The sequence below is a fragment of the Nelusetta ayraudi genome, unplaced genomic scaffold (genome assembly GCF_046127955.1).
Source record: "Nelusetta ayraudi isolate G7.1 ecotype Tasmania unplaced genomic scaffold, CSIRO-AGI_Nayr_v1 ptg000063l, whole genome shotgun sequence".
Taxonomy (NCBI): domain Eukaryota; kingdom Metazoa; phylum Chordata; class Actinopteri; order Tetraodontiformes; family Monacanthidae; genus Nelusetta; species Nelusetta ayraudi.
This window is the reverse complement of record NW_027466113.1, coordinates 4,231,803-4,373,254: the sequence shown is the minus strand read 5'-3', so window position 1 is coordinate 4,373,254 and position 141,452 is coordinate 4,231,803. Positions and strand designations below refer to the sequence as shown.

The window sequence follows — 141,452 nt, the reverse complement described above, 5'->3', positions numbered from 1 at the left end:
CCCCCTTCCTCTCTCCAGCCCTCCACCTCTCCTCCCTGGCGTCCTCCTCCACCCTCAGCTCCAGCATGACGCTGCTGGCCTCCGAGAGGTCGCTTCTCATCCGGAGCAAGTTCCGCTCAGGTGAGCATCCCGCCGCTTGACGCCGTCACGGGGAGGGAGGGAGGGAGGGAGGGACAGACAGGAAGGCGGCCCCTCCCTCCTCTCATCCTCGCCCTCATAATTGGCGACATTAGCGTCGGTGAGAGGAGAGGAGCGCTCGTAGACGTTATCGGGCCGCCTCCGCCCGTCACGCGATCGATGGAGTGAAGCTATCGACCCGGTGGCACGGATTTAGTGATGGGGTTGTCAGCCGACAGAGACGTCTGGGACGGACGTGTGGACGGCCGAGGCCAAAGATCGCTGCGCGGTTCGGCCGCAGATGTACTCGTTTAATGGGGCAGCTGCCTTTTAAAAAGCGAGCGTTATTTTTATTTGCTTCCCCCCACAAAACGACTTTAAATAGAGTCGGCGGAATAAAATCTGACGGGGCAAATTCTCCGAATTCTGAAGTAAAAACACACGTGTGTGAAATGGTTTGAGGTGAAGATGTTTGTTTGTGTGTGTGTGTGTGTGTGTGTGTGTGTGTGTGTGTGTTGACGGAATCTTTGAAACAACTGCCAAACGAAGATGGCAAAAAAAAAGTAAAGAGCGCTGTTGTTTTCAAATATGTGGCACGACTGCACGCCACAAACACAGGGACATTTTGCAAACAAGCGGCCGCTGCTGCCTTGTGAAGGGCTGCGGAGACACAGGGACAGTCCTATAGGTGAACACCTGCTGGAAAATGTGATTCTGCAGAGGGAGTCACGTATGTGCTGTCAACAGTGTAGAAAAACACGAGCTATAATATTGTGGATTGAAAATCATTATTTGTTAGTTGTTTTCCTGGGGGTTTTTTTGGCTGACCTTTGACCCGAACTTTCTCCGCTGCCAGCATTCCCTCTGACCCCGCATTGACGTGAACGTTAGAGCAATGCGTAGAATGATTTACACTGAATAAAGCAGACATGGCGAAGGAACTTATTTGAAACAAAATTTGAATTCAAATCATCTTTTAAAAAAAAGTATCAGAAATATTTTGTCAGGAAAACCTTGACTGTGTTTCAGTCTAATGGCTCCACTCAGGATGGCGTCAGGATTGAGCCAATACGATAAAGAACCCATATGTGGGTCAAGTATTTACCCTTTTATTTATTTATATGTATACAATTCATTTCCATAGTCATAGTTCGATGCAGGACAATGATCCTGCCCCCCCCCCCCCCCCCCCTCCAGCACAGACAGAGAAACTATTGACGACCTTTGATTGTTTTTCGTCTTTTGTGACTCAGGCGGAGTGTCTCATACATTTAAGACCCTAAAATGTCAAACAACGTGAAATGAAAGAAAACAATCGCACGGTGACTTTGCTCACACACACATACACACACACACACACACACACACACATACACACACGCACAAACACACACAGAGTGATGTGAAATCAAACAGAAAATCTGGCGTGATAAGCACTGCCATGGCGACGGAGCACGGCCTGCTAATCTGCTCCGCTAAACCCAAGTCAAGTTGTTGTTTTCTTCTTTTTTTTTGTATTTTCCTACCAGAAAAAAAAAGGAAGGAAAACCTTCCCGCATTTTTTTGTTTTGAGTCGTCGGCGAGGCAGCAGAGCAGGAAGAGTATACTTAGCGGCGCAAATGGGGATGACGTGAGGAGGAGGGGATGTGTGAGAGCGAGGCTGCTGCTGCCGGAGAGAGCGGGACAGCTGAGGGGGGGATGGGCCCCAACAGAAATAGACATACTGAGAGATAAATAGTCACTGCCCTCAGAACCCCCCCAACCCCCTCCTCCCCCACCACCACCATCCCACCTTCCCCCCTCGCTTGGTCACCAAAAAAAACTCAATGGTGCTGGTAGGTGGGGAAGGGGGGGTAATGAACCTGGACCTGCACGACTTCATCTGCTTGTGTGTGTATGTGTGTGTGGACTGAATGTTAATATATGTGTGTGTGTGTGTGTGTGTGTGTGTGCGTGCGCGGACACACGATCCTCCGGCACTGTAAAGTCAAGGGCTGATATGAGTTACCGGGCCGACTCATTTCACAGCCGGCCGTGTTGCTCAACCCATCAGCGCAAACATATCCTCTCCTCTCCCCGATAATTGAATCCCGCGATGAGGAACCAAACCCAGCGTTCCGTCCGTGCAACTCCAATTGATAGTTGATGACATTTCACTATGATTATCATTGTTTGTTTTCTTTTTTTCCCCAAATAATAAACCATCTCCGTCCTGGTGTCTCCCAGTTTTACAGTTGAGGATCCAGAACCGACGGCGGAGTGAAGTCACTGCAGAACCTGGTCAGTCCTCCCACTGTCATTGATCCATCCGTGTGCTATGACTGCAGGTCCCAGTTTCATATTAATGATCTTGAGCTCGTCTCCCAGCGTTGACACATAATTGCTTATCGACCGGTAAAGATCTCCGCGTCAGCCGTCGCCGCGCGCAGATTTTTACAGTCCCCGTGATTTTTGAGTCTAATGATGTGATTCGAAAAGCCACAGATACACTTTCAAATGAACCGTGTGAAAGGCTGGCGATGAGAGAATTTTTTTTTTTCACGTTAGCAAGGACGATGGCCGTGAAGAAACAGATTGACCCAAGAGGAAAATGAACGAGACGTAAATAAAATGTGGGACGCAGGTCACGTTCTGACAATTAGTCATCCCGGGTTCTGCAGCAGCAGAAACACACGCAGCTTCTCTCCTCGTTGTCTGAGGCTGGAGCAGGTTCCGCTGCACTTTCTGATGCCTGCTGTCACAAAGGAGCAGCGGAGACGCTCGGCTGCGCCCCGACATGAAGGGACGAGCTCCCGGCTGGCAGAGAGAAAGTGCTTTGTTGATCCGCCGCTTCACCCCAGTTGCTCCTGCGCGCCGTTCGGCAGCCTGACGGGAAAGTATCTGCATTGTCATTTTAGCCTTATTACCGCCTCTGTGTTTTCTTTGTCTCCCAAACCCACAGTCTTGAAATCTGCGGACGCGCCCCAGAACACGGAGAAAGACCAGAGTGAAGCTCTGGTGAGTTTTTTTCCCCCCTCTAATTGGTTTGGATGTTTCCTTTAAATGCCAATTCTTTTAATTATCCTGGTAGAAAAAAAAAAAAATTATTTGCTCCATTTTTATGTTAGAATTGTTTTTAAAAATTCATGTTATTGAAATGATGGGAAGTTATTTCTACAGATTGCTTGTTGCTCCGCTGCCGCATGGCCGGTGGTCTTTATCGTTTCTAACCGTCTGCTGAATGAACTTCTCAGTTGGTTTGACCGGCTCTTTCTCAACGCAGCTTCTAACTGACAATGGTGCCGCTCAGAAGTTGCCCCCTAGTGGTGGGAACACTGAAACTACAACTAAACAAGGTGAGGCCCTTCCCGCAGTAACGTAGCCGCCTCCTTCTCGTTTTCCCTCCCTGAGTGCACACAGAAACCACAGAAACGTCACCACTTTTCTCGTGTCTTGTGTTCAATAAAGATGAATAACAACAAACAAACAAACAAACAAACAAAACAACCCACTGTGGTGGCTCCGTGATGCTCGGCAGCCGAGTGACAAAAATGAAGTGCGTGAAAATCTGGCCACGAGGTTTCGGCGTTCATCAGCTGTCAGTTAAAGAGAGATGTGACCTTGATGTTGTCGAGTGTCCTGCACAGCCGTCGGTGACGGACAGCTCATGATGAACCCGCCCGCCCGTCAGGAATCATCGCTCCTCGCCGCTGACGTCCCTCCTCTCGTCACGCCTCCAACATTGAAACTGCGGAAAACTACCATTATCGTAACTGGCATTTCAAACGCTCTCGCCCCCTACCACCACCACTCCCCCCCGCCCCCACACGCACCACCACCACCCTGCCCTTTTAAAAATGTTGTGTTTACACCTGGGGGGGACGGAGGAGGAGACAGGGATATCACCCCCTGGGGGGGCTGTGGCGTTTCTTTCCGTGTCGGCTGTTTTGATTGGCAGCTCTTGGCGGTGCATGTTTACGTCACACACCTGGGCTGTGTCCAAAATCACCCGCTGGTTCCCCCCCTCACAACACAGGGGGTTCTATGTAGCCGATGATGTCATCGCGGTCGCATTTTTGAAATGTCCCGTCGGCAGGTGGCAATAAATATATCAGTAATAAGATATATATTTACACACATTTATATGTATTTTCGTGACAAGTATATATTATACTAATACCTCCCACATCAAAAAATAAAATAAAATCACTCACCTTTTCTACCTATGGGTCAGCATGAGCGCAATGCATGATGGGATATGCCGCCATGCTAGTGACCATCGGTTGTAAACTACTTTTAGCGATGCATTGTGGAATATATTGAGTGGACTACACTGCAACATGGCATAGCCCCTATATGCTGACTGTATAGTGACACTAGGGGGCGATGAAGGACACAGCCCTGTCCTCCACTCGGTTTTCCTTCCTCTCTTTTCTCACCTTCGTCCGTCTCTTTTCCTGCAGAGAGGACCACCGGTGGGACACACAGGCCGAAGAAGGCTCGCCAGACGCAGGACCTGGTCTCAGAGAGGGTCCAACACCCGCCCGGGCCGCCGGAGCACAAACACCCTCTTCCCCCGGAGAGCCGTGAGTCAACTTGCAATCTAGGCCGAGGTCACAGTTCCTCCGCTCAATCTTCTCCACTGCGTTTCCTCCGTGACCTCGACCTCCTCGGACTCCCCATCCCCACTTCATCTCCCACCTCCTCAGGACCACCGCTTTTCCCTCCATCAGCTGATGTCCTCGAAGACGACATCGCCGCCTCGGAGCGTTGCGGCGGCCGGCAGTCGCCCGGCTTCACTCCGCTGCCGGGGCTCCCTGGTGACCAATTACTGAGTGACTTCCTGGCGGTGGCCCCGCCCCTGAACCACAGTCCCGGTCACGCTCAGGTAGGGGAACAATGAGAGCATTGATTAAGAGCGCCTTGTTAGCGGCAATGGATTCGTACATGAGGTTAAATACAAGCTGGCACGTTGTGTTTAAGTTGTCGTCTCGTCGCTAATAATAATTCTCCTCCTCCCTCAGCCGGGGTTGACGCTGCTCCCGGCTACTGAAGGCGCCAAGCAGCCGATGAGTGCAACACTCAGCGACTCCAACTCGGCCACAACACCTGGGAGAACAAACGGCCTGTACATGAGCTCTCAGACCACACCGCTGCTGCCAAAGGTACAGCATCGACACTGTAGCGCTAACAAAAAAAGATTGAACAGTATAATTATAGAGAGTCGTAGTAGACGCACAGAAGTCGACCTGTAATTACTCAAAAGGTTAATTGTGGAATATTTGGAATATTTGGAAATTTTGAGAAGAAACAGCAACATCAAGTGGTTACATTTTAGATCTCGGCTCTCTTTCGCTCACACTCCCTCTGCCGAGTTTGCCAGTGAACTACGGTGGCCTTTGCACACAAACCTGGATACCTCGTCTACTTTCTTCGTTGGTTTATTTGAGGACGCCAGCAAATGTGAAACACACTGTCAGGCGAGCTAGATTGTCCACACCGGGCTTCCGTAGAAATATGACAGTGCAAGATGGCAGCCAACTAGGAGCAAGACCCTTGATCTATGGATGTTCATATATATATGAGATCCATTTAGAGGAGTGAGAGTATATAAGTTTTACTTCTTCTCACTCATGTAGATTCTTTCTGTTTTTTTGCTTCTTTTTTGCAATTTGAAGCTGTTATTCATTGTATATGTCTGTCTTTGTGATTTTAAATTGCAGAATTGCTTGATTTCATTGACATAGTTGAAATAAATATGACTAAAGTGAACTTGAGTGAACTAAATAATCTAATCTAAAACCATGAAAAACTGCCCTCAAATGGACTTTTAATGTCTCATTTACATTTTTAAAGAAGTCTTTCGGGCGCTGAGCATTTTTGTGACCCAGAACGATGACGATAAATGCGGTAATGAGACATTTTCAATACGTAAAAGCCACATTTAGGACTGTGGGTGTGTGTGTGTGTGTGTGTGTGTGTGTGTGTGTGTGTGTGTGTGTGTGTGTGTGATGTGCAGCCCGCTGCTTGTTATGCCGGCCGACATGCTTGGAATTAACACAACACGGCGGATGAAAGGGCGCCGTCGAGGTCTTCCACCCAACAGGATGGTCAACTCTTTTGTTGTGCGGAAGCTCCGAGCTCCGCCGCATTCATTACTGTCAGTTTGCAGCGGTGGAGGAGCTCAGCGTTTGCCCCACAGGTTAACGCTTCCGCACGCGCAAAGGCGTAGCTGCATGTCACGCGCGCAACGTGCGCTGTCATCGGGGGATTTGGAATGCGTTTGTACGTCTCGTGTCAGAACTTAACCTTGACAGGGGCCGAGCGCTGTCGAGCAACATGAGGCGACCTGGCATTTCCATTGTGATATTTCACGCTTGCTATTCTTGTAATTAGTCGCCGGAGCTGCGAGCGTGGACGCCATCTGAGGGGAAACGCCGGCTGATGTTTTGTCCCTTCACAGACAGCTCGGCCCTCCAGCCCCAACTCTTCCAACACCTTCACTTTCAACCAGCTCTCCCGCCCGCGCAAACCAAAACCAAAAATGAAGAAGCTCAAGTATCACCAGTACATTCCTCCGGACCAGAGAGGTGGCTCTGGGAACTCAGGTACCAATACACAAATACGCGTTTTCGAGGCAGAATTTTAATTGGACCAATTTCTCTTTTTAAGATAATAATTTGAACTATTGTGCTATAAAACACTCTACTTCCAGCGGGGGGAGCCAAACAGAAGAGCCCTGCCCCGTCTCAGCCTCTGGATCCAGCCTATTCCCACCTCTTGAAGCAGCAGCAGATATTCCTGCAGCTGCAGATCCACCAGAGTCAGCAGCAGCAGCAGCAGCAGTTACAAATGCAGCAGCTACAAATGCAGCAGCAGCAGCAGCAGCAGCAGCAGCAGCAGCAGCGGACCGTTGTGTCCAGGTATGGCAGCATCACCTCTTCTTCGTCTGCAACACATTGATCGCTGGCCACTGGTGCAGGTGAACCGATCCCTTTGTTCCTCCTGTAGCGGAGATCACAGTGATCCGGTCAAGTCCTCGGGAGCCCTGCCGCTGAACCCCCAGCCGTTAGCGGCCACGGCCAACCACACCTCCGCCCAGACAAACTCCACTGCATCGAAGCCGGAGCTGCTGCCCGCAAATCTCGTGGATCTGACCGTGAGGAAGCGTCCCGGGCGGTAGCTCGTCCACAACCATTCAAAAGGTTGAGGATGGTTGATGAAAGAGCGCCTGACTTAATTCCTTCCTTCCTTCCTTCCTTCCTTCCTTCCTTCCTTCCTTCCTTCCTTCCTTCCTCCAGGTGTCTGAGTTGCGGCAGCAGCTAAGGAAACGTGGCCTCCCCGTCTCGGGCACCAAGCCGGCTCTGCTGCAGCGCCTGCGGCCCTTCCAGCTGCCCTCCTCCTGCGTGACCCCCGCCCCGCTCTGCCAGCTGGGTACCAGCCTGGAGCCCCTGTCTGCTTGCCCCTCGCTGGCGCTCAGCCACAGCCCTGGCTCCGGCTCCAGCTCCTGCTCCGGCTCCGGGCTGAACTCGCCCAGCAGAAGCCCCAACCAGCAGATCTACATCTCAGAGCGGCGCATTCCTGCCGGGGTCCTGAGAGACGCTGGCGACGGAGCCGCGCAGGAGAACAGAAAAGTGGCGCCCGCCGGCCTCGGCGACGCCCTCTTCCTGGCCGCCGCCAGCACGGCCTCGGGGACTCCCAGTCCCAGCCTGCCCATGTCGTCGTCCTCGCCCCTGCAGTGCGGAGCGCCGTGGCGGAGCGAGAGCGAGCAGCAGCAGCAGGAGCTGCGGGTGGAGATGGAGATGAAGGAGAGGTTGAGGAGCAGGCCAAGGGACCGCTCCTGCAGCAGCACCAAGGAGGTGAAGGTTGGTCCAGTGGTCGAGTGGCGGTAGCATTTTTTTAAATTAGATTTTATTCAAATTTTAATTGTATTCAATGAGTTAAAACTATTACAACACAAACACAAACATTTCCAACTCCGGAATGACAGAGAGCAGAAAGAAGAAGAATCTTTTATTATCTGCCCCTTATAATACACAATAAAAAAAGAAAATAACAATAAAATAAAATGGCTGGCGTGCAGCATTGTGCTAACGACTGCTTGTTTGTCTCGCCAGTCTGGTGCAGATCACCTGCATCCATTCCTGCAACAGGACCCGGGTTCCACCGTCAAACAGCCGCAGACGGAGGTGATGTTCACGCAGGTGAGAAGCTGCAAGCGAGCTAGCCAGCGAGCTAGCCAGCCAGCGAGCTAGCTAGCGTCCCTGAGCTCCAGCTTGCGTTTCCGCTCCATCCACCTGTTCACCTGTCCTGCTCTCCCTGCAGGTGTTCTGCTGCCAGCCGTGCGACATGATCGGTCAGGATTTCGAGCTGCCGGTGCAGATAACGGCCAGTCCCGTCCAGAGCCTGCCCTGCTTGGTCCGCAGCCTGGAGGAGGAGCTGCAGGAGGCCATCCAGAGAGCGCAGGTCAGTGCGTGTACGACGATCGAGTCTCCTGGAAGAGAAGTGGAATCGAGTTATCATTATTTTTTAAACGTTTTTTGGTCATAGATGGATCCTCGGCAGTCAATAGATGACATTCTGGATGAACCCATGACGTGTGTCAGTGAGTATTTACATTTCAGAAAAGCATTTATAATTTTGCCTTTTTAAAAAAAAAAAAATTACTGTGGTGGTTCGTCGAAGGAACCACTCGTCTTTGGTCCGTCACACTGGCGTCACTGTTTATTGAGTCGCTTGAACAAGAAAACGCCCCAGCGTGGCGCTAGCAGGGTGCTAACTTAAACAGAGTGAACACTGACTCACGGTTGTGTTACGAACAAACATGGCGTGTAACACAAAAAGAACACTTTAACAACACACTAACACACTTGCACCACATTACTTTATTACAATTTAAGAAAAAAAAAGGAAATTAAAATTAGAAAAAAATAAAATTCAGATAATTATAACAAAATAATATAAAGAATTAACAGCAAAGCAGCATGCAAACAATTATTACTATATAGCTACACAAATAAAATTGGTACTCTCGAACACATTAACATGTTTTTTATATTTTCTTATATTATCTTTTCTTACCATTTTTACTTCTTTCCCTTTCCCCTTTTTTCTTTTTTCCATTTCATTTTCCTTATCTTCTCCTCCTTGTTCTTCTCCTGTCTTTTTTCTGTTTGAAATGGAAGCAAATGCTTATCTAGTCCAAAAAATAAAACAAAAGTTAGTAGCTAGCTAGTAGATTTATAGATTTTTAAACTCCACTTCTGCCACTATATGATCCATTAATAAAACACTAAATAATTAGACATTATAGTTGCTATTTTAATGCTTATTCTTACCTGTCTTTCAGGCTCCACCCACGCGGCTGAGCTCAGTCCCCCTGCTGAATCCCTCCCCGGCCCTTCATCCCCGTCTCCTCCTCCTCCTCCCCCTCCTCCTCCGGCGTCTGACTCCTCCCAGAGCTCCCAGCAGCCCGCCAAGGACGACAGCTTCATGCCCTCGCCGCTCTGCTCCTCCCTCTTGCTGGAGCTGCCGCCGTCGCCGGCCGTCATAAACCCCAGCCAGGTGTTCCCGGCTCCTCCCCCACCGCCGCCGCCCCTCATCTGCACCTCCCCTCTGTCGCACGGTGGGAAGTCGCGCAAGCGCCGGGCGCCGTCGCTGTTCGAGGCGGCCGATTGGCTGGAGACGCTGACGTCGGGCCTGCGGCCGTTGACTCCGCCCGCCGCGCCCTTCGTGGAGTCCGACTTCAGCCTGGATGTGGACCTGAACGTCAGCCGTGTGTTGGATCTGATGATAGAGCAGTGGTGAGGACTTGCGAGTGCGACTGGATTCTTTTGTTTTGTGGGTCTTTTGTTGTTTTTTTTGTTTTTTCTGACTTGACCGGGGATAAGACAGCAGCACTGCAACTACAGCCGCTGCGACCAATCGTTCGTCACCCAGCCGCCGTCCGAGTCGACGGCTCCACGCAACGTGAAGAGCCGGGCTCGCCGGCAAAAACCAGGGTGTAAAACACAAAGGCGGCGCACGGTGCCGCTTTAAAAGCACTTGATCTCATCCAGGAGGAGCAAACAGGCGGATCGACACGCTGCACAGCGCTGCGTTTACACTCCAAAGCAAACAAACAAACCCCCAAAAAACTGAAATGAAATATTAATTTAGACACGCTGTCTCGCCTCTTTGTCTGACTTATCTGCACAAAGCCGTCGTCCCAATCTGTGTGTGTGTGTGTGTGTGTGTGTGTGTGTGTGTGTGTGTGTGTGTGTGTGGCCCCCTGGTGTTGACTCAGTCACTCATGAAGACCATTTACAGGGTGTCGACCCCAAACGGGGCGACGCAGCTCGTGTGCGGCTCCAGATCTTCAACCCACTGCTGGCACACAGTGGGCGCGCAGGGGTGGAAGCTGGCAGGACCTGCAAACCAGCGCTGTTCATGTGTCTGTGTATGTGTGTGTGCGTGCGTGCGCACCCCTTCAAGATGTATGAGTAAGACAACGAACCCTTTCATCAGCTTCAATCTCTGGATGCTCTCTCATGTCTCTCATTTACTTAAAAATTAAGCGTGGATTTCTGTGCTCGCCGTCCAGCCTGGGACTTCTCGTGACCACTCGGTTGCCAGCAGGACATCAATCCGCTGCAGTTTCTTTTTTCCACCGCGTCCTCATCAGACAAACTGCCTTTTTTTTCACGTCCCGGCCAAATGTTCTCTGCCGGAGCAAGACGGCGACTGAGCCCAAAATAGCCACACAAGCGCACCAATCAGACACGTGAGAGTTTCCTCATTGCTTTGCAAAAAAAAAACAGGTGGTCATTTTGTTCCCTGATCAACCCCCCCGACTGCGTCTGGCCCGCCGCCGCTGACGCCACTTTTAGCGCCAGCCGTAGCCGAAGCCACCCGCGCACCTGTTCGTGTTCTGCCAATTACTTCCACAAATGCTTCAGATGTTCAGAGTTGTTAAATCTTTGCTGTGTGTCACGTGACCTTTTACGTGATGAGGTAATGCACTGTTTCGGCAGCGCGGGCTAATGTGCCACCCGGTGAGGTGTCAGGTGACACAGTGGACGGAGCACATTTTCAAACTGCTGTTTTTTTTATTTAAATATCCTCCACTCACTATATTCGTTCATGAAGAAATGGGCACATTATCTGTTTGCATAATACACACTTGTGCTGGGTCATGTCAATTTTCAGACCCACTTAACGTGATGGCATTTATAAAAGGGAAGGAGGGCGTTTAACCGTCGCTAACCTCTGCCGTGATGGATGAAAGTGATCCAGACGCAAGATCTAAGTCACATGGACTTGTGCTTGACACTGACTTGACTGCAGGTCCCAATAGTCGTGTTCCGGCTCTCTGATTGGCTCTTTCTCATCGAACCCTTTCAACTTTATTTTTACAAACGCCTCCGCTGTGTTCAGATAGAGGTAACGCGCTAAGTGCAATATGTTTTGTGTAATGGGCACATCAGCTGGCAGGTCGAAGAACATAGTACCAGGATGTCAATGTGATGTTTCTTTTGGTTTCTATGCAAACTTTTCTGCTGTGGCCAGCTAAGCCAGTGTCTTACTAAGTAAGGCAGCCACTCCAACTTGTTGGAATAGAGGCATTTGTTTAGAAATATATTTATGTGAAGCAATTTTTATCTTTTACCATTAAAAAAAAGTGCAGTTAAATGTGGATATATAGCTATGACAATCATGGTTATAAAGAAGCGTTGTATGCTGCATGATAAAAAAAAAAACAAAACAAACAAAAAAGAAAGAAATGAAGCAAATCGACTGGCGGGAGAGTAAGATGCTACCTCCTGTGACTTCCTGTTGCTTTAGGGCCAACACCAATGTTTCTTCTCTTCTTCTTCATCTGTTTTCTTATCTAATTTCCAAACATTGGTGCAGTTTCCATGGACACCTGTTAGATTGTTTCCGTTTTGTATTAAATCCCTGTTTTAATAAGGTGTTGACATGCTTGATGCAGGTTGTAAACTGGGTGGACAGAGTCCGTGTGGAAACACTCCATCAGGTCTTTCAGGTAACTGAGACTCCATTGGCCGCTTCCGCTGCTACTACTGCCTTACTTTGAAAACTTGACCGAGAATTAAACATTTGCTTATATTTATTATGTAACTTATTCATCTAAAGGATACAAAAATGTCAAAAATGTATTGATCAAAAATTAAAGTCTTAATAGATTTTTCTTGGTGGTTTGTTTTTTTCATTGAATGCATGTCATCAAATGGAACACTGCACAGTGATGAAAAAAGACATTGTGTTCCAAGAAAGAAAAAAGAAAACTCAACTTAATCATAATTTACTCACATCATTTTCTATTGAGTGTATTTTTTTTTAAGGTTAATTGCCTTGTTAACTCATTACCAAACTCAGATCAATCAGCAAGACATCAATGAAATTAAAACTGTACTAGAATCCTTCAGCGTGCAAGCAAGCTGAATGTTCTCTTCTGAGCAATTTCCACTCCCAACGTCAGTCAATCAGCAATGATGAAGTGATGCTTAATTATTGGAGAAACCAGGCTCACTTAGAGAGCAATGCACACATAAGGTCCATATTGGTATGTTGCCCAATTAATAGCAAAAAAAAAAAAAAAGTCTGACTGGTCTCCGAAAACATGTTTCAATGAGTTTATTGCCAGATAAAAATGTGCAAATAAACATTAGATTCAGAAAAAAGCCATCTGGCGCATTAGTGTGTCAGCCTTGAATGCAATTAAGCTGTTGCTCAACTTTTGTCATTTTTTTTTTCACAATTTGGATTTTTCCATTTGTCACTATCTGGGAAAACCAATTATTTTGTGGATTCTGTCCCTCTAAAAACATTTATTTGAAAACACTTTGACGGTATCTCAGGCACGGATCTTCATGATTCTCTGCATGATGTCGCTGGAGAAACTGAGGGAGGTCATTTGTGTGTTTGTGTGCGTGCGTGTGTGCGTCACAATGGTCGCGACGTTTCAACGGCCCTCATCAACTCTGAACCGACCGAACACGGAGACCACGGTGACGTCCCCGAGAGAATCTGTCTCCATTCCGACGACAGCTCGTCGCCGCGGAGATTCGGCAGGCTCACTTGCAAGTCAAACACATGTAAACCAGCTTCGTTTGGTTGGCCGAACTCCAAGCGGAGCTCCGTGCGCGTTGACAAATTCACGCCCGGCGCATCTTGTCTTGAGCGCGAGAGCCGGGAGAAGAAACGAGACGAGACGAGACGAGTGCCGCCTCTTTGGCTGATCCACCCAGGGGTGAACATCCACCTTCGCCGGGGCAACACTGCGCAGCCGTAACCAGGGTGTAATGAGGGATTCTGTGTAATGGCCCCTCTAGCCGTTCCACATGACTTCCTCCGTGTCTCCCCTCTCTGCAATAACCTCTTCCTGCACGATTTCATGGGAATTGAAGGGGAGAAAAAAAGGTGTGTTTCATATGTAAAGCAGGTAGCTCTCGCCGAGACGTGAGGTGGTTTGTGTGCACCCCCCCCCCCCCCCCACACACACACACACACACACACTCCCTCTCCCCCACCCTCACTCCCCTCCCTCCCGCTTCCTCACTCTTTGGTCTGGTCTCCCCTGGGTCCGCCGGCCGGGGTGGGCTTTGATCACTGGCAGAAGGTCGCCGTGGTTCGATTTCTGCCGCCGCTGCTCCACTGAGAGGTTTGCTCTGCAATTACATAAAAAAAAAAAACCCTGTATGGTGGGAAGGCAGAGGGTATGTTAATTCCTCAGCAGCCACTGTGGCCCCTGTGTCAAGACGGCAAATGGCGAGCGCATTACATTTACAGCGCGGGGAGCCCCCCGAAAATAAGGCGTTTGTTGCCACGGCGAGCGGCGCATGATGTGTAATCCATTAAAGTGCCTCCGTCTTCACTGTGTGGGTCGAGGCAGTCAAAGCAGGCCTGTGGAGCCCCGAGGCGCCGGACTTGTGATGGCCACTCATCCTTTTTTCTTTTTTTTGGGCCACATGGAGGCACGAGAAGGAAGCGGTGAACACTTCACCTGTTATCGCCGTAAGGTGGCAGCGCTCAATGTTAACCCCCCCCCAAAAAAAAAAAATCCCCATTGAACATAAACAAGTTGGTTGATAATTAGATGCGTGTAAGATACCATTTGAACAAAAGCGTACCTGTGCTATTCAAACGTGTGTTGTGTTGTATAGACAATATAGTCCAAAATAATTACAAAATCCTGCAGGGTTTTTATGTTGTTGTTTTTCTTGCTGTTTCTCGCCCCTCCCTCCATCCTGTCCGTCACCTCGGGTGTCAACGGCCAAATGACATCAGGCTGTCGGACTTGATTGTGACCTGGTTGGCTCGGCTTGGCCAATCACCAATCAGAGTTGTCTGCAAAATGGAGCCATGGGGAAGTCAGTCAACATGTTCTCTCTTTGCCACTTTCTGTTTGCTTGTGTTGTGTTCATTGCAAAGGACACCATGTAAATGTCTGGGTTTATGAAAAGCGCTATATAAATCCAAGTTATTATTATTATTATTATTATTATTATTATTATTATTATTATTATTGATAATAATAATAATAAAAGCATGCAAAGAAATTATATGGGAGAAGAAGAAAATAAAAGGAAGGCCAAGTTTGTTATGTGCAAGTGTAAGTTGCGCACAGGAAGACAGGAAGTGTGAGATAGGAATAGAATGTTAGGAACTGTAATCATCTACCCCACATGTCTTGTGTGTCTCGTCAATATGAGCTATATTTACATTATGCTGTGTTACAATGCCGAAAAATCTGTCCCACTGTGTTAGAAAATCATCAATATAATGAATAATAGGACATTAAACTTGAGAGTGGCTTGCCGCTGGGTTTTTTATATCATAATTCTGTACAGTAATTCGTGTAATTTGTTTGTATAAAAGAGCAATAATTGAGAGCTGATCTGGGCCGATTCATCACGATAAGCTGCTTTTGTAGACGAGGTGGTTGTTGAGGAATGATTAATTATTCCTCCGATGCTCAGAATAACTCATTTCCTCGCGGTTCGACTGTATCTAACCGCTTCATTTACACCTCCTCGCGAAATCCGCTATCACGCCGCGCACGCGACCGATGTGGAACGCTCCTCCAGCATCGCTAATCAGCGCAATTTGACTGGAGGATTTTCTTCTTCTTTTTTTTGTTGCATTAGCTCGACGGCCTGCTGCCTCTCACCACAACCGCTCTCAAACATGCTTGTGGTTGCTAAAACAAAAGTTACAACTGTAACTACGGCTCTATGAATACTATGAATTACAAGCACTGGATATCTCCGTCTCAGGCATGCACGGGTCGGGTACATGTACAAACAAAGTCACGTGTGACTCCTGTATGACCCCACAAATCTATAAGTTCGGAGGTACTGTTACTCTAGAATCTTCTTGCGAAACCACAAGGATTCTGAATAACTGAACGCTCTGGCGGTCACCTGGGATTCGTAACTGTAGTTGCCGTTGTAACTTAGGTTGTATTTCATCCCTATTGACCACCAGAGGCGGTGCTTCAAGCACCGAATGACCCATCCCAACTGAGTCACGCAGAATACAAACCCCACTCAAGAACTGGGAGCAGAGTGACCTGGGACCAGGTACCTGCCCAGAGGTGGGGAGGCAGCAATATTTAACCTAGCCATATTTAGAGCTTGGTAAAGCTACAAGGTGAGGCCCATGACGCCACAGCACAGATAGCATCAAGGGGCATTCCTTGATGCATGAGTACTGCAGCCTAACAAACCTCCTAACTGTGAGCATCCAAACAGCAGACGGGCGGTCAGTCGGGATGCGTGGCACAGTGAAGTGCAGCGTTGCAGCAGGGAGGAGGGGTGAGGAAGTGGGAGGAGGAGGGAGATGCCCCGCAGCTGTTGAAAGTAGCATGTGTCTGCATCTGTAACTGTAACTTCAGGCTTGTGCGGTTTTCCAATACAAAGTTGCGGGGCAGAGCTGACCACAGCTGCTGCTGCTGCTGCCACCACTGCAGCTGATCTGTGCGATGGAGAGGGCTAATTGGACTCATTACGACCAAACTAGGCTTTTAAATGAACCGCAGTCACGGATGTATTCGAAAAATCTGCAATACGCAATCACAGCAGAGACGGCGGACGTGTTGTTTACAGCGGCGGTGGATCCACTGACCTTTAGCCACTGCTGTGGCGGAGGGAGTAGTCGGCAGTCACACGTTGAGGTGGACCAACCTTGAACCGAGAAAAAAACAAACAAAGAACTTTCCAGATTTCACTTGTCTGAGCTGAAAACGATGGTGATGTTTGGACGGCGATCCGGCAATAATCACGCAAATACAGTGTGAGAGAATGTTGTGGAAGCAGTTGCATGGTCAGAGATCATTAAGTGACACACGCCTTAAATGATGCATACATACTGGACGTACACACGCATGCACACGTATGCACACACACACACATAAATATATGTATATATATATATATATATATACATATATATATATATATATATATATATATATATATATATATATATATACATATATATATATATATATATATATATATATATATATATATACACACACATATATATATATATATATATATATATATATATATATATATATATATACTGTCTACACAAATACCTGCATGCACCTACTTGTCTTGTCCAGTGTCCACTGAAGTGTTTGTGTCATGTGTTGCTGTGGTTCAACTCCTGGCTCTAACCACTCTTGACATCCTTGTTTTCAATTAGCTGCAAATAAAGAAGCTGCTTTCTTCTTCCCTCCTCGCTAGAGAAAGAACAGCCTTACCTTCGGTCATGTCTCCTTGTCTGCTCTATCACTCACCCTGAGAAGGAGGACAAAAAGATGTTTGTTCCTGGACTCAGCTGCATTGGACATCTGGAGAACAAACCATCATTGCTTGGAATAAACAAAGGTTTCATCAACTGGATCTCCAGTTGGACAAAATCCTTCTCATCCTCATCCTCATCCTCGACCTACCAGGAATGTCTTCTGACAAGTTGTAGTGGGTGAATCATCTGACATGGCGGTAGTCTGGTGGTGGGGTGCAATGGACTGGAACCTCGGTATTAAAGGTCAAGTGTGTAATATTTGGCCTGATTTATGATTTTTCGTATTGGTAAAAACTTAATGTACCCTACTGCCCATAAATTCATTAATAAAAGTGATAACTCGCAGTACAATAAAAATTATCTGGGTTTCCTACCCATAGAATGGTTCTCATATAGGAATATACATAAAGCAAGGGTGCTGCCATATTGCACTGCCATTTTTCTAAGGGAGCCTGACAGTGTGTTTTGTATTTAGGGTGAACACTGGCATCCTCAAATAAACCAACGAAGAAAAAGATGGACGAGGTATCCAAGGTTTGTGTGCACACTGCCCCAATAGTTCACTGTTGGGGAGAGGGAGGGTGAGAAGCAAATTACGGCCCGCGGTCTACATCCGGCCCTTTGTGCGTCTCTCTTCGGCCCGCGTGTGGCCAATCATAGATTATAACATCAAGGCTATTTAAAAGTATTTAAGCCGTGCATGCGCTATGACTGTGTTGCTTTTACTTTGAAAAGCATTACGCTTGTACTACTTCCGTATTGACGCAGGTGCGTGCGTGAGCCGTGATTAAAGGTGTCAACAAGTGACGCTAGCCAGGTAGCCAGCGTCAAGAATTGAGAAGTTGATAACGAATGCCATGTTTTCAACAAGACATGGGCTAGCAAGTACTTCTTTCGATAATATCAAAGGTAAAACGGTGTGCTTAATTTGTGGTACACAGGTCGCTGTGTTCAAATATTACAATTTGAATCGCCAATATCTGTACATGACCGAACATGAGGAAGAGTTTCATGTGTTGCTAACTAAACTACAAATCCATCACGGACTTTTAACAAAACGTGGCAAACCCAGAGTATGTTTCCTCACTAAATCCCCCCCCCCAAAAAAAAAACAAACAAACAAACAAACAAACAAAAAAAACAAACAAAATAAATATATTTATATGTATATATAAAAAAGCAAGGCGTTTTCTAATGGAGAGTTCATTAAGGAGGGCTTATTGGACTGTGTTGCACTGATATGGCCGGAAAAAGAGGGAACTGGAGAACGTGCCACACTCCCCGACGTTCTGTAACGAGGCGGGTTGAGCGCATCGCTGGAGCTGAAACTCGGAGCTTCAGCTGAAGGACAGAGTGGCCAACTTTGACTATATATTTTCCCTTTGGCTTTGGACGAGAGCTGCGATGTACGTGACACCGCCCAGCGTCTCATCTTCGTACGTGGGATAACAGCGGACTCTGACACCACGGAGGAGCTGGCAGCCATGCAGTCAAAGTCGGTGACAACCACCGGAAGTGACTTGTTCACAAAGGTAAATGCATGTTTTGACAAGTTTAAATGCACGTTTAGACAAGTTAGGACTGAAATGGGACACGCTGGCAGGTTCATGTTGGACTTTAATTAAGCTAATTGAGTTTTTCAGTGTTTGTTGAGACAAACACTGAAACAATTGCACTGATGCAATGATTGTTTTATTTATTATTTCTATTGGAGTATTTTCTTGTTTGACCTATACACCACAATTTCAAATAGCCTATTTATGTACATATTTACAGTTTTTCATTCTACCGGTCACCTGTACCAGTTATTCAAAATACATGATTCAGTGCATTTTCCAATGGTAGAGAGTTGTGTAGAATTAAGATCAAGTTATTGTTGGTGTGACTCTCGGACACAATTCAGGTTTCTCATGTGGCCCCTTGCAAAAATGAATTGCCCACCTCTGATCTAAAATGTAACCACTTGATGTCACTGTTTCTTCTCCAAATCTCCAAATATTACACAGTGGACCTTTAATGCCAATAAGAAAAGATGTTGCAGGAACCTGTCATGTGTTATGCTTTTTCTTTTGCTGCAGTTTGTCATATTCAGTGTGTGTGTGTGTGTGTGTTGTGTGTGCGCACAAAATTAAGACGTTGAACCTCGAAAGGAATGGCACGTCATCGAAATGTCAACTCGCTCTGCCTCCGCAGCTCTGACCAATTCAAATGGTGACTCTGAAAAGGAGGCGGAACAAAACCTTTTGTTGCAAACAATGAGTGTGCCGTGAATGTTGCCTCCTCGTTAATACTTGAGATATTCTGTGCTGCTGATACACAATGTTGCAGCTTATGTGGGCTACTTGAATGGCAACTTTATCTTTAGTGCATTGACACATGCAAGGGCGACGCCCACTTCTGTGTTTCTTTGAACTCTGCGGCAGGAGGATTTTCAGCCCTGCTCCTCCTCATCGCTAAATGTTCCACTGTTTCATATTATAAGCCCCAAAAAACGACTCCGCCGTCGAGTCATCACGCTGCCAAACGCTAATAAAAAAATAAAAAAAAATTTAACCTGGAGGCTTTTTGCTGAGTGTTCCTTGAAAACTTTCCAAGCGAGCTGCAGGCCTTTGCTGGGGATAAATTCAGACGGTAGTTTTCATTATAGTGATTCATTACAATATAAAAGACAGAGAGGCTTTCGTGGCTTGTGTGAATATTTTAATATAAGATATTCAGATTATTATTAGAAGTTGTCTCTTCTGGACATGGCTGGCTGGGACAGCAAGTGAATATGTGAAATGAGGGAAATTAGAAGCAAATGGTACGTTTGAGTGTGACACACAAGTCTCCTTGTTTCTGGTTTGGTCACCGTGCTGCCGTTTTGGGAAATAATTCCAGGTCGGTATTTTCTGTCCCTACTTCAGTGGCCTTGTTTTTTGTTGGCGGAAAGGCTTCTGAAGATGACAGAAGCCTCCAAACTACTTTTAGAGCTGCTGTTTTTGGGCGTGGAGAGAAATCTAAAGCGTGACAGACGAGCCTGCAGCGACTTGTTATTCAATCGCTGCGCGGTGGCGGAGCTTTTATGAATTTTGTAAATCTGGTGATAGGTTAGTGCGGTTCAGAGCTGTTTATTACTGTGTAATGTATTCGTGTTTGTTTGCGTCCTAAGTCCCCCCCCCCCCTCTCCCCCCCGTGCGGCTCTGTGCACTCTGCAGAAGCATCAGTACAGTATGTGCTCCTGTCATACAAGGTGGATGTAATAAACCTCATGCATTGTTTTTACATCTTCTTGCACCTAAAGCTTTTCCGTGTCCCCAAATTGTGTGTGAAAAATGTCAGCAAGCACCACGGCTGACAAGTTTGACTTTGGTGCTTAACAACTTGTACAAGCCTTTCAATGTTTCGATGTAGTGAAGTCAACAATTTTCTTCTTGAAATATTATCAGCTCACTCTAGTAAAAGGGAGACAAGGGAATCATTACCGAGAAAAATTAGCACTTAAATGCCGTAAAACCTCAAAGTTGATTCTTTCGTGTCACAGCTGAGGTTCATTTTGTCAAGTTACTCTGCATAACAATGGTGTTAATTTTAGAAACTTTAACCATGTGCGTCATTTTGGTGTAAATTGAAAACCCGAAATTGAATCAAGTCATTTTTAACTGTGTAATACGGGGCAGAGATCCAAGGGGAGAGGGAAAAAAAATAATCTGAAATCTCTGTAGAGTTACATCAAAAATCACATTAGAGAGCGTTCAGAGACTCGGTGCGTCAGGGTTGTGTGTGTGCGCGAGTGTGTGTGTCTGTGAGCGAGCGAGAGAGAAAGAAAGAAGAGTGAGATGTTGATGACCCGCTTTAAATGACTGAATATGTACTTCATCAATGCTTAGGTCCAAATTTCCGAGTTTCAAAACGTGAAAAAACGCAACGTCACCGCTGACAAGCGACGGTTTCTGTCGAGTTGTGATGTGGCCTCGTTAAAAAAGGGCAGAACTCTGTGATGATCAAACACAGGAGCGTGGCCTTCATTTCCAGACCTTTTACTTTTCATCCCGGTCGTGGCTGTTGAGCAGCCTGGCATCTTGTCACATTTCAAACAAGTCTATAGATCACTCGGAGTGTAGCGCCATACTTAGCCCTCTGTTTACAGCCTTCGGTAATTCATGCAACAGGAACATGTTTGGAAGGTGGACAAAAACGAGGTGGTTTATCAGGGCTCTTGGTGACATCACAAAGTGTCCCGAGCCAAGCGAACGAGGGAAAGCGTTTAGTCCCCCCCTGGCGGGATAAAGACACTGGCCACCGTCACAGTACATTTTGTATAAAATGGGACCTCGAAAGGATTTTTGAAATCGACCCTCTGGTCCCCGCAGTGTCATTTTCTTTTTCGGACACGACGGAAGACGTAAGGAGAGCAGTTATTGATTTAGACGGTCAATTAAACACAGAGGTCTTTGTCTCGGACACGGAGTTACACAGGACACACACACACACACACACACACCCACACAGTCCAGTGGTGCAACCTATTAAAGTGCAGCTGAAGGGTAGATTCATCGTCCTGGGAGTTATTGTCATGTACAAGCGAGATTGCAGTCATATTGGGTGTGTGTGTGGGTGTGTGTGTGTGTGTGTGTGTGTGTGTGTGTGTGTGTGTGTGTGTGTGTGTGTGTGTGTGTGTGTGTGTGTGTATATATATATGCGTGTTTATATATCTATATATTGGTGTCTATATGTGTGTTTACATGTATGTGTGAAAAGCAAGCCTATGCTGAATGTTTTTTTTAGTGTGTGTATTTCCGTGTGTGTGTGTGTGCATGCGTTTGTGTGTTAAAGAACGCACCTGACGTTGCCAGCGTGTTCTGCGTCCCTCCTCCTCCTGCGCTGCTTGCCGCTGACTGGTGTTTGAGGCTGACTGGTGTCAGCGACAGCCCACCTCTAGGCACACGCACACACAGCTGCAGTGCAATAGCAGCCCAACCTTGCCTACAGCTGATTGTGTTGTAATAATGAAAAATGGATGCCTGTGGGTGGTGGGTGTGCTCCGCGCGTGCGTATGTGCGCGAGTCACGTTGCTCCTGGTGGTTCCAGGTGTTTCCGGCTCTGCAGCCTCGGCGAGGTGTGTTGGCCCGCCGGTCATGCGTCATCCATGTTAATGAGGGTGGGCTCCGGCTTCCGTTCCTCCAAGGTCATCCGCAGCGTGCAGGTACTTTGGGGGATTAACGACCCCCTGCATCTTCCTGCTGCATAAGCGTAAGACGCAGCAGGTTCGACTGACTCTCTCTGCTGCGCTGCATTGTAACCTGTGTGTCTCCTTCCTGTGTCACCAGCTGGGCTGTAGTGAATGGTGCCGGCAGGATGACACTGTAGTTTGCTGTAGTTCTTTTGCTTGTCTCGTGTGGCGACGCCGTAGTTCGCCGTCATTTTTTGCTTTGTCTCGTGTGGTGGCGCTATAGTTGGTGATAGTTTTTTTCCTGTCTGGTGTGGTGACGTCGTAGTTTGCTGTAGTTTTTTTTTGCGTGTCTCTCGTGTGGTGACACCGTATTTCATTGTAGTTTTTTTTTGCTTGTCTTGTGTGGTGAATGTGCAGTTCACTGTCGTTTTTTGCCTTGTCTTGTGTGGTGATGCCGTAGTTTGCTGTAGATTTTTTGCCTTATGTTGTTTGGTGATGCTGTAGTTCACTGTTTTTTTGGCTTCTTCTGTGTGTCGAAGCCATAGTTGGCTATAGTTTTTCTCCTTGTCTCATGTGGTGACGCTGTATTTTGCTGTAGTTTTTTGCTTGTCTCACATGGTGTTGCCGTATTTCACTGTAGTTTTTTGCCTGTCTTGTCCCTGCCCACTCCAGAGTCGCTGGCGATGCCACTTCGATGACTGACTCTTTAAGCTCTCCACTCTGCTTCCAAGCAGAGATTTCCAAGCTCCAGCTAATCTCGGCGCCCGAAAGCCAAAATCTGGCTGTGTGGCGAGCGGCTGGTTGTCAGTCAGGGGAGATTCTGCTCCCTCGACCTTAACAAGCGAACCCACCAAGCGTGACCCCTGCCTGCTCGCCGGCCCGCTGTCTATCTCTGTCAGTCAGTCCTGCAACTCTGTAATCCAAATTGATAGGAGGGATGAGGGATGGAACACGAGTGATGGAGGGGCCGGAGGGAGGAGGGTTCAGGAACTATGACCAGTCCTGGAATTGTTTTTACCCTCAGCTCCCTTCGTTTTCTAGAGGTTGACGAGTGGTACCGGGGTGGGTTCGGTCGGGGGAGGGGGGGGGGGGGGAGCGGGTGGAGAGGGGGCGGGATTACGTTCCCTCTGGTAGGTGTGACCACCTGATTGGGAATCACTGGATGCATTTGCTGCGGAGCTGTTCTGCCTCCGTCTATCCTGTTAGGCAGGTGAGTCGGATTGATGGGCAGGAACAAGAAGAAGAAGACAACCAGTGGGCAGCCAGTCGCTGCCCCACAGAGTGAGCCACTTCTTAGGCTTATGTCACACGTGGTTGGAGCAAAAAATGGAGCAAAATATACAGTATATATACTGTATATACTGTACAGCAGTACTGCCTCCTCACAGCAAGAAGGTTGTGGGTTCAATTGGAAACGCTGGTTTTCACAGCTCTAAACACCTCCCCTTGCAACCTGAGCAGCCGTGAGGGGCAGACGACCACTCACAACAACAGCAGCGTCAGGCAACGGACTGGTTACTGCTAATGATCAGCCTGTAGTCTTGCTATCAACCTTCACGACAACTACCCTTTGCAAACCTCCTGTTTTACCTTTTATTTATTTTCTTTTGGCTCGGCGGACTGAGATATAGAGCCAGAAAACCTAAATGACCAAAACTGTCAGCGAACTTTTACTGGCACGACTCCGAGTCAACCTCGTCATGTATTTTCGGTCGTTTCCAGCGTCTCCGTGTAAACGGGAACATTTTTGAAGACGGCCTCGTGTAAACGCGTTTTTTTTTCCGAGAGCGTTTCTGAAAATTGACGGTTTCGAAAAATGCCGTCTCGGTGTAAACGGGGCCTGAGTCTGTGTTCTCTGGCTGTCGGGGCCCTGCGGAGATCCGCATTATGGATGAGTAAAGGCTTCAACGCATCCCTGTTCACATGCTTGCAAGATGCATCTGTGGCCCTTTGATACTGCAGCATTATCATTTATTTATCTATTTATTTATTTTTCTCAATCCTGCAAGACGGCTCACTTTCCCTCCGCTCCGTTTGCTCGACCAGTCGGTGTGAAACACCTCGACCCCACAGACACAGACAGATGGAGCGAGCACCATCAGCACGAGCCCCCCACCCTGCCCCCCTGCCCCCAACCACCACCCCGCCCACGATGATTTATGCCACGGCCATGCAGAGCCGCTCACGCCCTGTGAATCCGTGCATGCACTATGCATGTAATCACACATCAGCGGATGAGAATTCATGCATAAATACGCAAAGGAGCCGCTGTTGTTGACACTGAGCCGAGTGCGGCGGCTGTGGCGGCGGCGGCGGCGGCACCTGTCCTGCGCCGCCGCTAAATGCCAGAGCTCCAGGGCTTTTTAAAGGGGCCACACACGGCGACGGCGTCTGACATCATTTGTCCCGTTGTGTGACACTTGAAGAAGAGCAGGCTGCGGGCGCATTCTCCCTCCTTATTCCACCTGACTGAGGTGTCAGACCTGGGAGGAGGTGGAGGAGGAGGAGGAGGAGGGGGAGGAGGAGGAGGAGGAAGAGGAAGAGGAGGAGAAAAAGAAAAAAAGGTTACACTCGGCTGAGTTGCTACACTGCAGGAATTGAATATCGGCTTGGCTGTACTTTCAGCCCCAGCATCAAGCGGGCGGAAGGGTGGGTGGTGCGGGAGTGTGTGTGTATGTGTGTGTGTGTGTGTGTGTGTGTGGCGGTGGGGGTGGGGGGGCAGGTACTAGTTTATGAGCGTGTAAGGCTGCTCCAGAGAAGAGAGACTGAGAAGAAACGAACGTCTGGCCTGTGTTTTCTCGGCGCCGAGGTCCGCGGGGCCCCACTAGCCCGGCGGTGGTGGTGCAACAAGGACACGCTTTGCTGTACGCGAGGCAACGATTTTGCGGGGAAGGTCGACCTGACCGCCCCCCACGCCTCCCCCCACCCCACCCCAGCCAGCCTCCCTCCCTCCTGGAAGCACAACACACGCACGGGCAAACAAACGGACGCCTTTTTCATGCGAATTTTCTCCGGATGGCGTCGGTGCAGCGGCGTGAAGGAGGGGGGTGAGACACGGAGACGCGGTCAGGATCTGGCGGGGGAAGATGGGGGATGGGTGGGGGGTGAAAAGAAGTAGAAAAGAAGAAGGGCAGGGCTGCGGCAGAGGGAAGCGGTCCATCCTGCAGCCCAGGTGAGGCTGAGCTGTTTGTCTCCGAGGGGCCTGCGTGGCTCCCTGATGTCTCCATAATGGGCCGGCGGGCCCGGCAGACACGGCTAACAGGCACTGGCCCGCCTTCATCCCGGCCCAGTTACCACCGGGGCCGCTGCAGAAATTTAACTTAATGAATTAAATGGCACTAAATGTGATTTCCAATGAGTTGTTGGTGTTTTTTTTATTTTTTTATTTTAAACAAACATGGCTGAAAGAAAAGCAATAAAGGTGGGAAAAAAAAAACAAAACACCCAAAGCCAAACTCCTCGGGGCAGCTGTTGAATTTTAAAAGCGCTGGCTGCTCTCAGAACAGCTGCCAGCTGCAAACTGGTCAACTGGCTAATTATGCCGCTGCTCAGAGACTGCTGCAAAAATACACACTTTCAGTCTTTTTTCAGCGAAATGTGAAATTTTTGTTTGCGCGCCCAAGGAAAAAAATGTGGTCTTCCGAACCGCGTGAGTTGAAATAGAAAACAAAACGGAAAATAAAACCACCTGAGGTTCTCAGCACGCGACACCAGAATGAACTTTTCACTCAGACGTCCACCTTGTTAACAGCGCAAGTGATGAGGGCAGGATGTCTCAGCAGGCCCGGCGGATGTGAAAGGGAAAAAAAAAAAAAGGATAAACAGAGAAACACAACTAAGGCTGACAGCCTCGACCTGTTCTGCGTCTGTTTGCGCTTCCTCGTCTCTTCGCTCGGTTTAAAAATGACCTCTGTGAGTTTTCCTGTCAGCGACGCTTTTGATTTGGAAATAAAACAGACTGTGGCGGGAAAAGCTGGAATCATGGCAGATGAGAGGGACAGTGAGACAGACAGAGAGAGAGAGAGAGAGAGAGAGAGAGTGAGATAGAGAGAGGGTGAGACAGAGGGTAAAAGAGGAGTGAGAGGAAGCTGTGGCCTGCAGCTGTGGGAAGTTGTAATGCATATTGTAGCAGTAGTGGGAGACTCAAAGGAATGTGGGTGTTTATATGGAAATAAGGGCTTTTTGCGAGAGTCATTAGCACACCGTCTACAAATTTTTTTAATACCAAATAATACAAAATTGACACGTTTAAATCAGAAGCCAGTGAAAATTCTCCCTTTCCTTCCAACTGGAGAACCGGGTTGTTTTTTTGCTTCTTCCTATTTCCCTCTTTTATACCGACCTAATGAAAACCATTGAGGGCGAGCGGCTCGCTTCAGGGAGAAGCGATATCGCACATCACAAGAGAAGCGAATCCAGCCAGTCTTAAAAAGTTGAATCTTAAACAAACAAATAAATAAATAAATAAATAAATAAATCAAAAAAGCCGCGGCAGCAAACTAACAAACAAAAAACTAAAAAACAATGACAGCTCCTCTCTATTTATATTCCCAGCAAAAGAGAAATGCTCTTACAAGTCTCAAGTCTGTGTGTGCTCAATGACCGGTGTGAAGGGAGGACGAGCAGCATGAAAAAGCGCTGTGGGGACAGAAGTGACAGGTGAGCCGGCAGAAGATGTTGCTCGGGCTCCTGGTGGCGTGGAAGCGCTGAGGAGGAAGCAGTCACCTGGTGACAGCGAGTCGGGCCGGCCAGTCACACACACGCACGCACGCACACACACACACACACACACACACACACACACACACACACACATGCATAGCTCCGCCACAGGCAGGGAGAGTTATGTGACATTTAGATGGGAAACAAATCTGCAAACATACAAGTTTTCAGTAAGAGAACAACCTCATTCTTCCGTGTCGTCTGATGTCTGATGTTTTATTTCGCTTTTTTTTCCTCTCTCTCTCTCTCTCTCTCTCTCTCCCTCTCTCTGCTGGAAACTCAAAAGCGATGTGAGGCGGTGGTTGTATTGTTGCGTGGCCCCCAAAGTGGCCGACCTCTGAGAAATGTTGAGACTTTAATCGTGGTGTAATTGTTCCAGTGGCGGCCTGCGGGGCTGTTGTTTACATGCAAAATTAGCAGAGAACAAGAACTAATTAGCCAAAGCTGCTAAAAATCAGCGTCGGACTGCTCAGACGACTCGTGCTTCGCCTTGTGTGTCAAAAAAAAACAACAAAACAAAAACAAAGCAGCTGCTCATCAGCTTCTTTTTTTTCCCTTCCTGCGGTTGCAGATAACGGTCTGGCTGTGCTGGTGTCTCCAGTTTGCTTCTGTTTAGAAAAGAACGAAACTTTTCGAGCGAAACGTCTCCTGTCGTGTGTTTCACGCCATTTTTTTTTTTAGCAGCTGACTAAAAAACAAAAAAAAAAAACCCGACCCTGCTGTGGTTCTTACATCCTGCAGGGGGAAGCTGTACCTTTTTGTAGATCAATAGCGAGCGTCGACATTCTAATGAATCCCCCTCATTATTCTAATCCAACCCCCCCGCCCCCCACTCCCCCATTAGCAAACATACTGGCGCGCTGGCTGCGAAGGCTGCTCGGTAATTAATAGTCATGGCGGGGCAATTAAAATTGGAAGTTTGTGTTATTGGCTCCGTGATGGAGATGTTTAAAAGTGTGGCCCACCCGCGGCTCTTGGCGGAGCTACTGAGGTAGCAGCGTCCCCGAGTCTGACTGCGTCTCCAGGTGGCCCACTGCTGTGGCAGGTGTGTGTGTGTGTGTGTGTGTGTGTGTGTGTGTGTGTGTGTGTGTGTTCGCGCGCGCAAAGGCAGAGAACAGTTTCCAACACTTACCCTTGACTTTTCTCTTTACCCCGCCCACAATTAATTACCCTGATGAAACTGCAGTGCTGGGATCAGCCGCTGAGGAAGTGAAAACAACATTAGTGTCGATGAGAGAGGGAGAGAGAGAAAGAGAGTTGTGGTTGTTGCCGGGTGGAGCGGCACCGTGACAGTCATTATCGCGTGGAAGCAGCGGCCTTCCAGCTCCAATCCGGAGGGGCTGGCACGTGCCCACGCACGCACACGCACAAGCGTGCAGAGTAATCCATATTCACTTTCTTAATTGGCTCAATTAGTTCTCCCAGATACTGTATGAATTTTCCACTCTGCCTGTCCCCTGATAAAGTCCGGTGAAGGTGTCACTGGGCCGAGGTTACACATGTTTCCCCGGCGGGGGTGTTCGGGGGGGGGCTTTTAATTCTCGGAAGGTTTAAAGTCATTTACGCGGTCGAACGGGGCTAAAAGAAAAAAAAAAAATCGGATGTCTGATGCCGCGCCGCCAAGCCGCGCGCACGAACTTCCTCTGGTGGGAGTTCATGGATTAGCAGGCACGCGCGCTCAAACACACGCCGCGTCAGTACACGGATAAAGTGAACAATGGGAGAGCAGCCGCTCAATAAATCAAATCAAGGGAGAGTTTCTGTTTTCACACGCTGGTGTGCGGAGGGGGAGGGAAAAAAAAATCCTGAAAATCAAGGCTGGTGCCACTGAGCAGTTAGTGGGGATGTAGCTGCACTTAATGACTGCCAGGGATGCCCATTAATCAAATGGGCATGACTGGATATGTATACATATGTGTGTGTATGTGTATATATATTTAAATTTATATACATGTGTATATATGTATATACTGTACATAAACATAACACAAAAAGTAAGGAAATTTGTGTTTGCTAGGTTATTTCTTTGTTGCAACAATGCTTCTTGGAAATAAGTCTTATATCATTGGAAAGCCTTTTAAATGGTGCCACGCTTGTGAGGAACGGGCATTTGTGGGGTGAGCAGCAGAGCCAAGTATCTGGGTTGCTTTTCTATGCCGAGTCAAACAGCTGATTCTGCCATTGACTCTTGTTTGGTGGATTGGATGATTGAAATCTGAAGAAACAAGACACATTGGCAACTAACGATGCATTCATTTAACTAACAGGAGCCTCAGTAGTGTGTGGAGTAACCCTAACACTAACGCTACACCTACTGACCACTGCAACACAACCCATTTCCACAGGTGGGGCTGCCAGAAGCACCCAACAACATAATTCTGTCCAAGAATATAAGATATATTTCCAAGAAGCAAACACAAATTTCTTTACTTTTTGTGTTATGTTTATATATGTACAGTATATGTATGTATATACATACAAGTACAAGTATTGTACTTAATTTATTTGCTTAAAATTAGGTTTCAGGTTTTCTATTTGTTGTAGATGTTGCACAGAAAGTAAAAATTGAATAAATATTTAACATTTTTCATGAAATGTTTTTCATGTTTGTTTTTGTTTTGTTTTTTTGAGTTTTTTGGTGACTTGCCTGCTGGTGTTGCCTGTTTCCACCCCGTCAGCCTCCAGACCAGGCAGCAGTGATCGAATCGCTTCCGATCGTTCAAGTACTTTCGAAATTACGACGCACTTCAGTTTCCAAGAGTTTAGCGAGTCCCCAAACTAAACCAGCGCTGGCGTTGCCGCCTAAGTGGTAAAGTTAATGACATGCTCAACTAAGTGGTTTAATGGTCACTGTTATTTAATGGCTCGGTTAAATATACTGAGCTGCCAAGAAATGGAGACCAATGCATTGAGAGGCCCAGGAGACACGCACGCACACACGCACGCACGCATGCACGCACGCACGCACGCACGCACGCACGCACGCACGCACGCACGCACGCACGCACGCACACACACACACACACATCGTCAAACAAATGAGGTGGTTGCATTACTGTCACATGTATTGATCTGGAGGAGAGGCTCGTACATCAGTGTGGTTCGGCAAAATGCCATTAAGGTGAAGGGGAAACTGTACACACACACACACGCACACACACACACACACACACACACACACACACACACACACACACACACACACACACAGTGACTCTCTCAACTCTCCCTGCTGTAACTTTCTCTAAATTCAGCTCCTATTTTCTGGTCATTCTGTTTTTCTCTGCGTCTCCCCGGTGCCTCCTCGTCCTCGTCCTCGTCCTCCTCCTCTCTTGCGTTGCCCATCTCCTCCACCTCCCCACCCTCCCCAACCTCCCCTGCTCAGCCTTCCACATGAAAGTAGGGCGTATGGCAGCGTGCGGCGGTACCGGCTGCGGCTCATCTGAGCCTCGGCGCAGTTCTGAGGGGCAAACTGGGAATAGCAGGATGATTCAGCGCCACCGGGTCAGGATCTATGATAATGTACCATGGGGAACATTTCCATATAATGAAGACGGTACATCTTCTTTAGAAGGCCCCTGGAGGAAGGGAGATGAGGACACACAGATAAAGAGGACAGAGGGAAAAATAACAGGGAGATCAAGGAAGATTGAAGAGTGAGAAGGCGGCGGCGGCGAAGAAGAACTAGTTGAGGCTGAAGTAATAATAATATTAATTGTAATCATAATAATGATACGGGAGAATTTAATGAAGAGTCAAAGAGGCACAGGTGGCTTTCATGCAAGGACTGGTGAACATTCCTGGCTGTGAGGAGCAGCTGATCTTTCATATCAGCCTCCTGCTGCTACTGTAAAGAGAGATGTGTGGGGGAGGGGGGCGGGCTCCCTCAGGCGTGTGTGTGTGCATGTGTGTGTGCGTGTGCATGCAGCCACTGTTTGCAGCGGCGCCTGTGCTGTGAGAGTGGGCGGGGCCACATGTGGGCCGCTGGCTGCAGGGTTTGAATGGAGCTGCCAGGCCGCCTCACTCACAGGGAACAATGGAGTCACAGGCTGGTGACGGACGCACACGCCCATCTGTGGAAATCTTTTAAACATCACTTTATAATATTTTTTTTGTTTCCCCTCCTTCTGTTCGCGGCAGCGAAGGGAACAGGAGGAGGAAGAGGAGGAACAAAATAACAAGGCTGGACTGAAAGACTGACGGACAGACGGGGACTCTTTGCATCCGTGGCTGCTGCCGCTGCCGCTGCCGCTGCCGCTGCCGCTGCCGCTGCCGCTACTGCCGGTTCCACGCAGCGGCACACAGTGTGAAATTGCAGAGCAGATTACACGGCAGCCAGTCCATCGTTATAGGTCAACGCTGATCAAACACGCTGGATAGTGTGTGCACAGTCTTCTTTTATTTGCAGACTCCTTCTGCTTCTTCTTCTTCTCCTTCTCTTTGCTCATCCTCCCAAGTATCGAGACTAGTGATGGGAATTCCGGCTCTTTTCAGAGAACCAGTTCTTCTGGCTCGGCTCACTAAAAAGAGTCGGCTCTTTTGGCTCCCAAGCGGCTCCTTAGATTTTCTGTTGCTTCTTTTATTTTATGACCAAATGATGTACTAAAAGTAATGATTAATGTTCATGATATCAAAGATTTATACACTCAACATGAAACACAGTACTGTAAAAAACAAATATGATATACCGAAACAAACACGCACCCTATTACGATTATGTGCAAGTGAAAGAACACATCATTTTTGGCATTCTAGAAAACAAAATCTTATTGTTATATGGTATTCATCTATTATTCCGTTCATCCTATGTCTGACATTTTTTTTTTTTTTTACATTTCTCTATCGCACAAAATGAAAAAACAAAAAACAAAAACCGTCTCCCAGCCAATCAGGAGCTGTCTCTCTTCGTCTACTTCAAAGAGCCGGCTCTTAGAAACCGGTTTGAACGACCCATCACTAATTAAGACTGTAGCAAAAAAAAAAAAATCACTGGGAGAAAAACCCAGATATTTATCGACGAGACAAAACAATAATTACACGAAAATGAGAGTGATCACTGAAGGCACCTGATTTTTATTTTTCTGCTTCATTCATTTTTCTTTTTACAAATCTCAATGTTTTAACGTCAATCCCTGAGCCGATCTCGACCGGGTTTTCTTCCGTCCGTTAAAGAATAGAGCTAATCGCCCAAATTATGATCACGTCTCCGGCTCCTTAATTGAAGTCGGCCCCCAACTTGACCTGGCTGTTGCCACTGCTGCTGCTGCTGCTGTTGCTGCTGCAGCCTGCAGCTCTGCGATCAGGAAGCCGATACGCTGCTCTGCCCCGTTGATGTCGTCCGATCTGACCTATCGGCTGCGGCGGATTGGCCGGCGGATCCATAACATCGACGGGCTCCCCGGCTTCTCCTCCGCACTCTCATTAGATCCACTCTATTAAACTCCTTATGCATCTGTCTGTAGGCCGCCGGCCGCCGGCTGGGAGACAATCAGGGAGCCCTGCTGGTGGTCAGCGAGCGCTGCAGCAGCGGCTGAGAGGAAAAAATCCGGTAATGGAATGCACCCGGATCACAGTCTGTTGGTGTCGGGGGCGGGGGGGTGGGTTTGTTTGTGCATTTCTGTGCGTTTGTGCGGTACTAGAGAAGTTGCAGTTCTTGTGCGTTATTCTGCATGTGCATGGAAGCAACCAATAAATATTGGCATTATTGCAGCTGGGAGATATTTAGACTCTCAGTGTTACATGTCTGTGCAGCAAAAGTAAAGCGAAGTCATTGATTTACACCTTTGAGCTTATTTATTTATAAAAATCCCATCTTAATATAAAAAAAGTTTATTGCTACTTGCTTATATTTGTATATATATACATATAAATATGTATTTATGTGTGTATATGTAATATATATAAATCTATATAAGTGCATATATATATATATAATATATATATACATATATATTATCTATATATATGTACATATTTGACATATTTGCACATGTTCTTTTTAATAAGGACCTCAGATGGCTTTAACCTTCTACAACTAATCATCTGCTGCCTCAGCTTCCACCCAGATTCTCCCTCTAATAAGGCTTCCCTCCTCCTAAAATGTCAAAATATTCAATTAGGTCAATGCTAATGTTGCTGCCTGACACCCGTTTGCTGCGCAGTGTGTGTGTGTGTGTGTGTGTGTGTGTGTGTGTGTGTGTGTGTGTGTGTGTGTGTGTGTGTGTGTGTGTGTGTGTGTGTGTGTGTGTGTGTGTGTGTGTGTCTAGGGGCATCATTCCGGGGTGGAGTTGAGGCGGGTGGGACTGAACGGCTTGGCGCAGTCGCGCTGGTCGGAACTCTCGGCCGTCCTCACTCCCATCTTCTTGAGGGAACGCTCGTCCGTGACCGAGATGGAGCGGGTGAAGGCGGGACGAGTGGCAGCCGCCGGGCCTGAGACGGACAGAAGGACAAATTGGAAATGTTTGATTTCTCAGACGACACCTGACGGCGTCGTGTTTGGCACCAGGAACAGACTCGACTGGTGTCAAAGCCTCGTTCAAGTGGGGTTTGGAAGTTTTTCTTGACTGCTGAGCTTCCTGCCTGGGGTCTTTGCACACAGGCAAACATAAAGGCAGCTAATAATCCTCCAGGTGCAGGGATTCACTGGTGTCCTGCCTGCGCCAATCTCTTGATGGTGTGGTGATAGTACACCAGCCTTAAGATACATGCCGCGCTCTGTCAATAGCACAGAAACTAGTTTACGTCAGCCATAATTTCTTTACAACAATGGAATTCAGCTCCTTTTTTGGAAAAGAAAGAGAAAAGACGGCAGTTGCAGAGAGAATCTGAGCGAGAAGGTGCAAAGTTCCCCGTCTGATATTCATGGCCACATTAGCTCCGCGTCTCCTTGTTATTCAACTCACACAGCTGCTGTGCATTGAGAGTAAATCACATGAATTTCGCTTCAATTGCGGCAAATGAATGAAATGAAAGCGGTGATTTGATGGGCGCGGCGGAGGTGAATGCAGTTAGCGGCGGCCGTCGGCTCGGGTGATGCAGGGGAGCTGCGGCGGCGGCAGCCAGGGTGAGCAGCGACTGCATCCTGATAATCCTCATCATCGCAGGCGGCGAGCGGCAGCGTCGGAAGTGAGAGAGCCGCCAGCTTCAGGGGAACGAAGCGGGGTTCACCTCAGCTGGAACCGAAGCTAGAGCTTTTTGTGATGTCACAAAAAGCTATGCCAGGGTAGTGATCTTCCCCAGGAAGATGTTGGCTCCGCCCCCTCTATGATTCACACCTGACTTGTTTTTTTTTTGTTACGTTTCACACATACGGAAGGTGCAACAAAGCATCACTCTCAGCGGGAAGCTGAAACCCGGGCTTGTCGTCGCAGGCTGCAAACAGAGGGCTAAATCAGCTGTTTCTGGTTGCTGTTTCTGGTCTGGTCTGATCTGATGAGTTTTGCTGGATAGTGAAAATAATGAAAGCGAGAGACCTTCAGCGGGAAAGCACCTTCCTCACATCTAGCTGAGGTTCATGGAACTTACCAGCAGGGGGCAGATTGCACACACATGCACACACACACACACACACACACACACACACACACACACACACACACACACACACACACCACACACACCACAGGCAACCCACCCAGCCAGACACGGACCCACACCGGCGATGACATTTGCAGGCGAGTGCTGCAGCGGCAGCAGCTGCTGCTGCTGCTTTTTTATGTTGAGAGAGCTGAGGAGTTCAGCAGGTGGCTGCAGCCCACTGATGAGGAGGCCGACGCAGCAGCAGCAGCAGCAGCAGCAGCAGCAGCAGCAGCAGCCCTTCACCAGCCTCCTCCTCCTCTTCCTCTCCTCCTCTTCTCCTCCTATTTTCCTTCTCTCCTCCCCCTTTCATCTCCTCTTCTCCAGGCCCTCTCCTGTCTCCTCCTCATCTTCTCGTCCCCCTCTATTCCTTTCCTCCTCCTCCTCACTTTCTTCCCTTCTCCTCCTCTCCTTCTTTCCTCTTCCCCAGCTTCTTTCCTTCTCTCCTCCTTCCCCTCCTTTCCTCCTCCTGACCTCCTTCTCTGTCTCCTCCTCTTTCCTCCTCTCCTTCTTTCCTCTCCTCCTCCTCCTCCTCTTCTCCCCTCCTCCTCCTGTCCTCCTCCTCTTTTCAGTTCTCCTAAATCTGCCTTCCCGTTTGTCCTTCCCCTCTGCAAAAAACACTGCGTCGTCTCACTCCACGCAGCACCTCCTGGCTGCTCCTGCCTCCCTCTCCATTTATTCACACACACACACACACACACACACACACACACACACACACACACACACTTACGGCAGCCATCTGGGCACTTGTAGGGCCGAGTGGAGACGCTGCTGGTGCAGCAGCCACAGTTCAACCATCAGTGGATCAGAGTCACTGCCTGCTTTTCCGAGTGTTGACGCCGCGGCAGCGTTAATAAAACACTAAATGCCTGTTCGGATCTCTTGCTCTTTCGCTAATGATCCAAAAAATGATGGCATCTGTGTGTGTGTGTGTGTGTGTGTGTGTGCGCGTGTGTGTGTGTGTGTGTGTGTGTGTGTGTGTTTTCTCTCCTTATTTCATTATGTACTTTTCTCTCTACCTCTTTCCTGCTTATTACGCTAAAAATAAATTGACGCGTAATTACTGCAGCGCGCAAATGTACATTTTAAACTGGAATATTCTTTTCAAGTGCGCCGCTCTTTATCTTCCCTCCTCCACATTCAGCACTTTCCAGCTGATTACCCTCGTTCCCCCTATACACACACACACACACACACACACACACACACACTCACACACACACACATGCTGCTCTGCTCTGCAGGTCAGAAGCTCCAACCTCACCTGTGCCGTTATGGCTGCATTTGACTTTGTCGTTGGTTTTCTCCTGCATTTCCTGCTCGTACTCCCTCACCTCCTCCAGACTCAGGCCTGCAGGGGGAGCCAGAGAGCACATGCATGCATTGGTGCAAACACACACGCGTACACTCGTATAGAGACACTGCATCCCTGCAGCACGTGGACTGTGATTTAATGGTGGTGCTGAAGATTTAGGAAGAAGAAGAAGAGGACGGAGAAGAAGATTGTTCAGAGTTTATTATGTGTCGGCGTGTGTCTGTGACTCACCGTGCCACTCATCCAGCCAAGCCACTGCCTGTCTGTGGCCGACCAGGAGAATGTCCCGGATGTTCTGAGGAGACGGGAAGCAGCAGAGGGAGAAATTGAAGCCGCGTGTCTTGTCTAAATTTCTAGAACTGTTCTGCAATGTGAGCGTCGGACTCGAACCGAATTGCATCATCACGCTGGTGGAAACATAGTTCAACTCTTGCCCAACGCCGCCACTGACGCACCGGCGTGGAAAAAGCCCCTTTATGGTGAGAATGCGCGGACAAAGGGTGTTGATACTCGCGCTTTGAATGCCTCCGTTTCTTCCTCTGTGCCTAATTGCGGCGCTGCATTGTTCAAAAAAGGAGTCGAAAGATATGTTTTTATGAGCTGGGTTGGTGGGAGATAACAGACGACAAGCTCGGCATTGTTGTGAAAGACCTTGACGGGGGTGCGGGAGCGGGGGGGAATGTCTGCGGCTTCGCCCAAGACTATTTTCACACGACCCCTTGTTGGTCTTTTTTTTCCCCAGAGAAAGCGCGGAGTGCAATTCTCCATAATTCAGAATAAAATTTTAATTTTTTTTCATTGGAGCCCGAAAATAACAGGGTGCATGGGACTCCTTCAACAGCGCCGTGTCCGTTTTCAAACCCATAACGAGCGAATAAAATCCTGTCTTGCTAATGAAAAAATGAAAAAGGAGCTGCAGCTGTGAAGGTGAGCGCCAATTAAAGAGACGCCCGGCGCCTTTTTTTTTTTCTCCCAGGGTCATGCAAAAGCAGCAAATAGTTCCATAGAAGTCTGACCTGGCGGTGCTTTGCATAAAGCCGGGTGCTGCGCTAATTTGAGGCTAACGGCCCCCTCGACACCGGCCTGGGTAATTATTGTACTAATGTTTGGAAAAGAGGGCGGTCACTTATTGCGCAACACGGCAGCACGATGGGCTCACAGCCAGAAGGTGGCGAGTTTGAGTCCCCCACCGGGGTCTGTGGGTGACCCCCCCCCCCTTTCACTCGTTAAGACGGCCGGGATCGACTCCGACGGTGTGAGTTCAGGAGAAGCAGCGATGGGCGGAGACGTCCGTCACGACGGCTCGCGTTTGAAATGCACCTTGCACGTTTTGACGTCCGGGCTCCGACCTCGTCGCTCCTCGTACGTGGTTAGCATTGAGAAAAACACTTGCAGGTGGATTGTAGGGGGAAGGGAGGGAGCGTAATGGCAGGTGCGGCACTGATGCGGGGCAACAGCACGTTGACAGTTCGTGGGGAGAGTTGAGGGGTTGGGCGGTTTGAATAGAGCTGCAGATTAGATTAGGTTTGTACTTCCGTAGGAAATTCAGTTCCTCAGCTGCATCACAGTCGCACACAAGTGCACAAAATCAGTATAAAAGAATAAATGCGGTAGATTGACAGGATTGGTGGCTGCGCAGAGAGGAACAAGGCTCACTTCATTTTTTTTTTTTTTGTCTCCGCAAACTCCCTGAGATGAATTGGCCATCAGGCTCGTTGGCCATCGGTCAAGCGTACGCATGCCTCTCACCTTGTGTATGAACTCCTCCGTCCTGGACTGGAAGCCGTACACCTCGAAGCTGCACTGCACCCTCTTGTAGGAGCACATGATTGGCGTGCAGCCGTGGTCGTCCCTCCAGCCCCCCTTCAGGGGCCCCCGCCCCGTTTTACTGGATTGCCAGCGACTCAGGTCCTGCTCAGAGCAAACGGAGGAGAGCGCTGCTGCTGAGTCTGCAGGAACCTCGGCCCTGCGGATGCCTCCCAGGGCCGAGCGAGCGAGCGAGCGAGCTGTGGATGTGCGTGTAACACACACTGCAAGCACAAGTGTGTGCGTGTGTGCGTGTGTGTGCGTGTGTGCGTGTGTGCGTGTGTGTGTGTGTGACAATATGCGTTTGGCGGTGAAAGCAGATTCACACATCCCACATGAGGTTCAAGTGCGATACCAACGGTCTGTGTGATCCAGCCGACCAGAAGCTGTTTGTGTTTTTCCGTTTAAACTGCATTAAACTGGAAGCCGGATTGTTTGTCTTATTATATTTCACTGTAGTTTTTGTTTACATATATGCACAGGCTGGTCTGCATGCCTGTGAAGTTCCTTTATTCTTTGAGGGCTCGTGAAGCCTGGGAACTTCGGCGAGCAGCAAAGTGCTCTTTTTTTCTTTTTCTTTTTTTTACTCCTTTTTCAGAAACAAACACACACACAGGCGAAATAAAGAAGCAAAGAGGTTGATGTTTGCCGCTGCGCCGCTGCTGTGCTCTGTAATCCACTATAGGCGACGGCGTGTATTGAGCAAAACAGGCTTATTGCTTTTAGTCCCGTTGATCAGAATCCGTGAAGCTTTTAGCAGGAGAGCAGAACCCAAAGAGACAAAAGCGCAGCGCAGTGGCTGCCTGCCATTTAACGAGTTGGTAAAATGGAAGTGTCTGCGTAGCATCAAACTTCCAGCCCCTGAATGAACACTGAGGTCGCTCATATGCAGAGAGTGAAAAATAACCCCACGCAGTGGTGGAAATGTAGCAAATTAATTAGTATTTGATATTTGCACGCTCAAATTCTGACTTTCGCAGGAGGGAACTTTGATTAATATGAACGAGGCTGTGTAAATTTTACCCAGCCAGATGTTTGGTCATGTGAGACATGAACTCAGATGAACATTAAAACTGGTTCATTCAGAGAATGAGAACTCAAAACAATACACCGAGCTTTAACTGCTGACTATTGGCAGTCACCACCTGATTAATTGTTGGAAAAAACTAGAGAGAAAATGTGAAATAGCTTCTTCATTGTGAGGTTGTTTATTAGTGAGGGCTAGTTTGAGCTACACCTGGGGTGAAGTGGGCCAAGTTACTTCACCTGCTGTTGCTATGTAAGAGGCAATATGATGGTTTTCTCGCCTCCTTGTCAAAGCTCGATCTAATTTTCTTGCAAAAGTCAAGCGCGAAGGTTGCAAAGTTTTGCAGGTTTTGCAGTCGCACAACTTTTTATTTTTATTTATTTTATTTTTTTCTGTCGTCGGTCTCGTCACTGTACCTCCTTCTCCTTGTAGTGCTTCTCCGGGATGGGGTCACTCAGGATGTCCAGGAAACTGATGTTTCCCGCTGGGCTGGGCGTGTCCCCAAACACCTGCAGCCAAAACCAGACAATTTGATGAGTGCCAACGGCTCACACACACTTGCACGTACATGTCAGTCACTCTCTCGCAGCAGAGTGAGTCACTGTGTAGAAAAAGCGAGGTCATGCACCACATCACTATCCCACCCCGAGGCCCTGCTAGCCAATCACGGAGGAGAAGAACAGAGGGAAACTGGGCGAGGCGCTTCATGAAGCGGGGGAGGGAGGGCGGGTTGCTCGCCGAATATGCTTTTTCCCCGGAGGGAGAGCGGAGTGACGCGTGGGAGAGTGCACTTTATGTCTCACCTTGTTTAAAACCTTGTCCTGATGCTTCTCTGCAAGCCCAACATTACGGCCGCGAGAACTTAACAAATGGGTAAAACAGCGGCTCTGGGATGAACTCCTCCAGCTCCCTCTGATCTCACCACCTGCCCGCCCGCTCGCTCGCTCGCTCGCTCGCCCGCCCACTCGCCCGCTCTGTGAGGTGGAATATTTACGCTAGCACACCGAGGATGGCGACCGCGACGGCCATTATGTTTTCGCAGCAAATATGGCTTTTTCCAAATATAACATTAAAGGTCACGTAAAGAACATGCACTGCCTGAATGTTTCCAAATTAGGCCTTTTTTTTTTTGTTTCCCTTTTTGGGATTTTGTGTTTTTATATCGAGTGGAACATGAAAACAAGGATTAACGAGAATTAACTCTGAACGAAAAATTGGGCCTTTAAACAGCTGTCACTTATTTCTAATCAATAAAAATACTAGCGATTCAAATGTTAGCATAAAAATTTAGCGCAGTACGCTCTCTTGCCTCTAGATGCCACCAAACCTTACGCACCGGGCCTTTAAAAAAAGCTCTCAATTATTTTAAACCACCTGATTGTTACAGATGCCCTTATTAATACTATTATTGTGAACCCGCTCTGCCTCGTACGTGTCGACGTTAGCGTGTCGTGCGTGTCGACCTGCGTGTTCGTTCGCGTTTCGGTTTCTCGCGACGAACCAACGTTTCCACCGGCAGCTGAAACAAGCCTCGCCGCGTTTCTCCCCGCAAAGCGTCCTCCCCCCTCAACACGCCGAGTCTTGTCACTTGACCTGATTTCTCTGCAACAACCGAGCGCACGTGGTGAAAACGGAAAGAGAGGAGGGCGAGAAAAAAAAAAGAGTGCGGCTGAGGTTTGGGAGCCTGTGACGAAACGTCCGACAGTCTGTTGCACGTTTCGCGATTTGGTGATTTGAATCTCGCTGAATGCTGTCTCTGTCACTGCAGTATCGGCCCCTTCCTGCACTCTGATGTAGGCCGTGCCCCCCCACCCCACCTCACCCCTCCTCACCCTCATACCCCCCTGACCCTTCTCCGCCGCACTCACGTTGTCGTTGCTGCCGTTGTTGTTCTCAAATCGCGTCTCGATGCGGATGCTGAACTTGGGCAGGAACGACACCTGCGGGGTGACACAGGGTGAAGGTGAGGGTGGAGGTGGGGAGGGTGAGGCAGGCAACAGATTAGTGTCAGTGATACTGGGGGGGGTGGTAAGGGGAGCGAGCAGAGGAGCTCGCCGGCATTCATGTACGACAAACGAGGTGTGAGGAGACTTACTGAGTACTCTGCAGCGGGCGGCCGGGACGCGGGGAGATGGATGAAGGGGAGGAACAGCATTAGTTACTCATACATGCATGATTACACAGGCGCTCGCACAGATACACGTGTCACCTCAGGGGGGACGCGTAGCTCACACGTAGCGGTAAATATTTGATTGCACTGCAGGGGAGGGAGAGAGAGAAAAAAAACCTGCCTGCTTGTAAGCAAACATGGACGTTTTACTGTAGGGAGCATTTTGTAGTTTAAAGGTCCCATATTATGCAAAAATCCCTCCGCTGATGTTTTCCAATGTTCAGGCTGTCAGTAGCTGCGTTTCCACTAGAGCTCTTCGCAAAATAAAATCGACATTTCTAAAATTTGGACAAAGTGCAATTGCGATTTGCTGGTGTTTCCATTGAACGGTGTGAGTAGCTTAAGCCGTAATTCTCTTCAAATCTCGTCCCGCGGGATTTGACGAGAATTACGTTTGCTTTTGTTTGTCCACGTTTGTTCAAGAATGGTTGTTCTATTTTTCTCTTTGATTACTTGTGAAAAACATTCCGTCTCCTCCTCCGTCCAAACATAATGCGCCATTTTCACTTGAAGTGAACTGGTCACGTGACCCCACACGTCATGTCCAGTGACGTGTAAATGCGGAAAAAAGTGTTTGCATGACACTTTTGCGATATACCTCTACATCGATACGTCTGAAAAAGCACCTCATGAGAGCATCGAAACCTTTTAGCCGTATTTCATAGGTTTTTCGATGGTTTCGGTGTTTCTATTACTTACTACTACTACTTACTATTAATTGCGATATTTAGTTTTTGCGCAATTCTAGCGGTAATGGAAACCCAGCTACTGACATCCACCAGAATGACAAAAACACCCTTTTCAATTATTTTTCTTTTATATTTTTCATGCACTTGTACAAATCACACCACCATGATATAAATAACCTTACCAGATTTAGCAGGCAGGCAAACAGAGGGTTAATTAGATGCTGTTTTCCAGAGTTAATCGAGAGCTTCTATTCAATGTTATTTCTCCCGTGGGAGTCCGTGAAAACTGACGACCTGCAAACGTGTGTTTAAAGGTGTCTGGCCGCACCTGTGATGGTGTAGGGGTAGAAGTTCCAGGCCTTTTCCGTCACGTAGAAGATGCGCGGGATGAAGGCCTTGGCCCAGGACGGCAGTTTACTGAAAAGCAAAGCAGAGCAGAGGCGTGCACTCTCAGACCTGGGAAGGAGCCAGGAGCGGCGGGAGGGAGAGATTCCAGCCGGAGACAAAGAGATCCTGAGTGGGCTTAGTGCCATTTATAGCCAGACTACCTGTAGGCTACGCTCAGCGTCGCATTCATCTGCATGACTCACCCCTTAATTACGTCTGTTCTAATGAGTCGCTCCTGTGACTCCGAGGTCGCATGTCAAAACATGATGGGGGTTGAATGCAGGTCGCCCTCCGCCCACCTGCGTTATATGATGATGTGTGTGGCTTCGACGTGTCAGTCCAGGTGTGCTGTTGTTTTGTTTGCAGGGGTTGTTGGTGTGGGGTATATTTACTAATGAAGGCCAAATGTCCCGCTAGCACGGAAAGATTACCAAAATCCTCTGCAGTCGGCGCTAGTCTGCATTTCTTTACTCCTCTAAGACTTTATGTTGGGATTAGTGGCCGGGTTTAAAGTGGTGATTAGAATAAGGGTTGAGGTTATACCAGGCTAATAAGCGAGGTTGCCTGTTGGGTTGGACACACTTTTTGAGGTAATAGGAGATTTTTGGTGTTTGTTTCCACATGATGACGACGCACCCGTCGCCAGACTTTCACCCAAACCGCAGAGCGAGCTGTCAAAGTTGCAACCAGCTAACGAGTTGTCCCGCCTTCACATTCTTGTGGCGACAAGACGTTCCAGCTCATCAATGGCAGCGGTGTTTTTTTTCTTGTCACGCTCCCATGTTTATCTTGACGATTCAAGGCCGTCCTCTGTCGTTGCAGACACCGTGATCTCTTCTGGGCTCCAGATTTTAAAACATTTGGCTCTTAACTCTTAATACCTCCGATTAAAGGGTTTACAAGCATTTCATAAGCCCTCATTGTAACCCTGAGACTTTAAGAAGTTTATATAAGGTTCCACATTTAGTTTTGACCTTTCGAAAGCTTAAGTAACATTGTTATTATTATCATCATTATTATTATTATTTTTATGAAAACTATGCAGTTTTCTTTCAGAGTTTAGCAACGCATTTCACCACTGCGGCTCATCTTTTGTCCTTTAGATAGATCCAGACTGACTGGTTCCAGTCAGTTAATTTCAGTTAGTTTCTTTTTTCTGTTCAGCGGAACTGAAGCAAGAATTGCATTGATCTGCCCATTAAAATGAAGACATTTAAAGGCCCTGCGTGTGATATTTAGTTGCATCTAGGGGCTGGGAAACATACCTCAGACATTGTTAAGCCTAGTTTCCTGATTGCTGGTCTTTCAACCCTGAGCAGAGCCCCCACCTGCTCTTTATATCAAATAAAACATTTGTTGCTGTCAAATGAAAGCACAGGCTTTTAATTTTTGTGAAACTACTAACATATGTTGTTATTTCCCAGTTCATTTGGCTCTTTTTAATGTCACATATTGGCCCTATAATTTGTGTTGTCCATTTTTGGTGGAAAAAGCCTCAGCATCACCTCAGATCTGCTTAGAATTCGAAAATATTTCACTTTTTTTTTTGACACAAAACTGAAAGTCTGTCTTCCCCCTCAATGCCAAGAACCACTTTTCAACGTCGCCCCGTCTTGTAGTTGCAGCCGCGCCGATGACGCGTGGCTTGTTGTTGCCAGCTGGAAGTCCGTAGTTTCACAATGACCACGCTCGACTTGACGTTTAGCTCCCGGGACAACAACAGTTTTTACCGTTACGCTACAAAGCAGGTCCGGGCACGTCAGTGTGTCAGTGTGTAATTGAACTTTGGAGCGCTGAGACGTTTTTATTGTGTGTCAGCAGCAATAGCTGCAGCGCGGCTTTGCATCGCAAGGGGGAATTAACCGGATCAAAGATCATCTACTATCAGCCGGCCCCCCTATGTTAATCCCCGCTAGCGCTCTCACCCACCTGGTCAGGTAGATCCTCTTCTCCGTCACCTGACCCGGGCCGTGCTCGGGGTGCGTGTCCGGCTCGTTCCTCACCACCTCCACCCCCTCGCCGCCGCCGCTCTGCTCGCAGCTGTGCTTGCTGATCATGTACAGCTGCCCGATCCTGTACTGGAGGCGGAGGAGAGGCTCAGCATGAGATACCGAGGGCCTGGGGGGGACTTCCGGGGGTCAAAGGTCAGAACAGATGAGATAAGATAAGATGAGACGGGCATGTTGAACTCTGATTAGCGCTACAATGGGGGGGGGACTCTCCTGCGCCAGGGCAGCGAGTTGGATCACAGTCGGGAAGGTTCAGCGTGTGCAAGGACGAACAGAGGTGAAGCATCAATTTGAAATGAGCAATAGAGCAATAAAATTAACACGACTACTACTACTACTACTTATAATAATAATAATAGTAATAATGATGATGATGGCACATTTTCACTTGATTGGATATCTCGTTGTCTGGTTTCCAATGATTAAATAAATGAATTAATAAGGCAAATATGTCTAATTAGTTTGAAGATGCCGTGAAGATGACGCACAAAGTGAAAGCTTTTCTACACCGCTATAAGAAGCTCCTTCTTATGTCTAATCAACTAATTGTTGTAGAGCCACTTATTATTATTAGCTGATGTTTTTCATGTTTTTTCATGACATACGAAAAGTCCATTTAAGAGCCTTTTTCATGACGATGAAGTGTGTTCATCAGCGTGTTGCTGATTAAATGAAGTGTTTGTTTCTGTAAATCCTCGTGAATCTGATTTAATCCATTTTCCTAAAAATGTGGCTCCCTGGATAAGATGGTGGTTTCATGTTGCGTGGAAACATGGAGATATTCTCTCTCTTGTTCTTCAGCTCATGTCAGTAAAATTTCCTGAACCCGGCTGAAAGTTATCAACCCCCGTCACGCCGGCGGCGGTCGGGCAGCGAGGAGTTTTGACGGGCTCCAAGCACACAAGCAAAACTTCAGCCACTTCTAATCAACGAGACACACACTCTGATGAGGGAATTGTCAAAACCCCCGAGCTGCCGCCGCCGCCGACCAATCACACGTGGCTGATTCGGCCTCTCGCTCCGTCTGATTACGCTTTGACGGTCACTCAATCTGCTTTGCATTTTGTTCCTCCATTTTTTCAAAATAACCACTAGGTTTTTTATTTTTTCTCCTTTTTTTATTTTTTATTTTTTTTAATGAAAAGGTCTCTCTCTGGTGACCATATCAAACATTCAATTTGATTGGGACGGGGTTTGTGCTCGTCAGCTGAAGCCAGTTTGGTGCTGATGAGGATGGAGAAACTCACAGCGACGAGGCCTTTGGGGTCTCTGGAGCCCAAACTGACACAATCACTGCCTCGCCATCATGTTTCCTCACATTAGAGAATACGACGGCATCGCTTGTGCTGCTGCTGTTGTCACTGTGACTGTGTGCGTGCGTGCGTGCGTGCGTGTGTTTCTTCTTCATCAGCAGTGTTGTTGTTGGGATTACTCCATGAAAGTAATCCAACTACTGATTACTTCTTGAAAAAGTAATCTTATTACGTCTTTCGCTACTTTGTTTCATAAGTAATCAATTGCTAATTACTTCAGTTAAAAAGTGACAGTTGAGAACGTCTGGTTTCCTGCACATAACGTACAGCGAACCACAACCATTCACGGCTACAAATGCAATCGCTGTTTTTTTCTTTCGCCGCCGCCATGCTTGTTTTGGTGCGTCGTCGCGTGTCAATGACGTTGCATCGTCAATCTGTGGCATCGTTGTTTTTGGTTGTTTTTCTAAATTTCAGAAATTTTTAGCTTGCAAAATATTTCAGAAAATTAATGGAATCGTTACTTGATAAAGTAATTTTCATATAATTACCAGTTTTGCCACAGTAATCCTGTTACATTTCTAAAAAAAAAAAAGTAGTTTAATTATTGTAGTGGACTACTTAGTAATAGATTACTCGCCAACACTGTTCATCAGTGCCTTTTACATTCTGCATGTTTGCTTTAGTTAGAAAATCGTTTCTTCTGGTCAGTTTCTTCTTCTTCATTTTTTTTTTTCAAAGTTAAATAAATTCTCAAAGTTGTGCAAAGCCGGTAAATTAAAAAACGTTAACATCCGCCGCGCCACGCCCTGGTGATTCATTTTGTCGCCCCACTTTGTCGTGCCAATAAAGCCTCGTCTTATTAAAAAACAGAGACGGCGGAAGACGAAGAGGAGGACAGAATTCTCTGCGCCATCCTTCACATTATTTCCCTGACGTGGCTGCGACACGCCTCCTTCTTACTCCAATTACTGTTGTGCGTCAACATTCAATATTTACTTGTTGGATATTCATGGGACTTAATTCATCAAAGTGATGGGTGAACAACGCCAAGCTCCTCCCAGACATGGGCCGCTAATCTGTTTTTTTCTTTTATGTAAAACTTATGTAAGCGTTGGGGCCACAAAGGGACGTTTCTGACCTCGGATCGCTGTTGAACACCACAAACAATGGCAATGAGTCGACGGCTGACGCGTGTTTGCCCTGCCACTCACTGTCAAGGTGAAGAGTTGGAGGAATTTTTGAAGAGAAATGAAAAGATTAGAAGAATCAAAATAACATGTGTGACATGTCAATATGTCAATCTGTCAATGTTAGTGGAACCTGCATTGTATCCGTCTACTAGACTGACTAAGTCTGACTGTGTGACCTCTGACCTTCAGTCACCATCAACTCAGATCAAGCATTCGTAATCTCGGCGTCATCGACGCGCTGGCGTGTTGTGACTATGAAAAGAAACAAAACGAAAACCACGCCTTGCCTGAGGGGTTTTGCCTGTTTTCCTACGGAATCAATCATCAGCGAAACGACACGTCTGATTTGAATCAGCAATCATTTTAGACGACAGCTGAAAGGCCGGCGATGTCGGCGAAGCTCCGTCTGATCGATGCTGCGGCGACGCGGCCGCGCCCGCTAGCTAGGACGCGGTAGGACGTTCTCGGCGCTCGCATGTTTTCTGCGAGCCGATAAGCCCGGACATTAAAAGCACCGCGAGATAACGTGGATGGCATCCATCACGGCTACAGTGCGGCGCCGTCCTGGAAAATCCCGCCTGCTTGCTATTCATGCGGTTCGTTCTCTGTGACCGAAAAACAAACCAGAAGCTTCTTGCAGGTAAAAGTTGCACACGGCTGCTGTTGTGATCCGGGAGTTTCTCTTTTCCTTTGACGGACGGACGCAGCAAGAAGCCTGCACCAAACATGACGATGCTCCAAACTTGTCAACGTTGAAACGAGTTGCCGTCATTGTCCTTTGTTGCTGTCCAAACAATACGTGGTTTAGCGAGAGATATGACGCACCGCTGAACTTCTCCCTCGGTCTTCTCAACTCTTCCATGTTGAGAAAAAGAATCTTAAGATTGAGATGATTGGCTGTTTGAAAACCCTTGAGGTGTGCATTATGGAAGATGAGCATCAGCAAGCATAGCGAATGAATATAATATTGTCTGGGACGACGCGACAGCAGAAGTGCAAGCGAGGTTAAAAGAAACGTGGGCTGAAACAAAAAACAAACAAACAAACAAACCAAAAAGACTAGTTGTGGGCTGCTGCGTCTCGCCGTGTCAACAACAGTCGCGCAGCGGTGGAGGCGGCACTGTTTCCCGATCGCTGGCCTGCCCAGTTTGATGGACTGAGGGAAACTGTTGCAATTTGACGGCCGCACTCGAACCTGCGTCACTCTCTGCCAAACGGGGGAATTTGCTAAAGTTTCTGCGTTGCCCTGCAAAAACCACAGCCTGGAATTCCAGTTTCACGGGACGCCGTCCGTCACTGTCACTGTGCTGCGGGAACAGCCAAGAACTTGAACGGGAGGTCGACTGCTGCTGCTGCTGCTGCTGCCGCCGCTGCTGCTGCTACCGCCGCCGCTGCTAAGGGCCAATGAGGACGTTCCCTTTAAAGGGCGCTCTTTTCTTTTTTTCCCTTCTTCTTCTTCTTCTTCTTCTTTTTTTAAAGGGCCCACCGCTTCCTTCCTTCCGAGAAAGAATCATGTTTTGTTTTTTAAACCTGCAGGGCTGAATGCCTTTGTTTGGCTTTGGGTCAAGTGAAGCCGCAACCAGTCTGACTGGTCATGAACCACCGGGTGCTGCGGCCAAGCAGGGCCGACGGACAGACAGACGGACGGAGGGGCAGACAGACGGACACTTTAGATGCTGCTGCAGGCAGCGGAGTGATGCTGCCGGTGAAGTGACCTGCGTCAGCCGGGCCTGCCGGTGCGACTCCAGCAGCAGCAGCAGCAGCAGCAGCAGCAGCAGAAGCAGCAGCAGCAGCAGCAGCGTTTCAGTTGCACTACTGTGTTTTTTTCCTTTTCTAAACTCCTGATCAGCTCATTAGCTGCCTCGATTTTTCAAGTGGAAACACACGCAAAGCACAGCTGACCCCCGCCCCTCTCACCTCCCACTACCACCACCGTCTCCCTCCCCCCCTGCAGGGAGCCGCTGAGTGTTTGAGTGAGCGTGGGAAAGACAAACACACTTACCTCATCCACGGTCAGCGGCATGCATATGCGGTACTCTTTCATCAACATGGTGCAGTCGCACTGAGGACCTCTCTGTCTCTCTCTCTCTCAGTCTGTCTGTGTCTCTCTCTCAGAGGTGTGTGTGTTGCTCTCTCTCATAGCAGTCAGGCCCGTCCAGCTCAACCGCCGCCGGCCCAGGTGACCTCGTCCCCGACGTTCCTCTTGCTTTGTTGCGCTGCCGTCACTCGTCCATGTTCACCCTCTGTCAATGAGTCTGTGTGTCTTTTTTTCTCTCTCTCTCACTCTGCTCCTTTTCACTCGCGCGCCCTCCCCCCCACTCACCCTCGCCTCCCTTGTCCTCCGTCTCTCCCTCCCTATTTGTTTTTCTTGCTCAATTAATTTCCGGCCCCGAACTCTTTAAGAGTGCTGCTGCTTCTTCTTCTTCTTCCTGCTTCTTCTCTTACTTCTGCTTTCTCTTCACTCGCGCTGCCTTCCGCCGCTTTTTCTGCCCTGTTTACTTTCTTTTCCTCGAGCCTTCGCTCTCTCGCTCCCTGCCACTGCGGTGAGAAGGTGGTAATTAGCCGTGCGAGCCAGCGAGACTGAAACCCGAGTGACTCTACCTGCTCCCTCTGACGTGAAACCTGCAACCTCCCCCCCCCCCCCCCCCCGTCCTTCCCCTCCCCCTCTGTCCCTCCCTCTCCTCTCCTTCTTTCGCTTCCCAACAAAATTCCTTTGCCTGCTCCTGCCTTCCTTCCTTCGGTCCTTCCTTTCTTCCTTGCTCCGCTCCGCTCCACCCCTCTTGGCCCCGCCCACGGAGCAATGACACCTCCTCACCTGTGCCGCCCCCTGCTCCTCCCTCTGCTCCTCCCTCTGCTCCTCCCTCCCTCTGATCCTCATCCGTCACTGTTTCCAGCAACAACAACCCTGATAGATCTGAATCTGGAGGTCATGAGGTCAGCATTCGGAGGCTTTTTTTTTTGCCGGCTCACCTGCAGGCTGACTGACAGGCTGGATTCAACATTACCCGGACAATGACAAGTTGTTGTTTTTTCCCCTCTTGAAGCCCCCCAGGCCTGCCGGACCTGCTCACATGATATTTACCTGGTGACCTTCACGTGGGTTTAATTGAATCTGTGTTTGGACAGTGAGTGCTCAGATCGAAGCCCGTGTCATTTTTTTCGGCCTGTGTAGAAACCACCGCCAGCCCCCCTCTGCCCCCCTACCTTCAGCTCTCAAGCCCCCACCCCCTCTTCAGTGAATCAGATGAATCAGAGAAGCAGATGTTTGGCTTCTCCAGGATCGACCCCCCCCACGACACAGAGGCCAGAAAACCAACAGCAGCCGCGATTCCTGCTCTCCGTTCGGGAATTCAATCATCGGCCGAAATAGCTCTCGCTCCTCCGACCTCGTGTCTTTGCTGTCGCCTGATCTGGGGGAAAAAAGGAGAAGAAGAAGAAGAAAAAGAAGAAGAAAATGAAGAAAGAGAAGGAGGAGGAGAAAAATCCTGGTCGGGTAGTCACTGCAGAGAGGCCTGGTGTGACACACACACATGCACGCACATGCACACACACACACAGACGGCGTTTGTGTCACCGCACGTTAAAGTTTGATCGGCGCTGACTTGGCGTCGCGTCCACGACTTGATCCAGTCATCGATCGGCCGGGGATTGATTTTGCATTGCAGGTTGAGGCTCTGGGAACTGGGTTAATGGTAACCACTGGTATATAGTGGCAGAGCCACTGGATGAGGGATCCTGCAAATTACAGATAGAGCCGATGAAAGGATTTTTCCCCAGATTGATCGGCAGGCTGAGGAGACGCTTCCGAAAGAGTTTTTTTTCCACTCTAACTGAAACCAGCTTGAGATGAGTTTTGAAACTACTCGATGTTAAATGTCTGGAATAGTGTCTTTTTTTTTTTTTTCCTTTGGTAAATGTGATTTTGTACATTTCCACACCTAAATTACAGATAAGGAAGAGGAGATACGAGAGGAAACGAAGGATGAAAGATGGCGATGACATGCCACAAGGGCAGCGTTTACACTCGGCTCCGACAGTCGATCCTAATCTTATCTTGATCACAGCATTATATAACAACAGATGTTCTCATTATCTTGATTTTGCCACGATGAGATCTGGCCTCGATATGCAAACGAGTTAAGGCAGCTCAAGCGGTCAAAAAAAAGCCCAAAACAAAACACTTGCGCCTGGGGTCACGGAAGAGGGATTTTGTTTGCGTTTGAATCCTCTTTGGAACCAAGTCTGTTTTGCTTTTAATGTGATTACGCCGCATGGAATTCACTCACGCCTGAAATTCCACCTCCACGTATACCTTGACTGTTTTGATCGCGCCGCACATCCGCTCATCGAGTTAAAGTCGTCAAAAAGATACAAATGGCTTCAAGAGTCGAGTGTTAATGGGACACAATGTTCCCAGCCTGATACCATCCAAAGTGTAATACGTCATATTTGACACCTTCAGCCGGAGGCGCGGAGGCAATTTGTCCGTCTATGTGGTTTTAATTTTGTCGCCGGACATAAAGTTCAGTCATAGATTGTCACTAAGGGTTCTGTACTGTCTGTGTTGGGATGTTAAATATCGCAATTTACTCTGTTTATGTTTTTCCCCCATGCTTGAATTATCTCAGTTACCTGAAACTTGAGATCTGGGGTTTTTGGTTTGAATTAGAAGCACAAAAGAAATGTGTTGATAAAATTTTTTGCTTCGACAATTCATCTGAGGTGACAGTGCTGCACTTTTTCCTTTTTTTTTAAATTTTTTTTTTTTACCTGACTTCAGCAGCTGGAAACTTGTGCTCAGAGGCCGTGCTCACTCTGTGTCCTGCAGGACGGAAGAGCGGGCGGCGCTGATGGAATTTGAGGGGACTTCATCACGGCGCTGACACCTCTCATATCCCCTCATGTCATTAAATAAAAAATGAACGGGCGCACTTACAAAACTGCCCAGGCGTTCTTTGACCTCTGCGTTTCCTTTTTTGTTGCTCAATGAGCGGGAGTGTGTGTGTGTGTGTGTGTGTGCGTGCGTGTGCGTGTGTGTGTGTGTGCATGAGTGTGTGTGTGTGTGTGTGTGTGTGTGTGTGTGTGTGTGTGTGTGTGTGTGTGTGTGTGTTTGCTGCATGGGGCCCCTGGCCGGTGTGGATGCATATTAAGGCAGAAAAAGGAAAGAGTGGATCATTAACTTGCGGGCCGGCTGCCATCGCCGCATTAGCGCCTCTTCAATCTAGTGGAGGTGTGGTCGCAAGCCAAGGTCAAAGGTCGTCTTGTGCCCCCCCCCCTCCAACCCCCACCTTCCGAGCGTGTGAACGATGGGCCCCTCCCACCCCGGGCCAGGATTAGCGGAGTGAGAGGTCAGTGGAAAAGTTGAAGGCGATGAAATCGTCCGCCTGAGTCGCACGTTGCCTACTTCCAAGGAGCCTTCAGGAGCTGCTTCAGGAGCTGCTTCAGGAACGCATCTGATCTCTGTTTGGGTCCAGTCATCAAAAACAAAAAACAAAAACAAAAGTAAGAAACCCTGAAGTATTTGGGTCAGACTCTTCGCGGAGGAGACAAGGAGCGGGAGACGAGTTGCCGTGAGGGAAAAGCAAAAACCTTCCCTAATTGTTCCTCCGCTTTGGGAAACGGCGGCGGGCCGCCAGATGCAAGTGACGCAGCGACAGGCCACACCCCCTGCGCCGCCGCTAAAAACACGCACAAGCCAACAGCAGGGGCAGCAGCGGCGGCGCAGGGGGTCTTTGTGCGGCTGGATCCTCGGTGTTCAGATGTGGGCTTAAATCTTAATCTCCTTGTAGTTGAGTATCAGGCTCGTGCTAAGACATTGATTGGGCCAACGCCTTAATTGATGCCACTGGAGGGCTGCCTGGCTGGGGGCTGGGGATGTTCCTCTGCATGTGTGTGTGTGTGTGTGTGTTTGACTCTTTTTTGGAGGGCAAGAGAGAGAGAAAGGGGGAGTGGGGGTGGGGGTAAATCCCCGCGAGAAGCGGGCGGAGCGCAGCGCCACGCTCCTTCTTATCGAATCCCAATCTGGGCTTGTCAAGCTGCGGCCCCGCTGGGAAATGTGCACACGCCCGGGAGGAAGACGGGGTCTTTATCTGACACGGTTAGCGGCCACAGACGCAGGGCCGCCCTGTGCCAATCGTCAACCCCCCCCCCCCCCCCCCCACCCCGACGCGCTGAACTTGGTTGCGGTGGCGCCCGAGAAAAAAAAAAGAAAAAAAGTGGCAAAACGGCGTCTTTGCCGCCGCTCCCGCTAATCAGGTCCTGGGACTCCAATTATGAGAAGGAATAATTCATTTCACAGCTTTCCTCCATATTCATGAGGCGGGTCGATATGCATTGGAGCCGATGCATTGTTCAACGTATGTTCGGCGATGAATTATTGATGTTATTTGAAATTGCTCAGTGTTCTTAAATGTCATCGTTAATCTGAGCAAGGAAACAAAACCACGGAGATGGAAAAGCGGGAAGGAAGGGAAGGAGGGGAATTTCTTTCTTTTGGTCTCTGCAGAGTTTGTGTGTGTGTGCAGAAGGAAAAAAGATTAAGTGTCCAGATCTGTTCCACGGCTCGCCTTATTCCTTTGTGTACTTATGAATCAGAGAGGAGGGGTGGTGGGTTGGGGGGGTCTCGGTGGAGGGGGAGGGAAGGAGTGAGAGCCCTTATGTGCACTGGAGGCAGCCAGAAGCTGGTGTGTATCTAAAGGCTTTCAGAGCAGAGATGATCAGAGGGTCTGAGACCAACACATTCATCAGGCCTCTCCGCCGGGACGGGAGCCGAGGTGCACCGCCGAGACGAATAAAAATGCTACGGACCGGGAAGAAATGAAATAATTTATTCTAGGAATAGAGTGGTGGGGTGGAGGAGGGGGATAGAAGGGAGGGGGGAATCGGGGGGGGGGGGGGACTGGAGACAAGTCTGTGTGAAAGGGGAAGGGCAGAGGGATGGATTAAGGCGGCGCTGTGGTGTCTGGTGTGAGATGGAGGCTCACACTGTGGCCCTCAACTTCTCTCTCTCTCTCTTCTCTTTTTTTCCGATTCCACACACGACCAATGAGGGGAAATTCAATCACCTCTCTCCCCTTGCTGGAGGGGAGGGGGGGGGGGCTGCGAGAGGCTCAGTGGGTGAATGTTAAGTAAATGAGCACCTGCTGCTGTTTGCACGGACCAGGAGGATCCTCTGCTGGTTGTCCTACATGCTTTTATTTTGAAACTTCCTGTTTTAATGTTGACCTTACCTCAAGTTTCCTGCCACTGTGATCACCACGACTTGATGTCTTACTTGGAATGTAAAACTTTTTGGGGGGGATTTTCTGGCCTTTATGATTTTTTTTTTTGAACAATTAAAAGTCCATGACTTTAAAATCTGCAATCGTCAGATTTGTTATGAACCATTGTTTTTTTTCTTTTCTTTTCTTTTTTTTATTGTTTTACATGCGTTCATTTTTGCGGTCTCTGGGAAAAATGCCATGTTTTGGTCATATGGGTTTTTGGCTGCAGTACCTCAAGTGGCCACTGGAAAAAAAGATGTCCGCATCGCCATATTTACAGTCCGGTATCCAGTTGTTATAATACATCTATCACATGACCGCTAACATTATGCTTCATTGTAGCCCTGCGTGTCTTCAGCGTCAGGTGGCCCTTTCAGTCTCCAGGCAGCAGCGATGAGTTCGGTCACGTTGCTCCACGTGTGGAGGGGGGGGTTTGAAACATGCTGAGTTTACTGCGGCGTCGCGCTGAAAATCTAGCTGAATTCCTCGCGGCTCGAGTTGTTGTTTGTTTAGCGACATCCAGGCCAGACAGAGGAGGAAGTCTGCCGTCGCAGGGAGAGGGAACAACTTTGAAATGAAGTTAAGAAACTGTCACATGGGAATGAGTCCACATGTTGTTGTGTGTGTGTGTGTGTGTGTGTGTGTGTGTGTGTGTGTGTGTGTGTGTGTGTGTGTGTGTGTGTGTGTGTGTGACAGAGAGAAAGCCCGAACGTTAACAGGTTCGACAGCCGTCAAAGTCAAATGTGACACCGTTTTGGCCAGTGAGAACTCAATTTGACTCCGCCGGCAGCATCGCAACTCACACGCTCGCCGCTCGGCATCTGTCTTTTTATCCCCAGGATCTGACGACAAGGATTTAGTTAAAATGATAATGTAAAAGAACAACGACAACACCAGGAGCTTCCGTTCTTATCGATATAATTATCATGTAAAACATCCGTGAAGGCATCAAAATAGACGGTTAAGATTTGTTGATGGATGTCGATGAAATGAATACCTTATTATTAGAATTAGCAATCGACAGACTGGAATAAACACGACCACTAACTTCAAACCGCTCCAGAGTGTTGACGAGCGGTCGGCGTCTGCGCTCAGAAGCTGCAGACTTGTGGTTTATTTTGAACTGTTTGTCTGATAGGTTGGGTTCTTTTTATGTCACGGTGACAACAAAGCTGCGCGGCCGCTCAAGCTTCAGGTTGCAAATAACAGGGCGGCGGCGGCGGCGGCGGCGGCGGCGGCGGGCTGGCGAACGGAAAAAAACAACCCGGAATTGAAAACACTGTCGTCGGAGTAAAACGTACATCTTAAAACAAGCGTGCTCAATATTTAAAGTGCATTTACAGCCACTGCAGGGGAGGGAAAGAAGAGTGGCTGTTGTGTTCTTTGATGTTGTGTGTGTCTGTAGCCTCTAGCTCTCACCAAAAGACTACAGCGCTGCGCTGCAGTCAGTCTGTTCAGCGCCTCTGCCTTGGAAAAGAAAAAAAAACGGGGGGGGGGGGGGGAGGACCTGGCTAATCAAAGGGCAGCATGGGAGTGTTGTGCAGACATCAACCAAATCAGGACTCTGACTGCAGCGAGATGCTAATTGATGCTAAAAATCCTGCAAGTCTTCATTTGAAGCCGTGGCTGTTATGGAAGGAAGTGATGTCATTTGCCTGGAGGGCGAGGGGGGCGGGAGGGGGAGGACAAGGGGGGAGGGCAAGGGGGGAGGAGGGGACGAGGGGGGCACATTTCAACAGAGGATGCTTTTAACAGAAATCATTTCGAGGACAGAAATTATGCAGCCAGTTTCCAACAACAGAGGAGGGTTCTGGTGTGTGTGTGTGTGTGTGTGTGTGTGTGTGTGTGTGTGTGTGTGTGTGTGTGTGTGTGTGTGTGAGAGAGAGAGATGTTTGACTGTCTGCTTAGAACTAACCAGATGAGTAAATAGAGATATGGCGGCCCAGTCGCATCACATTAGACCAAACAACAACAAGATGTGAAGTCAACCAGGAACACACACACACACACACACACACACACACACACACACACACACACACACAGAGCAAGCAGGAAATGAAAGAGCAGACAAAACAAAAAGCAGAAACAGACAAATAAGAAGAACAACCTGCCCTCCTGCACTGCAACTGTCCAGTGAAGACCAGTCAAGTGTGTGTATGTGTGTGTGTGTGTGTGTGTGTGTGTGTGTGTGTGTGTGTGTGTGTGTGTGTGTGTGTGTGTGTGTGGGGACGGTGATGACGGATGCCATCACATGCCTCATAAACCCAATGCCACTGCTGCTGCCGCCGCCACTGCTGCTCCAGTATCTGGACGAGCCCTGAGTGAGAGCAGGCGGAGCGACGGAAGGAAAAAAAAACCCTAATGACGAATTGATTGATGAACGAACGCACAAACGCTGTGTGTGTGTGTGTGTGTGTGTGTGTGTGTGTGTGTGTGTGTGTGTGTGTGTGTGTGTGTGTGTGTGTGGCCAACGCAGATAAGGGCCGGAATGTGAAGGCTGCGCGACACCTGGTTCACCTTTTAGCCCCCGTGGCAGAAATTATGAAAAGCCGATGTCTATCTGGACTATTAAAGCCACGGCGCCGGCAGAAGGCGGCGCTGAGAGCAGATACGGATCGGAATCAAAAAAAAAAAAAAAAAAAATAGCAGCGGTCTGAATCAGCGGGCCGCCACTCCAACAGCTTTATGGAGTTTGGAGAATGACTGTATGTCAGTTCATATCTGTCTTTTTATGTGATCTGTGTCCCCATTGAGTGAAAACGGGTTTTGCATTTTCTTTTTCCATTTTTTTTTTTTTTTTTTTAATATGCAGAAATCAACATCATTCCATCGCTGTAGTACGCCCTCCGTCCTGCTGTCGTGGACTCTTATTGTTTGAGTTACAAATGGAAAATTCTTTCCCCTCCTCGCACAACAACAACAACTTCAATCTTCGCTTTCCGAGCAGCAGAAATGCCTCCACGGACGTGTTGCAGTTGGCGGTTAGCGGTGACGCGCAACCAGTTTGGTGACGGCTCTCTCTCTCTCTCTCTCTCTCTCTCTCTCTCTCTCTCTCTCTCTCTCTCGCTCTCTCTCTCTCTCTCTCTCTCTCTCTCTCGACGCGGTCGCTCACGCTCGCCACGGCGCTGTCGTCCTGCCAGGGAAGCATGTCTGAGTGATTCAGTGCAGCTCTTCCTCCAGATTAATGCCGATAAAAATAATGAAAACATCCAATCAGATTTTAAGAGGAAATTTCCTTCACCTCTACAAAAAACCAGCAAAAAAAAAAAAGCCAGCAAAAAACATCCTCCCAATCCTCATTTGGATTGCTTTACATTCATCAAATGCAAAAAAAAAGGAAAATAAATAGAAAATAAAAATGGAAAAATATTTGATATTCAAATCAAAATCGATGAAAAAACGGCAACGACATTGCAGCAACATCTAGAAGAATGTGTGTGTTTCTCAGTCGTGTCAGCAAAACAAAACCAGCTAAACCTGTGCAGACTTGTTGTGCGACTGCAACACCGCCCCCTGTTGGTTCGTCAGTCTCACTTGCTCTACACACAGCTGTTGCTCCTCGCTTATCTGAACATTATGATGGTTGTAATCAGCAGAATTCCATGTGCGTCATGTTATGCAATATTTGTTGAACTCCATGTGCTATTGTTTATTCATTTCAAAGGCTCCATTGTCAACATTCTTCATTCATTCAGTGCAGCTATTAGCTGTTCTTGCTAATATTGGCTGACATTCAGTTGCTTATTTTATCGCTCTGCTCAAGTTGTTGTATTTTTTTGTTTTGTTTTTATTTAACAAAACAGTCAGATTGTTTCAATTTGCCCGAGGTCAACATTGACCATTCATATTTTCCAGCTTTGCCGTCACGAGAGGTTTTTTGTTGCTGTGTCTGTTGTTGTTGTTGCTGTTGTTGTTAAGCGCAATTTTCTTTTAATTAATGAAATAAGGGAAAACGCTGCTGAGAGAGTGTTGTGCATTTTTAGGGGGATTTTTAATTGCCAAAGTCTGATCAGTTTCTCACCTGGACTCATTTGTTTTCCTCTGGAAACTCTCACCTGCCTTCAGTCACCTGATTACACTCCACTCCAGCAATCAAACCCCAGTCTCCAGACTCACACTCACCCAGTGGCCAGATTGTTCTTTGCCTCCTTGGAAGACTTTCCAGCCCTTCTAACAACAAAACCATGTCTTTTGATTCTACACTCTGTGCCGTCACCGTGGCGAGAGATCCGAACCCTGCGTTCTTGGTGCATACAGGTTTGGAAAACAGCCTGGTGGGAGAGGGTTAGGAATCATAGTGTACGGAGCCTCAGCGAAGGCAATGAAACGCATCTACCGACTCCTTTTATTGTGTTGATAAATAGGAGTGGAAAACACAACGGTAATGAAAGAGTTTTAAACACATTTCCAACGTTTCCAATGTTCCAGCGCAGAACACTTGTGGACCTGTGAAGATGTTTAGAGGCTCCAGGAAGTAACTACGATTGCCAATTCCACTCCAGGTTAGAAGCGCCATTGTTCTGTATGAACTGACGAGTTGTACAGAGCACCATGTTGTTGCAAACGTTTTTTTGGGAGAACACAAATTAACTAAAAAAAAAAAAGGTTCTCGGTTGCGTCTTCAGTTATACACAAACTCGTAGTCTTGAATGTTTTTGTTCCGGGGGCGGACGCTAGCGCGGTGGTGTGGTGCATGTGCGCACGCACTGTGCAGTCAAACTTCGACTAAGGCGTAGACATGATGGAGTTCCAATTGCATTATCTGGGTGTCTCAATCAGAATTGTCCGATTCCAATCGGATTATCAAACTACGATCTTAGTCGGACTAACGCGTTTACATGCACTTCAGTTGTCCGATCACAATCGGACTAAGGTAGTAATTCGGTTTTCTCGAGTGTCATGTAAACGTACAGACTAACAAACAGTGTTGTTGTACAGTCAGAATCTTTCGTTCCATCGTCAAATTTAAACAACTACGAATTGATCGGAAAATCCATTTAGCCACGACAAAAATATAATATTTGTTGCACCTATTTATCGGTGCACGGTAATAAAAACAAACCGGGGAGGGACTGATGAAAAGGTTAACCCCAATCAAGAGATCAATTGCTGGCCGGCTGGATGCACAGTCTGCTAATGATCTGAGGCTAACTATTGGCTTCATTGATTAGCGCTGATCCCAGATCACCCACAGAGGAAAAAGAAAAAAAACAAAACGCAGAGTGGCCGCCCTGCACAATTGCAGCTCCACTATATTACTGTACATGCCTTTCAAAGGAGGACGCCTCGCCGCCCTCCTTTGGAGACGATACAGGAAGTAACTTTGAAAGTTGAATTCAAACACAGGAGGAGCTCAACGTCTTTTTTTTCTTCTTCTTCTTTTTTTTTTTTTTTTTTTTTTTGCTGTTGCTGTGACGCCGCATCTTCTACAGCGCGCTCTGCAGGCAGCTCACACATGGTCACTGACATACTGCCGGCTGGGCTGGTGTAGTATGGATTTCTCACACACGCACGCACACACACACACACACACACACACACACACACACACACACACACACACACACACACTGCGGCTCTCCGTGCACAAAAGGGGGAAAAAAGAGGTGGGGAGGGAGAAAAAAAAACAAAAACCAGCGGCCGGCCAGGGTGACACTCACATGTGGATCCACAGATGCTCGTGTGGCGCCTCCCGTTTTGCTTGGAGAAGCAGAAAGAGGCGATAGGACGCAGGGATGGGGATGCGGGCAGGGAGTCAGAGACGGATGGATGGCTGGGTGGAGGGAGGGGCAGGGGAGGGGAGGGGAGGAAGAGAGGAGGGGATGGAGGAAATGCGGAGGGTGATGCTTATGCGCGTGTTTTTTTTTTTGCGAGTGTGTGTGTGTGGGGGGGGCAATGAAAGGGCTGAGTGGTTCAAGTAAATGTTTGTTTTGCGGTAGTGTGTGTGTGCGTGTGTGCACGCGCTTGTTTTTTGTGCGTGCGTGTGATGGATGGACAGAAGGGTGGAGGAAAAAGCTGAGGAGAGAGAGAGAGAGAGAGAGAGAGAGAGAGAGAGAGAGAGAGAGAGAGAGGAGACGGAGAGCGTCCATCCCGTTATTAATTCTATTCCGGACCGTTAAGTTTAGCATTCAACACGTGTCGCCAGTGATGGAGAAAGAGAGGGAGAGGGAGGGGGGAGGAGGGAGGGCGGGCTAGAGGAGGGGGAGAGGGAGAGGGAGAGGGAGAGAGGGACGGAGGTTGACGGTTGCTAGGTGACGGGGCGCATATACTGAATTTTAACCAAAGAACAGGGAAAGAGGGAGAGAGAGAGAGTGAGGGAGGGAGAGAGAGAGAGGGAGAGAGAGGTGAAGGAGAGAGAGAGAGATCGGGGAGGAATTGAACGCATGTAGAACGTTTGTATATTTAGGGGTGTGCGTGCGTGCGTGTGTGAGAGAGAGAGAGAGTGTGTGTGCGCGCGCGCGTTTGTACATATATATATATTTTTTTATTTTTTTATTTTTTATTTTATTTTTTGCGGCGCGTCCGTCCGTGCGTGTTGGTTGGTTGGTTGGTTGGTTGGTCGCTCGCTCGGTCGCTCTGTCGGTCGCTCGTTCGGTCGGTTGGTGGCGGCGGCGGCAGCAGCAGCAGTAGAGGCGCCGGTGGCGGTGGCGGGGCGGGGGGACACCCGCAAAACGGATACCTCAGAAAGAAGGAAGGATGTGAGAAGGAAGGATGGAGGGACGCAGGGACAGAGGGGGGACAGGCTGCTGAAACACAGTAAGTGCACGGAATGTTCTTGTTGTTGTTCTTGTTGTTGTGTTGTTTGTTGCTGTGTTTCAGTCCCACTTTGCGGGAGCGGATGCTGTAAAAAAAAAATTGCCCCCAACCTTCCATCCATGCATATGTTATTTTACCCTTCTCTACTTCACACACACACACGCACGCACGTACAGGGACTCAGCCCAACGCCGCTCGGACTAATTGCGGCTCCGGCTGCTGCGCGTCATTGAGACGCCGAGATGCAGCGGCAGGCGGAGAGGAGGTGGAGGGAGGTTGGGGGAGCAAGGTGGGGTGGAGGAGGGCGAGTTTGGGGGGTTGGGTGTGGGGTGGGGGGTTGCTGGTGGTGGTCGGGTGTCGGCATGTATGACGGAGGGACGCAGGAGAAGGAGGCTAAACGAGGGCTTTGACCCCTCTGTCATTGCTGCACCGAGGAGGAAGGAAAACACACACGCACACACACAACTCACAACACAACACAACCCACACACACACGCGCGCGCCGAACAGCGTCAGGGTTCCTCGCGGCAGCCGGCACATCCAAAATCTCCGAGCGGCATGCGCACGCCGGCACTTCCATGAATCATCCAGACTGAAGCTCAGCAGCTCGTTGTTTTTTTTTTTTTTTTTGCTCTGCCAGCGACCATGAAGAGAGTTTCAGGGTGTCGGAGCGAGCCGGCTGCACTTCCCCGTCTCTCTCTCTCTCTCTCTCTCTCTCTCTCTCTCTCTGTCTCTCTCTCTCTCTCTCTCTCTCTCTCTGCTGCTGCTGCGGATGTTTTAATTGAGGTGATCATAATCTGTTGATGCTCATTCTCTCTCTCTCTCTCTCTCTCTCTCTCCCCCCCCCCCCCTCCCCCCTTAACGACTTGCTTGGTCAGCTTCGGTTTTGCTCGTGCGCGTGCGCGCGCGCCACGGCCGCCACGGTTGAGCCGCGCACGGAAGATCAGCGATCGGCTCCCTTCTTGGTCTATTTATATCGCGATACGCGCCGGATGGTGGATATTTGGGCGTGTTGATCCCCTCTGTTGCCACCGAGGAATCCCCCCCACCCACTCCATACCTCTCCCCCTCCTACCCCCCCCGCCTCCCCGCCCGCACGGGGGATGACTTGCCTCAAAACACAGACAGCTGCAGGTACATTTCATTTCTAAATATGCTTCCGCCTTGCTCCTCCCCCCCCCCCCCCTGCTAACTTTTCATATTTTCGCCTGTCAGTGAGTAACAGGCCCGAGCTGCCGTCATCATGGGGAAAGTGGTTAGACAAATAAGAGGCGAGGAGTGGGCTCGGACCACCAGGAGGAGATGACCTGTAAAAAAAATTTTTTTGGGGGGGGTGCTGGAGGATGTGCTGCAGTGATTGGACAAGGTAGGAGGCCGGAGGAGGTGGGGGAGAGGAAGAATCAAATTTATGGTCCTGCCCCTCCAGGACGCCGCTCGCATTCATCTGGATAGAAATGAGAAATAATGTGATGTGTGTTTATTTTTGTTTTGTTTTTTCGGCTTTTTTTCTCCCTCTTTCTCCTCCCTGGATGTCTGGAGGCTGTTTGCAGTGTCTCCTCTACCCCCCCTCCCCCCCTCCAGCTAATATCCATTTCAATCAGCTCTTTTCACCCACAGGTGACACGCGCGCCATTCAGTTATCGCCCCCCCCCCTCTGTCTGTTTTCGGATACATTTCCCACACAAGCATATTCTGCAGCGGCGGCGCCACACACACAAATGCAGAGGCATCGGTCCTCTTTTCTCACTCTCTCTCTCTCTCTCTCTCTCTCTGTGTGTGGGGTGCCGTGCAGTCGCCCCGCCAGATCTGTACTGTACCAGCTGTGAGGTGCGGTAGTCAGGGAGAGGGGGAGGGTGGGTGGGGTGGGGGGAGGCGGGCAATGAGAGAGACAGAAGGTGTGCAGACGGAGTGAGAGATGAGGGGAAGGTGTCAGGAGGAAGAGGAGGGTGAAGGCACAAGGGGGAGATCAGGGGTGAGAGAGAGAGAGAGAGACGGGTGAGGAGGAGGAGGGGGGGGGCGAGAGGAAAGTAAACATTGCTGCGCTCGTTTCCTCCAGCGTGCTGCTCTTCATCAATTTCAGCCCATCGATCCATTGATTCTCGCCGAGAAAACCTTCTAGCTTAGCGCGCGCGCACACACACACACACGCGCTTTTCTCCCCGTCTCTTTCTGCCGATTCTCCTCCTCCTCCCTCCATCCTTCCGTCTCTCCTCTCACCCCTGCAACCTGTGACTTCCTCTCTGCACCACCTCACCCCCCCAAGCTTCCTCTCCAACCCCCCCGCCCCCCTTTCATCAGCTTGTTTGATGCAACATTGCCAGAGACTTTGCTCAATCCCACCACCACACACACACACACACACACACACACACACACACACACACACGTCGTTCTCTGCCGCTCTTCTTTGTGAGGCCACTAATTAAGGTAAAGCTCGTTAACATAAAACATCAATTAGTCTTTCACCAGATCAGAGGCTGGCGTTTTGGAGCAATTAACCCCCTTCCCCCACCCAACCTCCACCTCCCCCTCCCACCACCACCGGCGTTTGTCTGTCTCTAGATCTGGTACTCACTGGGGGAGGTGTGTGTGTGTGTGTGTGTGTGTGTGTGTGTGTGTGTGTGTGTGTGTGTGTGTGTGTGTGTTGCATATTCGCTTTGGCCCCCGAAGCGCCGGAATGCCGAGAAGCGTGTACATGGCTCGGCAGGCGGGCAGGCAGGCGGCAGTCATGTGACCTGGGCTGTTTTGATCAATTATTCAAATGTTGTATTGTGCCATAAAAATTAACATCGGCGTCTGTAGATCTATGCACATAGATATATATTTATTTAGTTTTTTTTTTTTTAAAAAGAGGCTCTCTGATAAGAGATCTGACAAATCATTTCAGCGGAGAATTGCATCAACTGAAATAAGCCGCACACTCAATTTGTCATCAAGCTGAATGCAGACTAAAGTTCACAGTATCTGAGAACGCTGCCATGAAAGAGGACCATCACTTTAGTGATACGTAACCACTGAACTACTCGCACAATATACACAAAGCTGTAATGATACAGAGGAGTAAACATTTTCAACCAGGTGACGCTATGTTGTTGTTTTTTTAAAGGCCAATTAAAATATTTTCCATCCCTGAATCACTAAGAATTCACCGGGTTGCAAAATCCACAAAGTAAGAAATCATTAAGAGTCTATGTATATATATACACACACCCAGTTAATGGGGCTCACAGTATTGCATAATTGGTGAAGCGCAATCATTGTGATCCAGTTCACGAGTGCAGACGAACCTCCTGCTTGCACACAGTGAAATATTTCCCGCTTGATATCAGTCAAGCAGTTTACACCTGTCAGCAGCAGTGCATCCTGGGTGATCTGAGCACAAGCAGCCAGCTGAGGCACGACGCCATTTATACCTGTGTTTATTGTCTCCCAGCTGTCCAGCTGACCGCTAGCCTTTGCTTTTTCTTTTTTTCCCCCTCTGCTGTGAGGTTGAAAGGCCTCCTGCTCTGTTGTTATTATGTCAGTTTTCGCCGAGGAAGAAAGGGAAAAAAAACCCACTTTTCACTTTAAGCAACTGTCCGAAGTTGAACGATCTCTTGCTTTGATTCAGGAAATAGCATGAATGAAGAGAACTGGGTAGATGAACTGAGAGTGGCACAGCTTTGCTAGCCCGAACACAGACACCAGTTGCAACCACGCCAGTTTTCTGACTCCTGGCCGCCTTCCATCGCCATGACAACCACTGGATGTAAACCCGGTGATGCGTTTGTCAGCTATGCAAAAGGGCCCATTGATGTTTACACGACAGATCATTTGCGGTCACGTGACTCTCGGACCACCTTGGCCAGCGGTTGGAGGGGGACGTATCACAAAACTGCTTTTGTTCTCTTTTATTCGCAAACGGCCGCGTTTCGAATGGACCCAGCCGGACAACGTGCGTTAACGTTAAAGGAGAGCAACGGAACAGAAACAGATTACGACTGACAGAGGTGCAGATCGCAGCAGATAAATAAAGACATTTATTTACTGCCCGCACTGGAGATGAAATCAATTGTGCAGAAAAAAATTAGCATCTGCTGTGAACCGCAGCCACAGTCAGTTTAAGACGTGTGACGCAACCGGCTGGTCAAAAAATGGCAAACTAATTAAAAACTGTTGCTTCCTTTGCCAAGGAACCAGCGAATCTGGTCGGCCGCCAAGTCATCAGACGGCCACAATTAAAAGTTAGTGCCGCTAATGAGCTGTTGTAGTGACGTTATGATGTCCGTCTGTCAATCCCATTTTCCACCAGCACTCGTCCTGCACTCAGGGTCCGTGGGTCGGGGGTGCAGGTCTGGTGCTACACCCCCCCCCCCCCCCCCCCCCCGCCCCCGCTCCGCAGTTGCCAGTTTATCACAGAACCACACGACGGGGGAAACATGACGTTGAGGCTTTGCACTCGCGAGCGCACGCCTACGGACCATTTCCAGCTGCCAATTAGCCTAGCGTGCACGTCTTTGGATGGTAGGAGGAGGCCGGAGTGCCTGAACAAAACCCACATTGCACAGTGAAAGTAGCTGCTTTTACATTATAGTTTTTCCACAAAATAAAAGCGATATTTCAAAAATTTCGACAAAGTGCAATTGCGATTTGCATTGAACGGTGTGAAGAACGTAAGCCGTAATTCTCGTAAAATCTCGTCCCGTGAGATTTACGAGAATTACGTTTGCTTTTGTTTGCTTGCGTTTGTTTCCTGTCATTAATGGTTGTTTTATTTTTCTCTTTGATTACTTGTACAAAATATTCCGTCTCCTCCTCCATCCAAACATAGCGTGCCATTTTCTCTTGAAGTGAACTGGTCACGTAACCCCCCAGCGACGCGTAAATGCGAAAAAAGTGTTTCCCTTACACTTTTGCGATGTACCTCTATATCGATATGTCTGAAAAACCACCTCATGAGAGTATCGAAACCTTTAGTGATAGTTGAGAGGTTTTTGAAAATGTAGTTGTTTCCATTACCATTTTTTTTATTGCGATATTTAGGTTTTGCGCAATTCTAGATTTAATAGAAACGCAGCTAGTGAAGGCAGCGCCATGTAGTCCATCGAAACAATGAAGCAAAACGCATCGGCCGGACCCGATGATGGGATTCTGTCACTGTTACTGGAGACGGAAGGCAAGTTTACAGACCGAGAGACAGACAGAGGGAAAGCTGTTCACACACTGAATCAGTAACATGTTGCATAAAAAGAGCTGCTGCTCTGGATGCGATAAGGATGCAGATTTGTCGGCATCAAGTGTGGCACAGAATAAAAAGACTAGAATAACTGATGTAGGAGCACAGTTCTTCTTCTTCTTCTTCTTCTTCTTCTTCTTCTTCTTCTTCTTCTTCTTCTGATGAAACTTAGAAATAGCTGAACTACTGTGCGAACTCCGCATCTGAGTTTTCTTTTCAGTAAGGTGGCAGATGCCACCATTCGGCAGCCCCGAGGTTCTGCCACCGGCTAACACACTCCAACTCTCGGAGCAGGACGAGCAAAGACTCGGCAAAGACGCCCTTTGACGGAATGACAGCAATGTCTTTAAGCAACAGCTGGACACGTTCATCATGGGCCAAAAAAAAAGAAGACGAAATCACACAGACTGGCATGGCAATAAGGGAGAATTTAACGTGCACCCCTTGCACACACAAGCTCTATCAAACAGGTGCACACAGACACACACACACACACACACACACCTGAGTCAAAGCCTAGGGCTTGTTTTGGGAATAGCAGTCTGGAGGCAGCTTGCAGGCACACAGCTTCACATGGCTGCATGCAATACACAGTCACACACTCTCTCACAAAGTACATTCAGGCAGAGATACCCATGGGTATGCAGTCAGTCTCTCTTACACACACACACACACGCGCGCAAACTGAAAGAAGCAAGAAGCATAACCAAAAATATACACACATCTAATAAACATTCAATGTGTATTACACACAAGGTAGAAAGACAGTGTCTTGGATGAGAGACGGTCCACGGACTTTGCCCAGGGGATTCTCACACTCTGACAAATATATATGTATATATATGTATAGAGAGCAGGGTAAAAAAAAAATGCACTTAATTTGCGATTAATCGCGAGTTAACTGAGGACACTAATGTGATTAATTACGATTGATTTTAATCGACTGACAGCCCTAATATATATAAATGTATACACATTTGTTTGATTGTGTGTGAATGTGTGCTGCGCGCGCGCACACACATATGCACGCACACACACACAGGATGAGGGGAATGACTGCGAGAGAAAAATTAGATCAGTGGTGGCGTTTTGCGGCAGTGTGTCGCGCTCCCTCATCATGATGGATTGAACAGGAAATGACAGCACAAGTGGTTATTAAAAAGAGGAAATGGAAGCGTTTGTAAAAAACTACGTTAGCCGCCGTCCACCGAGCCCCGAGTTGTGTGTCAACCTCCCCCCCGACCCGCCTCCACTGGAGCTGCTGTGTCATGCCTCCCGATGTGGGAGAGAGACTTCCCAGCATCCCCTGCACATGTAGCCGGTTTCGTTTAAAAAAAAAAAAAAAAAAAAAAATCGCCATTCTCCGCTCAGAGAACCCCTGGCTGGCATTTATAGCAGGCTTTGTGCAGGAGTGACTGTGCCAGATTTGCTTGGTACAGGTAGCAGGTGCAAAGTTGAACCCGCTTCAATGCCTGATCACTTCACTTGAGAAGGGGGGGTGGGGGTAGCTTTGCTTTATTCCTTTCTTTTAATTTCTTTCATTTCATTTCTTTCTTTCTTTCTTTCTTTCTCTCTTTCAAGTTGGAATTGTGCTATTCCTTCACAAACGGCCGCCTTCCTAGCTGTTGCAAATGCAAATGTGCGTGTTTGTGCACCTGAATGGAATTTGCACAGCCTGTTATCTGCAGTGCAACCAGGAACCGGGGAGCCGGGGGAAAGTGGAGGGAACATCAGTGCAGTGACGGAAGAAAGTCTGTGATTAGGCCAGCTTGATGTCGCTCGTCTTCTTCTAACGGGCCTCGGCGCCGCGCGTAAATAGCGCCGCGTTCCGAAACGTCTGCGGGATAACTTTCCCCCCGCCGCCGTGCAATATGCGTTAGGCTTATGGAATTCTGACGCGGCTCTTGGATTTATTCCATTCTCAGTTCAGGTTGAGAAGCGGCGTATTTTGAAGCCGAACCGTCGAGCCGTCAGCTGTCAGGTGATTAGCCGCGCGCGTCGTCTTTTCAAGTACGCAGTAGCAGCGGCGGCCTGTCTTGTCAATGGGTCGGTACGTGATGCCGGCCTATGGAGTAGCACTGATTGTTCATTGTTATGGTAGCTGTTCAGTGTGAAATGATTGAGACTCCCTGTAATAAGAAATTAGAAACGGTGTCTGTTTCTCGGTTTTGAACCGAGCAGGACGGACGATGGAGGATATTTCAGGAAAATCAATGGCTGGCTCCGGCCGTTTGGCCAGTGTTACACTCTGAAAATATAAATTATGCATTGCTTGTAAAATAGTGCATTATGGCGGGCATGCATGCATTTTTGGCATAATCTGTCACATTTTAGAATGATTTAAAAAAAATCTGTTTTTCTCTGGAGTGGTACGAATGGGGGGAACCTTGTTGTGTTGCATTTCCCAATTAAATTCACTGAAACAAAGCGATGGTACTGTGATGCATATTGCTCGGTTTTTAAAAAAAGGTAAATCTCATGCAAAGACCTAATGAAGCTCGTTTGCGCATCGTCATTTGGATAAAGATGCCAGAAACGGGCTGGATTTGAAACCATTTTGTCGCTTATTAATTTTTTTTTTGTTTTGTATTTTTCTCCTCCTCCCACCCCAGCGGAGATTGGTCGCTGTCAGAAATCCTCCGATGCCTCCTGGCTGCTCGTAATTACGTTCCCTACAATATGATGTGAAGCCATCACGGGGAGCTGCGGCCATCTCTCACTACTGAGCAGCTCTTTGATGAGACGCTGTCGCCTCGTATGTCAAGATTTAAGATAATGATTAAAAAAAAAAAAGAAAAAAAAAGACACGCACACAAACAAAACCGGGATTTGACAGATAATTTTCACCAGCCGCTGTGAAACAAACATTACAGCTTCAGCGGGGGATGGTGGGTGGCAAGGCGGTGGGTTGTCAGTATGTCGACGACGCTGTGGGGTCTTGACATTAGCATCACCTCCCTCTGATGGCCTCTCACTCCGGAGAATCACCCCAGAACCCATTAAAATAAACCTCGGCGCTCAATCCGCCAAAATCCCCCCGCGGCCTTCTGACTTAAAATCTGCATGAGAGCGAGTCTTCGGGGCCCGAGTTGATCCGCCGACGTTTTATGGGAGGGGCCCCGCGGACGCGTTCCTGACACCCTTTTGTTGTGTCCGGGAGGCAGAGCCAGATGTGCTGCGGCGGAAGCTGGAAAAGCTCGATGACACGCGGCCGCCTGGGACTCGCTGCGCTTCCACCACCTCCCCGGAAACACACGGCGACGCGTCAGCGGATGTACACACACCCGGAGCACGTGCCCGGCCGCACACGTAGCTTCTCCTCGCATGCACACCTGCACGCCAGCAGCAGCGGTGGCACTGGCGGTGTTGGCGTGACCTTGCGAGGAGGCAGGCAGGGAGAGAGGGAGGGATGGAGGGATGGAGGGATGGAGGGCGGGAGGCGCGATTCTTCTCAACGAATGTTTCCCACATCGCTTTAATCGGTTTATCCCCACAATAAGATCATTGCTATGCGCAGCTAGACGCCTTTTTTTTTTTTTTTTTTACTTGGCTGGTTTGTCGCGCTTACAGGATGTTTCACCTCGCGGGTCCTGAAGGGGCTGCAGTGGCGGCTGCTTTTCATGGTGCTCTTTTAATTAGTGAGTGATTTAGATCTGGCGAGGTGATCCCAGTGTCTGGCCAATCAATGAGGGAATTAATGGAAGCGCCGGAGCAAAAGAGGCGCCGCTGTTTTATTTCATTTTTTTTTTTTCTCTCAGCCCCCTTACTGGGCAAAGATTGGAATAAGAAATTAATCCCTTTAGCATTATTGTTACAGAGACACATCATTTGTTTCTTGCCGTAACGCGATTGTGCCCAATTTTCGCCGTTCCAAGACTCATTTCCACGTTTTCATCACATCTGCGGCAAATCTCTAATCCCAAATCATTGCAGGTCTTCAGCCAAGAGTGCCATCCATGAATGTATAGTGCATTATGTAAATGCAGCATAAATTCCTGTTTACGCTGAGACATTTGCACCATGTTAATACAGCTGTGATGAAAATCTACACCCCCTTCACCCACCCCACTCTCCGACACACTGCCTAACGCATTCCCAGGTGGCGGTAAAAGGTTGAGTGGCGAGGAAAAATTCCCTTTAAAACAAACATAATAAGCTAATTCCCGAAGTCGTGCGTTGTGAAGACGTCTTGGCGGAGGATTTGGGAAAGAAAATAAACTCCAAAAACAAAAAAAAACAACAAACAACAATTTATATGCACATTAAACCCAGTGAATTATGTGTTATCAAATTCACGGTGGGACCGAGGGGGCTCGACTTTATTGGATATCCGACATCATCGAGGGAAAATGAAACATTTTTTGCTCCTTGGCCTTGTATTATAAGAGGAGCTAATATCGTACGAGCGTATTGGTGGCAGACGTGCAAAACCACCACTTTCCTCCTCCAACATGTGTGTGTGTGTGTGTGTGTGTGTTTGTGTGTGTGTGTGTGTGTGTGTGTGTGTGTGTGTCTGTGTGTGTGTGTGTGTGTACTTATTCAAGATGACCCTGTGTATGACAGTTAGGCTCATTGAAATTATGCCCTTCATGCTGCTGTGTGAAAAATCCCCAGACTCTGGCCTTTCCACATGAAAGCATGTGACCTTCCTGATATTTATGTCTGAACACTCATGAGGGCAGTAAACCATTTGTGTGTGTGCGTGCGTGTGTGTGTGTCTGTGTGTGTGTGTGTGAGTGATGTAAAGTAGAGGCGCAAGTTAATTTTTTTCCTGTGTGTCATCCATGAAAATTGATGCTATTATACAATAAAAAAACAACAACAAAATATTGTGCAATTTATGGATGTGTGTTTGCGCTATCCTGGGAATAGGGCTCTTTCACACACACACACACAACAAACACACTCACACAACACACACTATATTTCACAAAGCCTGTGTAACGAAGTGAAACACATGACAGGCTTTTATTTTCCACCGGCTCATTTTTCTCCCCCACTGGAAGAGTTAATATTTTTTGCATTACTGCAATTACCAGACAAGTGTGAGCTGATATTAAAGCAAAATTAAACACATCCTCTGCTCCCATAATTACACAGTGTACCCTGTGCTCAGTGCTGTGACTTAGGAGAGATGATATGTCGTAATGTTAAGCATTTCAGTAATAATAATGTGTAATGAATGTGATTTCCAGTCACTGCTCTCTGCACTTGGCGCTGCCTGAAACCACAGTGGGTCGAAGTGGGTTGATATTCATTTTTCTTTTTTGTAAGAAAAAAAAGAATAGGTCAGAGAATTGTCAGAATCACTGTAGGAGTGCAGGGGTCACTTCCATCTCATTTCCATCAATCCACAGAGAGAGGAGAAACAAGGAGCGTCCTCCCATTCCAGTAATGAAATTTATCCCCTGAATGCACGGAAGTGAAGTTCAGTTAATTGACAGTGTCTCTTGGCAGAAACGGTCTAATCTGAAGTCATGAAGGGGAAAAAAAGGACAGAAAAAAAAAACATTTGAATAAAAGCTGCGAACTGCTCCGAACCTCGGAGTTGCGATGCGTTTTGTTTGACCGCGTGGAAATTACAGGCAGCGGAAATGTCAGGATGAAATGCCATTTTGTGGTGGGGGAAGCATCAAAGTGGGATGTCAAGGTGACTGTTTCTTTCTGCCCTTGTGAGAGAAAAAAACACACAGACAGGGACAAACGGATGTAACCAGGTAGATGAGCACCGTGCGGTGAGCTTTCACGTCCCCCTTTGACCTCTCACTGTAAGATTTCTTCAAAACAAATAACGTTAAAATAAAGAAAAGTTGATTTTGTACAGGGGGGCAATGTCGAAGCCATTTTTACCCTTTTTTGAGAACATCAGCCAAATAAAAAAGGAGAAATAAGAAGAGCAGGCCACAAAATCTGGACGATTGTTGTCCCTTGGTGTGCGCGTGTGCGTAAAAGTGTCTTTAATTTGTCTCGCTGCTTAATTCATTCCCTCCACTTCACGCCAGATAGCTCCTTCAACTTCAAGTGTTCGGCCTTGCAAAATGGTTTCGCAGGAAAGGCACGCGAGCCTCTGGCGTGTGTAATCTTCAAATAATGCCTCCTATTTCCCTGCGAGGGCTTTTGTGCGACGAGGGTTTTGATAGATGGTTCATGTGTCGTCACCAGAATGGCTCATGATTGCTGCAGCGGCTGCAGCTGCAGCAGCTGTCTGACTGTTGCTGAGACAGAGAGAGAGAGAGAGACGCGCACGCACGCGCGCACACACACACACACACACACACACACACACACACACACACACACACACAATGCTGCACATTTTGCAGATCACTGCACGCTGTGCACAAAAGGGAGCGTGAGAGTCGCGGGGAGGCAGGCGAGCTGGATCAACGGGGATGAAAGAAGGAGAGAAAGAAAGATGGATGAGGAGGGAGAGGGTGGAGGAGGAGGAGCAATGGGAGGAGGAGGAGGAAAGGAACAGAAGCGAGTAAAGGGTGATGCGTCTGAATGAAAAAAAAGCGGTGAATGAAGGAGTGACCATGCAGCAGCAGGAGGAGGAGGAGCTGGTGCGACAGTCAGAGTTTGGGGGAGTGTGTACGTGTCGAGAGAGCGAGTGAGTGAGTGAGTCAGAGAGGGAGGAGAAGGTGAACGAGTGTGGCAGGACAGAGAGGCGAGACGGAGGGTGGGTGAGTGAGACACGGAGGCTGGGGAGGTGAGACCGAGGGTGAGTGAGATGGGGATGCTGGGGGGTGAGACGGAGGGTGAGTGAATGAGTGTGGTGGGGAGGCTGGGGTGAGACGAAGGGTGAGTGAGTGAGACAGGGAGGCTGGAGAGGTGAGACAGAGGGTGAGTGAGTGAGACAGGGAGGCTTGGGAGGTGAGAAAGGGTGAGTGAGTGAGTTAGGAAGGGGGGTGAGATGGAGGGTGAGTGAGTGAGTGAGTGAGTGAGACTGGGAGGTGAGACATAGGGTAACTGAGTGAAACAGGGAAGGTTGGGGGTGAGACGGAGGGTAAGTGAGTGAGGTAGGGAGGTGAAATGGAGGATGAGTGAGTGAGACGGGGAGGTGAGACAGAGGGTGAGTGAATGAGTGAGATGGGGAGGCTGGGGTGAGACGGAGGGTGAGTGAATGAGTGTGGTGAGGAGGCTGGGAGTGAGACGAAGGGTGAGTGAGTGAGACAGGGAGGCTGGAGAGGTGAGACAGAGGGTAAGTGAGTGAGACGGGGAGGTGAGATGGAGGATGAGTGAGTGAGACGGGGAGGTGAGACAGAGGGTGAGGGAGTGAGACGGGGAGGCTGGGAAAGTGAGACAGAGGGTGAGTGGTGAGATGGGGAGGCTGGGGAGGATATGTTCCGTCAGGGAAGGACTCACTCCAGTGCCTGTGATTGAAGTACAGGCCAATTAACACGAGTAGCATTGAGCTCCAGCTGCACTCTTCTCCCCATTCCTCCGCTCTCCCACCATGCCATATTAGACCTCACACACACACACACACACACACACACACACACACACACTGATATTCCCCTGCAGCCACACTGTGGGCGCCTCACCGTGCCATCACTCTTTCGTCTTTCCTGTAACTGGAGTGCAGTCGTGGTCCTGAGGAAACAACCAACAGCAGCTTCTTGAGCAGGCTGGGGTGTCGAGTGGCCACTCGGCTACTTAAAAAAGAACAGAGTAATTGAGTGATCTTGTCGTCTTCAGGAGACGGTGTCTTGTCTAGTGAGGGCGTTTACGGTCACCCTGTCTTTTTTTCTTTTAGAGATTTACTCCAAATTTTAGCGGTTGTACTCAGAAAGCTGCTGCCGTTTAGGAAGTGTAGGAAGTTTGAGATGTTTGGGAGGTTTATGAGGTTTGTTTGGGATGGTTGTAATATTTGGGAGGTTTGTTTGTAATATTTGGCAAGTTTGTTTGGGATGTTTGGAAAGTTTTGTTTGGAAAGTTTGTTTGGGATTTTTAGGAAGTTTGTTTGGGAAGTTTAGGACGTTTGTTTGGGATGCCATGGGAGGCGTCAATGGTGCAGCAGGTGGCTTGTCCAACTCCTCCCTGCAGCCTCTGAAGACCCCCACCCCACCCTACTTCATCCTTATTGCGCCCCACTCCCCCCCCATCCAAATTCCACTTTCCCCAGCTGATCCGGTGCAGCTCTCAGTTTGGCTGCACCAGATCGCTGCCTCCTCTCAGAGTTCAGCAGAGGCCGGGCGTGGATGCCAGGGAGTGCTCATCCAAAGCCCAGCCGCCCTCTTCAATTCCAGGTTCACTGCGGGCGCTGCAGCAGCTGCTGCAGCAGCAGCCCGGCGCCTGCGGAGAGGAAGCAGCGGTTTTTGGTGCTTGAAAAACATTGTGATTGTTTTCTTACCATCACACCAGACGCCCAAAATCAATTTTTCATTTCTGAGTTCGGAGACTGACAAGTTTTTTTTCCTCCTCATTCTTTTTTTTCCACTCTCTGTGGTGTTTTTGCGGGCTTCACTGGAATCCTCTGCAGAGGCCGCTGTACACCGTCAAAGTTGTTGTTGATTTGCCTTCAGCGACACACGCACGCGCGCACACACAAAGAAGAGCAAACCTGCTTTGAGAGTTTGTTGGGGGAAGCTGTTGCAAAAAAAAAACAAAAAACCACGCGCATTAACATTTATTACCTGTAGGGAAAGGACTGAGATCACAGTGGGCTCGCCATATGGAGCCAATAAAATGTTAAAGGAGGCGACGTGATGCGTTTTGATTGTGCGCCACTTTGTTTTTTTGGAGGAGAGGAAGGACAGCAGAGCGGAGGAGGGGTGAGGAGGGGTGAGGAGGGGAGCTTGCCAGCTCGCCAACGCTCCCTCTCTCCTCTCGCTGATTAGCCTCCGTCAACCTGAGAACGTTCTCGCTCTCAAGTAGCCTGTAAATATTCCTGCAGGTGCTTTTTTTTTTTTTTTTCTCAGTTGCTTTTAACGCTCGCCGACACGCGGCTGCCTGCAAACGCCACTTTGTGTGATTGGACGAAACTGAACAAGCTCCGCAGGTAAAGGAGAGGAAGGAAAAAAATCCAAAAAAAAATGATTACATGTGATGAGTTGATGTGGGGAGGCTGCTTATTACAGTGATGGTGGGTGTGCGTTGCTGTAACGGCTGAGACTGACGCTAATGATTGAAGGTGCCGCCGCTGCCGCCGCCGCCGCAGTGAATTTAAAGTTTTAGGGCCTAAAAGAATCATCAAAGGAATGCCTCCCTTTTCTTTTTCAGTCCACCCCAACCACGGCCGAGAAAAAAGGGCTGCAAGGGGCTGTAATATTTATGGCGCTGGTGTGAAACACGGCCCTGGTACGGCGGAAGATCAGGTGATGGCGGCGGCGAGGAGCGAGAGATCCCTCCTCCGCGCCTCCGCACCGGCGCATCCCTCCATCTGCTCGGCTGGAAATCTTTTTTTTCTTTTTTTAGTCCCTGGTTGACCAATTTATCCTAATTCGAACACTTCCTCCTGCAAATCTACATGAGTTGTTCACTCTGCTGTATTAGAGGCTCTGAAGGGCTGAGCGACAAAAAAAAAAAAAAGGAGATTGTTTTTAATGTTAGAATTCCTCACATTTGCATTCGAACAAAAGATTCATTTGCGCGAGCGAATCGAATGAAGCAGTAATCGCCATCTCTCAGCCGCTCTCATTTCATCCGTGCGTGTGTGTGTGTGTGTGTGTGTGTGTGTGTGTGTGTGTGTGTGTGTGTGTGTGTGTGTGTGTGCGCGTTCAGTGCACCGCACACCTCCCCGGCTCCTCCTGATTCACTTTGCACGTAATGAACAACGCGGTAAAGAGATATTATTTGTCTGAGGATTCGATCGCGACGACTCGCTCGTACATCCTGGTGACGGTGGGACGTCTTCTGCTGCCGCGGAGCCTCGCACCACCCACCCCCACCACCACCACCACCACCACCACCACCACCGCATTTAATATGGGGCCCTGACGAGGCTCCTGAGGGAGGCGGGCGGCGTACAGTAGCACTCTGTCTCTCCCTGACGGAGAGTGAGACGCCGGAGTGAAACACGGTGGCAGCCCAGCAGTTAATGGCCTCGGCAGCGACTCGTCCAGATGACTCGTTGGTTCGCCGCTGGATCCCTCCAGCAGCTTCCTCTTGTTTTTTTTCCCCCTCTCCTCCCCCGTTCTCCCCCATCCCCCGCCACGTCTTCCTCGCCCTTAAAGAGGGAGAAAAAAAAACCCGGCAACGGCAACAACAACAACAACCGCCGGCCTGTTTTTCTCCCTCCACCCTTCATTATCACCTCCATCTCCTCCTCCGCTCCCCTGCTAACTGATCTGTCTCTCCCCATCTCCTGGACGCCTCCGTCCCCCTCTTTTCCTCACCCGCATCTGTTTGCCTCCCTCATTCGACCTCTCCTCCTCGTCCTCCTCTTCCTCCTTCTCCTCCTCGTCTACGTCCTCCTCCTCCCTGTCCTCATCTTCCTCCTCCTCTTCCTCCTCCTCGTCATCCTCTTCCTCCTCCTCCTCCTCCTCCTCCTCTGCCACCTCCTCCCCAACTTCCTCCTCCTCTTCCTTGTCCTCCAATACCTCGTCCACTTCCTCATCCTCTACCTCCTCCACATCCTCCGCCTCTTCGCTGTCCTCTTCCTCCTTCTCCTCCGTCTCTACCTCCTCCTCTTCCTTTTCCTTCTCTTCCTCCTCCTCCTCCTCATCTTTCCCCTCCTCCCCACTTCCTCCTCCTCTTCATTGTCCTCCACCTCCTGCTCCTCTTCCTTGTCCTCCACCTCATCCTTCTCTTCCTCGTTCTCTACCTCCTCCTCTTCCTCCCTCTCCTCACTCGGGCCTTCTCTCCTTCATTTCTGCCACTCTTTTCCCCCCTCTATTCACACACCCGCACACACCGAGGGCCCTGTCACTCAGGCGCAGGCAGGTTGCTGGTGTGTTTGTTCAGGCCGAACACGTCCTCGTCGGTGCACTCGTCAATATTTCCTCTCTCGCTCTCTCTCGCTCACATTTGGCTCGGCAGCCTGATGCACTTTGTACTTTTCTCAAGCCTCCATCCCTCACTCTTTTCTCTGACTCTCTACTGTCTTATTCCCCCCCACCCACCCACTCCTCCCATACACACACACACACATGCTTGCCCGTCCCACAGGGTGATCACGGTCAAAGATTTGGCGGGCTGTGACAAACGGAGGGGGGGTCGGAGGTCTGGAGGGGATGGTGGTGGTGGAATGAAGACGAAGGAGGGAACAGATAGCAGAGACGGAGGAGGAGGCAGACAGACAGACAGAAAGACAGACAGACAGACAGACGGTCGCGGAGAAGAGTGACTTTAGAGGGAATATTATGTCAGCGGGCCCCCTGTTAATCAATGCAATTGTGTTTGGTTCCTGAAGCCATGGAAATTGGAAGACGAGATGGGGAATGTGAAAAAAAACGGAGCGAGGAGTGGCGGGGGATGGGGATGGGGAGGGGAAGGGGGCAGGGAGGGAGGGGGGGCAGAAAGCAATGGAGAAGGAAATGGAGAAAAGGGAGGGACGGCTGTTTGGCACCAGGAGTAAATTGAAAATGATGTGCTGTGTTGTGCGTGTGTGTGTGTGTGTGTGTGTGTGGGCATGCTTACATATTAACCCTGCTATCTCCCAGGTAGTCATTATTATTGTGTGGTGGATGGCGAGAGAGTGTGTGTGTGTGTGTGTGTGTGCGTGTGCATGTGTGTGTGTGTTGCGCTTTAACCCTCATATCTCTCCATCATTAAGCTTCTCTAACGGCCGTCGGTGCAGCAACACATTTATCTTGAGTGTGCGCGCGCACGTACGCATGGCTCCTCCGACGCCGCCGTGCGCAGGATTTGGGCCGTGCGAGGGCGAGAGTGTTTACAGTGATCTTAATTGTCGTTATCATTCATGCGGCACAATAACTCCCCCCCACCACCCCCCCTCTGCCCCCCACATCTCTGTCTCTCTCTCTCTCTCTCCGCTCGCTCCCTCTCTTCCAAACGGCCGATCTGTTTCTCTCCTCCTCGTGTTCTTCCTCCTCAGCCCGCAGCCCAAACAGCGCCACTTCATCTTCCCTCCGTCTTGCCGTCTTTCTTTCTCTGTCTCCCCCACCCCACCCTGCATTCCAAACTGCTCGTCCGGTCTTTCTCACCAGCCCAAACTTCCCCTTATTTCTCCGTGATTGCATTGGGAATACGCTGCCTGCCGCCTCTCCATCTTTTCTGCGTGCGGCTCTCTGATCACCCCAGAAACTCCCTCCTTGTCTTCCTCTCGCCCCTTTTCCGTCTTCATTTGATCTCCTCTGTTAATGGACATCCTGAAAAAAACGGCCTGACTTAATCTCTTCCCCTTTTTCTTCCTCCTCCTCCTTCTCCTTCTTCCTCTTCCTCTTCTTCCTCTCCTTTCCTCCAGGCACCCTCTCCTAGCGCGATAGATATCTGCCTCCCCCCCTCCCCCCCCTCCTCCTCGGCAGGTTGCCATGGTCGCCATACCGACTCTCTCTCTCCTATTGGTCCTGGCAGAGTGGGCGGGTCCCTCGGAGGCCTCGCCTCACCTGCTGCTGCGGCCCAGCCCGCGGGAGCGCGACGCCGGGACCGCCATGAACTTCAACATCGCCGTGATCCACGCCGGCGCCACGATGCAGCCGGAGGCGGCGGTGGCCGGGCCCGGGGGCCGGGTGCTGTACCCGGGCTTCGGCCGGGTGTACGGCTCCCTGGGGGAGAGCGTGGTCACCCAGTGGGGCTCTGCTAACGTCATCTGGCTGCAGGTCGGCAAAAAAAAAGAAAAAAAAGTGCCTCCTTCCTTCCGCACCTCCTTCCGCGCTCACGTCGCCGCCCTGGACTTGAATGAGAGGAGTCACAATGAGCCTCCATTATTCATAGCGGCTGCCATTATTGGAGCCGAATGAGCAGCACACTTCCTGTTACGGCCCCAGACATGTCACACAGTCTCACCGTCACACAGAGTCAAAGACTCTCCGTCCTGGACGCTCACCTTTCTGTCTTTCTTTCTTTCTTTCTTTCTTTCCACTTGTGTTTGTTTAACTGAAAAAAAACCCCGCAGTTGCGAAATTCTTACCAACTCAAGCAAATTGTGTAAAGTGTGATAGTTGGTATTTTTCTTTTATCACAGACACATAATATTTTTTTTATGTTGTTTTCATACCTGGACATGTTCCGACGTAAACTTCCGTCTTCCTCAGAAGTTGTCATCTGCTTATGTCATCTAAAAATATTTTTATGTCTGTGATAAAAGAAAAATACCAACAGCCATACATGTTAAATGAAGACATTAGCTGTGTTTCCATGGCAAAAGTACAATTGTGATTTACAGGTGTTTCTATTGAATGGTGTAAAGCCCACAAGTCGTAATTACGTTACGAGAATTAGTTTTGACTGGTTTTGCTGGTCATGTGACCCTCTACGTCACGTTTGTTGACGTGTAAATGTGAGAAAAAGTCTTTCCGTGACACTTTTGCAATATACCACTATATCGATACGTCTGAAAAGCCACCTCATGAGAGCTTAAAAACCTTTTTGTGATATTTGAGAGGTTTTTCGAAGTTTAGGTGTTTCCATTGCCAGTTTTTTATTGCGATATTTAGTTTTTGCGCAATTCTAGGGGTAATGGAAACGCAGCTATAGTGAATCCCATTCAGCAAGCATACATAAAAGAAAAAATGACAAAATTACAAACCAATGGGAATCTTTCAAAATAATCCAGCCATATTCTTTCTTTCTCTCTCTCTCTCTCTCTCTCTCTCTGGCTCTCTCCCTCCCTCCCGTCCCGATGCCCTACAGGTGAACGACAGCAGTCCAAAGACGGTGCTGTCCCAGCTGTGTGAGCTGATGGCGGCGCGGCCCCTGCAAGGTCTGGTGTATGAAGAGGAGCGGCCCCCCCGCACGGCCTGGGGCCCCCTGGCGCCCATGCTGGAGTTTGTCTCTGCGCAGACGGGACTGCCCATTGTGGCTGTAGGAGGGGGAGCAGGGCTGGGGAGGATGCCACAGGTATGGAGCGAGGGGGAGGGGGTTGATGGGAAATGTACTTATTATGGCTGTGTCCTTCATCGCCCCCTACTGTGACTATATAGTCATGATATAGGGGGGACAGCAATATGTTGTGGTGGTCCGAATCCTGAGTGAATATCGGTATGCACCACACCTCCAAAGTTTTTGACTTCAGCATTAATGGGCCCATAGAGCGTGCGCAGTAGTATCACCTCCCATCATGCCTCTGTAACTCACATGATCTATTTGGCCAATCAGAACGATTTTGGAGAAGGTCACTTACAGATACGTCAGGACGCAGCCAATCAGAACGAACAGACACAGCAGCACGTACGACGTTGTGACGTCACACTAGGAATAAACTCTTTTCTGGTGATTTTCTGGCCTTTATTTAATTTTTTTTCAACTGAAAAATCTACAACAGAAAGATTTGCTATGAATCGCATCCATGGGAAAAATGCTTTTTTGGGCCCATGGTATTTTATTTTTTTCCTGCAGTACCTTGAGTAGCCACTGGGAAAAATCGTCACGCCGCCATATGGCCAGTCCAGCATCCAGTTCTTATAATACATCCAAGATATACACTATATAGACTAGCTTTGGCAATATATCTCATCATGCATTGCGCTCACGCTGACCCATATGCTGCAAAGGCAAGCATAATGTTGTTTTTTTTGTTGTTTTTTTTCAAATATATTTATTGAGCATCGGCAACAGAAAAAAGAATTACATACATGAAAGACACGTGTAAGATTCAAACCGGTGCTTCCCTTTTTTTTTTCCCTTCAAATTTCCCACTCACCCTCCCTCCCTTTTAATTTGGCTAATGTGTCACTATATAGAGTTAACAGTGAGCTTCACTGTATAGGGAGAAGTGAGGAGGGAACTAGTTGGTGATTTGGGACACAGCCCAGGGTTTTGCATGTGCGATCCCGCCGAATCACCGTGATTGTAACAATGCAAAACAGGCAGCAGGTCCAGTCAGCCACCAGTCAGCACTCAGAGGCCAGTCGGGGACGTAGCGCAGAGTTGATGGAAAAACGCACAGTATTTGTTGCGAAATCTTGCATCCAGTGAGAAAGTTTGGGAGAAGTGCCAGTGGGATGCAGGGGGGTGAAGGTCAGGGCTGCTGATCTGCTGCAACTCCGCAGTGTTTGATCTGTAAATGGCACCCAGCGAGTTCTCCGACGTTCCCCGGAGGTGTCGGACAAGGTGTGTGTCTGTGTGTGCGAGTTAGCGTACGTGAGAGTGCTTTGCACCCCGGTTTTAAGCCGTAACGTCGGCCGGCCTCCGCCAGCGCGTGTGCGGTTTTTGTCTGGGATTTTTTTTGTTGTTGCCGTGCCGTCTGAGCAGAAGCTTTTGCGTTTGTGCTTACAAATACGAGTTTGAAGCGCTCACTCTTGAGGAATGAAGTTGTAGCACTTTGATGAACTTCCTTTGAAGATGCACCCTTGCCTCGTCCTCGCCAGCTCGCAGAAACACCCACAGACACACACACACACACACACGCACACACACTTCTGGACGTCACAGGAGAATTTGTTCAACAATCCTGGCTGCCTGGCGGCCTGCGGCTACACGATCTGCTGCTGCTGCTGCTGCTGCTGCTGCTCCATAAACACTGGCAGCCCCCGCGATGCCTCCATGTCGTGCATTAAGATGGAGCGGCTCCACCCGCTTTGCCTTTGTAGTGGGAAAAAAAAGAGCTGTTTGTTTCCTGGCGATACAGTAACGTCGGTCGGTTGACTTTCCAGAAAAGGAGGAAGAAAGTCGCAAACGCTAAAAAATTTTTTTTGCAACTTTCTTTCTTCTTTTTTTTCCCATTTTTCTTCAAAATTGCTGCTGGTCTGCTAACATGCAGCTGTGCTCCACTTCTCTCCTGTTTTTAAACCAAACCTGCTGCTCTCTTCTTCTCTCCCTCCTTCTCTCCTCATCCAACCAAATCAGGAAACGGGCTCCATCTTCCTGCAGTTCAGCTCCTCCACGGCGCTGCAGCTGGAGGTGATCTTCGAGGTGCTGGAGGAGTACGACTGGACGTCCTTCTCCGTGGTGTGCACGCGCCACCACGGCTACCAGGACTTCCTGTCGGTGGTGGAGGGCCTGACGGACGGCTCCTTCATCGGCTGGGAGAAGAAGAGCGTGGTGGTCCTGAACGTGACCGACGACCCCAGCGGGGCGCGCACGCGCAGGCTGCTGAAGGAGAACGAGGCGCAGGTGAGACGGGGGGGAGGGAGGGGAGGAAAGATGGGGGGAGGAAAGAGGGGGAGGAAGCGCTGCGGGGGCCACAGTGCCGCGCCCCCACCGCGACGACGCCCTGCCAGGCGGCTCCCCAGCTTTGTCCTTCCTTCTTCGACTCTCCCCCTGGCCCTCCGCGTCTCTCGCTCTCTCCCCCCTTTCTCCTCTATCCCTCTGTTCTCCCCTCCCCCATCCCCCCATCCCCCAATCCCACCCCCATTCCCCCCCACGCACACACACACACACACACACACAACCCCCGTCAACACATCCAGAGTTCGGCGGAGAAAAAGAAAAGAGAAAGAAAAGCACAAGTCGTACTTTAGATTTATAGTTTTAATTTAGATCATAGATTTATATTATTTACACACACAGACACAAGATGTGGGTGTTAGGAAACCTATTCTTTAAAAATCTGTTTTGCCAAAAGACAGATTATTATTATGATAATTATTATTATAATAATTATCATAATAATAATAATTATTATTATTATGATCATTATTATTATCATTATTATTATTATGAGGTTGACTTGTGCTTTTGGCTCACCCCACACCCCCACTCTAACATGCCTGCTTCCTCTCCCACAATGCCTTGCTGCTTCTCCCCTTCCTACCGCATCCATCTGTTTTTTTTTGCTCCTCTGTTTCTTTCCACATTCCACTGATTTCCTCATTTAATTTTCCTTCTTCCTTTTTTTCTTCCTGTATCTATCTATCTATCTATCTATCTATCTATCTATCTATCTATCTATCTACCCTTTTTCGCTCCTACCCCCCACTCCTTTTCCTCCCTCTCTGGTGCATTCGTCCTTCCCTGCTAGCTGCATGTGTCTCCGACCACAGACTCACTGCTGCTGCCGCTGCCGCTGCCGCCGCTGCTGCGGTTTTTGCTCCCAGTTTCAATGTCATCACTCATGTCCCAGCACGACCACTGCAGCACTGCTTTGTGTGTGTGTGTGTATGTGTGTTTGCCCGGCCGCTGTCTGCTTATATGTGCACGGTGCATTGTGATTGGACGGCTCCGCTCTGCCTGGTGTCGCTGTGGATGTGACCTGCTGTAAGCTGCTGGTCACCTACATGCGGCGCTTTGCCTTCTGTTTTTTTTTTTTTTTTTTCAGCATCACCCTTCTTCTTCTTCTTCTTCTTCTTCTTCTTCTTCTTCTTCTTCTTCTTCTTCTTCTTCTCCTTCTTCTTTTTCCTTCTTCTTCTTTTTCCTTCTTCTTCTTCTTCCTTCTTCTTCTTCTCCTTTTTCTCCTTTTTCTTATTTCTCTCTCCTGCAGGACTCATTCAAATGCTCTTGATGTTGCTGGACTCTCTCTCTCTCTCTCTCTCTCTCTCTGTCAATGTTAGAAGGCCTGTTGCAGGTCTGGCGGTCGACTCCCCTTCCACTCGGATCTCTCACCTTCTGCCGTTCCATTCTGAACTCTTTCAGCTTCCTGCTCGTCAGTGTGTCTCTCCCTTCCTTCTTCCTCGTACCATTCCCCCTCTTTAGACCTTGTGTGTGTGTCTGTGTGAGTGTGGGTGTGTGAGCAAGTGTGTGTTTATAACTCTGACCCCCTCCCCCTCCCCTGGACACTCTTGTTCATTCCCAGTCTAATTCACCTGAAGGTTTTATTGGTGCTCAGGCAGAATTGTTCTGCCAGGCGGCCGTCACAGCTTGAACCTCAGTGAAGGCTGCAGCGCTGGAAACTGCCCCCCCCCCCCAAGTCTTTCTCTCTTAATTCCGCTTTTGTCGTTGTTTATGTACTTTTTCTAATTTAAAGCCCCCCCCCCCACCCTCCCCAGCACCACCAGCAGCTTTACATTGTTTGTCAGCATTTATCCAGCTGCCATTCTGCTCAACTCAGCTCAGCTTTATCTTCCTCTTGTCGATCCTCCCTTCTCCCCATTTAGCCTCTAACCCCTTAAAACCCTCTTCAGTCAATTCCAACCCTCCCACCCCACCCTGCCCGAACCCTTTTGCCTCAGCAGTTGCAGCAGAGAGCTCATCCCATGCTCTGTCTCTCCTCCTCTCCTCCTCTCCTGCCTCTCTCCATCCTTCCACTTCTTCTTTTTCTGCAAACATCTCTAATCTCTCCAGGTGCCGATTTCACCAGAAAATGTCATCTTTTTTCTTTTTCTTTTTTCTTTTTTTCTTTTCTCTGATGCTGCCCCTCCCTCCCCTCCTTCTCCCCTCCCTCTCTCCTCCTCCTCTGTTGCACTCTCCAAGGAGTGACTTTTTCTGTTCTCCCTGATTACTTCCCGCCTCCCTTGTTTTCTGCGGCTCCACTCCTCCACCTCTCCTTCCTGCTTTTAATAACATGTCACAGTTTAACTTCCTCCCCCTCCCCCTGTTTTCCCCCAGGTGTGTTTGGTCTTTCACCTCCCCAGCCTTCCTCACCCCCCCACCCCCCTCTCCACCATCCCCCTCGCCGCTCCCCGCCCCTTTTTTAAAATATTTTTTTCACCCCCTTCCGCATGTCTGCCCAACCTCTTGCACTTCTTTCGTTTCCCTTCATGTTTTACCCCCGTTTTCATTATTCATAACCACAGCTTGTTTCATCAGGCCCAGGCTCATTAAGCACCGACCCCAATTGCCTCTTTGCACCTCCCGGTCCACAAACATTGCTACTCATCCGCGCTTCCCCCCCTTCTCTCTCCCTTTCCCTCTCTCTCTCTCTACTCTTTGTCTGCTGCCTCCTTTGGAATCATACCCCTCCGCCGCCGTGAACCTTATCGCGGCCGCTTGCAGATACGGTTCCCCTTTACCTCCCCTCAGCGTCCTTGTTCCTCCGATACGGACCTTCCTATCCCGCCATTCCTGCCCCGCTCCGCCTCTATCTGGGCCCCCCCGTTCCTTCTCCGAGACCCTCTGTCTCACTCCACATCTCCCATCCCCTCCTTATCTCACTTGCGTGTGTGTGTATGTGTGTGTGTGTGTCTGTGCCTGTGCGTGCGTGTGTGTGTGTGTGTCCTCCCTCATCCCTGTTCCCTCCCTGCCTCCCTCCTGTCCTCCAGGTGCGCCTGCTCTACTGCTCCCAGGAGGAGGCGGAGCTGGTTTTCCGGGCCGCCTGGGCCGCCGGTCAGGCCGGAGCGTCGCACATGTGGTTCGCGGTGGGTCCGGCCCTCTCGGGTCTGGGCATGGAGAACTTGCCGCGGGCTGTGTTTGCCGTGCGGCCCCAGGGCTGGCGGGACGAGCCTCGGCGGCGCATCGCCCGGGGCGTGTCGGTGCTGACTCACGGCGCCGTGGCCACGCGGAAGGACTACGGGACCACGGGAGGGCCCAACTTTGTTACCAACTGCATGACGGACGCCAACCAGACCCAAAGACTGCGGGGCAGGATGAGGTGAGAGGAGCGACGGCAGAGAATGAAAGTATGTTTTGCTTTTTTTTTTTCTAATATTGTATTCATGCGGGTGCAGCAAGAAGGTTGTGGGTTCGATTCCAGGCCTGGGACCTTTCTGTGTGGAGTTTGCATGTTCTCCACGTGTCTGTGTAGGTTCTGTCCGAGTTCTCCGCCTTCAAAAACATGCATGTGAGGTGAATTGGAAACTCTAGATTGTCTGTGTGAGTGCGGATGGTTGTTTGTCTCCACGTGGGCCCTGCGATGAACTGGCCACTTGTCCAGGGTGTCACCCTGCCTTCACCCTATGACAGCTGGGAGAGGCTCCAGCAGACCCCCGTGACCCTGAGTGCAGGAAGCAGCGGGTATTGAAAATGGATGGATGGATGTTTTCATGCTATAAGTTTTGTTGGGTCGAAACCTTTTGATCTAGCTCATATCTGAGCCAACAGTATAATTACATGTGCTGTATATCATGTTTTGCAAGTGTTGCTAGGTTTTTGGTTTGGCTAAAACAATAAATTTGTAGAGTCATTTTGTATATGATGATGTGCATATACAATTTGCAAATGTTCAACTCTGTGTTTGGGATCAAGGCTCATCCCATCTGTAATCTCTCCAGTATTTCTTTAAGAGGGACAGACAACAACTGCAAAATGTCTGATAGGGAGGAGCAAGATTCAGGTGCTGCAAAAAAAATAAAAATAAATGAAACAAAACGTCAAGGTCTTTTCGAATCAATCCATAGAAGCGTCAATACTTCCAATCCTTCAGTTCCAGCTGCTCGCACAAATGTGCACATTCATTTTGCTTCCAGATGGAGCATCAGAACAGACTAACCAGGGTCGACTCTAGTTCAGGTTGTCCAAGTGCCTAAACAGCCACGTTGAGGCTGTCTAAGCTGGACAGGTGTCGTCCTTCAGACCTTCAGAGCGACTGCGTGACAGCGAGGACGAAGGAAAATGTGAGCGTGAAAAGAGACATCTGGAATATACAAGAGGCCGTTTCAGGTGTTTTGCAATCAGACCAGTTGCTTGGATGGCAGACTGAGCTGGGAGGTAGTTGGGTTGAGTTGGTAGTTTCGGTGTGAGCGGCGGGGGCCCACACGGGGAATGTGTGAATTTGGAGCTGGCCATCATCCATGCAAAATAGATGTTGTTGGTGCGTGTAGTTGTGAGCTGGCAAAATTAGCCCAGCATCTGTGGCAAGCAGACCATGTCTCATGTTTATTAATGAGCTGGCTTTAATATATTCTCTCGTTGGCTGTGCAAACAGGCCGCGGTTGCACTTGAACAGGTAGCTGGAGTGGCTCCGATTTTTTTTTTTTTTTTTTCCATCTCGCTTGGTTTTGCAGAGCTTTGGATGGGCGCCGAGTGCTCGCTATCAAACAGAGACAACTCGGAGTTTGTTCGTTGTGAAAAGGAGACAAATATGTAATTAATTTGTTTGTCTGCAGCCTATTCATTAATGGAGCACAGCACAAACATCGCGCTAACTAAAGGGGGACGTGATTAATGAGTCTCTTCTTCTTTTTTTTCGGGAGCCAGGAAGTGAAAACAGAGCAGGTTTCTACCATCAGGGTTTTTTTTGGGTTGTTTTTTTTGCGCTGCTACCTGCTGTCCACTGTCTGCAACTACAATCTGCTTCTTCTTTGTTTTATTATTATTATTATTATTATTATTATTATTATTATTATTATTATTATTATTAATAACTAAAGACAGTTGGTCATGTGCCAAAAAAAAAAAAATCCTTGAGGATTTATTATTTACTTTTTTGGGTCGACATGACAACACACCCTCACTGGGTTCAGATTAAGATTACAACAAAGGAAAGTTAGGCAAACAAAAGGTGTGATTAACAAAAGAGGTTTCGTCCTATCCGGTGCATCGATCCAGCGTGATTCTCCACAGAACCGCAGCTGACAATGCAGCAGCAGTGGCATCAGCAGCAACGGCGTCCAAGGACCTGACACTTTGCTTTGTTTGTGTTATTTGTCTGAAGGTTTAATTAACAAACGAGCCCTAAATGTCACCCACCTTTAAAAAAAAAAAAAAAAAAAACGTTCTTTCCTCACCATCCGTCCTGTCCTCTTTGTTCTTCAACCACGCAGGTATTTCAGCAACATCACGCTGGGCGGTCGGGACTACTCCTTCAACAACGACGGCTACCTGGCCAACCCCTTCCTGGATGTCATTTCCTGGACGCCAGGACGCGGCTGGGAAGATGTGAGGACGCCGCATGGCTTTGTTTTACGCAGTTTTTTTTGTGCCTCCCCTCCCCCTCTGAACAACCGCAGTAGTTTTTTTTTTTTCTTCTCCCCGTGCCTTTTCTTTTTTTTGCTGACTCAAGCAGTGTTATTGAGCCTTAATCTCTGTGAGCTAGAGGAAAGGGAGGATGGTGCGCTGGTCCAGCATCTAAAATAAGAATGTAAATCTGACGGCGAAGATTCTGAACTCAAACGGGTTGGTCTCAACGTCACGTCGACTGCGGCTGCCGGGAGCCTGAGGCGGAACATTGAGGTTATGATTCCACTGTTCACTCTCTGCTGGCTCCTCAGTGCCTTGTTTTAAGGCACACACACACGCACACACTGGTAGCCAGTCACTCGGTCAGGCAAAACGACAAGTCAAATTCTTCCAAATGCTTGTTGTCTTTCCCTCCTCGGCTCCACATTATCGTCCACGTACGTTCAGATGTTTTTTTGTTTTTTTTATTTTGGCGGGGCAGGGGGGGGAAATAAGCAATTGAAGAACGTCGGCTGTGACAAATCAGTTTGCGATTTCATCTAGTCATGCATAAAAACATTCTCTAAAGTAAAATATATATATATATGTATGTGTGTATATATATATATATATATATGTATATATATATATATATATATATATATATATATTAGACTTGGTGTTCGCAAATCAAAGCTCGACTGCTATCTGCAATCTCTTCAGCACAAAAGAGGAAAAAAAATCCCTTTTGGGGATTTTTCTCAGCTGTTTCACTCTCAGGCTGCAGGTTCCAAACACATGGATTGTTTTAAGGGAGAAAAACAACAGCAACAAAATGTCTGATAGGGAGAAGGAGCAATATTCAGACCCTGCAAATAAATAAATAAATAAATAAATAAAGCTAAATGTGAAGCTCTTCTTGAATCAATGGGAAGATCCATCAATACTTTCAACCCTTCGATTCCATCCGCTGGCACTTTTCATTTTTCATCATTTCGCTGAAAGCAACGTGCTGGTGTATCTCTGATGGATGGAGGCTGATTTGAGCTTTTAAACGAATCGCTGATGTACGCAGTGCACAGGTTCGCTTGCTGCCGTTACTACCCTGTTGCGGACCGTGTGTGTGTGTGTGTGTGTGTGTGTGTGTGTGTGTGTGTGAGTGTGTGTGTGTGTGTGTTTGAGCCTTCTTGTCTTGATAACTGTGTGCACACAGGCGCCGGCACCCGTGGCACGTCATGCATATTCTATGAAGCTGCGGTTTGTGCAGAAATCCTTCACACAAAGCCGTGTCACCTGTTGGATGCAGTTTTTTTCTCTTTAATGCACCAGGATTTTTTTTTTTTTCCTTTTTTGTACCTCTCTGCCCGTGTCAGAAGACAGAGCGCGAGCCTCATTTCCTCCGCGGCGTCACTCTTGCATAACGGCGACGCTCACACCCGGAGCGAGCACGCCGTGTGCGAGAAAAACGGAACATAATCACTCGCCGGCCGTGTGCAAATGCACCAGCGTTGGGCTTTCCACGCTAACGTGCATGACACATGTGCACACATGAATGCACGCGCACACACACACACACACACACACACACACACACACGCACGCACGGGTGGTCTGCAGCCTCCTGCTGGTTTTAACAGCCCACCAGAGTCCAGCTGCGGTGCCGTGTAACATGCTGACTTCTGCCGTATCCGTCAAAATCCCTTTCAATTAGGAGCTCCAGCGCTGCTCCTTCCACTCTGCAAACCCTGGAAACTCAGCCGCCCGCCCACACACACACACACACACACACACACACACACACACACACACACACACACACACACACACACACACACAATACATGCACGTTACACGCGCACATCCACATTCGTGTGCACGTAAATGAGGACACATACTTTATGCTTTCACACATAAATGCTCACACCCGTTTTGCATGAAACAAATTGCGCACACACACACACGCACAAATCCACAATGAGGATAAGACGCCTGTATCTGCCTATTATGCACATCCACGCTGTTGGCTCTCCCTGAATATTTAATGTTCTCTTTACAATGACTGCACCATTACCTCCAGCCCGGCAGCGGCCGACTTAGCTTTGCGAAACACTGCAGACGGAAGATTGTCCGGTATTAGCGCGGCTCACTCGGGCTACAGACACGGGATGCCGAGCTAAGTGTTTTAGGATATTACCTGAATTAAATGAGGGGCCCATTAAGCACGCCTGCAGCCGCCACAGTGTAACATTTAGATACGGCGCCGTGCCCAGTTCTTACCAGAGTTTCCTTTTTTCTCCTTTTTTCCCCCTCAAAAATCTCAAGTCAAGATCAGAGACACAATTCCTGGTTGTTCACGATTCTGACATTTGCCTTTGCTTGTTTTGTTCCTTTCCCCTGGACGTTTGCCTTGCAGAGAGTGGAAGTGCTCCCGTGTTGCTTTTTTGATTTAACATCAGTTTGTCGCTGCAGCACGAGGAGACTAAACTTTACTCTGCTGACCTGCTCGGACGCTCGCGTCCCAGCGCTAGTTTTGTTACACGTGCAATCGCATTTTGCACGTGTTGGCCAGTGGCTTCTATTACCATGCGATCACGCCCAGATGTGTCCGGAGAAGCTTCAGGAGAGCGAGCAGGTGGGAGGAGAAACAACCGTTCACTGTGCGTACGTCAGTGACCGGCAGGCACCGGCACCTCCGGAGGTCCATCATGTCAGCAGTGCAACACCAGGAGGACACATGGATGTCATAACAGGAAGGCCTGACGCACAAATGCAGTCACTGTAATTAACACAGAATGATACGTTCAAATGCTTCAGAATTTTAAGTTTTCTTTCCCTAAACACCAGCGCACGAGATCATTGCCAGCTAGCGCATCATTCATGAGGACCGCCATGACTTATTGAGATCCCAGGAAGGAGAAGATGAGTTGCGATTCGTGCGGAACATTAATATAATAAAACCACTCAACTGCTACTTCCTGAGCCGGCCTGTGTGATTCACACTCTGCGACCACAAGCTCGACTGTACCTTCGAGAGTAAATCTGTCAGCCATCATAAAGACATTCGGAGCTGTTTCTGCTTGTCACTATGGCCAGACAGGACATTAGGTTTGGAGGAAGAAAGATGTCTTTTTGTTTTTTTTAAGTTTTACTCCCAAAATACAAGCGCACAAGATCATTGCAAGCTATCGCGTCATTTAGGACCGCCATGTCTTCACAGTAGTGTTGGCGGAAATATCGATACATCGATTGAAAATCAATATTTTCGAAAATATCGTATTGAAGTCTGAAATCCAGTATCGTGAAAACACTGCTTCACAGGATGGTGGAGATGATTTGTGATTGATGGAGAACAATGCTTTCTCCCCCTCTGACGTCCCTCTGGTCTCCTCCTCCTCTTCCTCCAGGTAGGCTGGTGGGAGAACGGCGTGCTGCGGCTCCGCTACCCGGCCTGGTCACGCTACGGGCCCTTCCTCAAACCCCCCGACGACGCCCAGCACCTGCGCGTGGTCACCCTGGAGGAGAGGCCCTTCGTCATCGTGGAACTGGCCGACCCAGCATCAGGCACGTGCATCCGTGACTCTGTGCCCTGCAGGAGACCACTCAACGACAGGTTCAGTAGCACTTCTTTTTTTTTTGATCGGGCATACAACCATCCAGAATACACTAAAGATGATTAGGGCCACAAAGAGAGAAAAAAAACTAATTTTTTTAGTTTAGTTAGAAAGCTACTCTGGTGAAAACCAAAGTACCTCACGACACTCATGCACACAGCCGTTGTCGTCTTTCATCACAAAATGACAACTTTTTTCTCGATATTTTGACTTTTGTCTCGACATTTGACGGAATCGAAACTTCAATTTCAATTTTAAAATGTTGACTTTATTCACAAAATCGAAACTTTGACTTTAATCTTGAAATTTCGACTTTATTTTCAATATTTCGACTTACATCTCGAAATTTTGTGCTTAATCTCAGAATGGGAATTATTGTGTATTTTTTTTTTCCTCTTGTTGTGACCATAATCCGCTTTTGTAAAAATGTAGCGTCTCACAAAGGGGAAAAAAAAGGTGTGTGTGTGTGTGTGTGTGTGTGTGTGTGTGTGTGTGTGTGTGTGTGTGTGTGTGTGTGTGTGTGTGTGCTTGTGCTTGTTTGTCTCTCTGACAAACAGGTAACTTGCCCTGTAACCATGAGTGATAAAATCATGATATATAAAAACAATTCGGACGACAAGTCAACTCTCTCTGCACAGAAAAAAAGTAATTTGGAGAAACCTATTGGAGAAAGAAGTCTTTCTATTGGTCAGTCGTGAATGGCGCTCTCGAGCTCCGGCGACCGCGTCCGATTGAGGCGACATCAGTCACCATTCAGAGCGGCGGCGGCAGCGGTGGCGTCCTGGCTCGCCGACTGTGATCAATAACAGACGGCTTTCCAGAGGGATCAGTGGAATGACTCAGGGCTCCGGGATCAGATACCACCACAGTGGAGCTTTATGGTTCATCAGCTACTGAAGGAATGACAGCGCCTATCCCACAGTGGTCGATCAAACCTGTCACCAAGGACCACATCGCCCCTCCTCTCCTTTTTTACTTTCCCTCCCTCTCTTCTCCTCCACTTTCCTTTCCTTTCCTTACCTTTCTTGTCATTTTATCTTCTTTCCCTTCCTTTCCTTTCCCTTCCTTTCCCTTCCCTTCCTTTCCTTTCCCCTTTTCCTTTCCTCTCCTCTCCTTTCCTTCACTTTCTTTTTTCTTCTTCTCTCCTTTTCTTTTCCTTACCTTTCTTGTCCTTTTTCCTTTCCCTTCCCTCCCCTCCCCCTCCTTTCCTTTTTTCGTTTCCTTTCATTTCTTCATCTTCTTTCCTGTCTTGTTCTTTCCTTTCTTTTCCATTTCTTTCCTCCTTTCCTTTCCTTTCCCTTCCTTTCCCTTCCTTTCCCATTCACCTTTCCTTTCCTTTCCTCCTTTCCTTTCTTTTGCTTTCCTTTCCTTTTCACCTTTCCTTTCCTCCTTTCCTTTAGTTTTTTTTTCCTTTCCCCCGCTGTTCTCCCACTGCACCTCGGTCTCACTGCGGACTGTTTAAGAACAATCAGGGCTTTTTTATGAAGATGCAGTTTCTCTCTCTCTCTCTCACTGACACTGTGCTTCTCTCCCAGTGCCATCCACGAGGGTGTGGCCCCCATGAAGCAGTGCTGCAAGGGCTTCTGCATCGACATCCTCAAGAGGCTGGCCAAGATTGTGGGCTTCACCTACGACCTTTACTTGGTGACCAATGGGAAACACGGCAAGAAAATTGATGGGGTTTGGAACGGCATGATTGGGGAGGCAAGTCTCAGTGCGCGTGTGTGTGTGTATGTGCGCGTGTGTGTGTGTGCGCGTGCACGCGCGCCTGTGGTTCTGCCTGTCTGCCTTTGTGAGCAATGTGTTTTTTAGATGTTGCTAAGGTGTAACCGATGTGTGTGTGTGGGGTGTGTGTGTGTGTGTGTGTGTGTGTGTGTGCGTGTGTGTGTGCGTGCGGTTATTTATATCCCATGCATATTTTCCTGTGCACGCACGGCCTCTCGGCGGCTTCCCACCATGAGCCGCTGCTTCCTGGCCGACCGGTTAAACGCTGCGTGTCACATCAATCACCCAGAGATTTATAAGCACTTAACAACTGGCAGCAATCAGACAGTCGTCATCTATCACGAGGCAGCACGTGTGCAGATGAGGACGTGGGGGGAGTTCGGGGGGCGGGGCTCATACACTCACACACTGGTACAAATGAGATGGACGACGACGACGGCGGAGGCTGAAATATTAGTATTTGTCTGCCGCCGTCGTTGTACACAAACACACTGTCACTCACCCCCCTGCAACCTCCCCACCTTCACCAGCACCATCCCCCTCTGTCCCCCCCGGCTAGCGGCAATTAGCTCCTGATGTTCTCTCGGCGACGCTCGCCCCCGGGGTCGTGACCTCCCGTCGCGAAAGGCCGCAGAGATGGCGGCAGAAATGAAGAAAAACTGGGCCTAATGACACCATCGTTCACGTAGTACGCGCTCGCTCTCTCTCTCTCGCACGCACGCACGCACACACACACACACACACGCACACACACGCACACACAGACACTCTGGAGCGCTCGGCTGTTTCTATCTCGGTCCCTGAGGGAACGCGGCCAAACGCCGCTTGTCACAGGTTTCCAAAACAGCTCCACATCGGTGCCGCGTCGCTTCATCACTCTCAACCCGAGCGCCGGCCGCAGCTGTCCGTCTTCTTTGTTATGATTTTTTTTTTCACCTCGCACACGCCGGAAAAAAGGCCAACAAAACTCTGTTTTCTCAGACTAACGTCTTTGCCTTTTTGATCAGATACTCCAAAGCCTCCTTGCGATTCTTTGATCAGGTAATCCGGTGGAGTTGGCAGAGTGGAGGTGGGGAGGGGTAGGGAGGGGGGTGCCACGCTTTCTGCTTCGTTTAATTTTTCTGCTGATTTGCTCTGAGGAGTGGATGTGCCATGTCTAATGTAGATTAACACTTCACTTGTGGAATCAGTAGACGCAGCGTTTTCCAGGGTTTTTTTTTTTTTCTTTCTTCTTCCCGCTTCTCTCGATGGGGAGGGGAGGGGGGGGGGGGGCGTCAGCTCATTTGGCATGCTAACGAGATGCACAGGAGACACATGTTCGGTGTTTGTACCAGGCCGATCGCTCTTGTGCCGCTTCCCGCACGGCTCGTTCAAGAGTGCGGAGAGGGAGAAAGGAAAGGGGGGCGGGGGGGGGTGGGGGGGGGGGAGGGGGAGACACGCGCTGCTGTCGACTCCAAAATTTTTTTTTTAAATAAATAACGATGTAGAGAGCTGACGGAGCAGATGGAATTATAAACCAGATCGCACTCCCACCGCCGGCTCTCCTGCCCCCACCCCCACCCACTACACCCCCACTACAGGTGGTGTACAAGCGGGCGGACATGGCCATCGGCTCGCTGACTATCAACGAGGAGAGGTCAGAGGTCGTGGATTTCTCCGTCCCCTTTGTGGAGACGGGCATCAGCGTGATGGTCTCCCGCAGCAACGGCACCGTGTCGCCGTCCGCCTTCCTGGGTAAGAGAAGCACCGCCCCTGCCCCCCCCCCTCCCCGCCGCTCACTCCTCCACCCCAACCCCCTAGCACCCCCCTCCCCTCCAGGCCCGCCCGCTCGTCTCCAGACCTTTCAGCTGATGTGCCGAGTCTCACCTAATTGCAAAGTTGCCGAGTTTGCGCGATGAAGGCGCCTCAGTCGCCGGCCGCTGGTCCTCGCGCCCAGATTAGCCCCTTGTTTGTTCATTTACTTATTTATTTATGTACTTATTTTAATGTATTTTTCTTTCCCCCCTCTCAGCTTGCACACCCGCATCTTTGCAACTTCCAGACCGGCCCCGTCAGCAGACTGCAGGCTCTGCAGGAGAATTGCATTATTTTGGGGGGCGGGGGGTAGACGTCGTGGAGATGATTATTAAAAGATTAAAAACTGCTCGTGTTCATCTGAGGAGTGCGAGTCTTATCTCTGCTGCCGCTGCGCCGTATTTAGCCGTTAATATGCCACTCTCTATGTAAACTCGGACCATCTGTTGGTTGAAATAATTACCATTTTAACGCGGAAGTTTCACGCTCTCGCGTCTGTGTTTATTATGATTATTTTTTTTTTATACTTGTATTTCTTTTCCTGCGCAGAGCCCTACAGTCCAGCCGTGTGGGTGATGATGTTCGTCATGTGCCTGACCGTCGTGGCTGTGACCGTCTTCATTTTTGAGTTCTTCAGCCCCGTGGGCTACAACCGCAGCCTCCAGACTGGCAAGAGTAAGTGTTCGCTCAGCTCCCAGCTGCCACATCTGTTCCCGTCCCAGTCAAAGCGAGGGTCAGGCTGACAAACGCTTTGCCGGAACGTGGTTAAAGTGGTTTCAAAAAAAAAAAAAGGTCCATTATGTGACACTCGACGTTAGTGTTTCTGTCAAGAGCTGGTGTCAGTCTCTGTGCTGGGAGGGAAACGCTCACTATTGGACAATGTCGGTGTGTGGCCGTCCGGCCACAGACACAAACAGACAAACACGCGTCGTGATTTTGAACCCCATGTCACCAACTGTCTGGGTTTTTCTTCCGCTGATGAATGAATGAATTTGTATTCCGTCTTGCTCGGCTTCACAAAAGTGACAGCTGTAATGCAGAAACTGGAAACTCACATATAACAACGTGTGATGGAGTAGGGTTTTGCAGCTATATAACTGCATAGTGGACTTCCCCATAATTTGTTAGCCAAAACGATAGTTCGTTTAGAAATGAAAATTGTTCAAAATGCACTAGTGCGACAGCGACCGTGACAGTTGTCAGTTTTCTCTCTGCCAGTTTTTCCCAGCTACAGCAACTTAATTTGAATCTTTTTTTCCAGGGAGTTTCACAGCTGTTGGGACTTTATTTCATGTTTGCATGAAAGCCCAGTTAAGTCTGAAGTCGCTGAAGTGTTGTGTTTGATGGCGCAGCCTGGCGATCAGTGGGTGTTTAAGTGCTGCAAACTGAATAATGTTCATATGGGGCCTCTCAGTGTGTGTGTGTGTGTGTGTGTGTGTGTGTGTGTGTGTGTGTGTGTGTGTGTCCATTGATGCAGAGTTATCACAGCTACAATTACATTATTAATTTTGAAAGCTTGTGTCCCTGAGATGCACTTCCTTCTTCTTCTTTTTATTAAAATGCAGCTAATTGGGCTAAGTGGGGTACTTTCATCTCAGTCACTGCCACCTGCTGGTTGTTTCACACGTTGTTTATGTATCGTAATGCTGCGATATATTGGAATATTGCAGGTTCAAACGGCTCCATCTTTTCATTAAATATGCATTTTCCCTTTATTTGGGTTGCAGTTTGTCCATGAGGGACTTGAACACTGGCTCGTCCTGGCACTTTAGCCACAGCTACTGTAGCTTTCTTAAAGACCTTCACATGCCTACAGTTTGCTCCCCCCTTCCATTCCATTTGTCAAGTTTTTCTTATTTATTCTCCTTCTGAAGTGTGCTGCTCGGCATCATAAAGGGAGCGTGTGCGGTGTTGAGGACGTCACATCTCCAGCCTCTTGAACTGCACCCGAGTGTTCTCGCTGCAGAATGCGTCCATTTATTATTCAGCGCTGGTGTAGTTTGCACCCTCGTGAAACTCGCTGCGCCTCGACCTCGCCGATGCTACCCGGTCCTGCTCTCCTCTCTCTCTCTCTTTTTTTTTTTTTTTTACTGCATGTTTGCTGCATTAGCCATCATTTCTACCTCTCTCTGCCTTCCCTCACATACGGTTCTCTCTCCCTTTCACGCTTGCCTCTCACCTCCGGCCCTGCTCCGGTCGAGCCGAGGCAGAAGCCGCAGCACCCGGAATGTCGATTCGAGCCGTGCGCTGTTGGTTATTTGTAGGATCACGTCGCGGCTGAATGAAAAGCTTGTAAACGTGAAGTCGTCCTCTCTGATGAGCGTCGGTGTCAAAGCGCTCGCTAAGTGTTTTCCGCGCCCTGGCGAAACCACTCGGGAGATCATCGTTCGGGGGGGGGGTGGGACTTTCGCTCGAGTCGGCCGGCTCATCCTGCAGTCACTTCTCGCCTCCGTTTGCTCGGAAAAAAAAACAAAAAAGCATTTCATACTGCACCCTTTCTCTCTTCCCTTTCCCCGCCATGCCTCCCGGTCAGAGGCCGGCGGCTCTACCTTCACAATAGGAAAATCCGTGTGGCTCTTGTGGGCCATTGTCTTCAACAACTCGGTGCCGGTGGAGAACCCCAGAGGAACCACCAGCAAGATCATGGTGCTGATCTGGGCCTTCTTTGCTGTCATCTTTCTGGCCTCCTACACTGCTAACTTGGCTGCGTTCATGATCCAGGAGGAATACATCGACACGGTGTCGGGCCTCTCGGACAAGAAGGTACGTCGCCGGCGGAATTCCTAATGAGAGGCGACGGCAGGGAGAGAATTAAAGTCTTAGCGGGAGCCAAATCCCATGCATTTAAATGGTAAATTGATTAAAGCACAGGAATTTGGAGTCGAATGGGAAAAAAAAACAAATCTCATTTAAAGTAACTCAATTACCACAGTTTTCAGATACTATTAAAAAAAAAAAAAGTTGCTTTAAGTCCACAGGCTGCTGTCTGTCTTTTATTTTACTTATTTTTTGAAAGATTTGTGCTCGGAGTCGGTCGTACGTTAACCTGGCAAGTGGACAGAAATAGGTCAGGCAGATTGGTGCCTCACCTGCCTCCCCTGTGCCCCACCAGTTTCAGCATCCCGAGGAGCAGTACCCACCCCTCAAGTTTGGCACGGTGCCCAACGGGAGCACGGAGAAGAACATCCGCTCCAACTACCCGGACATGCACCAGTACATGGGCAAATACAACCAGAGGGGGGTGGAGGACGCCATCATGAACCTGAAGACCGGGTCAGCCGCAGCTTCACCTCTTTTGCTTTTTGTCTGTTTGATCCCCTCGTCGCTTCCTCTCTCATCTTCCGGTCCGCCCGCTTCCACTCAGCCACCTTTTTCAGGCGAAGAAATTCTTGCAACTCGTTTAAAAAGATTTCTAGGAAAAAATATGTCCGAGTCAGCGGCGCAAACAAAAACTGACAGCCAAGATGCATGTTCATTGAGAAATAAAGTCACAAGAGAAAACAATTCAACAGGCAAATGTAATAAAACATACATTTATGCAGACAGAGGTTTATTTCTCCTTTTATTTTATTGCAAGAGATGCATCCCTGCTTAATCCTGTGCAAACACATTGCTCTCCGAAAACTGTTCACCCAACCGGCCAAGCGTAAACGATCGAGACAAAACTATTGGGATTTATGTACTTCCTCCATAAAAGTTTGATGCAATTCATCTCTGTGAAGTTGTACAACTCGGTTGCAGTTGTCCAACAAGATGGAGGTTACTTCCTGTCACGTGACCTCGTGGTCATGCTTCATATTAGCTCAGATTCCCGGCTGAGGAATTTCGGGAATACAGCAGGTCTCATGTGAGTCAACATCCCCAGTGTTGACTCACTATTCATCTTTTTTTTTTTTTTTTGTTTGGCTGAGTCTCGTTTATCTTCGGCATCAGCAACACGGTGACACACTTTCCCACTTTTCCATCCTGTTCCCCTGCACGTTCCTCTCACCTTTAACTCATCCTCTCGCCTCACTTCCTCTCCCTCCGCCCACCTGCTTGAAGCATTTACCCCCTTGGCCCCCTCCCCTCCCCCCTCGCGACTTCCACATATAGCCTCCATCACCTGTCGCGGCGTTGGATAATCCCAGTCTCCTTCATCCGAAGCTTCTGCCACCTCGCAAGAAAATCTGGACTCCGCTCAAACGCTGCCTCGCCCCCCCGTCTGTCCTCATCTTCCCCTTTATTCCCCTTGTTTTTTTTTCTTTGGCTCCCTCCTCTGCCCGTCTCCCTCCATCCTTCTTCTCCTGCCGTGTCTGTATTTAAACTTTATAATCCCCGTCGCTCTCCGGCTCCATCCCGTGTCTTTTCTCCCTGAAGTGTGTAAATCCACCCCTCCAGCCCCCCCCGCCTTCCCCATCCCCACCCTGTCACTGTTCTCTTCGCACTACATAAATCCCCCCACCCGCTCCCCTCCTTCCACCACCTTCACGCTCCCTCTTCCTCATACATCTTCCCTCCTGATCTCAGCCTTATTTTATCCCCCCTCTGCCTTATTTTTATATATATATATATATATGTATATATATATATATATAAAAAACCTGCAAACCCATCCGAGCCTTCTCTGCCATTCCCCCCCGTCATCCTTCCCTTGTTACGATCTGACTTTTCACCGCCGCCTCTATCACCGTCTGCATGGTATTTCCCTCCTCCTCCCAGGTACATCGCCACCATCCACCTCTGCGCCACCTCCATTGCGTCAGCCTTCCTCTCGTTCCCCGCGCTCCCTCTGTCCAATCGGGTGATGAATGGATCCTCTCTTTATCACCCTGCAGGAAACTGGATGCCTTTATTTATGATGCTGCAGTATTGAACTATATGGCCAGGAAGGACGAAGGTTGTAAGGTGAGGACAAAAAAAAAAAACGCCGTGCATACTTTTTTTTTTAGATGTTTTTCCTAACTTTTCTAATCTGGACCACATTACACCGGCCATTAAATCGTCACACTCGCAAAAGTCAAAGAATAGAATTTTAAAATCTTACTGCTGGTTTATAAAGCACTCTTTACGGTCTTGGACCAAAATATATGCTTGACCTATTGGTTCCTTATGAAGCATCCAGAGCCCTTAGGTCATCTGGAACAGGTTTGAACCAAGCAAGGCTATGATGCTCCTCATCTGTGGAACAAACTTCCAGCAGATCTGAGGTCTGCTCAACCTGTTGGTGCCTTTAGATCAGGGCTGAAAATGTTATTGCTCACTGCAGTGTTGTCATAGATTAAAATTTTCCTTACTTGCCGTATTATATTTTATTGTCTTTTTTCCCATTTTTATTGTATGGTATTTTATTAATGCTTTGCTGTTTTTATTGTCTCTGTAAAGCACTCTGAATTACCTCGCGTTGAATTGTGCTATACATATAAACTTGACTTGACTTGACTTGACTTCATCTGCTGTGTGTTGGTCCCAGGTGATGACCATAGGCTCGGGGAAGGTTTTTGCCACCACAGGCTACGGTATCGCCCTGCACAAAAACTCACGTTGGAAACGTCCTCTCGACCTGGCGCTGCTGCAGCTGGTAGGAGATGGTAAGAGACGCGTTGGGACGGAGGCGGTGGCGGAGGGGGGTGGAGGTGGGGGACGAAAATAATTAGGACAATGGAGGGGCGACAGGAAGGTCGGGATTAAAGAAATGAGTGACAGCGTCGCACAAAGTAGGGCCACGGATGGAGGACGCAAGGGCAGATGGATGAGAGCGGAGCGCTGAGGAGTGAGTGCACGGAGGAATATAAAGTGCATGGAGGAGGAGAGGAATGGCTCCGAGGTGTTTTGACTTTGACAGACTGGGAGTAATGGTGTGTTGGAGGGAGCTGATGGTGATAGTAAAGAGGTTTTCAGTCTCTTTATTGGCTGCCGGAGAGGAGGGGGAAATAAAAAACGGGAATTGGGGAGGAGGAGGAGAGGAAGGAGAAGGAGAAGGAGGACGGTGTTGGTTTATTTTAAAGCGGGGACTCGGCTTTTGTGTTCAGTCTTCTAAACCTGTTCCCCCCCCTTTTTTTTTTAAATGTTTTTCTTGCCTGGATTTAGTTGCACGCCCGTGCGTGTCAATACAGTTGAAATAACAACGTGCGCGCTGACAGACTTACACTTATGACAGATTAGCTGAGGCTGACACGTGGCAGAGAGAAATATGAGGAAAGGAAATTCGGAGAAAAAACGCTCGGAAGAAAAAAACAGCCTGAACAGGAAGTGTGATGGGCAAAGAGAGAGGAGGAAAAAGAAGAAGAAGAGGAGGAGGAGGAGGAGGAGATGTGATGCAGGAGAGAAATCAGATAATTGAATGACTGGACTGATGCCTCAGTCCAGGATTAATCAAATGAAGTTTCCTTGTACTAACCGGGGACGATCTTCTCACTCATTTTGCTCTAATGCCCGACTTGCTTTTCCTGTTTTGTTTTGCCCTCAGTTCACCGCACGCATTTATTGTCTCAATCGAGTGGCGCTCGCTCGCTCGCTCTGCATCTCCTCAAGGTTTTAAATCAGCTCTTACTTGCGGCCGTGGCAGACAAAGCCCCTCTGTTCCTGGCACGCACGCAGTCTAGCCACTCGCGCCCTGATAATGCCAATTTGTTGCCAAGATCTATTGGAATGGAAATGGGGAGGAGCCACTGAGGTCCAGCAGTTGGACCCTGCAAAAAAAAAAAGAAAAATTGCATGTGTGCATGGTGTGTTTTTCTTTTTTTGGCGAGAAAAGCAGCGGCGCTAACATGCGCCGCGGCCTCGCCGGGTATCTGCAGCCCCTCCGCCACTCCTCCCCTCGCCTCCAGCTATCGTTCCAGGGACGGTTCCCGTTACAGGGGCGGTGTCAAACGCCCAGGGTTCCAGTTGTAGGCCGGCCATTGTTGGAGTGGATTACAGAGGAAGAGGATTAGTTTGTTTGGATGCTGTGTGTCTGTGTGTGTGTGTGTGTGCGTGTGTGTGTGTCCTCACACTCGACGTCCCTCCAAGTGAGTGCTGCATCTTTTAACAATCGGCCCGCGTCTCAAGGACTCGGCGCCACCTTGGGGCCGGGCTAAATCATGTCACAGTGTTAAATCATTACTGCTCCCCTGCTGCTTTGACTCCCATCATTTTACTACTATTTTCGTGCTATCCTCACTACCCTGCCGTGTGTGTGTGTGTGTGTGTGTGTGTGTGTGTGTGTGTGTGTGTGTGTGTGTGTGTGTGTGTGTGTGTGTGTGTGTGTGTGTGTGTGTGCTCTTCCTGTTGCTGCTCTGGGTGAGTCATGCGGGCGGCTTGGTGAGCCGCTCCATTGAACCTAATACAACTTGTTTTCTGATAAAGGCAAAACTGCTGAGTGGCAAGACCCACCCCCTCCTCGTCTGCCCCTCCCCCCTCTTATCAAAACCTCCTATTTTTTTTTTATTTTTTTTTTGCACAGGATCAGGGTTTTGATTCCAAGAAATATATTATTCATTGCGTAGATATGAAAAAATAGAGGCTGGGTTTGATGCTCCCCTTGCCGGCAGGGTGTAGTTTTTTTTTTTTTTTTTTCCAACCAGTAAAAAAAATAATAAAATAAAAAAAGACAGTGAGCTTTGCCACGCTGTGGTAAAATTGCCCAGGCCAGTCGCAGGCCACGGTTTACTACTGCATAGCTCTGCAAGCTCTCAACACGCATGGCACCGTGCCACATCTGGAACATTGCACAGGCCAGCACACTCACACACACTCACACATACACACACACACACACACACACACACACCGGAAAGTCTGGCTTGTTAAGTAACGTCTGCCTGGTGAGTGCCAGCTCTGTGTTTGCTCGCTGCCAGGCCGACCCGACTTGACCTGTCAGGAACAAACAGAGGTGGAGTTTGGATTCTACACACCTGACAGTGTTTTCTTTGTGGGGGGGAGCTAGAGAGGGGGTAGGTGACAGAGCGCTGGAGACACCTGCCATCGCAAAAAAAAAAAAAAAGAGGTCTGAGAGAGGAAGAGAACGGGGCGCCGTCTGTTCGGAGAGATGGCATATAAAGAGGACAGAGGCTGAGAGTGCCAGGAGACGACAGTCAGAGCTGGAGCAACAAGAAGGAGGACGTCTTCATGTGGAAAACAAAAAAAAAAAACCCAGTGAGACGTTAGTAAGGCACAGCTGCAACTCGTTAGCAGGGGTTTACTGAAGCTGCTAATAAAAAAAAAAAAAGCGGAACCTTAAGTCTTCAAAGGTCCAGTGTGTAAACATTTTTAAGGAAGCCCAACTGTGACAGTGCGTTTCATATTGAGGCAGCTGTCAGGCTGACTGTATCTTCGTACATACAGAGTCAGCCGAAATAATGCATACACACATCTGGAAAAGAAAAACCTGCATAAATATTTAATTTATATAAGTACTTCTATACGTATACATATCAATATATTTTTATCTGATTAAATGACAACTCTGTGTACTGTTGTACAATGTTTTCCCAACAGATGGCGCTACCCTCATGAATGTAGTGTTAACAAGTGTTGAGGTCACAAGCGGTGATTTGCCCTACACATAAATGTCAGGAGGCCAACAGTCACTACTTTGAGCACCTCTTGTAATTGCAGAGGCCAAATGTAAGTTGTGTTGATCTCATTATGTCTGAATAAATTTGGTATTGAAATATTTATGCAAGTTTTTTCTTTCCCTAATGTGTGCATACATTTTTTTTTTTTGGCTGACTGTGTATATGATAACCATTCCAAAATAATTTTATTGTACTGCGAGTATACACTTTCATTAATGTTTGTGTGTGCAGTATAATAATATACTAAGCTTTTTAACCAATGTATAAATCATAACCCAAGCCAAATTTTACACACCGGCCCTTTCAGTATGTTACGTGGCAGTGTGATCTCACCCATTCCTTCTCTGGCGGCTGCCAGTCGTCTGCACTCGCACTCGAGTCGTCTGCCGCCGTAGCTGTAGGCCGCAGCTGATTGGTTAATGATGTTCTACAGAAGACACATTAGCTAAATTACACAGATGACAGAGTCAGCTTCGTCTTAGCCACTCAAGCTCGGCTAATGATGACACGAGTGAGAAGCCCGGGCGCTGCAGCGCTGCTGCCAGTCTGCAGGACTTGTCATTAGGTTTTTGAAACTCTGCTTTTGAAACCCTTTTTGGAGGGAAATAATTATTTCCGGCCGGTAACAGGCAGGAAAACGTGGCCTTCAGATGCGGCCCCTCCTGTAAAGCTGCTGTTAATGTAACAGAGCGCTGTGGTGACGATCCTCTCGGAGGTGCTCCCTGACTCGCGGGCTGCGTCGCCCAGCTGCTCGGTTGCCATGGTTACAGCGGCAAAAACCTGCGCAGCCAATTGCAGGGTTCAGCGCGGCAGCCTGGATTCACGAGGCCGCTGAGATCACAGATGTTGTTGGGAAGCCGTCTCCTCGCCGCTTCCTGGTGCCCCCACCCCAACCCCACCCCTCAGAACCCCAGAGCTCAGCTCCTTGATGGAGATTCTGACCAGTCCTCCTCCTCCACCAGCACAATTAAATGATTATGATCTTGTCCTTCTGCCTTCTGTCTATGTCCTTTGCCATCAGCTCCACCTTCCTCCACCTTTTTTTCCCTCCGCCTGCCTGCCTGCCTGCCTGGTCCCGCCCTCCTCAAGGCCAACGGCGTCCCCGCTGTTTGTCATAATGACACAATCACACTCTCTCCTCCGTCTCTGCATCCCTTCTTCCAGCCGCACCGTCCGTCTCCGTCTGTCTCACCCCCACCCCCACCCACCCCAACATGATTGTGAAAGAATCTCCTTTCCTCCCCCTTTGGCTTGGTAAATATTCTTCCCAGCTGTCTCATTGCCTTTCTCCCTCTCCGTCTCCTCCGCGCTTGTTCATCGTATTCCGGCTTTTGGCCTGTCCCCCTCCTCCTTCCCCTCATTTACTTGGGGTTACAACGTTGAGATTAGGTTGTCGGCGCTGCTTTAGCTCGCCGGGCTGCTTCATTGTTTTGGACTTTCTTCCGTCGCTTTTTTCTCTCCTCCTTTGTTGCTTTGGGGACCTTGATGTTTTTTTAAATTACTGACCTTTGACCTCAGAGATTCACCTTGAATAATGGAGTATCTATCTATCTATCTATCTATCTATCTATCTATCTATCTACAGTACCCTACCCTCTAACAACAATACCATTCTTCTCATCTTTTTTCCTCCCACTCCATTCCCATTTTATCGCCCCCTGCAGATGAGATAGAGATGCTGGAGCGTCTATGGCTGTCTGGTATCTGCCACAATGACAAAATTGAGGTGATGAGCAGCAAGCTGGACATCGACAACATGGCCGGTGTGTTCTACATGCTTCTGGTGGCCATGGGCCTCAGTTTACTGGTGTTTGCTTGGGAGCACCTGATCTACTGGAAGCTGCGCCATTGCATGGCCACCAGTTCGGGCAAACTGGATTTTCTCCTGGCCATCAGCAGGGTGAGTGTTTTTGTCGAAGTTGGATGGCAGCATAGCCTCGCCAAAGTTCACCCTTCTCTTTCTCTCTGCCGTACTTCAACTGAACTTCGTTGAACTTGAGCAGTGAAACGTGCTGCGCATGTCACCGTGCGTGCACACGTGTAAGAAAGCGTGCCTCTGCCTGTGTTCAGTCTTATCTGTTACCTAGTGAGACTGTTGGAATGTGTGAGGTCCAGGGTCAATTCAATTTCACTCAGTCAATTCAGGAGATTAATTGAAATTCAATGTTGCTCCCACCCTGGATATCCTGGTCCTTTGACTGTGACCTTGACAACACCATCCTACACCATATGCATACCATTATTGCGGTATCACAGATTTATCCCCCCATTTCGTAGCTTGTAATTTATGCATTTATGGATGCAATTTCATCAGGAAAACAATGCAAACGGCACTATAAATAGGAATAGTGGTCTGTCTGAAAAAAAGCAATCTTGCATTTCTTTTGAAAACTGCAAACTTATTGCTGTGCACATTATTTCATTGCCATCTAATCCTCTCCTTCATAACATTTCTGTAAATGTGCGTGCCGTGATATTTTTATCCAGCTACCTCTGTAAACAAATGTTTATGTGTCCTTTGTCAGTAAAGTTTTGCATGTTTCTGATTTTTTTTTTATCCCCCTTTATTCAGGGCATGTACAGCTGCTGTAGCTTTGAAGATGAAACAGCGCCAGGTGGAGCTAAATCTATGCCCACTCATCACCACACGGCGATGATCACGGTGCCGTCTCAGCCGCACATTGTGGCGACGTCCATGACCAATCCGGCCATGGCCATGACGCAACAGCAGCCGCAGCAGCAGCCACAGCCACTCTACAAAACGCCTTTGCCGGGCTCCCCTCCTACCGTGGTGCACGCTGGCACGGCGTTGGGTCCGCCCAACACGCCGATCGCTGGCGCACCTCTCCCTTGCTCCACCTTCCTGCCCCGTCCGGACCGCAGACTGGCAGTGGTAGACCGGTGGAGGCTGCCCAAGTCTGCTGCCACCACCAACCCGATGGCCGTGAGGACGGGGGGCCTCACCGACATGGGACCTTTTGCTCAAAAAGTCCCGCCCAACTGGGTTTCAACTGCTGGAGGAGATGGGGGACTTGATGGTTATAAGAGATACTATGGTCCCATTGACCCTGAGGGACTGGGGCCCTGCATGGATCAGCAAGCAGGGTCCCAGACCCCCAAGACTATGCCTAGGGGCCACCCCCAGCCCCCTCCAGCCAGTGTTGCCTTCTACTCGGAGAAGGGCATGGACCACGGGGTGGGGAAGAGGGTGGTGGGAAGTGGCAGCGGAGGTCAGGGGAAAGGGGTGGTCAAGGCTCTGGGCACGCCCAGATTGCCACCCAAGAGTCAAGCCCCTCTGCCTCCTACACCTCCGCTGGCACACCCCTCTCCCCCTCTCCCCTCATCCTTCTGGAGGAAGCGCAAACCCAAGAAACCCAAAGAACCAGGGGGCCCGCTTTACGAGAACATTCTGCCTCTGGGGCGAAGGGGAGGAGCATGCGACGAAGTGAGAGACGGAGGAGGAAGGAGGACACGTCCCCTCTCTCCACCGCTCTCACTTCCTGTGCCAGTGCCCCTGAGCCCCTCTTACACCCCTCCATCTGCCTCCGCGTCATTGCACTACACGTCCTCGTCGTCCTCGTCCACCACCTCGTCCACGTCCACGTCCTCGTCTGCCTCGTCGTCCCGCTCGACCTCTCCCACCTATTCTTACAGCTCGTCCAGGAGCACACGGGACAGGACTGGGGGACTGGACGAAAAGGACGACGATGACGACGACGAGGAGCTGACGGAAGAGTCGAGTCTGCTCCTGGGAAGGGGGCGAGAGAGGGAACGCTCAATCATTCGCCCGCGTTCTCTCAGCCACGGGCGCCTGCCGCCCCCGATACCCCCCAGGAAACCACGCACATCCTGGGGAGACAGGGAGCGGGAGCGGGAGAGAGGTGGGAGTCAACTGTCTCAGCTCCAAGAGTGGTGGGCGAGCTGGAGTGAGAGGGAGAGGGGGGGCGACGCCGAAAGGCTGAAAAGGGAGAAGAAGAGGAGGAAAGAGAAGGAGAAAGAGAAGAAGAAGAAGAAGAAAAACAAAAAGAAGAAAAAGAGGGAGGAGCGAGAAAGAGAGCGCGAAAGGGAACGCAAGCGTCGAAAGGGGAAAAAGAAAAAGAAGAAGGCGCTCAAGACCAAGAAGAGGAAGAAGTCGACAGGGGGGAGACGCTCCGAACCAGAGGAGGGCGACATAGAGCCGGAGAGGGAAGGAGACGCTGAAGGAGACAGGGAGGGAATGCAGGATTACCCTTCCTTTTCCACCCAGTACCGCAGCGCGTTTGGGGAGAAAGTGCGGGATTCATGGGATCGGGAGAGGGGCCGAATAGACGAGAGCAACGACAGGGAGGAGGAGGACAGCAGCCGGAGCAGGGAGAGGCGGCCCAAGTCCTCACGCTCCCGCCATCACACTCCCAGTAGACGCTACCCCAACCTCAACAAACTGCCCGCCTCCGTCAAATTCTGGGTGAACGGAAGAGGGGAGGGCGACACCCCTCCGACCTCTCTGCACCCGCTGCTCTCGTCGTCCAAGCGCAGGAGAAGCGGAGGGATGGACCGAGAGGACGGCGGTCGGCTGGGAGAGAGGCGTCCCCTGTTGATGCATTACGACAAGGACAAGGACCAGACGAGGGAAGGGCTCACCTTTCACGAGTGGGACTCCGACGACCAGGACGACGACGATGATGAGGACGAGGAGGAGGAGGAAAGGACGAGGGATCGGGCGGGAAGGCGGGGGAGGAGGGCCGGACGGGGGACGGTGTCCGAGTCGGAGCGGGACAGGGCCAGAGTGGAGGACAGTTACTCTGACGAGGGTTCGTCCGGAGAGTTTGGTCGTTTCGAAAGGTACTGGGAGGGGGGCGTTGGCGGTAGCGGCAGCGGGATCGGGGGAATTGGGGGCGGGGGCTGGTTTTTCGGGACCTACCCCTCCAGAGAGAAAGGGGGCAGCGTTAACAGTCGGGACGATTCTTTGGTGGGAACCCGCGCCGAGGGATGGACGCCTGCCGATTTGTGGAGTTCAGGCCACGGAGTCGGTTGGGAATCGGGGGGCGGCAGCGGCGGACTCGGCCCCCATTGGCCGCCGCCCCCCGCGGCCTTCCCGCCGCCCCGGCGGTACTGGTCCATGGACAAGATTCCTGTCAAGGGGGAGAAAAAATGGCGGAGCGGCGGCGGGAAGAGTAAAGGGCGAAGTCGGGACCGAGGGGGCGACTCGGAGCACGCCACCATTTGCTCCTGTAGCCTTTACCCACACCCCCACCCTTACCCGCACCCCCGTGGCCACGCCCATTCCTCCCACTCCAAGAGGGGCTCCGCCGCGCTCTCCCGCAGCCAGGAGGAGCTTCTCCCCCACTGCCACAGCTTCAGCGGCGGCTCCCGGCCCAAGCCCTTGCCCCCGAAACCGGACTCTCTCCAGGCCAAATCCGGCAGCCAGTCTAACCTCAGTCTCAGCACGCCGCCCACCGACCACCCGGCGCAGCCCTCGCCGTCCCCTCCCCAGCAGCCGTCCGTGTCTCCTACCTCCCTCCCAATGCCCATCCCACCGCCGCCCTCCTCGTCCTCCGTCTCGCCGCCGGCCGGGCTGGTGGTAGGGATGGTGGGCCAGGGCCAGGCCCAGGCCTCCAGTGCCAAGCTCCAGTACCAGAGACTGCGCTCGGTGCCCCAGCCTCGCAGGTTCTACTCCCCCCACCTGCCACTCAAAGCCAAGAGCCTCTGCTCGCGCAGGGGTTCGGCCCACTTCTCCAGCCTGGAGAGTGAGGTATGACAGGGGGAGAGGAGAGGGGGAGACGTGGGAGCGACCGACGCCACTACCGGCGACCTTGGCGGCACCACAGTGGGGGCGGCGGCGGCGGGCAGGGACTACTACGCCGGAAAAGCGGTGTCCAGCGCTAATCAACTGGCGGCCATCGCGGTGGGAGCGAACAGAGACGGTAGTCTGACCACCGGCGACGCTTCTGCCGCCACCCGCTCGATTGTTCGCGTTTTAGTGAAGGCGACAGTGCGGCGTCGCACCAGGGTGAGCTACGTCCATCCGGATGGTTCCCACGACGACGTCAGCGACGGCGAGGCTGCGCCGCCGGGGACCGCAGCTCCCCAACTTCTTCTCTGCTCAGAATTGAACTTTGTGATGTCATCTGCGCTCCTCCTCCCCTTACCGAGTCACAACTGTGGCTAAGAGTAGTCTCCAACCTGTGAGTAATGATGTCATATTTGTACACACACACACACACACACACACACACACACACACACAAACACAGGCACAGACATGCATGACAGCCACACACACTCACACACACGGATATATGCTCCAAACGTCTCCCTCCCTCTGGCTTTTGAGATGCACCTCAGTGGGATGTGGAGGACCCCCCTCACGCCCCTCCTCCCCCACCCCCCCGAACCAGACCAGCGTCTGGTCGATAGACTTTGATCCCAGTCCTTTTTGGCTGATGACTTTAGAACTGGATTGGATTGGTGGACTTGCTTCGTGGTGGTTGGGGAGATGAACCCCATTCTTCCCTTTTGTAAATCAGTTGATAATAAAAAGCAATGCAGTCGGCTCTCTCATGCACTCGGCCTGCCAGATTACCTTTCCCCTGGACGGGAAGGACAGTACTGTTTATTGGCCCGCAGTGACCTCATGACACCATCAGACCCATCTAGCTCTACCCCAGGACCACCAACGTCACAGCTACGATGTCATGTTTTAATAGACCAACCTTTTAACCAATAAAATTGAAGAGGAACCACTTCTTTTTTTCTTTCTTCTGGAGCTTATTTTTTTTGTCACTTTTGTTCCAACCAAGAACAAGAACAAGAACAAAAAAGAAAAGAGAGACATGTAGCAGAGTTTCTGTTATGTAGCCTTTTGTTTCAAACCTTTATTCCATACCTTTCTTTTTTTCTACCAATTTGTTTTTGCTCAATGTGTTAGTGTTTTAATAAAGAAGAAGCTGGATGTGGCTAGTGTTGGATGTGGGAATGATTAAATAGCAGTTCCAAATTTCTACCCGGGAATCTTTTGAGAAAGATTGGATTTCAAATAGTCTTAACAATATATAACGCTCCATCTTTTATTACTGCTAGTGCACAATGCATGACTCAATCTCATGTAAGCGGATCAAGGGAATGATTGGTGCAATATCTTTAATTGGCACTAGATGGCTGCATTATATTCAAATATGCTTTTGAGGTAACTGTGCAAGAGGCTGCTGAGATTACTGTTAGCTCAGTGATGCAGAGTGAGGTGGGCAGCTTTGAACTTTATTCTTTTTTATTAAAGTGGTCAGTTAGGATTAATTTGAAGGAAGCAGGGAGGGTTCAGCCCAAGTGCAGTACGCTGGGTCGGGGGGGGATGATTAACTTTAGTTCACAACTTTGCTCTACCTCGGCAGAGTTTGAAGATGATGGATCACTTGAAGCACAATTCTTCATTGTATTTTTCAGCCACGTGGCCAATGTTTTTAATGCACAATCTTTAGATATCACGCTTTGGTGGTATGTAGAAAACTAATCAGCTTATATTTGCTCATGTTGCTGTTATGGAAGGGAGAGTTAAATGCAAACCAAGAGTCAGATTGTGTCCGTACTTTTGCTGAGGGTCCTCTGCTCTAACCGTTTTCCTTTTGGCAGGCAAGACTGAAGGGGATACTGTGAACGCTTTGAGTCGCAGTTCCAGGTACATACATTTAATAGCCGAGACTTCGCTGAATGCAGTCAGTAATAACTACTTTTATCAACATCATCAGGTGACTGTTTGACTTTGAGCAATATTCCCGCCTTCAATGTGACAGGGATGCAATGGCACATCTGTTTGCATCTGAGACATTGTAACAGTTTGTCCTCGAGTTTGAAGTCATTTCATGTTTCAGCCAGAGTCAGACTTGAGATATTTTCTCACACACCGGACAGATTTCATCTGGTTTAATTGGACCTTCGTCAAAGTAAAGGAGTGAAAGTCAAACACAACCCTGGCTCTGGCTGACCAATATGAATACTTAATGCAATGTGTTCAAGAGGGAGTAATGAACTGTAGCACTGGAGCTTCTGAAAAAAGCTGTGCAAAAAGCCATCTACTGTGTAAACCTGTGCCAATGTTGCCAACATTGGAGCGCATACCTGCCATTTTTCACGTGGTCAGTGTGTACCCACCTCATCTCTCACCCTAAGACCAGCCACAGCCCAGCTCTTCTCCTGTTGTAGCTGAATGTAGCTTTGACACGATGTAGCAAAAGAACACCTACTCTTAGACTTTGTAGCTTTTTCGGGAACGCCGTCGATCGTGGCTAGACGAAGGAAAGGAAGTTGACCTGTCGAGGGACTGTGCACTATGTTTGTACATGTCGTCACAGATCGAAGGCTTAGTCGACCTTCACCATTGCCCGCCCCCCCACCCTCCGGTCCCCACTTAAACTCCTTTGCCTTTAGCGAGGGCACCTTTTATCTGCACATGGATTGCTCTTTCCGCAAGCTCTGTGCAGCGGGGGGGCCGGGGGGCAGTTTTCCAAACAATCCGACTTTATTTATTGAGAAGAGTTTTTTCTGCAAGTTTCCCATCTTTTTGGAATGCCCCACAGTCATTGCATGCTTTAGCTAAGTAAACTCTCAAAGACTCGTGCTGGGAGAGTTGTGTAGTTCAACTGTAGGGAGATTAATTAAGAAAAAGAAGAAAAAAAGAAAGAAATGCTTAAGGACCCAGGGGCAGCCGCCTTGTCAGTAAGGTAGCGCGTGTCGCTCGACAGCGGAACAGCCCTGCAACAGTTTGACTGCTCCCTGTGTAGAAGAACGCTGTCACTTTTTAACCAATCAACAGGGCTTAAACCTGCTATGTCATTGAACGTTAATGATTTCTGTTGAGGCGCTAATACTTAAGTCTGTGACTGCATGAACAGAAATGACTCTTGAAAAAAAAAAAAAAGAACCCTCTGGCTTATTTTGTTTAATTTATTTTATTTTATGCTGAGAAAAAAATTATATATTAAAATATACTATGTTTTTGAAAATGTACCATGTTATACTGTGATTTAACTGAGATATTTTATTGTATTCGATTATTATTTCAATTCTATCATTTATCTATAAAGAAATATATATGTACAAAATAAATATATACATATATATACAGAAAGGTATATATATATATACTATATTAAGTTTGGTATATTTGGAGGAAGTGTTAGATTAAATAGTTTTAAATGTTTTAGCTTTGTAGCTTAGACACTGAAATCATTTTTGAATTTCGATTCCTCCTATATGACTGTGAAGACATTAGTGCCTGTGACAAAAAAGACAAGTAAAAGTCTAAATTCTCTATTCATCTGTATCTACTATAGCTATCAGTCTGTCACCCCTCTTGTACTACCTAACATTACGTTTCCACACGTTCCTTTTCACCACTTTGTCACTTTAGTTTTGTTTTTTTCTCACGCAGCCTGCTGCCTCTTTTTCGCTTCCTCCTGCCTGCTTCTGCTCCCCCCCTGCTCACCCTGATTTCTGCTCATGAACTTTGATCACTCCCCACCCCCCACCCCACCCCGCCACTCCCCTCCTCTCATTTCTGTTTAATCATATGATGACTGCATATGATGCCACTCTTTATTTAACCCATCCATGGACTTTTTCTCTTGTTTTTAACTCCAATCACTCCTTGATTTTTTTCTTTGTTTGTATTTATTTAAACTATTCATTTATTTATTTATTTATTTATTTATTTTTACCACCGGCTCACGCCTCTGTCTGTCACTCACTTAGCAAAAAAACAGAGACCAGTAGATACTGTGTTCTTGCTCCTTCTGACTGATTGTTGTTGTTGATGATGATGACGACGATGATGACGATGATCAATTAATTGATGAACTAATTCATGAACAATGTTAACTAGTGCTGATGTGACTGAAGTGTGTATCTGACGACCATGCCACTGTAGCAAGTCTGGGCTGTATCACACCACCAGCGAGCAAATGAGGCCACAGTTGCTATGGTGTTGCCATGGCAGTTTTCTCTCATGGCGTTGCCATGGCATTTCTCCACACCGCCACCACCTGGTGCCTGCTGGGTAATGTAGTATAATGTCCCTCACTTTTTTTTTTTCACCCCCCCCCCACCCCACACCCCCTCCGCCAAAAGCGCCTCCTTCTAATCTGCTTTGCTCCCTCTGCTCAGTCCTGCCCAGTGAGAGGTGGACTCAGTGTCGCTGAGGGGCGACATGTTGCTGACATGTCTGTAGTCAATGCTGATCTAGACTGGACTGGTTTGGCTCGAAATGGCTTGTGGTCGGCTCCATGAGGTAGAATCGATCGGTTTTGCGCCGACCTGCATGTGATCCAATTGTTTTATTTTGTTTTTCTTCCTTTCTTTCTTTTTTTTTTTTAGCCACGTGTAGCCTCAAAACAAGTTTGGATCAAAGTCTCTCTGTGTCCAAAATGTTGTGGTTCTAATTTCGAGTGCGTGTTTTTTAAATTATTTTTGTTTTGGACAACACGCGCCTTGTCTGTGTTTCCATGCATGTGAACTAACCCCACCTCACCCCACCAACCCTCCCTGTGTAACTGCCTGCTGCAGCATGGTTTTATAGTGCGGCTTCTTCCTGTTTTTTTAGCTTTACCTTTTCTTGCTATTTTTAAAAAACACAACACATACACACTTCTGCGCATACTTTGCTGTGCATGCGTACCGAAGGCACAACTGTGCACAAACATCACTTGGCCAGTGATCCTGGAATCTTAAGCATCGCCTCCAGTGGTCTGTCTAATCACCCCCGACACCCCAATTTTTTTTAGTGTAAAGTTTGCGGACGACGGGACTCGAGCGGATTGGCGGCGACCGTCCTGCTCGTTTCCCGTCCGCCGTCGCTGTGGTTTTGTCCTGCGCCTGCTCCGATCCATCAGCCCCGTTAAGAGAAGTCAGGTTCAATTTGGTTTACTTTGCCAACTTGCTCCTCTTTTGATTTACCCCGTTATCCCGTTATCCACCCTGATCCCTCCAATTTACCGTCCGGCCTGATTTATACATCCGACAGTCCAGTCCAGCCTAGCGCGGTTGTGTGCTCCAGGCTAGTCTCGCACCCGAGTTCACCAGAAGTCCCAGTGGCAGATTCTGGCTCACCCCCTCCCTCAATCCCCTAACTCCTCCACCCGCCTTCTCTCTCTCTGACTGGCCCGTTGTCTGGGAAGCAAAACGTGTGGTGCTCCAGAATTCAAACAGGGTCTTCATCGGCTAAACCGGCCGTGAATTATTGTCAAGAAAAAAAAAAAAAAAAAAAAAAATCAGGAGTGCCAAACGTTGTCCCACCAGGTCTTGGGGTCTGCATGACAAGCTTCCTCCCACCACAGTGACTCGGGCATCAGTACCCACAGAAACCAGTGTGTGCGTGTGTGCGCGTTAGTTTATGTGTGTGTGTGTGTGGGTGTGTGTGTGTGTGTGGGTGTGTGTCTCCAGCATTGTCCAAGGCCCAGATGTGCTCTAGTAACCCCACACGGCAACAACACAGGCATACTTACGGGTTGCTAAGACGTGTTGCTAGTAAGGTGATGTTGCTCCTAGCCCAGACTGGTCTGGTCTATGCCCTGGTTTCAATGTGTTAGTTTCTTTGACATTGTCTGTCTGTCTGTCTGGGGTGGGGCTGGAGGGTCAGTGCTGCACTTACTTCCTGAGAATTGCTTCATAAAATATGATTCTCTTTAATTAACACCAGTGGTGCTGTGTTTCCTTCCATTTTCTTTTTTTTTATGTTCACAAATGGGATTATAAATAAGGGGCTTTCAGTGTGTGTGTGTGTGTGTGTGTATGTGTGTGTGTTTGCTCTTGTGACAATATTTTCCATGCAAGCCATTATCCTGTCAGAAGTACTTCAGAAGTACATTTATCGAGAGCTCAAGGAGTCGTTTCTTTGGCATTCTGACAGGCTGTCCTCTGCCAAAGTGTGTGTTTGCGTGCGTGCGTGCGTGCGTGCGTGTGTGTGTGTGTGTGTGTGTGTGTGTGTGTGTGTGTGTGTGTGTGTGTGTGTGTGCTTACTTCCCAGCATTACTTCTTTTTTTTTCCAGAGGTTTCTCTGGGTTCTTGTCAGTCTTTTTGCTTTGATCTGGCCAGAGCTGACCTGAACATAATCCACTTCTTTCACCCTCAAAGAGAGCGACGCACCTCGCACCCTCACCAGCTCTACTCCCCCCGCACCCCTGTCTTAAAGCCCGGCGCCACTTCCTGTTGCCGCCGCCACAAACAGACGTGTCGATGTCGGTTAGGAAGTGGCTGCGATGACGGATCACTGGTGCACTTTATCCTGAAAAGATGAGTTTAAAGTGGCGTCCTGGACAGTTTTTAGACGGGACAGTTGAGGTTTTCTCATTCGTCTTCCCATTGAGGTCGGATTTAGCGAAGCGTGTGATGAACAAATAAATAGGTCTGAAACCGAAAATAGACGAGTCGCCGTATATTAACAAATAGGTTTTGTCTATTTTCACACCCCCTCTAATAAAACAGCAGAGCCTTGGAGAAAAGCTCCATCCGACCTGGACCGTCTCCTGGATCTCCTCCGCATTCTTCTCCTCGTTCAAGCCCTTAATAATATTTTTATTTAATCCCTACTCACTACGAAGGCTTATTTTCTTCCTCATTAGGCTGGATTTCGCTGCGTCCTCTTTTTTTTTGGCGGCGTATAAATGGCCAGCCTTATTTATTTCATTATTTTACACATACGTGTATGAATATTTAAAAACAAACAAACAAAAAAATCTGCATCAAAGCCTGCGTCGGCTTTTCTTTGCGAAGCCTTTAAAACGCGGCCAAGCGCGACCAAACACCCGAGGGCCACCTGACACATGATATGGCGCACGGGTGCTGATGGAGATATTAAATATGTTTTGTTTGGCTCCCAGTGTGCGCCTGTGATCTGCTAATTAGCCACGCTTTGTCAGTGTGATGGGCTAATGGCTAATTGCATTGTGAGGCCTCTGTGTGTACACGCGGTAATGACTTAACGCTCTAATAAGATTGAGTTACAGGCAGCTGGATCATGATGTCCCCAAATGCCCATCTGAGGTCAGCGAGCTGTTGCTTTTTTTGTTGTTGTTGGGTTTGGGTTTTTTTTCTTCCCCTCTAATGGGTCTGATGGGAAAGTTGAAGGCATAACGTGACCCCCCCCACTCGCCCCGATCTCCGGAGTGGCGCTTTGATCCTGCATCACCGAGCTTTCAGACACCGAGGTTTGGGGCGGGGAGGGGGAGGGGGGGGTCTTTGTGTGTGTGTGTGTGTGTGTGGGGGGGGGGGGGGTCATCAATTTGCTTTGCTTTTTGAAATACGTGTTTTGTGCTCCGGCCGATACGGACAGATTCGGTCATTTCATTCGATTAAATATACTCTGCGCCAAGCAGAGGGACCTCAGGTAGGCTTTTATCTCCGGCTCGTGCAATATGCATGAGTCGAAAACGGCGGCGTCCAACCCGGCTTCCTCTTCCTCACCCGCACCCCCCCTCCCTCCACCCCTGCTGCGGCGCTCGGCCCTGTTGCAACGCTACGCTCTCTGTATCTCTCTCTCTCTCTCTCTCTCTCTCTCTCTCTCCCTCACACACACGTGAACTCTGTGTGTGTACGGGGGGAAAAGGGGGGAGGGGGTTCCTGCGTCCCTGCTGAGGTGCAGCAGATTGATCCCCCCCCCCCCCGGCTCCTCAGAGATTGATAACGCACGTCTGCGGTGGCGCAGGACTCGACACTCTCTGTGTCTGTCTGTGTCTCTCTACCCACCTCTCTTTCTCTTTCTCTCTCTCTCTCTCTCTCTCTCTCTCTCTCTCTCTCTCCCTCTCCAGTGACACCAGCAGTGCAGCGCAGCACGGTGCAGTGCAGTGCAGTGCTGTGCAGTGGCCCCTCGCCGTCACACACATCTCATCTCTCTCTGTTTTTTTCTCCCGTTTTTACGTCTTGTCTGTCCTCTGGTTGCCCCCCCCCCCCTTCCCTTTCTTCTGCTCTTAATTATTTCCCCGCTTCTCCTCCGAAGGTCCAGCTCATATCAGCCCGTGGAAAAATCTATATGCTTTCGTCAGAAGTGTAGCCGGTGTGTATCCAGACAAACTGCACTCACAGACACATGTGCGGAGAGAAAGAGAGAGAGAGAGAAAGAGGGAGAGAGAGAGCCTGTTCCGCTTTCATCATGCAACGTGGCGCCGCGGGGTTCTACAACTCATCCGCTTGATCTCTTAAGTTGGGGGGGGGGGGGGGGCGGGAGGGGGCCACGCACCCTCGTATTCCTTCATCTCGTCTTTCTCCCTCGGATTCCGCCGCCGATCGCTTCCTTCCTCCGCTTTCACATAAGCGCCAATGGGCCACGACCAGGGACAAATGAGCTAACTGACTGGGAGCTGTGTGTGTTTGTGTTTGTGTGTGTGTGTGTGTGTGTGTGTGTGTGTGTGTGTGTGTGTGTGTGTGTGTGTGTGTGTTTGATGGAGACGCCTGTTGTTTTGTGCCCCGTGCTTTTATCATTCGGAGCAGCATCAGCCGCGGCAATCTGTGGCTGTTTGATTAGTTGTAATGGTAATGAATACAAAGTACATTTACACAACAGTGCAAACAGCACTTTTGATGCAAATGTGTCACTGTAATTTGGTTTCCCCCCCCCCCGAATCTCTGCGGACGTTCAAGCTCAAGTTTAAGCAGCTTGTGTTGTTTTTTTGTTTTGCCCCCCCCCCCCCCCCCCCACACACACACACACACACACACACGCACTCTCTCTCTCTCTCCACCAAAGTTGGCCCGTGTTGCGTGTTTCCATAGCAGCAGGAGAGTTTGTCATCGCTCATTGTTCAAATAAATGTCCACGGGTCATCCGAGCGATTGGGTTGAATGAGCTCTGAGGCAGCGTTTACATGGTGTAGTGAGAGAGAAAAAAAGAAAAAGATCCAACGCCAGAATAAATTGGTGGAAGAGAAGTTTTGTACAATCAAATTAGGAATATAGAAACAGTGCGAGCACAAGGTGGCCGGTTCCTTTAAGGCAACACGGCGGCACGCCTGGGGTGCAATAAATATTCATACTACTCCATTGTACGCGCTTGTGTGCGCGCGTGCGTGCGTGTGTGTGTGTGTGTGTGTGTGTGTGTGTGTGTGTGTGTGTGTGTGTGTGTGTGTGTGCGCGCTTGCATAATGCCACCTACCCAAAGGGGTCTTATCCTGGAAATCTGGGATAAAGATGAAGATATCCTCAGACTTTACCTTGTTCTCCTCTCGCCTCATTATCCCGTCGCCTGCGATCCCCCCCCCCCAGCCCCCACCTCACCCCCGCTCTCACCCCCCCCCCCCCCCTTGAGCACATTTTGTTCACAGCCCCTCTCTTGCAGCCTGGAGGCGACAGGTTGAGCAGCCCGCAGTCGAGGCTTCCAGCCCTTGTTAGTGTTTTGCTCTTTCTCAGAATAGCAATATGTTCGGGCTGACACGCCTGTTTTCCCGGTGTTAGCTGATCTATCGGCCTGGCCGCCATCCCAGATGGCGCACAGAGGGCCTCAGACTCCGGCTGCGGTGGACACAGACAGAAGATGTTTCATTTAACCCGCTTAACGAAGAGTAATGGACACGCGGTGGAGCCGTGATGTCATTTGAATAGATGACATTTTAAAGAGAACGCGCATATATATCGTGGTGAAGTATGTATACGATACCCATCACGTTTACGGATAATCAATGGTTTAATATTAATAATGGATCCCATGAAAAGCACAGACTCGTTGCCTCTGCGGCTGCTCGGCTAAATGAACCGCGACGCCGTCTTTGAGTTTATTGTTTTGGGCTTTAACGGCGTAATCTCCCCTGTTTTAATTTGCTCCTGTTGCTCAAAACGAGATGAATTGGGGCTGCGGCAGGCAGAAGATATGAAAAGATTCAAAGTGCCTCCAAACAGCCGAGAGGCAGGATTAGTCATTCTGCAACTGATATGAAACTTTCATTTCTCATGTTGCGAGAGTCACGTGACTCGCCCAAACAGGCACCGAGACGTGCCTCGCTTTTTACTGTGCAAACATGGACGAGGCGCTGCACAGGCCAGGCCCGATGCAGAAATATTTACCGTTTTAGGACATTTTTTCATGTTGAAAATGTTTTTTGTTCAGTCTTTGGTCTCTTAGAAGAGTTTTTAAAATAAATAACAGGAACAAAGAAATGCTGCCGGAAGCTACATAGTGAGAAAAAGTGCAGGTTCCGAGGGCAACGTAGGAGGAAGAAGTGCATTTATCGCTATTTCACAGTGTAAAAAAATAAACAAGATATGACGCATCTTCTTAGTTAGAGTCCTTATTTAGTCGGCGGTACAGTTTTTTTTTTTTTTTTTTTTTCTTCATCAGTAAAGTGACAAATCCCATTTACATCACAGAGTGCGACGGATGAAGAGAGCCGCGGCCGCACTGTGGCGGTGACTTTCCTGAAAAGGTTTGATTTATGTTCACATTCAAGGACACCGTCAGTCATTGCCGAGCCAAACAAAGAGAGGCATTGTTGCCTCGGGTGGCCATTCTCCCAACGCAAAATGGAAAAACACCGGCAAGCAGCATGTAAATGAAAAAGAAACATCAGGTAGTTCATCTAAAGGCCGGAAACGGGAGTCGCGAGTGAGGAACACTTTGTTTCCTGCGTTAATCTACCACCGTCGTTTATTTAAAAGAGCTGCATTGCCCCCCCCCCAAAATGATCTTCTTTTTACTCTGATTTACATCATTTGGAATTGAGATGGGTTTTTCTTTTCTTTTTCATTTTTCATTTTTGCCTCGACAGCAGTGGCGCTTGCCAGCGGGCCAAAGGTTGCCGTTTTCCATTTTAGCAGCATTTGTAGCTGCAATGAGAGGCAGGTCAGCGGTGCAGTGAACACAGAGAGCTGGGCCGGCGCGCTGACAGTGTGGAGGCCATGTCGACGCGCCGGTCGCCTGCCAAGTGCTTATCCGACTGGCGTGGAGGGTTGGCCGCCGCCGCCGCCTTCCACAGGCACAACGGAGCGCTGTTCATTAGAGGAGGAGACAGAAGCAGCGACCCGGCAGGAAAGAATAACTGTGCCGAGCGGTTCCCTGAGAGACGAGTTTAACGGGCCGCTGTGATTTGCCTTTTCCCATCATTCCGCTAAATAATAACAAAACAAAAAAAAAAAAAACCGTTTGGGCAGTCGATGCACCTTAATTTCATTGGAAGCGAGAAAAAAAAAGCAGCCAGCACGGCCAGGTGGAAGCCTGAGCGAGAAGCATGGCTGTGTTATTATAAGAACTGCCGACCAAACTGGCAATAGCGCGGTGCGGAGATTCTTTTCCAGTGGCCACTCGAGGTACTGCAACCAAAAACCCCATACGGCCCAAAAAGCCTTTTTCCCTATTAGATTGCAATACAAAAAAAAAGCCTGTAAAACAGCTGACAGGATGACCTTTGACCTGAAACACGTTTCATCGTAAATCTTTGTAGATTTGTACGTTCTGGAATTTAAACGTTCCAAAAAACGGAGAAAAAAAATTCTTACGTTCAGAAAATCGCCAGAAAAGAGTTTTATATTCCCAGCGTGACGTCGTACCTGCTGCTGTGTCTCGGCTCCTTCTGATTGGCTGATGCGTCCTGGTGCATCTTGGGTGTTACAGAGGCATGATTGGAAATGACACAACTGCTTACATGCTTTATGGGGTAGCATATTGAGGAAGCTAAAAAAAAAAAATGTTGAATCCTAGGGGGTAGAAAATGGTTCTAGGTGGCGACGGATGCACGGCGGTTGGTGCATCACGGGACCCCACACTCGTCTGTTGCATTAAGATGCGTTGAGAAATAATAGGGTGGCCATCTGTAGACAGTTGACGGGGGGGGTAGTGGACGGCAGTGGACGGCTGCAGGTGATCAGAAACGGCCTCAGCGAGTCCACAACTGTCAGCATTTCTCACCCAGGCAGTAATAATCAGCAGGAGGCTGATTGTGCTTCGACTCGGTGCTGATCTGTCCTCAGGTTTCTACTTTCTCCTCCTCGCTCTCTGCATCATCCAGCCTCCTTATTTTTATCGCCGCTTCTCCGCTTGTGCATCTTATTTCTCTGCACCCCCCCACTCCACCCCACCTCCTCTCCAATCGATCCAGTCTCCGTCTGTGTGTTCTCATTCCGCTCTGTGTGTGTGCGTGCGTGCGGTGTCTTCAAACCAAATGTTTCCCCGGGTGACTTGCGTCCCTCCCGCCTCGTGCATCAAACACTGTAAAACCTGCTGCTGCTGCTGCTGCTGCTGCTGCTGCCACTGCCGCAGACGAGGGATCACACGCTGATGCGGAAACTGGAGAGAGCCACAAGTGCTTACTCATCACCTGGCGTGGACGGGGAGCCCGCTTGTGTGCCTTGTTTTTCAATGTCCTGATTACCAGTGAGTGTGTGAGTGCATGTGGAATAAAGCTTTAGTGGGTTTTTTTTTTTCTCCTCCCACCGTGCTGGGTGTTTGGGGAGGGTTGTAGGACTCCCTGGCGCAATACGAGGACATCTCCTTCATTTGCTTGCGACAATAGAGACCATGACTCATCCACGATAAGGGCCGCACGGAGAGTTGTGGGTCTTATGTCTTATGAGCTAGAAAATGAAGACGCTAATGGCGGCTGTATAGGAAAAACAAAAGGTCTGCAGCAGTTGTGAGCGTGCGAGGAGGTGGAGGTGGAGAGGAGAGAAAGGGGGGGGGGGCAGTCCATTATCACTTTCAATCAGCTGTTAGGACTGCATGACTAATGCTGAAACGACATATATCTCAGGCGGAGAGGCTACGATCACACCGCCGTGTGCACACGTGAGCTTTTCTTTCTTTCTTTCTTTCTTTCTTTCTTTCTCTTTTTTTCTCTGTTTTTTCTTCCGGTGAAAGCGCAGCAAGTAATGCAGCTTGCAGCACGAGCACACGCGCGCACACACACACACACACACTTGTGCACACTTGTTCACTCTTATCTCGGCGCCTGACACCATTTTGCTCTCTAACAATCTTGCTAATTATAATTGTTAATTAATTCTCTGCCAGTGTCCTCATCAGGAGACTAATAACCTACATTTCCCTTAATTAGACCTTCAACCCTTCGCTCCCTCCCTCACTCTCCCTCTCCCTCTCTCTCGGCCACTCCGTCCTGTGGCTCACCCTCCCCTCCCCTCCCCTCTCCTCCCGCCCCGCCCCCACCCTCCCAGATCAGGCCACAAGCACACACTGGGGATGTATAGCTTCTATTTGATCATTTGCGAAGACAAATCATCGTTTGTGAGAACTGGCTCTGATTTTTTTTTTTCGCCATCTCTCGGCCAGACGCGGATGGGAAGAGCCGGTTGACCGTCGGGTCCTCCCCGCAGCAGCTAGCGGTTAGCTTAGCCCAGCGTGTAAAGCGCTGCTGTTCATCCGCTGTGTGCCAGCTCTGTTTGGAAAAGAGAATAAAATAAGTCTGCCCACAAAGTCCACTAATGAACACAACATGATTGTGGTCCAAGTCTCTGCTGGGTTGCCTGGCAACAGGTCCTGGCCGCAACCCCCCCACCCCACACACACACACACACACACACACACACACACGCACGCACACTTCCCTTCTTCAGAATAGACTTTGTTCTAATATTGTCTTTGCTTGGCTGTTTAGATATTGACTTTGCTGCTTGACATCAGGACGCACAGCGAGGCTGCTTCCAGTCCTCCGGCCGGGCCGAGCCGAGCCGTGCTGAGCTAAGCTAAGCTATAAGCTGCTGCATGACAGATAAGCGTCACTTGTCTGATGTTGGCTGAAACAATATTAGTGCTGCTGCTTGTGTCAATGGGACGTCCTTCAGACGGCAGGACGAGCCGCGAGCCCGTCCTTGACTCTGGTTGGTGGGTTGGGGGTCGTGTTAATGGTGGGGGCTGAGGACCAATTGGACGAGCAGTCTCCTCTTGTCTTGGAAACTACTCTTCCCATCAGGCTCAGCTGACCTGGTTTCAGTGCAGTGTGGAGCAGCGGCGGCAGCAGCAGCAGCAGCAGCAGCTGATGTCAGGGCAACCTGCTGGATGGAGTCCGCTGCCTCCTCTCCACTTTGACCAGAGTGTTTCTGCTGCAGGCCTGCAGACACTGAGCGGCTTCCAGATCCACCAACTCTCATTAACCTCCTGCTTCTTTTCAAAGTTGTTTTAAAATCTCAGCGTCCACCTTCTTCTTCTTCTCCTTCTTCTTCATAGCCTTGACTCTCGTTCTCGCCGCTCTCGTTTCTCCTTTTCTGTTCTGGGGGAAGTGAGTGAGTGACATTTGGCGCTGGCTGCGCTTGCCGTGGCAACATGGCAGCTCGGCTCTCGCCCTCCTTCCTCCCTCCTCCCTTCCTCCCTTCCTTCCTTCCATCCTCCTCTGCCTCGCTCACCCCATCATCTCCTGAGAGAAGTAACCCAGATTTGAAAATGAATTGCCGCCTGTTTCCCTCCATCTCTCACCCTCCTCCCCTCTCTCACTCCTCCCCCCCATCTCTCTCTCTCTCTCTCTCTCTCTCTCTCTCTCTCTCTCGCTCGTCCTCTTCTTGGTAAAAAAGAGAGTCAATCTTGGAAAGAGAACCACCACCTCTCCATCTCCATCTCCTCCTCCTCACCCTGCAGCTGGGTTAACGGATATCTTACCACCTCACACTTTCATCGCTGCTTCCTCGAAAGCTCCACTCTGTCTCTCTCTCTCTCTCTCTCTCTCTCACTCTCTCTCTCTTTGGTTGCTGTTACTTTTTATTGTTCTGCAAACTGTTTTTTTTTTGTTCTTGTTTCCTTACCTTTTTTTCCGGCTGGGCGGTTAAGCCGACTCTTCTTCTTCTTCTTCTTCTTCTTCTTCTTCTTCTTCTTCTTCTTCTTCTTCTTCTTCTTCTTCTTCTTCTTCTTCTTCCGCTTACCTCTGCGCTGCTGCTGCTCCTCCATCTCCTCTCCTCTCGTCACGTCTCTCCTCCTTGCTCTGAGGTGACAAGCTACAGGTGAGGCACTCCGGTCCTGCGGAGAGAAGAGAGGGAGGAGGGGGAGAAGAGCAGAGGACGAGAGGAACGCTGACCTTTAATTGAGCCTCACAGAGAATTCAAGGTATCGTGTCTCTGTGATCTCCAGCACCGTGACGTCCTCGCCTTCATCCCCCCTCTTCTTTTTGTCTTCGCCGTGACACCATCACTTCATCAACCCCCCCCCCCAGCATCACATTGTTTTCTTCTTTTTTGCCTCAGTCGCTTATTTATTTATTCATCAAAACCCGCTTGCGGGCGTTTCATTTATGATGTAGGAACGAGGAAGTTTTGTGTCTCCGGCTCACATTTCTGCCGTTGCCTGCACTTTTTTACTTTTTTTCCATCTCCCTCTCTCTCCCTCTCTCTCTGTCTCCCTCCTCCATTACACCTCGCTGTCCCCGCGCGACACGCACATGTCGCTCGGCGGCGCTTTGCGAGTTTCACTTTTAGAAATGGGTCTAATTGCTAATAAGGGCAGGCAGGAAGTCGGGCGAGGATACGGGCTCTGGTAGTTCGGGAGCAGGTGGGGGCGGGTTGTTGACATGGCAACAGGAGGTGGAGGGGTGAGGAGGAGGGGGTGGGGGGGCAGAATGTATGTGGGACGCCGTGCGGGTCTCGCTAATCGCTGAGCGTCGGCGGGTCTCTTAAGAGAGTTTGTGGCTCTGCGTGTGAATTAACCTCGCTGTCGCCCTCATTACAACCCCCCCACACACCACACCACCACCACCACCTCCACCCCTCCCTATATGTGCCGTGCGACTTTGACCTGTCGCACCCCCTCCCACCCGTCCTCCTCCTACATTCTCACCCTTCAAGGTCTTTTTCTTCATTCATTTATTTCTTATTGCTGCTCAACGTTTGTCCCCCCCCCCCCCTTTTCCCACCCCTCCAGGGCGCCATGTCCACCCCGGTCTCCCCCTCCCACTCCCTCCCCTCCCCGCTGACCCTGGCCTCCTCCCCCACCTCGCCGGTCCCCTCCCCGCTGCCCTCGCCGCTCTCCCCGCCGCCCAGGGTCCCCGTCTTCCAGAGGAAGGGGGCGCTCAAGCACAAGAGGATCGTGGAGGTGAAGGACCACCAGTTCACGGCGCGCTTCTTCAAGCAGCCCACCTTCTGCAGCCACTGCACCGACTTCATCTGGTGAGAGCAACACGCTCGCAGCTGCACCACCACAAGCCCACCTGGTAGTTCTTCAGCCGCCTCCTCAGACATCCCACTGATCCATCTGACGGGCTTTTTTTTTTTTCCCATCCACACTCTTCCTACACTGACCCAGCAAGCAGGTCTCACGACCTTCTGGCCTCAGCCCACACGGCGCACGAGCAACTTGAATAAATTCTGATTTGGTCGCTATATGCGTGCGCTGCCGAACAGAATTAGAGTAGTTGAGAAAAGAAACTGAAAAGGGAAAAAAAAGCACCAAGACTACGCAAGGCAGTGGTGTAGGAGGAAGCCTTCTCACGGCGTTGGGCTACCCCTGTCAGTGTGTTACCTCCGGACTCGCAGTGTGAAACACTCACTCGTGCAGCATTGGATGGATTTTATTTGCAAGTTGTGGCACGATTAAAATGGGAAATGTTTCGACGTTTGCTTGCATCTTCACTGCCATCTGTGTTCATTTGTAAACGGTGTTGGATTTGCTGAAATGGCTGCGGGTTGATTGATTTATTTAACTTCCTCTGTGGTCTGTTGGGAGCGTGGAAAAAAAACACTACACATCACCGCATGAGCTGCGTTCTTTTATTGGAAAATATCTTTTAGTTCAGCGGCGCTAAACTTCCCTCCTCAGACCTGCATGTGCACAGTGTTAATGAAAAGCCAACGCAGTGAGCAGCCTGTTTGGTTGCGTGTGTGAGCATATGGTGCGGGTGTGTGTCGGATGCGGGCGCCAGCAGCCTCTGGGTAGATCTGAGGACATCTTCTCCAACGGGCCGCGCTCTTGGCTGCAATGTAAAGACACCGCGGCAGAGACGCTGACTCTGTCGCGCGATTGGTCCACGAATTAAAGGATTTTGGTAGTCGTCCTAAAAGTGAATTGGTTTAATCATTGAATGTGCCGCTCCTTTGGTTAGCGCAGTCGAGTGGGGTAACGTCAGATGGAGGGGAGGCCGCGTGACAAGACGTGTGCTTGGATGCAGTTGCATCCTGTCCTGAAGAGGGCCGCGTGTCCTGACGTGTAAAACTGGATTGAATAATACAGCAGACGGATACCAGGACAAAGGCAGGTGGCATTTTTCACGGAGCGCATTTCAGTTTGTCAGTGTGTGTGTGTGTGTGTGTGTGTGTGTGTGTGTGTATGGGGGGTGGGGGGGTGGGGGGTGGCGTACAAGTGTTACAAATAGGTTCCATGATGGCTCCACTCGGTTGGAGTGTCCCAGCAAGCTGTGACAGCGAGACGGCACTTCAGCAGCCGGACTGAAGCTGAAGCTAAATGGAATTCAGCCACTGTTCATTACATTCCCTAAACTGTGATCCAGATCGCACACTTCCGTTAGTACGCCTCAGTGCGAGACACTCAGTGTGTGCCGCGCTAATCTCCAGTGTTGTTCCAAATCCGCATTGGCCATGTTGCTTTTAATGGAAGTGACAATCCCAAATTCCCCCCCCCCACTACTACAACTACAACTTTTTTCTTTTTTTTTTTTTGATGGCTTGCAAACAGAGGGTTGCAGCAAAAAGGTACCGCATATGAAACACATCCTGCAAAAAAAAAAAAGTATGCAATTAATGATGCTGCAATTAAGATGTTTGCCAATTGCTAGCTAGTGTATATGTAGCGTTATGTCATTTATGCCTCCACGAAAGTTGAGATTATGCAGTTTTGGGCCAGTTTTGATTGCGTTGAAATCCCACTGCATCACTGCCTTTTAAATCCCATTACGAACCCACCTCACACACTCATGCACTCAAAGTATTGACTATTTATTAAGGAAATATGGAAGTTAACTCTACCCTTGATTATTCCTGCTACAGCTGCAAAGCTTTTGCAACCACTCTGCCGAATACTGCGTTTGCAGCTACATCAGTGAGTAGCATACCAAATCATGCTGGGAAGCCTATCATGAGGAGACTGTAGGCAGATTTACAAAGTGTCTGTGTGCGTGAGTATTAAATGGCAAGATGATTGAATAATGAAAGCTGGCACACAACTTTACAGTTCATGCAAGCAAAAATTCACAACATCTTTAAAGGGTTGCATTAACCCTGTAGGTAACTGGCTAGTTGGCATACAAAGCTCATAGCTAATATAAGCTAGTTAGCACCTCTGTCGAGTCGTGCTTAGACTGCATATTTCTGAAACCAGCTGAGTTCAACACAGTTTTATGATGACACACAGAGTTATTAGCCAGATTCCACACTTGTGGTATGCAGTGCACCTTGTAAGTTAGCTTGAAATTGCTCTGTATGTATTAAACATGAGGTCGTTGTAACACACACACACACACACACACACACACACACACACGCACACACACACTAGTATGTGTGTTTAAGCTTTGTCATGTAAACCCTACGTCCTGGGAAAGACCGTTGAATTGTATGTATTCTTCACTGTATTTTCGCTAACAGAGACTGAACCCCAAAATAATGTAAAAAAAATTTGTTCAAAGCCTCCCAAACCTGTCTGGCACCGCTAGGCACGGAAAAGGAAGGTGCTCTCATTCATTTTTGATGCGCTCAGCTGTTCATGCAGTCTTCCGCACTGCTCTACCCACATGCTACATCTCTTTTCTTGCTTCCTGCTTCGGGGAGGTGAAAAATCCAACATCCCCCTTCGAACTTTTCTCAGTGTTGGCTGCCAGTTTAACACACCACCACCACCACATATTAGCTTCTGCTAAGCCCTTGCCTGGTTGGCTTTGGACAGCGGCTCTTCCAGGGGAGGGTCTTGGCAACAGCACAACCGTGGTCCAAAATGCTATTTGATGCTAGGTCACGTCTTGCTCCTGTCCTGCTGTTGCTGGGCACTTTGTTCATATCATATCAAATACTGTGCGTGATGTATTTCTGCTCGCAAAAAAAATGACATGAGCTGAGAAGTCATGCTATATCCCAAGTTTTGACCTTTTCTTGTGTAATGTTTTCCACTGGCTTGTTCTTCCATCGTGGGAGATATTACTCTGATCCTAGAAGATGATAAAAAGCAGCGAGTCTCCCTCGATACGACCTGCAAGTTGAATAAACGGATGTATTTTTGGTTCTCTATTGCCCTCTGCTGGCCGAGAGCAAACCTGGCCTCATGCACGGATGCAGCACTTCGACCTCCCTGGCTGAATGCTGCTTGAAGGATCAGATCCCCCCCCCCCCCCCCCCCCCCGCACAACCTCGCCCTTAATTATTGCCCAGACATACGGCGAGCTGATTTCAGTTCAGCCATTATGGTCAGTTTGCTGCAAACCCTCCTGGGTGTGTTGTGTGTGCGCCGTGACGGCGGAGGAGCTCTCGGTGTCGCGTTTTCCTGTCGCCCCCCCCCCCCGAACCTCCTAATCAAAAGTTGATTCACAGCAGGCGAGCTGCTGAGTGGACTCTTTAGCCAATCAATGGCTTTAATTATTCAATTAAAGCTCTGAGGAGACATTGGAAACCTGCCAACTCCGCAGTTCTGGAAATAGAAGAATTGTGTTTGGGCGCTCGTGTGTGTGTGTGTGTGTGTGTGTGTGTGTGTGTGTGTGTGTGTGTGTGTGCGAGAACGAGAGAGAGCGTGACAGGATGACAACAATTGACGCTGCTCAGGGAAAGGCCAGCGATCGGCCGAGAGAAGAGCGTTCAAACTTCGCACTTAATGACTTTGTTTATCAAGTGTGTCGCCTCTAACAGCTCCGGGTGGCTTCATTGTTGGGATGAAGGCCGAGGTCGTTCGCCTCTCTGTCTCTGTCTCTCTCTCTCTCGGTGTCATTATCTGTTTTTCCTCTGGCTGGAGCAACAAAAAACAAAAAAAACCTTTAAGAAGCAGAATGTTTCTCCTGAAAGAAACAATCTCATTTGTGTTTAAGTCCTTATTCCCTTTCTCTCTCAGGGGCATCGGCAAACAAGGATTCCAATGTCAAGGTAAAGATAAACTCGCCTTTTATTTCGACCCAATTTTATTTCCTCCTTTCTGATCGTTTTTTTATCGACTCACTCTGACTCTCTCTCCCTCTCGCTCTCCCGTCTCCCTCCACAGTTTGCAGTTTCGTGGTCCACAAACGATGTCACGAGTTTGTGACTTTCACATGTCCCGGCTCAGTCGCAGGCCCCAAGCCAGATGTGAGCAGCTGCGCCAGCATACATTCGCTCCAATATTTTTCCACGTTTATTTATTTATTTATTTTACCATCACCACCGTCATCATCATCATTATTATCGTCACCCTCTTATTTAGCCGTCGGTCGGGGACGGAAACAGGTGTGTGTGACTCATCAAGACATCTTTGTCGCCGACTATCGCTGACGTCTCCGCTGGTGTCGTGTCATCAGCAAGGTCTCGGAGATAGGGAGGGTTTGAGATAAAGACCAGGGGGAAGAGGATGAGGAGTGGTCTGCGACTGATAAGATGGGGAAATTAGATGAAGGAGGGGCGGCGGCAGCACCTGCCACAGTCTTCCACTCTGCAGCGTCCCAAGGATTTCTGAAACAGATCTGTCGTTTTTTTCCTTGTGCGACAATGTGAGCTGCCCCAGAATGAGGTCAAGGCGAACACACTCGTTTTGTGCGCGTGTGTGTGCGTGTGCGTGCGCGTTTGTGTGTGTGTGTGTGTGTGTGTGTGTGTGTGTGTGTGTGTGTGTTTGAGAGTGAGAGGAACACACAGAAGCAAGTAGGGAGTGCTTTTAAATAGCGTTGCAGAGGGGAGGTAAAATAATTCATCATACACACACACACACACACACACACACAAACTAAACCTTGCCGTGATACACTCTCATTTATACAGGATGTCTGTTCCTATAGAGAAATCTAATTGTTGGTGAACACCGTCAGCGCAACATCCTCCCACTAATTGTACTCGCAATGTATGATGATGGCATAAGCTATTGCAACATCCATACAAATTGATGCTATCATGCTATTAAAAAAATAATAATAATATTGTGCAATTTATGCACGCGAGTCCTTGCCTCAGTTTCCTTTGTGTTCCAGGACCTGAAGAGTCGACACACGTTCAAGGTCCAGACGTATTCCAGTCCCACCTTCTGCGACCACTGCGGCTCGCTGCTCTACGGCCTCATACACCAGGGCATGAAATGCTCCAGTGAGTTTCACCTCGACACTCCGGAGATAAATATCAGAAAATCTCCTTGGTTCATTGTCATATATGTTTAAAAGTTTTGAGGGGAAAACAACTTTCCCGCGCAGTTCATTTCATTCACTTTGGAGGGGCAAAGCCAAAGGTTTCCTGTAAAAACAAAGTAACCAACTGATCTGACATTGTTTAAGGTCTTGCGAGGGAGGAGTGTGGCTGTGCAGAGCAACAACAAAATGTTGTCACTTTTGGGGATGCTAACTTTTTTTGTCCGTTACTGCTTGTGGCATCGTGTTGAAGACCACTGAGACGACGTTACGTGCAAAAAAAAAAAGTTTAGCATTTCACCACAGCAAAATCTAAATTCAAGAAAGTCTTCAAACACTTCTGCGTGTGTCTGTGTGTGTGTGTGTGTGTGTGTGTGTGTGTGTGTGTGTGTGTGTGTGTGTGTGTGTGTGTGTGAGGTTGTGACATGAATGTCCACCGACGCTGCGAGACCAGTGTTCCCAGTCTGTGTGGCCAAGACCACACGGAGAAGAGGGGCAGGATCCACCTGACCATCAGGGGGGAGTCGGAGGATGTTTTCGTCACAGGTGAGGGGGAAATGGCAGGAGGGGTGGAGGGGACATTCTCTCCATTCGTTTCATGACAACTCTGTTCACTGTCTTGGTCTCCAGTGCGCGAAGCTCGCAACCTGATGCCCATGGATCCAAACGGCCTGTCGGACCCCTATGTCAAACTCAAACTGATTCCGGACCCGAAGAGCCACAGCAAACAGAAGACCAAGACCATCCGCTCCACACTCAACCCTGTGTGGAACGAGAGTTTCACCTTGTGAGTCATTCACAGTCTTTACAGATTGGAAGGCATGTAGAAGAAACACACCCACACCTGAATACGTGCACAAAGTGCACGGCTTGGGGGGGTGCGGGGGGAGAACAAAAAACAAAAAATATTTTCCCTCTAAGAGTGCTTATGAAGAGAGTTTCAATGTCAATGGAACAGTGTTGTTGCAACACTGTCACGTCGGAACACCAGCGATCGTTCACTTAGAACATTAATCCACCTCCACGCGACTTCGCTACTCCCTCGAAGTCTCTGTCGGCACGGAACGCGGAAAAACCCTCCAGCCGTACAGCCTCGTCTGGGTCTGCCGGCTTCAGATGCGTCTCCACGAGCGGGTGAGTAATGTTGGAAAAAGGTCCGGTGGGGTAAAACCCCTAAAGTGCAGCAACTCTTCTTTACTGTAAGAAGGCTCACAGGACACGTACACAAACCTTAGACAGAACACAACACACGTCAGTGCCATAGCAGCCATGGACGGCGCCATCTTGTGACAGGAAGCTGGGAGCTGTCCTATGATACGCTATGATACATGGAGTCAGTAGAAAAATGTAACATTCTTTAACATCTTATAGTTGTCTTGGTTGTTGTTGGGTTTTTTTTTCACATGCGGTATAAATTATCTGGTGCCTTTGAGATAAGTGTCTTATTTTTCCGTGAGCAACACGAGCAGGACGAGTTCGCCATTTTACGAGGCACATGAAAACCTGGAAATATCATACAGCTTTGAATTATGGATACAAACCCTCTAGAAGTCTAGCTAGCATCTCAAAACTGAACCGTAGTTATGCATAACATTATTAATCATCGATACATGTAGCTTTTCGACAGTTTCCCTCTTCTAAGCCTCTTCAGCGGAATGAGGAAGTAGCTTCAGTCCACACGTTAGTGACTGAGAGAGACCGCTGCACTGCCGCCTAGTGACGAACCAAGAGATGTTCCACTAATTATTGTTGGGTTTAAACATAAAACATTAAACTTAAACAAAAAAATGTTTCACATAAATTGGAGTTTCCTTTTTAAAAAACAAAACAAAAAAAACAAACAAACAAACAAATACATAAATAATAATAATACTCCGAATGGCATTCCATCATTCAATGAAATGAATTTAAAAAAAAAATGTATTACAAATCTGACAATACAATTTGTGTGTGTCACACTTCAGCGCTGTCTTTTTCGGTCACGTATTTTATTAAAATCTTGTGTTTTTGTTTTTGTTTTTTCCAATGTGAATTTGTCTCAAACTTTGTAAAAGTCTTGCACTGTTGTTTAGCGACTCTGGGCCTCAGTACCGGACCGGACCATCTCCTTCATTCAGTCACCGTCACACTCTGCTTCTGTTTGCCTCCCCAGCTCGGTGCGCGGCCACCAGTGGGACAGGCGGCTGTCTGTGGAGGTGTGGGACTGGGACCGCACGTCCAGGAACGACTTCATGGGGGCGCTGTCGTTCGGCGTGAGCGAGATCTTCCGGCGACCCATCAGCGGCTGGTTCAAACTGCTGGCCCAAGATGAGGGCGAGTACTACAACATCCCGGTACCGGATCCGGACCTGCAGGTAAGAAAACTCACTCCGGCCCCTCCCCTTCCCCCGATTTGCCCAGCTAATGGCCGTGTTTCCTCGGGGCTTTGGCGCGGCCCATCAGGTTATAATTACTGTACGCCGCTGCTACCGTGGCGGTGTCAGGATCTCCTGGCTCACAAGTTCATCCAGTGAAGAAAAAAAAGAAAACCCAGAAGATTTATATCTGGTTCTCTGGCCGAATAATGAGGCCATATGTTACATGGACTTCCTGCCCTCCTCTGTTCGATTCCTCCTCCACTAGGGTGCAGGATTGTCCTGCCATCTCTTCAATACAAGTTTCCTCTACATTAATTCTTCATACATTTCTTTTGCCACCACACATTCAAAATGTCATGACGAACATCACCGCCGCTCTTTCAAATCTCTGCTGTACGTGAAGGCGTCACGCAGAGGGCAGCGGAAACACGGCAGTGTGCGATTTTCTCTGTTACTGTCAGGATGTCTGTGGTTCTCGCGACTCGCACACAAAGCTAGCATGTAGCTTTGTCCTACACTTGTGTTTTTGTCCCCCGTGTGTGTCACTTAAATCCGTGTGTGTCACTTGTGGCCTGAACAACAACGTAAAACCAGAACAATACTTACTGCTCTTGCTATGGATTCACCGACAACAACTTTTTTTTATTTTTTTGTTTTTTTTACAGAACGAGTACTTTCATTTCAATACTCACCAATACTGAGCATTTAATAAGGCAGTTACACTTTATAGAACTTTTTTTTTTATTGTACCACAGATCCTCAGCATGTTTTTCTAGTTTCACTGCTGTACAAACACAAATTTAACTAAATTGTCATACACATACATATACATCTGGTATCATTGTCGTGGTATCAGCACGTATTTTACGGGTATGGGTGGAGTACTCAATCCCGGTATTGGTACAGATACCCGATGCTGGTATCGGTATGAGTGCATTCCTAATTGTTACTGTGCCCTTCCCTACCAAAATAAAGGCTTTCCTCAGGCACTACACTAGTGCTGTGAATCTAGAAGCAGGACTGATTGCAATGTGTGTGTGCGTCTGTGTGTTCCATGCTGACCTCCATCCCTGCGCCTCCTCCAGGAGCCTCAGCCGGACGGCACGACGGCGCCCTCCCTGCCGCAGCCCGTCCTCCCCGTGCCGCTGTGCGAGTCTTTCCCCACGGCCGTGACCCCGACCGCCGCGCTGCCCTGCGCCCCCGTCCACAACATCGGCCCCGCCAGAGTCGAAATGGGAATCCACGACTTCAACTTCCTGATGGTGCTGGGCAAAGGCAGCTTTGGCAAGGTAAGAAAAGGAGAGGAAAAAGGGGAGGAAGAAGGAAAGAAAAAAAAAAACACCACCCGCGGCCGCTGAGACCAAATGTCATCCTTCAACACAATCAGCACCTGTGATCCGAGAGCTGTAAGCGATAGCGGAGGGGCCATTCACGCTCTAAACAAACAAACATTATTCCTGGCTTCTGAAATGATTCTTCCTATTGATGGACTTGACCTTTCAGTGGCATTTCATGCAGCTGCTCCAGGGGAGAGCCTGGCAGAATAAGTCGTTCCTCCCTCTCTCTCTCTCTCACTCTCTCTCTCTCTCTCTCTCTCTCTCTCCTGCCCACCGCCATCGTTTCTCCCGGTACCTGCTGCCAAACGATTAATTTAACCCTCAGCTAATTGTTTTTCCTTCTTCTTCTTTCCTTTCATTGTTGTCGGCAGTCGTGAGCTCCGACTGGCTGTCTTCCTACGCGCCTCCTCCTCCTCCGAGGTGTTCATTTCAAGGGAGCATCTGCTCTCCATTTTCCCTTTAATTCCCCAGTAGATGAAGCGTGATGACGATGAAGTGAGTTTTGAGTCCTCTGAAACCCCCCCACCACCGCCGCCCCCTCCGCTGTGTTTTATAACTGTCACGGAAGAGTCCGGAGAGAACGGGAGAAATAGACTCCGCTTACGTAAGATGTGCGGGAAGAAGAAGAAGAAGAAAAAATAGAGTGACTCAAGGAAGGAGAGACAAAACCCCGGGGATGCAAACACACAGGCCAGGCGCTCGGGAGGGTCTGGGCCAGCCAGTGCTGTCCACTCTGACCCATCTGTGCCTTTCTTTGCTACTTCATTAAAACTACAGTATGAAAAAATGTAAAACTGAAAATGTTTTGGTTGTTGTCTCGTTATGAGCCAATTTAGACTGCCAGCCAGAATCTGATTTTTAGCCCATCCAGATTGAAACCGGATGGCTCTTTTGTAGTCTGAACAGTCACAAATCACACCAAATACGATTTTTGCAAAAACGGATTGAAACCGCCTTCGGGAGGGAGTTTCAAAATGGCATTTGGACAGATGCATCTCAGTGTGAACGGCTCCAAACACGCCGATGGGTTTTGACTGCCCGTGACGTCACTCTACGCGACGCAAGACCCAATGCGCCACCAGAGGGCGCCATTTCAGGTGCGGGGCTGTAATGTAATGGAGCAGACTGAAGAAGTAGAGAAGAGCAGTTGCTGGACAGAGGAGGAAACCCATTGGCTCATCAGTGTGTGGGGAGATACTGTCGCTCCATTCAAGCCGAGCTCCAGGCCTTGTATCGCAACAAGTGCCGCTGTCGCAATTATATGACGTCACACGCTACACGCTACGCTGGACGACGCCTCCACTCCGACGTCGTTGCTACAGCAACCTGTCAGATGGGTCAATCATGTGGCCCAGTCTGAACAGAGCCACATCCCATTTGGACACTTGACACTAAAAACAGTGTGGACAGACAGCCCTAAAAATTTGAGATGGAGAAGATTTGAGGAAGAATCTGATTCGAATCAGATTCGCCTGCAGTGTGAACGCAGCCTTTAACTGCCAAAACAACTCCAGGAGGGGGCCTCAAAACTGACCCTTCGTTCAGCCCCTCCCTTCGAGTGGTCACTGTCCAATCCCACGTAAGCAACTGCAAAACAAAGCAGCTCTCCTTCCAACAGCCACCCGGAGTCTGTTGCTGCTTCGCTGAAGCTCTTTCAGTCAATGCCACAGCACATGCTGGAGATCCAGTTACTGTTATGTAGCAATTTATTTATTTATTTAATCACTGTCAGCGCTCTTCACCGCGCAGTGTCTTACCCTTGAACCACAGTGGAACCGGGGGGGGGGGGGCCGGCGGACTCCCATTGTTGGAAATTACTGCTTCATTACAGCAGCCCGCCGGCAGCCAGTTTCGCAGGCGCCATGAAATTAAGCCGCTCAATGTAGTTTTAATGTCTCGTGAGGGGGGGGGAAGAAAGAGGGAGAATACACGAGACCTGCTTCACATCTTCCCGTTCACGACATTAACGCGAGTCAAACATCTGCGGGCGGAGAGCCTGTTTTAATTAAACGCCGCTCGCCGCACGCCGGTCGAAAGTAGCTCAAATTTCTTTCCCCCCTCCTTCGCTCATTAACGCGGCAGGGAATCTTCCTCTCGCCGCCTCGCCTCCGCGCGGCTCTTGATACTCTGCCTGCCTGATTTGGTGATTTATTTTAGCACCCGGTCGTTTATAACACAGTGACCTAAAAAGGAAAAAAAAGGAGAGAGGAAAAAAACTGCGCTGCCAGCCCCACAGTGCAGTGCACGGGATAATTGGTTCCAGAGTTTTAAAAATGAGAGTGTCAATGAGAATTCGCTTCAATAATTCCGAGCGAAGAACTGCTGTGCTCCCTACGAGCGAAGGCCAAGTTTGTTTACTGTCCGGACAACGAAGGCGGCGACTGGCCTTCTGTTGAATTCCCGACACGTTTTCTGCAGGTGCTGCTGGCCGAGGAGCGAGGCAGCGAGCGCCTCTTTGCCGTCAAGGTGCTGAAGAAGGACGTCCTCTTCCAGGACGAGGACACGGAGAGCGCCATGGTGGAGAAGAGGGTGCTGGCGCTCTCCTCCCGCCCTCACTTCCTCACCTCCCTCTACTGCGCCTTCCAGACCGAGGTGCGTGCCAGATTTTTCTTTTTTTATTATTATTGCAACCGACCATATAAACTCCATTAATTCGTCCATAAAACTATAGACACACGCTGTTAAAGCTGCCCAGCAGTTTTGGCTGCTGCCTCCGTCCACCAGAGGGGGTTGTTTGAGGCCACGTTGGCTCTGAGGTTTTATTTTTCTATTTATAAAATGAGTGATTCGTTTTAAGGTCAGAGTTGCTCCTTTAAAAAAAATTTCCAACAAGAGCCGACTCTTCTTTCTGAGTGTCTGCGCGTCTGCTTGTGAACAGCGCCTCCCTGTGTTCGCTCCCCGCAGGATCGCCTGTACTACGTGATGGAGTACGTCAACGGGGGGGATCTCATGTTCCACATCCAGATCGTCGGCAAGTTCAAAGAGGCTCACGCAGCGTACGTAGTCCGGCGCGGATGAAGGAGATGAAGACGATGAAGAGCAACTTTTTTTTTCCCTCCCTCTGACCACCTTTCACTGCCATCGTCCCGGTTTTCCCGCCATTCCGTTACCGCCCCGCTCTCTCTCCCCGCCGCACGCGCAGCTTGCTTCCTTTTGTCCGTCCTACCTGGCGACTCGAGGAGAAGCCATCAGAGGCTGCGGTCCCCCCCCCCCCCACCCTCCTCCTCCTCATTTTCCCCCGAATGTCTCCTCCCACTAATCTCCCAGTTTCATCTAACTTCCCCTCCTCCGCTTGTTCGTCTAATCAATAAACTTTGATCAATCATCTAAAACCAATTCTTGCGCCGCTGCTCATTTCCATCTTCCCGTCATCATTACTCCGCCTTTCATCTGCCGGGGTTTCTTCTCCTTTCATCAGCCTTCCGTCGCTGGAAAGAAAAAAAAAAAAAACCTTTCCCAATTTTTTCCGGAAGATGAAACAACACGCGCACATGCGGGCGCCCGGCCACACGCACTCTCACGAAATGTTCTCTCCCGCCCGTCCTCCCCCAACCCCTCCTTCTGCAGGTTCTACGCAGCGGAGGTTGCGGTCGGCCTCTTCTTCCTGCACAGCAAAGGCATCATTTACAGGTGGAGAAGTCGCTTTTGGCGCCGTGAGCCGCGACACAGATTCATTCTGTCACCTGTGGTTTAATGGCTGTTATAAATACGTCGTCCATCAGAATGATTCATTCCCCCCGTCATCCGTCTTGTCCTCTCTCTCTCTCTCTCTCTCTCTCTCTGTCTCTTTCCAGGGATCTGAAGCTGGATAACGTGCTGCTGGACAGCGAGGGCCACATCAAGATCGCCGACTTCGGGATGTGCAGGGAGGGGATGTTCGGGGGCGACACCACGCGCACTTTCTGCGGCACGCCGGACTACATCGCCCCCGAGGTGCGTGGGAAAGGCCGCGTTCCGAGCGAATCTCGAGTTTTTTTTTCATTTGATATTCACGAAAAAAAAAATTCACTCTGTCCGGACACTTAACGCACTCTATAAACGGCCAAAGCAAACAGTTTCTAGTTTACGTTAGCATTACATCAGCTGGCTTGCTAATGTGTTCCCTTTACAGGACCAAGTCCCTGGGATCCAACATGGCTCCCATTCATTTAAATGGAGTTGCTCACCCAGTGGAGATGCCGAAAACGTTTTTGACTTCTGCACTAATAGGCCCATAGAGCATGTAGCAGTATTGTCACTTCCCATCATGCCTCTGTAACTATGGCGCGCCGCCATATTGCCAGTGCAGTATCCAGTTCTGATAATACATCCATGGCCTGTAGTACTAGTGTTAGTTCAGGTTCCTAAAGAGTCGTCAGTATTTCATAAAATGCAGGAGCTACAGCAGCAGTAGCAGCAGCTGACGATGATTTGGAACAATTTCTACTTCACCTCCTTCTGTTTGACCCTCGTCTGATTTCGCCTCACACGTGTCACCACGTCTGGCTCTCCGCAGCTCTCCGAGGTTGGCGGTCCGTCCGCCGCGCCCCGCCGCCTCGCTCGACGCCCTTCACTCATCTCTGACCTCGTCGGCATTTTCACGTGATTAACTTTGCTTGATTAAATTAGCGGCGGCGTGGCGCTTAGCGTTTACGCAAAGAAACCGTAAACGTCCTTCGGAGACGTTGCTTCACGAGCGTTGTTCCCCACCGAGCTTGACGAGTGTAATTTGGGGTAATTAGCTGCCTCGGATTTGTTTATAAAAAAAAAAAAAAAAAACTGTTTTTGAAGGATCTAATTAGTTTTCGATCCGACTCGGAGACATCAAAAAGCAGTTTTTCGTCTGACAGCAAAGTGCCGTTTGAAGCGTTTTGAAGCGTCACGCGGTCCGACTCCGCGATGAGAGCCTCGGAGGAGACGAGGTGATGAGCAGCTCGTCTGCACGGCGCAGCAGTTGGAGAGGCAGCAGACGGGCGGCGGAGAACGAGGGAGGGAAACGATGCGGCTGTCTGTGCTTCTGTAAACGTCGCCCCGGCGCCCCCTGGGGGTTGACTCTTCTGTAAACAACCATTGATTCTCCAACATCTGCCATTTTGGATGAGACGCAGTGTGTTTCCTCAGGGGGAGAGGGAGGGTTGGGGGGGGGTTCCTCTACTGCTCCTTCTGAAGAACACACACGCGGGAAACAAACAAATCCGTAAACACACTTAATCCTGAGTCGTGCACTGATTTCTCCTGAGCCCATTCATACCTTCTCTCCCTCCCTCCATCCCTTCATCCTCATGCAATGCATTCTCTCCCTCCCTACCTCCCTCACTATCTCCCTTCCTCCCTTCCTCCTTACTTCACCCCCTCTTTCCCTTTCTCCTTCCTCCTCCCTTCCTACCTCACTCACTCTCCCCCTTCCTCCTACCTCCTTACTTCCCTCCCTCTTCCCTCCCTTCCTCCCTACCTCCCTACCTCACTCTCTTCCTCCCTCCCTTTCTCTCCCTCTTTCCCAGTCCCTCCCTCCACCCCCCCACCGCCCTAGCGACTCTTCCTCTCACTCTCGCCCCGTGGTCTCCCTCCTCCTTCATCTGGTCTCTGTCTCTCTGCAGATCGTGGCCTACCAGCCCTACGACAAGGCGGTGGACTGGTGGTCCTACGGTGTGCTGCTCTACGAGATGCTGGCGGGACAGGTAATAAAACCGCGGCTCGATCTCACAAAGGATGGAGCCGCGCGCGTGCGCGTGCACGGACCCCTAAAGCCGCCCGTGCACGTCCTTTTGTTGCGGCCCCAAAGAAAGACTTTGAAAGGAACTTTCATTTCCATTTATTTGCCTTCAGTTTGCTCGCAGACTCTGCGCCATGTCTTCCCCCCTCCCACTGCCGCCTCTCTATCTCTCGCCTCCAGCCACCTTTTGATGGAATTGACGAGGAGGAGTTGTTCCAGTGCATCATGGAGCAGTGCGTCTCCTACCCCAAAAGCCTTTCCCGCGAGGCCGTCGCTATCTGCAAAGGGGTGAGTTCCTCCTCCGTCTCCTCGCAATTAAGATAAACGTGAGCCTGAGCATTTTGAGCGCCGTTGCGTGATGTTGCAATTCCAGTCATATTTCACTTTGGCAGAGTAAATGTCTTGTGCCCTGTGTGCTCTAAGCTGTGCAAAGAAACCTGTAAGAATGAAGATTTAGCATTTGGTGCAAAAGTTAGAAGCCTCAAGTTTAGCCTGGTGGGAATCGGACATGTGCACGTCGTACCTCCAGAGCTGAAACATCTATTGGTTCCTCGGTGGACGTGGTTGACGACGTGCTCCACTCTAATCTACATTTTAATGCAGTTCCATAGTTTCCACACTGACAGCCACACAAAATGTGTCCAAACTACCTTTGTTTGAATTCCAAAGCTAATTCCTGTTCACTCATTAACTGTAAAAGAGAAGGAAATGAGTGCAGCTCTGCCCTGATAGCGGAGCCAATGCCGCTCTCCTGCTTTTTGTCTTCTGTACCGCCGAAGCTCCTGACAAAGAACCCTGCCAAGCGCCTGGGAGGAGGACTGGACGCCGAGAGGGAGATCAGGGAACATCCATTCTTCCGCTGGATCGACTGGGACCGTCTGGAGAGGCTGGAGCTGCAGCCGCCCTTCAAACCCAGAACTGTCAGTGTGAACAGATGGACGCCTTCTCTCTCTCTCTCTCTCCCTCTCTCTCTCTGTCCATCTCTTACTCTCCCTCCCTCTCTCCGACCTCTCTCTCCGTCCATCTCTTACTCTCCCTCCCTCTCTCCGACCTCTCTCTCTCTCTCCCTCTCTCTCTCTGTCCATCTCTTACTCTCCCTCCCTCTGTCCGACCTCTCTCTCTCTCTCCCTCTCCCTCTCTCACCCTCTCTCTCTCTCTCTCCCTCTCTCTCTCTGTCCATCTCTTACTCTCCCTCCCTCTGTCCGACCTCCCTCTCTCTCTCTCTCTCTCCCTGTCCATCTCTTACTCTCCCTCCCTCTGTCCGACCTCTCTCTTTCTCTCCCTCTCTCTCTCCCTCTCCCTCCCTCCCCTCGGCTGTACAAAGGGCACATTCAGGGAATTGTGGCTGTCACTTCCATCTTCTCTCCGACTCCCACGCTCTCCCTCGTCTCCCTACACGCATCGTGTGTCGGCCAGTTCTGAGTCCCACTTCCGCTCCTCCCCACTTCCCCCCAAACCCCTCCCTTCCCACCTCCTCTCGTGCGCTCACTCACCTCCGCCCGGGAGGCTGAGAGCGACAGACAGCGCCGAGCCGCCGCAGACGTGACCTCTGACCTCCGGCTCGTGCCCGCTCCCGCCCCTTCCTACATATGCAAATGCACGGCATCATTAGCCGGCCTCACGACCGGCGCCCCCCCCGCCCCCCACACACCCCCGGGACTCCTGCGGCTTGGTTCTGGAGGTCAGAGGTCAGGCCCATTAGCCAAATGAAATTCGGATCGTTCAGCGGAGCTCACGCTGTGGCGGCGGAGCGGCGGTCGGAAAGCTCGCCAGGGCAAGCGAGGGTGTGAGCGAACTGAAGAAGGTTGCATAAGCCGGCGGCGATTTTGAAAAGTCCGACTTGATTCTGGCGCCGGTGTGGGTACAGAATCTGTCCAGGGATACGGAATGTGTCCGGGGTGTTACGGCAACTCTATCAGGACAAACTACATCGCGGTCGGATAGATAGATATCGTTAGTTCGTTCTATTATAGATATAATATGATTCTATCTGTCGTTCGTTCTATCATATGTACACAC

At 49.2% G+C, this 141,452-nt stretch overlaps 4 protein-coding genes across 4 annotated transcripts in view; 3 read left to right on the top strand and 1 right to left on the bottom strand.

Moving 5' to 3' along the window:
- Positions 1-10,325, top strand: part of LOC142898258 (uncharacterized) — an 11,659-nt gene extending 1,334 nt beyond the window's left edge. The window contains exons 2-16 of the mRNA XM_076041110.1: positions 19-120; positions 2,344-2,397; positions 3,059-3,114; positions 3,380-3,452; positions 4,560-4,682; positions 4,806-4,984; positions 5,121-5,261; positions 6,560-6,704; positions 6,812-7,019; positions 7,108-7,255; positions 7,398-7,955; positions 8,214-8,300; positions 8,422-8,562; positions 8,647-8,701; positions 9,446-10,325. Of these exons, the coding sequence (XP_075897225.1) occupies positions 66-120; positions 2,344-2,397; positions 3,059-3,114; positions 3,380-3,452; positions 4,560-4,682; positions 4,806-4,984; positions 5,121-5,261; positions 6,560-6,704; positions 6,812-7,019; positions 7,108-7,255; positions 7,398-7,955; positions 8,214-8,300; positions 8,422-8,562; positions 8,647-8,701; positions 9,446-9,903 (2,481 nt within the window). The 5' untranslated portion in view covers positions 19-65 and the 3' untranslated portion in view covers positions 9,904-10,325. The remainder of the gene's footprint in view (positions 1-18; positions 121-2,343; positions 2,398-3,058; positions 3,115-3,379; positions 3,453-4,559; positions 4,683-4,805; positions 4,985-5,120; positions 5,262-6,559; positions 6,705-6,811; positions 7,020-7,107; positions 7,256-7,397; positions 7,956-8,213; positions 8,301-8,421; positions 8,563-8,646; positions 8,702-9,445) is intronic.
- Positions 10,326-31,841: 21,516 nt separating this feature from the next.
- On the bottom strand, positions 31,842-48,868 carry pitpnc1b (phosphatidylinositol transfer protein cytoplasmic 1b). The gene is made up of 11 exons (XM_076040906.1): positions 48,218-48,868; positions 43,690-43,838; positions 41,702-41,790; positions 40,610-40,617; positions 40,383-40,454; positions 38,931-39,023; positions 37,431-37,592; positions 35,913-35,976; positions 35,631-35,717; positions 33,055-33,217; positions 31,842-33,002 (listed from the first exon to the last, which is right to left on the bottom strand). Exons 1-10 carry the CDS (start codon positions 48,263-48,265, stop codon positions 33,060-33,062), a joined length of 930 nt encoding a protein of 309 aa, XP_075897021.1. The 5' UTR covers positions 48,266-48,868; the 3' UTR covers positions 31,842-33,002; positions 33,055-33,059.
- Positions 48,869-60,040: 11,172 nt separating this feature from the next.
- On the top strand, positions 60,041-110,503 carry grin2db (glutamate receptor, ionotropic, N-methyl D-aspartate 2D, b). The gene is made up of 18 exons (XM_076041252.1): positions 60,041-60,236; positions 77,822-78,176; positions 79,210-79,416; positions 81,364-81,630; positions 84,654-84,982; positions 87,093-87,207; positions 90,612-90,817; positions 92,354-92,522; positions 94,124-94,277; positions 94,887-95,012; positions 96,871-97,100; positions 97,450-97,610; positions 99,155-99,224; positions 99,790-99,907; positions 104,539-104,774; positions 105,447-108,600; positions 108,682-108,863; positions 110,480-110,503. Exons 2-18 carry the CDS (start codon positions 77,889-77,891, stop codon positions 110,501-110,503), a joined length of 6,036 nt encoding a protein of 2,011 aa, XP_075897367.1. The 5' UTR covers positions 60,041-60,236; positions 77,822-77,888.
- A 13,080-nt stretch (positions 110,504-123,583) lies between these two features.
- Positions 123,584-141,452, top strand: part of prkcg (protein kinase C, gamma) — an 18,591-nt gene continuing 722 nt past the window's right edge. Inside the window, exons 1-16 of the mRNA XM_076041078.1 lie at positions 123,584-123,866; positions 124,677-124,921; positions 128,799-128,830; positions 128,946-129,028; positions 129,898-130,009; positions 130,465-130,593; positions 130,678-130,834; positions 132,200-132,401; positions 133,490-133,693; positions 136,160-136,333; positions 136,646-136,737; positions 137,309-137,371; positions 137,536-137,674; positions 139,318-139,398; positions 139,614-139,721; positions 140,213-140,353. Of these exons, the coding sequence (XP_075897193.1) occupies positions 124,683-124,921; positions 128,799-128,830; positions 128,946-129,028; positions 129,898-130,009; positions 130,465-130,593; positions 130,678-130,834; positions 132,200-132,401; positions 133,490-133,693; positions 136,160-136,333; positions 136,646-136,737; positions 137,309-137,371; positions 137,536-137,674; positions 139,318-139,398; positions 139,614-139,721; positions 140,213-140,353 (1,956 nt within the window). The 5' untranslated portion in view covers positions 123,584-123,866; positions 124,677-124,682. The remainder of the gene's footprint in view (positions 123,867-124,676; positions 124,922-128,798; positions 128,831-128,945; positions 129,029-129,897; positions 130,010-130,464; positions 130,594-130,677; positions 130,835-132,199; positions 132,402-133,489; positions 133,694-136,159; positions 136,334-136,645; positions 136,738-137,308; positions 137,372-137,535; positions 137,675-139,317; positions 139,399-139,613; positions 139,722-140,212; positions 140,354-141,452) is intronic.

Coding starts and splice junctions, on each gene's coding strand:
- pitpnc1b (XM_076040906.1), bottom strand. CDS start 48,265: ATGTTGATGAAAGAGTACCGCATATGCATGCCGCTGACCGTGGATGAG. Junction 35,977..37,430: donor CGGAGGAGTTCATACACAAG/GTGAGAGGCATG, acceptor CCGTCTCCTCAG/AACATCCGGGACATTCTCCT. Junction 33,218..35,630: donor ATGCAGCCATAACGGCACAG/GTGAGGTTGGAG, acceptor TGTCCGTCTCAG/GCCCGGCGGCTGCCACTCGT.
- grin2db (XM_076041252.1), top strand. CDS start 77,889: ATGGTCGCCATACCGACTCTCTCTCTCCTATTGGTCCTGGCAGAGTGG. Junction 79,417..81,363: donor GGCTGGGGAGGATGCCACAG/GTATGGAGCGAG, acceptor CAACCAAATCAG/GAAACGGGCTCCATCTTCCT. Junction 108,864..110,479: donor CAGTGCGGCGTCGCACCAGG/GTGAGCTACGTC, acceptor TCCTTTTGGCAG/GCAAGACTGAAGGGGATACT.